The 109,261-nt window shown below is 35.3% G+C and overlaps 4 protein-coding genes across 5 annotated transcripts; 3 read left to right on the top strand and 1 right to left on the bottom strand.

The window, feature by feature from the left end:
* Positions 1-28,933: 28,933 nt before the first annotated feature.
* LOC128986666 (histone deacetylase 8-like) lies at positions 28,934-46,459 on the bottom strand. Of its 2 annotated transcripts, none has more exons than XM_054407147.1 (9): positions 46,037-46,459; positions 44,232-44,412; positions 42,095-42,236; positions 38,722-38,828; positions 37,852-38,044; positions 31,507-31,679; positions 31,093-31,187; positions 30,130-30,229; positions 28,934-29,015 (listed from the first exon to the last, which is right to left on the bottom strand). In XM_054407147.1, exons 1-9 carry the CDS (start codon positions 46,193-46,195, stop codon positions 28,984-28,986), a joined length of 1,182 nt encoding a protein of 393 aa, XP_054263122.1. In that variant the 5' UTR covers positions 46,196-46,459; the 3' UTR covers positions 28,934-28,983. The 2 variants fall into 2 exon arrangements, with proteins under 2 accessions (XP_054263122.1, XP_054263123.1); XM_054407148.1 differs by lacking the exon at positions 46,037-46,459 and adding an exon at positions 45,843-45,915.
* A 2,938-nt stretch (positions 46,460-49,397) lies between these two features.
* Positions 49,398-51,837, top strand: LOC128986865 (kinesin-like protein KIF3B). Its single transcript, XM_054407439.1, has one exon. The coding sequence runs from the start codon at positions 49,469-49,471 to the stop codon at positions 51,647-51,649; it is 2,181 nt and encodes a 726-aa protein (XP_054263414.1). The 5' UTR covers positions 49,398-49,468; the 3' UTR covers positions 51,650-51,837.
* Positions 51,838-53,794: 1,957 nt separating this feature from the next.
* LOC128985148 (peptidoglycan-recognition protein LE-like) lies at positions 53,795-56,166 on the top strand. Its single transcript, XM_054404529.1, has 3 exons — positions 53,795-54,291; positions 54,810-54,940; positions 56,021-56,166. Exons 1-3 carry the CDS (start codon positions 53,795-53,797, stop codon positions 56,164-56,166), a joined length of 774 nt encoding a protein of 257 aa, XP_054260504.1.
* A 532-nt stretch (positions 56,167-56,698) lies between these two features.
* On the top strand, positions 56,699-60,757 carry LOC128985147 (peptidoglycan-recognition protein SB2-like). Its single transcript, XM_054404528.1, has 4 exons — positions 56,699-56,717; positions 57,944-58,163; positions 58,838-58,965; positions 60,548-60,757. Exons 1-4 carry the CDS (start codon positions 56,699-56,701, stop codon positions 60,739-60,741), a joined length of 561 nt encoding a protein of 186 aa, XP_054260503.1. The 3' UTR covers positions 60,742-60,757.
* The last annotated feature ends 48,504 nt before the right edge of the window (positions 60,758-109,261 follow it).

Raw genomic sequence — 109,261 nt, 5'->3', positions numbered from 1 at the left:
ATAGATGTGTGATGTTTAAAATACAATTCAAAAATTAACAGCTGTTTCATTAAAATGTATTATCCACATGGACAAAATGTAAACAAATCTGTGGAGGGATCTTTAAGGGCTTCTGGGGCAGAGCCCTAACGGGATTCACTTAGTTTTTCTTTTTGGTAACTCATCTAGAGACCAAGACTTTTCTTTGGACACCTCTACCAAGTTTCTACGCCCAGTCGTTCTCTCAAATTAATGGAGACAAAGTTTCCAATTAAATATTTAGATTCCCCCATGTTAATCTTATGGAAGAAAATCCAACTTTGATGGAAAAGCCTGCCCAAACTAATAAAGATTTAAAAAAAAGAAAAAGACTTTGCAAAACTACAGATCAGGGCCATTCATTTGACACTTTAATCATTAAAATCAGTCCAAAAATGAGGGAGGAGTTCTGTTTACAAAAATCGGCTTAGCGTATTATATATATAGAAGATAGATAACAAAAATGTTTTGTGTTTCAAATATTAATGTTTTAAACTATATAAAAAAACACACACACACAAATTAACAATTTTATTTTAGCTAAAGGGAATTAAAAAGTTTTAAATCCTGGCTATTGTCTTCAAAATCAGGGTTTCATAAAAGGGATTCCATTTAGGATATTATTCATGTGATTCAACGTTCAAAATATAAAATGTTTTGGAAATGAGGAATATTTATTGAAAAAATTAACCAAATTCTAAAATATGTTCTATCTGCAGAATTGTTCTATAGATATCTTTGGAAACATTGAAAATTATTCAACTACCCACATATTGGAAATGGTGCTAAATAAAGCAGATTTATGTCTTAATCTTATAAAAGGCCGCTAAGTTATGTCCCGAAGTGATATATAGAGCGATCTATTACCACGCCACCTAACCATTTTTGATAACATCATATTGATGACTGCGTTCCTCTGAAAGATGTGTTTCAAGTCATTAACTTTTACGCATTGTTCAATTTCGACTTATCGATCAGTTTATTCATTGAAGTCGGATGATGAAGTTGATACAATAATTAACAGGGTTTCTAGATGTTTGTTTTGCTACATTTTCCAACATTGAATGCTTTATAAACCATTATTTTTAACTGTTAAAAACGTTGGAATTTCTAAAAATACTCAAATTTGTATTAGGCCAAAATAAACGTGTGACATATTTTCTATGTTATTAGTATCTCGACCAACTGGCCAGTAATATTCTGGCTAGGTCCTGGATTATTCTGACGATAAACTGGACTAAGTTTCAGCCTAGTATTGCAAAATGAAGAAATTTCTATTCCCTTCTTTTTAAAACTCATATCTAATGAACATGCCTATTGTAAACATTATTAATTAGGTTCGGATTTGTTAAACTGTTATCTGCAATGTTATAACCAATTTCCTATATGAGCAATATTTTGCAGTTGAGTTTTCTTGTTTTTCTAATATAATTGTTTAGTACAATAAATGTAATAAGTAACTTGGTTTAAGTGCTCGCTTTCAAATCAGAAATTTACTGGTTAAACTCAACGTTGGATTGATTCTGCACTCACTAAACTAACCTAACCTTTCCCAACCTAAACTAGCCTAACCTAACCTATCCTAACCTAACTTACCAAACCTATCCTAACTTAACCTAACCTAATCTATCCTAATCTAACCTAACCTAACTTACTAACCTAACCTAACCGATACAAAATGTTATTTGATTATCAATTAATGATCCCATGCCACAACAATACAACATGTCACAAACAAGACAATTTGAACCGTTCTACGCAAAAAAATTCAAAGAATATGCAAATTTTAAAACACTCAAAGTAAACTACATTACAACTACTACAGTGACGAACTTTACTCACATAAAGGTGTGAAGATCCAATTGTAAGGTCAGTAACAGTAAGAGTATATTGCTGGTCTTGGTATTGTTATTTCGCTGTGGAAAAGGGAGTAAACCGATTTCTAGATGGTTTTGCCTTTACACGCTTCATAAACAGGAATATCTTGGCTTTTACCTGCTGCTGTTACTGTGTTCATGTGCACTTTAGGTTTTAGTATACAAATTGACATTTTTTATCACTTAACAATAGTGACGATGGTAATTTTTTTAAGAGTTGACTATCGTTAAATTATGATATTAAAATTTCTATGTGAACATCTATCCATCTACCACTGGGAAAATACGTCCGTAAGACAACCCATTCTCACGTAATACATGTTTTTTTTCTGTCGGGGCGTTTATATCGGAATCACTTGACTGTGTTGAATTCTCCAAATTAAATGTTTGTCCAAGTACAACGATATGTTTATAAACTACTGCTTGGCATAAAATGTCCTGCAGTTTTATAATTAAAGAAGTTTTCGCACATTGTGAGGTTTACGGGGTTAAAGATGAACATTTATTTGTCTTTAAAACACTCAAGCGTTATAATGTCCAGCTAAACCATTAAAAAAAACAAAATTAAGTTTTTTAATTTAGTGTTCCGCTTGCAGACCCGAGGTCAATGTCTATACCATTCGAAACGGCACACGGAAGATTACTCAGGTGCCGTTTGATGTCACTATCTGCTGACGTCACTTTGAGGGAACACCAATACCGCAACGATACGAGTTGGATATCGGCCTCGGTGGTGCAGTGGATAGCGTTGCGGGCTGATAATCCGAATGTGCCGGGTTCGAATCCCGCCGGCGGCTCAAACTTTTATCAACATTTTTTTTCATATCAGCAAGTTGGGTTGGTTTGGTTAGGTTATTACAGTTTAATTTTATAATTAAAAAATTATAAAATTGAATTTTAGGCAATTATAATTTTATTTTATGAACAAAACTATTTTTTAGATTAGTAAACCTTTATTCGATTTTTCCATTATCAGCACGTTTGGTTAGGTTATGACAGTTTAATTTAATAATAGAAATTTATAAAATTGTCTGTTTCTTCAGACGCAGCAGTTAGTGACGTCAGCAGTTAGTGACGTCAAACGGCACCTGAGAAATCTTCCGTGTGCCCCACCGCTATACCATTTGTTTTTCATCGATAAAAACATACTTCTTCAATCAAACGAGTTGTATCAGCTTAATTAAATACAGTTTCCAAGCAAGAACAGCTGATCCTAAAATATATTCATAATATTTTTTCTACAATAATAAAAAATTACTAGTTACTTTGAAACCAAAAGTTCACAATTGACATTTGGCTGAACCAACTACGAATATATTGATCTGTCAAATTGTTTATCTTGGAGATGAATTGTACACCAATCATACAAAGTGTTTGGTCTAATCAAGATGGTTTTGCAATGGATAATTAAATCTCAGTGGAATATACCATTGAATCACTGAACTTCTTGTGATTGGATTTATGCTTCGATAAACTTGATTTCTAACAAGAAAAGCGATTTGATTATTGCCAAAATTAATTGAGCTCGAATTGAACTGATTCTAATTGTTGATGCTTATTGAATGTTGCTCCACTTATTGTAGACAACTACGCGTTGCAGTATGAATGCAATACCAAAGGTTATCTGAAATCTGTTACCAAATTAACTGTAAAATCAATTCTAAAATTAGAAACATAGTTTTGAGAAATTCAACTGTATTCCAATTTGAGTTGACTACATTAATTTACAATGATCATAATTAGATGCACTATTATCTTAGTTTTCTTTTGTCTACCTAACGGTTTTATGTACTCAGTGTTTGTTGCTGTTTGTTATTTTGAGATTGCCAATGTTTTCTTCAAAGTGGTCGACCATTTATTGATCTAGTGAATTTTTGCCGTGATAGAACTTAAAAACCCTTGTTCCAAATCTTGTGTGTATTTATTAAGCTAAGTCTTTTCAAACCGAATAAAGTTTTTAGTCCGAAATAATTTTATCGCTCGTCACCATATTTAATACATTTGAAAAAAAAGAATTTATTTATAAAAATAAATACCTCTGCCTTAAAAATAAGGTTGCCAATGACACAGAAAAATAGTACACATGAAATATCGAAGGATATTTCTTATATTTACATGAAGGTTGTTCTTGTAGCTACTCCGTACTTGTGAAGAAAGTCCGTCAGCTCTCCCGACATGAAAGATGAGCCTCTATCTGAATGTACAAAGGACGGGGCTCCAAACATAAAAAATAGATCTGAAAAACATCTGATAACTGTTGCTGAACTAATGTCCTTACAGGGGTAAGCAAATACAAAACGAGAATACTCATCCACCATGGTTAAAAGGTAACGGTTTCTGGTTGTTGATGGAAGAGGGCCCTTAAAGTCAATATTTAGACGTTCGAAGGGAGTGGTTGCCTTTATCAATTTGCCTTGGAATTGGTAAAATCTTGGCTTCACTTCTGCACATGTTTGACAAGCTGACGTCATCCTTTTTACATCATCCAGAGTGTAGATTAGATTTTTAGTTCTAATCCAATGAAACATTCGAGTGACTCCCGGATGGCAGAGAGATTTGTGTAATTCAAACAACTTGGCATTATCCCAGCGAACCGCACATGCCCGAGAGAGCGTATCTGCTTTTACATTCTCCCTACCAGGTCGGTACACTATTTCATATTGATAAGGTGTTAGCTCTAGTCGCCATCTCATAGTACGCCACCTTATCGTTCTTGATTTTGCTTGTATGCCTCTTGTCAAAGATAAATGATAAAGCTTGCTGATCCGTGTATAATCTGAAGTCTCTTCCGATAAGAAATTATTTCCATTTTCGAAGGGCTTCGACAATGGCAACGGCTTCTTTTTCAACAGCTGAATACAGCTTCTCAGATTTGTTTAGAGTCCGTGAGAAAAAAGCAATTGGCCGATTATCTTGACCCAAAGTTGCTGCCACGGCTATGATTAAAAGTATTCCTGTTTTAATCTAGGATTAGTATCTTGAACGTCTTATTAGTTTTAAAACCTATAATTCCTAAAAATAAATTAAAAACCATTATGAACCGCAAAATATGTAAAACTTTATTCCGATTCAACTCTCACGATGGCATACATTGTTTATAGTACGTTTTGCCTGACTGGGTTAATAATTTAGACAGCCGTAGAATAATTCCATTGATTAAGTAACAACAGCTGTGCTTAAAACAAAACTCGTAGAAACAATCCACATTGGTATCCATGGAAACAAAATCAGTTTAGATTCAAAATTCATCACAAACGGACGTATTGGTATTTTAGTTCAAAATTATAGTGACATTTTCCTAATGGCAAGAAAAACGACTAAGGCGGCAGTGATGGTGGTCGATGCGATCCGGAGGCTACGATCAAGCAAAGGATTTACTCCGAGGGAAATCCTGAATTACATCCAAGAAAACTATGAGGTAAATAAGAACACGGCACGATGTGTCCTGACTGCACTTAGGAGAGGGGAGGAGTACGGCCTTCTGAGGAGAGAGAGGGGGAGATACGCCCTCAAAGTGACCTCGACAAATCCCTCAGTCCCGGTAGAAGATCAAGAGAACATTTGCCGCTGCAGCGAAGATTGTACCTGTCGGAAACGACATGGAAGCCACAGGAGAAGGAAGAGCAGAAGCAAAAGTAGAAAAAGTCTTTGTAAACCAAGAGGGATGAGTCGTAGAAGAAGAAGTCACAGAAGGAAGTCGATTCGCAGGAAGTCTCACAGAAGAAGTTCTTGTAAAAGAGCGAGTCGCAGGAGATCGGTAAGACGAAGGAGATCTGTAAGACGAAGGAGTATGAGAAGGTCTGTACGAAGGATGGGGAAATCATGCTCGCCTGGAAAGAGGAGAAGCCGAAGAAGGAGTATGAGAAGAATCCGTAGGAGGAGCAGGATGAGTAAGAGGAGTAAAAGATGTGCGCCAAAACACAGGAGGGTGAGGAGATCCAGAAGAGTTGGGAAGTCAAGGCGAAGGAGAGCTAAGTGCAGATGTTGATGTTGAAGTATCTCTGAGACCACCTACTGTTTTGTATCTGTACATGTTGGAAAAGTAAATTATTTTCATTTCAAAATAATTTGTTTCTATACAGTTTTGTCTACTAAAAATCAAATTCAAAGGTCACTGACCAGTGAAAAAGGGGTTTACCAGTTCAACTTGTAAAAATTAAGTTCGAACGATTAGTTTTAAGGGAAAGTAATAAAATCACCCCAAATTTTCAAAATGAGTTCAGAAAACCCAAATAATAATTATAGTTCAAAATTGTTTTCGCATTTAAAATCATTTTTTTAAATATTCGTTTCTTTTATTTGAACATTCTATTACGTTCCTAGTTAATCCACGGTTGCTGGAATGTAATCCCGAGTCAAGTTAATGAGGTTTGCTACATTATTAGTCCTAACTCCTAAATTACTGACGGTTGACCCCAATCATTTGAATCACTGGACACTAAAACCTGATCTATGTCAGTTTACCCACTTGGATACAACACACCTTTAAAACTAGTTTAAGGTAAATTATTGTGTTGATTTATTAATTCCTATATTGCTGGAACATATCGATGTATTCACCGATTGGCCACCAAACTGTAATTACTGCTTGTGGTAGATTCATAACAAGTTTATCTCGTAGTTTATACCGGTCTTTGGTTTTACGTGTTATACTTCGAACCAGAAACTGAATAGTCGAAAAACTATTACATTTGCCAATGTGGATTAAGTCATTTTGATCTGAAGAAACATTTTCTGGTGAGATAAATACTTTGTGCCTAAAAGAGGTAATTTTTGTTTCTCTAAAGCAGGAGTTGGGAACTTGAAACCTCATCTAAGTGCAGTGCTTCAGGTGAGGAGTTGTATTTCAAAATATGGAGTAGTTGAAATGAATATTGGGGTTATATGAGTTAGTTTTGTGTGTTTTTTTATGTATAAGTCGTTAAATGGTATTCAATTAAGTGTGCGTTGTTAGTAAGACAGAATCGTAGTATTCTGAGGGGACCATTCAAGATAGTTTGGAATAAAGGATGATTTAAAACGTGTGGTTTTACACTCAGCTTGTTTCTAATGCTAACAATGCTCCAGATATATCTCTTGCATCACTTATTGTTGAAATCGAAAGTTTAAAATGCCTTCGGCTCCTAGATGCAATATAGACGCTGCAACTAAATTGCCTATCATCGCGGCAGGCACGCCATTAACTTTGCAAGTAGAGAGCTCATTCCATTGTAACACCTCAAGTTTGTTTATATGTTTTTCAGAGGTCCCGTTACTAATCAAGTCAAATGTATTTCTCTCATTTTAGGGAGAATTTACAAGGTACCACACTCGTCAGTTACAATTCAACTAGACAAATGATACAAAATGGGTTTTGCATTAATTGCGCCATGCCCTCAAAGGGTCCCAAAAATGTTCCTTAGTTTCACCAAGCTCAACCCAGGTAGGGATGTGTTGCCGGCAGAAGGAATGTCCTTGTTTACGTGTCATCCTAACCTATCCTCTCCTAACCTAACCTAACAAACCCAACCTAACCAACCAAACCTAACCAACCTAACCTAACCAACCTAACCTAACCAACCTATCCTAACCTAACCTAAAATAATCAATTTTACATGCAAAAATACACCCTTTGGCGCAGTTAATGAATGTATAGGGTCGCTCCCTGGAGTAGTTCAGTAGTTGGCGCAATTCAGGAATACCCGACTACCTGACTCAGGTCAGTTGGCGCAGTTGATGCCCGCCCACAAATTGCATCACTATTGTTCAAAATATTTAGTTTGTTTTACCATATAATCATACTTACTTCAAAATGATTACTCACTTATAGCATCGTATGTTTTATCTATACCTCTAGTCTTATAAGTAGACAGTGATCCCAGATTGTACATTTACCCTAAAATAAGAGGATAAACGTTGAGTCTATATCAGCGCACTGCAACGCAAACGGACATAAGGGTAAGATTTTCCGATTGAACGATAAGTCTACTTGCAGTTACCAAAGTAAGTAACTTAGGCAAACATCGAATATAGTTTTTGGTCCATAAGAACAAATCATGGAAGGAATTATCCGGTTTAGTGGATGAAACTGAAGAAAACATTGGTTGAAAGTTAAAACCAATTACAAAGCAGAATTCCTTGAATCTGTTAGAGTTTATAGGAAAAATTAAAATTAATAACTCGTTAAAAAAATAAAAGTGTACAGTTATCGTTTGTCTGAAACAGTGAATTATAAAAGTTTACCCGTTAAGTTGCCTATCGCATAATTTAACGGTTCATCAATCGTACGAAGTGGTTGATAGACACAAACAGACAATACAAACAAATAGACACAATAGGCAGGTGTTTCAATGGATGGTTAAAAGTGATCTTTGACTAAATTGACTTTGATCTAAATTATTATGCAGCATTTACAGTATCTTACTAAAACAGAGATGGAGTTCCAAGACATCAGCTGGGATGGTAAGGACATTATATTGATCAGCTGATAAAAAATTCATGTCATCGGGGATACGTTTCTGGCATCTAAATTTTCACGATTTCGCGCCTCGCTTTTGGACGCATCGCTAGACATTTGAATACATCTTATTTTCATATTTTACTTAAATGTTTTACCTATAAAATACTTACGTTTTTGTTAGGATTCAAATTTAATGAGTTGAGGGATATGCAAGAAACTTTTACAACTAGTAGACTGTTGGAAGCTGCAAATAAAAAACTTCTGTCATATTACGGTGCATTGGTTTGTATTTATTTGTATTAGTATCGTTTTATTTTAAAACATTTTCGTATGATTTTTATTTTAGAAGAGGTTACAAAATACTTTTTTGTGATAAGATTATTTTGCTATCTCTAAATGCCTATCAATAATACAAACAATCGAATATATTATAGTATTGTGGAAGAAAAATAATTATTTGAATATCGTTTTTACAGCCTGTTTATATTTGATGTAATAAGCATCATCGCATACTTGTTGCATTCGGTAACTTCAGGTTCAAACTATATAATTAAACAATAAATGTAAACGGATTTGGCCAAAATTGTATACTATACGAAATCTACAGACTAAATTGTAAATTTATATTCAAATAAAACAAAATCATTACAGTAATACAGTTTTAATACACTGGCATTCTTAAAAATAATTCCTAATAAAATACTTTAAATAATTTAAATTAGCTTTAAACTAATGATTGTTTCGTAACTAAAACACTTTTAACTGTTAAAACCATATTTTTTGCCACTTTACAGCAAATAAATTAATGCATCACGAGTTTAATCTTTAATTAATTACCTACAAATTTAACTAAACAGCAATCTTCCAATTAGATGAAGAGCTCTTGTTAGAAATGAGGCAATTTCATTCAAATGAATACATTATACAAACTGAAGTTGAGCAATGAGTCCTTAACTAATAACTATTTCTCTTGAAACCAATGAAATAATCGGATGTTTGGTCGAACAGTTCATTTAAATGACTCAAAAACTGTTCGATTATTTGTGTAAAATGCAATTCCATCAAAATATCTATGTCATTAATAAATTTGGTCCAATAGAACCGTACATTTAGTTGTACAAAGTTAAACAAAACTCAGTATTTTTTCACTACTATGAATTCGGACGTTGTTTAGCTGTTTCGCAAATAACTTTCAAATGGTACGGATATCGACTAATAACTTTTAAAGGGTAAGGAAATCGACTTAAGTGGAACGTTGTACTCTGAATACAAATTACTATTGTGCATTTATTGAAAAACACACAATAAAGGCAGCCAAAAGTTGCCTCCAAATAAAAAATGTGAAACTCCCAACTTAAATGTTTTTTTAGTGAAAAATATTTTTTCTTTCACATTTTCATCATAAATCCTAAAAAAAACTTTTATAATTATTTTCAAAGTCTACAGGGAAGAAAATCTATTTGAGTTTTCCAACGACCTATTAATAAGATCGGTCCAGTATAACTGTAAATAATTTAGTTGTACAAAGTTCAAAAACTGAAATATTATAATATCGTATAACAATATCTAAAATATCTCACCAGCTGTTTTTCTTTCAAAATATTAATCTAGGTGTTCATAAAATGCCGTTTTCTGTTCATAATCAAGGAAAACTAATTTACATGAATTGCTAACAGAGAAAGCGTCTTTGGCCGTTTCTGGTCTTGTTTATTAGAACATGATCCAGTAGTTCGCCATATTTATGACTGACGTCACCGGTCCGGCAGGACGGCGTCGAGCAAATATCGCATTTCCTTGCAACACTCCTTCGGAATTGGTTGTTTGATATGTTGGCGGAAATAACATTCAATTTCTCATAGGAAAGGTTGGGTCTGGTGAAATAATCTACTTTTATAACTCATCTTTATTTCTTCTTGCTTCAGTTAAGAATAAATTGCCAATGTATGTAACCTAATTTTTTTTTTCGATTATTTTTAATAATCTACTCAAATGATACAAAGTTTTGGAGTTTTTCCAATATTACATAAATTTTAATAATTTATCGTAAGGTCACAATCCAAAAGTCCTGAAAAATGTTTCGGAGTAAAAATATCAGTTTTATTAAACGCCATTATTTGAAATTGGAAATTTGAGCTGAAATTTCATTCAATATTTTATTGGAGAAACAAATAGTAATGCACGTTGTGGCCTGTATAAAGTAATATATTGTGTTTCGTCTCCATAGACACTAGGGTAGGTACTTTTTGTAAGAGCTATGACCTGAATTTATAAAACATTTTTCAGTTATAAGTCCAGCGGCGTAATTGGGTAAATAAAGCTAACCATTTAAATAGTTTTAAGCGGAAAATGTTGATATAGATTTGCAAAAGTTAAAAAACCAAACCTGAAGAATACTTTAGACTTAAAAGTCATTCAACCCTGTGATTACCAATCACTGAACAAAACTTGAGTGCTGGAAGATGATTGCAAAACTGTACTCTTTGCGACTTTAATAACTAACATTTATTAGTATCAAATCAAAATATGGAAGTATTTAAAAAACATTTTTTTAGAAAAATATTTTAAATAGCCTAATAATATTTTAGGAAAAAATATTCGTGAAAAGTTTTAACTTTGCTTATAAATTAACTACGTTCTGGGTATAAATTGTCGTTGCTGAAGGAACTTTGAAGAAATACACTATTAGAAATAAAACCCGACAAATTTCCTAAGATTCTGGATATCCCAGAGACGGCGTGTATCTTTCTACCGGTATGTGTGGATTTTCCCTGCGATGCACATGAGCTGAGAAAAAAGGTTTTAAAGTATCATGCTTGCCTATTAATATATATAGATACCTAGTCTTCGAACATTTAACGACCACAACTTTCCTACACCTTGTTAGTATTTTTTTTATAAATACATTGTCTTATACGTTTATTATCTCTAGGTTAACACAACATTAAGTATTTTTCGTCTTAGGTTGGTTACGAGTTGTGGATATTTTATAGGTATATATTGTGGATGCGACACTCCCTGGTGTGGGTTAATGTCCGCACGAGTGAGTACCATGAGTACTATGACTATCCGCAGTACTATTCTGAAAATTTGACAAATTCGTATATAGCCTACCAAGGCAAAAATGTGGTTCGGAGTCCACTATAAACTGTAGGTCCCTTAGCTGCCATTAGCTGTATGGGCTATTATAACAGCTGTGTCTAAGGAATAAGTCGGCCTTATCACTAACAAGACTACAAGATCGCGCGCCACTCATCCTACACTCATCTCCATTCATACTTGGCTTAAATACCTACTTTTTATGGTCGCCATTTCATTGAAAAGTATTAAAGTATTAATATCATGCTTAAAATTAAGTTTTGCTGAGTTGAAGGAAATTGTACAAATACAATGCAAATCAGTTTAATATTTTGAAGATATTTACCTTCTTACGTTTAGTTTATTATCTTCTGCTAGGTTAACACAAAACACCCCCTCGCCATTCCGTGTGTTAGTTCCGTGACTGCTAAAATGACACGAGATCTGACAGTTGTTCCATTTTCCGGCAGCTAGCATTACAATGAACACTGTTGTCGAAGGTTTTAAACATGACTATCTGTGTGCATGTAATAAAAATTGCTTCGGTAAATACATATTATTTTTACAGCATGCTGTTTACTAGTCTTTCAGCTATAAGAAATGCATTGTGAAACAAGAAATCACAATTATTAAACAATTTTGGGTTAAATCTCTCTTTTACAAGAAGCTCCAATTCTAGAGGAGTTATTCAAAATATGTTTGACGTCAAATCAACACATTTTGGAGGCTAAAATGGAAAAATACTAATCTGTAACATACCTAACCTATAGCAGTTAATTGAATTAATTCATCAATGTTTCTATTCGGAAAATCATTTTACATCTTTATAGGATAAAAATACAATATTCAAAAGTATGTGAGTAAAATAATTCAGTCATTATTTAAAATGCAATAATGTTTTGTTATAGTAGTTTACGCAACGATCGCGAGTAGAACTAGGTACAAGCCTTAGCGTGTGCCTGCGAGAGACATTTTACTCACAAACGCATGATTGGACAGAGAAATTTCACCTACACTACACCTATTTTACTTCAAACTATGCCACATACCTACAAATGTAGTTTCTGAAGGCTGATCGAGTTTGGAAGTAGGATAATGGCGTGTCAGGATGATGCATGATGCTCGTTTGACGCATCACCTGACCCTGACACATGTTATAAACGATACATATACAGTGTCAATGTGACACACACAACACACAACACACAATACATGGTCTGGTTAGACAAAACACACTTGGCTGTATAGCTTTGAAATTAGTTGAATCGTTCTTTATTTACATAGGTAAAGTTTAGACTATGTATTTCTTTCTTTCGAGTAACCTACCTTTACACGTGAACTCTATTCAAACTATTGATTTGCTAAATTCCACTTGTAGTGAATATCCCATATAAAAACAACATTTTGAACAGCTTGAAAACAAATAATTTACACGTTTTCCAGGGTTATTGGTTACGCAGAAAATTTGAAAAACTGAATTTCCATTGGCCTTGCCGTTCTTATAGAGAATAAGTGACATTTTTGCTTTGTTATGCATATATTTAATACAATTTGATACATTTATTTACTTAATTTTTTTAATACTTTACCAAAACACACTCTTTATTGCTTTCTGTGTAGCATCATATTTAGGTACTCACTATTGTTATTAGAATAGGGAATAAATCTGACAAGTTTAAGGAAATATTTCAGTGAAAATATAATCGAGCAAAATAATGGAAATGTGCCTAGTTTACAGTTTGCTGCGACGAAGGTATTTCATGTTTGCACCTTCAGTATCTACTCACGTTTTGGACCAATTTGCAATTCTTTTAAGTAACTAGTTTAACCTCTCTACAGTTATTTGGGGAACCCAACTATTTTCTTTTAACATTCCTTTGAAATAGTATTTCAAAGGTGAATTTAATGGTTAACAAATATTTTGAGTAAAATATCATAAAATATATCTTAAGAGTACAAACTCCTTTTCCATGGTCGGATCCATCTTGTTCGCAACTTTTTAAGTTTTTGGCTTTTGGTGACCCAGACTTAAGTTTGATCATGGAGAAAACGGAAATGGCTAATTATCAATTTTAAAATTATAATCAACCAACAAATAATTAACAGCATGATTTTAAAACAAAACACATACTCATACCCAAAGGTATTCGTGAAATTAGCTTCTTTTCAATAATACACAATACAGTACTATGACGATCGAAATGTTAAAGACTCGTACCTTTTCTACTTGTGTCGTAAACACTATTTACGCGAGTTGCGTACACTACTTTACCTACGACAGTGTTTTAATTACTAAAAATCACTACTCAAGAGGTTATGTCTTTCGTTTATAACCACTCATAGCCACTGACAGTGATGCAACGAAACATTGTACAAAACCACTAATTGCACCACTCAACCAACAATTAAACTGGTCTGAACAGCTGATTAGTTGAAGTTCGAATCATTACAATTTTACTTCTTCTCTCTTAATCTTTGAACCTCATTGGTCCGTTACCCGTGTTAGTATTATATTGTCTGTGGTAAAACTATGCTGTTATGAAATTAAATAATGCTGTTATATGTGAAATTTTTCAATTCTAAGAACTGAACTGAAACGGCTACTTTAAAAAACGGTCGTAGGTAAAATTCTTAACGCAACTGTATCTAAAACAGTTATAGTTACAAGTTCGTAATTACATAGCTAACAAATCATTACAAATTATGATCTTAATAAGTAGAATTGATGTTACAATACAGTGTTAATATTAATTGCACCAAACGTAGGAAATAATTGTTTAAATTACAATTTCATCAGAGCAGCAATCGCTCGACGACTAATAGCTCCTCGGATGAGATGAATCATTTAACTTAATGACTTTTGAGTTCAAGTATTCTTAAACAACGGTTCTTATTGATTACGCAATTATTTGAAAAAGCTGAATGTTTTTGTATAAAAATATTTAGAGAAAGTTGTTTAGTTTCAAAACATTATTAACTGTAACAATATGATTATAATCAAGTTCTTCGGCTGATTGGAAAAACCCATTGTTGTAACAGAATCTATATATTATTAGGCGAGCATGTTTCTTTAAAACCTTTTTTCTCAACTCGTGTGCATCGCAGAAAAATTCTACACATACTAGTAGAAAGATAGTTCCTGTAGATTTGCAAAAGCCCTTTAAAAATTAAAAAGGCAAAAAATAAGCACAAAAATGAATTTAAAATTAACAACAAATTTACACGGGCCTTATGGGTTGCCATGCTGGTGACGAAATAACAACAAAATATAAACAGAAAATCAAAACAAATGGAAGAAATTCCAATCATATTTTTTATTTACAGCGTGTGGGGTGAAAATAAATAAGCATGTACAATATATATTTTTGGTAGAGTTTTCGACCACTGGACGACCACTAGTAACTAATAAAAACAAACTACCAATTGTTGTTTTTTTTTTTTATAAAAAATATGTTATAAATATTACTCAAACTAAATTCCTCCCCAAAATGTTTTAATAATGTTAAGTGTATTAAACATATAACAGTAGTGAAACTAAGTTTTTTATGTAATTATGCAATTATTTTGACTTTTTTTACAGATCACCTTTTAAAGCAGTCTTTAGAACGAGAGTGTGTTTAACGTTACTTTAGGCTAAGCCTAGATGTTGCAGCATTATCACTTTGATAAAATGACTAGTGTTTAACGGGATTTAAACCCGGAACCGAAGTCTAGACCAGCTCGGTTCCAATAGATCACGCTACAGGACAAAAATAGAGCGATGGGCTACCGAAAGTCCTGATTAAAGGCAAATTTTGTGCTTATTTTGATCCTAATGTATATAGGAATTCTGCACACCCACAGGCAAATCTCTTTCTATACGTAGATTTTCCGTGCGATGCACACAGAGAAAAAAGTGTTTTAAGAAAAATGCTTGCCTATTCAGTTAATATATAGATACAAAGTAAAAATGCCCAAAGTAATATTACTAGCAACATTATAGGGTAAACCTACATCGTTTACGATTATAGATTTTATGAAAGAAATATAGGACTTATATTGTATTCCACTTTTACAATTTAATTTTCAGAATAATATTAACTAGATTTCGTATTTAAAAAGAGTTACTAAGGATTGGAATGCAAATTTTAATATTTTGGATCAGCTTCTTGACCTCTTTTACGGAGCTAATCAAGCGTAAAACTCAGTTCAGTAGTTTCTTAGATTCCATCAAAAGAAATATTTCTCTCAACTTTAGATGCTGTGGCTGGTATTTGCATTAACGTTTCCAGTATCAATACAGTGATTATATCTTTTCAGAGGAACACTCTAAATTTCCAAGCGTTAGAATTTTGTTTTTAATAATTAATGTAGAGTAAAATTATTATTTAAATCCAGTTATTTGATACACAAGATATGCCTACGTTTAAAATTTTTGTTTATATTCACAAACTTTTTTATTATTTAAAGTCATTTATTTATATCGAATTTATTTTTAATGTTTGGAAGTTTTGTAAATACGCTAAAACCATGCTTAGATTAACTACAGTAACATTGTTGTAATGAGTGTTCCCTTAAGTCTACTTTTAAAATACTTCACCCCATTTAACGCAAGCCCTCTACGGTTTTGGACAAAACCCAAATCACTTTCTTACGAAACTTTGCGAAACACAGAAAGCCCCTTAAAATCTTCTTTACTCACTTGTTTACCTAAAAGAAATTTATATTGCAAAAAAGAACGAGAAAAATGTTAACACCGACCGATTTCACCTGAATGCTTTAGTTTGAGTCGAGTAAAATATTTACGGGTAAAGTTTAATGGATTACGTCCGTTGGTCCGTGGTTGGAGAGCTTTTAGTAGACTTTGAATGTGTTGGCAACTGCCGTTTATATTACAATATTACCTCGCGATTCATTCCGCACTGTTCCCCTCATATATATTTAAAAGTCTTTGTATTTGAGTATGTTTGATAAACATCTCGATACTATAAATTTGCTCTATTTCCAATTCCTCATACACGTCAATTTCTAATTTAATTTTTTCTACCCAGTGTTTTTTTAATTTTTTGGGGAACGGTTCAAACCTTTCTTGTTGCCTTCCTAAGTCGACCTTGGGGCCAAAAATGTTCTTGTCTAGCTCATAATCATATTGAAGTTTGAGTGTCACGACCTATTCGATAGAAGAAGCGTTTTATATATTTTTTGCAAACTCCAGGTTTTGTTACTGTTTATTATTAAATTGTTATAAACAATCACCTTGAAAGGGAAAATGGCACATAATGAGAACTCGGCTCAAAATTCAAGGTGGTTTCCAGATTCAAATGTAAACATTCTGACGAATTCAAAATAATGTTGGTAGTTTTGGTACAAATTATCACTAAGCCATTACATCTTTTGTTTCAAATTACCAAGTTTTCACTTATATTAAAAACTTATCGAAAGCCGTTTACAAAATGTACACCGTGCATGTACATGAAGTGCAATACTGGATTAGTGAATCCAGCTACTAGGTCACGAATTGTGGATATTTATAGGCATGCACTGTGGATGCGATACTCCCTGGTGTGGATTAACGTCCGCACGGGTGAGTACTACGACTATCTGCAGTACTATCCTGATAATTAGACCAATTCGTAATTACCAAGGAAAAAACTTGGTTCGGATTCCACTATAAACTGTAGGTCCCTTAGTTGCCATTAGCTGTATGGGCTATTAATTAACAGCTGTGTCTAAGGAATGTCGGCTTGTCATTAACAAGACTACAAGATCGCGCCACTCATCCTACACTCATCTCCATTCATACTTGGCTTAAAATACCTAATTTGTTTTGTTCGCCATTTCATAGAACAGTATTAACAGTATAATACAACATATTGTTGATTCATTGTGGATTATGAATCCTTTTAAATCAATGAGTTATACAGTACTTAGGCCTACTAAACTAAAGTAATTAAATTTTACACTTTTAGAATTTTTTATTTAATGTATTTTAAAAGTTTGTCGTGAATTTTTCAAAGCTTCGAGCTTTTCCAACGTGGATATTCTTTCAGAATTCCGTTATTGAAATTTAAATATTTGTTAAGCAATATTTTACTTTTACACCAAGATTTTGAAGCTGTAGGGCACAACGGTTTAAATTCGTAGAGAATCTAAATTTAACTTCGAGAAGTGCATTCCAAACATGTGAAGCTTACAAGATATTTCCACTTTATTTTTCATTATTGTAGCAATCTTTTATAAAATGTCATTAGTCTCAGGGCCGGATTTACCTTTATGCCGCCTGTAGGCTACAAGTCCTCATGCCGCCCCTTACATATGTATATATTTACTGCTGAAAACATATTTATAGGAAAATTACCCCCGCTCTACCTCGTGGTAATATTTGGTTATTCATGGGCACAGACTAATTTTTGCCGATCTGCACAGTAGCCTACCGCTCGGTAGTCGGCGATCGAAAATACACGTGCAAACATAAAATATAACCTACGAATACTATTACTATATAATCATTCCACTCAATCATACCAATCAACTCCACCTGTATACTATACAAAATAACATGTATCATAAATTTTTGGATTTATAATGTTAATGTTACGTCAAATAAAATACAGTACCTGGGGACCGAGCTTTGCTCGGGGAAAATTATTACTTTACTCTGAAAAGTATTGCAGATACATTAATCCACTCCCAATCTCCACACTGTTAACCTTCACTACTTACTTCACCACTCCCTACGTCGTGGACCTGTTTGCCCTCCTTCCCTATACCATTTTAGAATTGCAGATACATAAATGCCACAGACAGTTCCCACACTCTGCACTGCTAGCATTACTACTTCCTACACCATTTCCTACGTCATGGACCTGTTTTCCTCTCCTCCCTTCTCGTAGCATTTTAGGATTGTAGATACCTTAATGTAGTTCCCATAAACAGTTCCCAGGCTCCAGACTGCTCGCCTTTACTACTTCCTTCACCACTTCCTACGTCGCGGACCTGTTTCTCCCCCTTCCAATGGCATTTTAGGATTGCAGATACCCTAATCTAATCGTCATTAACAGTTCCAACACTCCGGGCTGCTTGCCTTTACTACTTCCTTCACCTCTTCCTACGTCGCAGACCTGTTTCCCTCGATTCCCATAGCATTTTAGGATTGTAGATACCTTAATGTAATCGTCATAAACATTTCCCACACTCCGGACTGCTCACCTTTACTACTTTCTTCACCACTTCCTATGTCGCGGACCTCTTTCCATCCCTTCCCATAGGATTTTAGGATTGTTGATTCTTTAATCTAATCGTCATAAACAGTTTCCACACTCCAGGCTGCTCGCCTTTACTACTTCCTTCACCACTTCCTACGTCGCGGACCTGATTCCCTCCCTTCCCATAGCATTTTATGATTGTAGATAACTTGTTTTAATCGTTATTAACAATTCCCACACTCCGGACTGCTCACCCTTGCTACTTCCTTCACCACTCCCTATGTCGTAGACCTGTTTCCCTCCCTTCCCATAGCATTTTAGGATTGCAGATTCCTTAATCTAATCGTCATAAACAGTTTTCACACTCCAGACTGCTCGCCTTTACTACTTCCTTCACCACTTCCTACGTCGCGGACCTCTTTCCATCCCTTCCCATAGGATTTTAGGATTGTTGATTCTTTAATCTAATCGTCTTAAACAGTTTCCACACTCCAGACTGCTCGCCTTTACTACTTCCTTCACCACTTCCTACGTCGCGGACCTGATTCCCTCCCTTCCCATAGCATTTTATGATTGTAGATAACTTGTTTTAATCGTTATTAACAATTCCCACACTCCGGACTGCTCACCCTTGCTACTTCCTTCACCACTCCCTATGTCGTAGACCTGTTTGCCCTCCTTCTTTATACTATTTTAAAATAGCAGATACATAAATGCCACAGACGGTTTCCACACTCTGCACTGCTAGCCTTACAACTTCCTTCCCCATTTCCTACGTCATGGACCTGTTTTCCTCCCTCCCATTACATTTTAGGATTGCAGATACCTTAATTTAATCGTCATAAACAGTTCCCACACTCCAGACTGCTCGCCTTTACTACTTCCTTCACCACTTCCTATGTCGTGGACCTGTTTTCCTCCCTTTCCATAGCATTTAAGGATTGCAGATACCGTAGTCTAATCGTCATAAACAGATCCCACACTCCACAGCCTTGACTATAGAATCTAGTAATCTTCAGTATAATCTTTGCTCAATAGTAACAACTGATGTTTTTCCTTTTGTACTGTATTTTGTTTTGCTAGTATACTGTGGATAGACAAATTACAAGCTACAAGTCTTTTGTTTACTTTTTCCTTGTTATTTAATTAAGCCAACATGGTTACCTAGCAACCCATAAGACTAATGTTAAAAAAATGTGATTTTCAATTTCATTTTTCTACGTAATTAGATTTTTGATGGCAGTTCTAATTGCAGTAAACTCGTTTTTAGGCCAGAAATAAACTATATACAACATTTGAAGAAAATCGTCGGAGCCGTTTTCGAGATCTTGGTGCAAGCATACATACATACATACATACATACATACAAGCAAACTTTGCTCGTATTAGAGTATAGGATTTGAGATCATTCTTATATATAAGAAATGTATACATTTCTGTGCTATTGAATATCTTTTAATACTGGAAAATTGTTAAATTAAATTTAGATAGTTCTGCAAGGTGAAATTTAAGTTGACGAAATTATTTGAATCACTGGTTTATTAGTTGAAATATTTACAACGACAAAAAAACTTCGTGTATAGTCCAATACAAGTATTTCATTGAGCGATTAACAAAACTGATAACTAATTTTAATTTATTGTGTACACCGACTGACTGTATGGTAGTGTAAGTGTCAGTGGTGGGGAGGGGGCTGTCGGCTGTCACGTCGGCGTCGTGGCTGCCGCTCCTGTGTATATCTGTAGCCCTGCGCTCCTGGTCGTACATCGCATCCACCAGCTGCAGCCCGCTGAGAGTCGCCAGCTTCCAGTGTTGCCAACACCAGATCGCCGCTCGCTGCGTGTTGGCGCAATGCGATTGTACATATTAGATTGTGTAATAATACGTATGTCGAAATAGAAAATAATAATGTATGAATATTCTAAAAGCTTTATTTAAATGACACGTATACTTGAATTTTTAAGGAAAATAATATTGCATGTAAAAAAAAAATTATTTTAATTTTTTAAATCTGCCGCCCCTAAATTTTGCCGCTCTAGGCTGCAGCCTACTTAGCCTATTTAGAAATACGGCCCTGATTAGTCTTATGAAAACTATTTTAGTCTTAGTTTTTGTGTACAGTTTATATTAATGTCAGATGCAAGTTGAAGAAAATGTAAATTCTCTGAAGGGCATATTCTGAATCAAATTGTAAGTGAATAATAAATTATTGTTTTGATCATATAGGTTAGTACTAGAGGAACCATGCTGCTCCGCAGCGTTGAAAAAATATCATATCCGAGTAATAATTAAATTAATAATTTTTGATTGAGTAATACAGTATCTTGACCTTACTCATTCAAACGATCAATAGCCTAATTAAAGCCTATAATTTACTGATCATTTTCAGTCTAAAACATATAAAAAAAAAAAAAAAACAATACGAAAGCTATTAATTTTTAACCATAGAAAAACCTTATAAAAAATTAGGACTATATCATTATAACTGATGAAATACATTTTAAATTGAGGTAATAATTCAAAAATAAATACATTTATATTTTTTGGTTGAGTAATACAGTACCTAGATAAATATATGCCGATGCTTGATGTGAAATCTCTGCACGCACAAAAGCTCAATCTCTGCACACACAAAAGCTCAATCTCTGCTTTTTTTTAGGTAAGGAAAACCATTTTTTTTTAAATATATAAGATTAAATTTTAAAGTAATTTTAAACGAGATACTGTTATTTAACACAACTACGGTTTAGGCCTACAGTCGAGTTTGATAAATATGTGTTTATATCTAGGTAGAAGTGTGTTGTGCTTTAAAACCGAGGTGCAGCTTAGTTTACTGCGACAGTTTTCACGGATGGAGAACACTTTAGCAGCTTTTAGCGAGCAGTAGACCTTTCAACAAGAAAATTCTACGGCCTAAAAATAAAAACGTAAAACTAGACTAACTTTATTTATGTTGGAGCTAATTAGTGAGTGGTTAAAACACTTATGCCCTTTCTGAAACAATTGAATTATACATTTAGGTTGTACAGGAAAAGCGTATTTTCAATAACTATAACTCAATGATAATATTAACGATGATCACTAATAACTCAATGATGCTATCAATGATGATAAATGATAACTCATGATGCTATCAATGATGATCACTGATAACTCAATGAACCTATCAATGATCATCACTGATAACTCAATGATGCTATCAATGATGGCAACCGGCAACTCGTGAAATTGGAATAATAGTTTTACTAAATGTCTTGAATTTAGAGGAAATATAAAAGGATAGCTTTAAGCTCACTAAAAGATTTAAATAAACTGATTTTATCTTTACTCAAGATAGTGAAAAGAACATTTATCTCAGAATATTAATTATTGTTATTATTAATAATTATTAATATAAATATTAATTCATTGTTGTAGCCCCGGAACTCTAATATACAGTATATTAAATTGGTTTCAAATTACCTTTAATTACCTTTTGACCTAAGGTAGCCTAATGTGAAACAAATTTAATATACTACCTCAGAATGATTAAAATGGTTTATCATTTCAATGATTGGAATAAACAATTTAGGGGTACTGTACAAAATATAATTTGTCAATATTTGAACATTACAAAAGCTAGAAAATCGTCAAAACTTGTTTGTCAGCAAAATGGCAAAATGCTATATGGCAAAAAAATGCATTTTCGAAGACAAAAATAGATATTTTATACCAAGATATAAAAGAAACAACTTCCTTTGGACTTTCTCGACCAGGTTCATTGATATTCCATGTCCGTCTCTCGATGACGTCATTGATTTAATGTTATCGACTCCCTTGAAACGTAAAAAGAATTATTGCAGCTTATTTCAGAATTTTTTAGCTCAAAACTAAAAAATCTATTCGAATCCTACACAAGCAAAAATGTGTTTAGTTTCTTCATTAGGATTTGGCTCAGTTGTTCTACATGGTTTTATATGTTTAAATTGGTTGTGTAATGTGGTTGATTAAGAACAGCCTGGTACTGATAAAAAAATAATGTTACATTGTCTAAATAATAAATATAGTTTTCCTCTTGTGGCTGCAGTGATTGTATTCCGCCCCCAATAATTACTTTGGGGCTGGTATAGTTTTTTAGGTCAACAACTAAAACATAAAAAAGATTGGACTTGATTTTTATATAAAATTGAATAAACATTTTGTATTCATAAAATCTACGAAATTAAACTAGCTTAAAAACTATTTCCATTACTACTGTCCACAGATTTTATTGCTTTGCAAATTTGTAGTCTAGAATTACTTGAATATTTAAAACTGGCCAATATTGTTCATTTCAAAGCTAAGGCAAACTTTTTGAATTAAGTAGAAACCAATAACCACAACTGTCCCAAGGAAGTTTAGATGAGCAAGAACAAAACTAAGTTAAACCGTTATACCTGTAGTTGAATATTGCAAGCCACAAGAAGTGCCTTAAAATTAATCATGTTCATCTTTTTAGAACACTATGTTAATTATATAAGTTTGTCTTATAGAACCAATTTATAAGAGTCCAGATTTTGCTGTTTACGTGTATATGTAACTATTAGGTGGTTTAAGTGTAGTTGAAGATGCATTTTATTAAATTACTATTAAAAATAGTTTTACTATAGTCTTCCCCACCCTAAGTTGAGGCAGCCCAAGGCCGCACACCATATATCTAGTGCGGCCTTGGGCTGCCTCAAGAAAGGGTGGCGAGGACTATAGCACTATATGCTATACACTACCTATATATCACAGGTTAATTTGTGGCCAACACTAACTGTTTTGAAATTTATATCCTTCCTATGGTTTATAATTAGACTGGTATGAAAATTCCCTTTGAGGAAAGCGTCCTTTTATAACGCCATCATAAGGTTTTAATTTTTTTGTTCCAACAAATCTAAATATATATTTCTACATCTTAACACACTGAGGAAAAAATGTAATCCTAGGAAGAAATTTAAGGCGTGTCTCTTACTTGCAAATTAAAAGTGTTACATTGCAACTACAACAGCTTTAACATGTCCGTTAGACAAAAGAAATACCGTAACGTGTTGTCTGCAAAATAAGTGTTGAAACAAGAACAATTGTTTGATTACCCTGATCAGTTATGGTGAATATAGTTAGGTAGTAGAGCATAGTTTCTGTTAAATAAGAAGCATAGAATTATTGGAACAGAACCTCTCAAACTACTATATAAATAAACAGTATCCACAAACTGACACATATACTTTCTCCCGGCTTGACTTTAAAATTTAACATCCTACTACTTATATAGGGGGGGGGGAATGGCTAAGTAACTATTGATTTTATGGGTAAATCACCAAAATTTCAATATCTTTTGAATGCAATATTTACAACATTGGGGGTTTTGCCGTTTTGCTTAGATTTAAACTGGACTAAGTCATACAAAATTGTAATAGATTTGTCTGTTATTTTGGGGTTTTATGAGAAAATCACTATTAAATATCCCCGGTTTCTATACAATAAATTTTGCTGAAATGTGAAGGATTTCATAAGATTAATAACTATAAAAACTACCTACATACAGTATTATGCATGAAAATATTGTGATGTTATTATGAAAATAGATGTGTTAAATTAATTAATTTTCAGTCATTTACAAGACTAGTTAATTATTATTGCTCAGTAATAAACAACTCATAACAAATAGAATTTTTAAATTCCCTCTTGAATTACTAGTAAAGGTTATTTTACTTAGAAACTATTCTAAACTAGTTTATCCGGTAGCAATTGAAACACATTTGCACTTCTCGGTTTTGCTTTTACAACCTTGCAATATTTATGGAAAGGGAGCTACAAATGTGTTTTGGTCGAACTGTGGCTTTTAGTGAACTTTGAACTCGGTAACAGCTTTTATTTTTTATCGCATTGCGTTTACGCTTTGTTCTGACAAGCCCAGCGAATGCCACTTAAGAGTAAATGCTGAGGTAAAATTGGTTTGAGGAAAAAGTCGTAAAAATAACATTACATGGTAATTCATGAAGGTATTTTTACAGATTGTTGTTACTGTGATACTTTTATGTATAAGGATAGTAAATAGAAATTAATATTCTCATCAAATTATTTAGCATTATTCCATATTAATATATATTAAAAACAAAATCCATAACTTTTAAATCTCAAAATAAATTATATGTCTTAGTTGTAACAAAATTGCTATAATGACAATTCATTTTAATTGATTACCTCTATGACTGTAGATTTTAATGAAGAACAAGCTCATAATAGTCCTTAAAGGTATTGCTTTTAATTTGTTTTCCACAGTACACAAACTGTAATGATATTTTAAAGATAACATTTACAGTGATGGTCCAAGAATAGTAGGTAGAGTAAGCCAAAACTCAATTAGTAAAATTAACAGGGAACTATTATTAACTTTGTCATTTTTTGCTATGCACTTGAGAGTTCTTATAATCGAATGGCCCCTGAGGTATCTTTAAGAGAACTTTTATGTCAAAAGTAGACTCTATTGAGGATCATGTTTGGTCCAATAAGCCGCCGTACTTAAAGTTTGGTAGAAACCGAAAGAAGGCTTTGCAGTGTAGGTGAGAAAGAGGGATCAGTAGGGTCCATTTTTCACACAAACTTACAAGTTGGGTAAGAAAGTATTATTTCAAACTAGGCTTCTGTCTTGGTATTTTTCTCCCCTTTGAAAATAATGCTACTGCTCTTAAAAATATTTGTTAGCTCTCCTTAGCTATGCATGTCTAATTTCTTTAGTATATTAACCAAGAAAACATGAAATTAAATACTTTTAATACTTTTCTTTGAAATGGCGACCATACAAAGTAGGTATTTTAAGCCAAGTATGAATGGAGATGAGTGACGTGATCATATAGACTTGTTAGTGACTAAGGCCGACATTATTCCTTAGACACAGCTGTTAATTAATAGCCCATACTAATGGCATCAATATTAATTACTAGCTAATGGCAACTAAGGGACCTACAGTTTATAGTGGAATCCGAACCACATTTTTGCCTTTGGTATATACGAATTGGTCTAATTATCAGGATAGTACTGAGGATAGTCGTAGTACTCACTGATTATCTTACAAGTTAGAACTTGATAACAACAATTAAAAATACACTTTTTATTAAAAAGGGAAAAAATAATTTAGGCCTATGTAAAGAAAATTCATAGCTATCCGAGGGTAATTTTTATCAAGGGGTTTAAGAACTTGGAACGGTTTAACTTAATCTGAGTTTTGAATACTAAGTTCTAAATGTTTTTACTAATCACATTGACAAAAATATCCCAAATAAATATGAATACTGATATAAAAGCTGTCTTTATTAAAATGTCAATTGATTGACAAAGACTCACTACCACGAAGCCATTCCAATCCCAAACTAAAGTTGCCAATAATCAAACTTAGCCTAGGCAAGCAACCTATTATTATGAAGCTCCTAGTAGTTCAGGAAGAAATGCAAATTAATTTTCAAGCATAGTTTTAAATACCAACACAATTTTAATCAATATTATTCTAATTTTAAAGAGGATATTTTAATTTAAATATTTGTTCTAAAAACATCCTTTAGGTGAAGAGTGTGTGTATACAAATTTCAAGGGTGCTTTAGACCAGTGTAGCGGTGTGGAATATTAAATAAGTTCACAGCATAACAGGGGATTGACTCTTCAACTCTAGACTTCGTAACCTCATTTGGGTAGTTCCATGATGAATTTTTTAAACAGAATACTCTAGATTATAAAAAAATGTTTTGTAAATTTTGAATGAATGACTTTTACACTTTTTAAAACTGATTCACCCTGTCATACAGGGTGACCATTAAGTCTTAGGACAACTTTATAACTTTTAAACGACAAACGATATCCGATATCACAACCACATTTGGTATTCCGTTACTGGAAATTGTAAGCTACTTTTCTGTGTACATGGTGGTTGGATATCACCTTTGGAGGACGGCCCGTCGGGGGTCAGAAGAAAATCTTTAATGACAGCCTATGTTGAGTTGTACATCATTTTAAAGGTCTACTTCAACTGAAAACAATGCCGCACCCCGGACTTCAAAAGGTTGATCCATTGTTTGCAAATTGGCTCTTTCAAAGATTGCTCAAGAAATGTAGCACAGTGTTAATTCAGTTTTATTTGTAGTATATCAAATTGTCCAGGCTTTCTCACTTTTTCCATTGTAATAACTATACACCAACCCAAGTATCGTCTACAGATGCAATACGCCAAAAGAATATCGTCTACGTGCAACACGCCTACGTACAATCTCTAAGAAGTGGTAAAAAGTGCAGAAACCAACCCATAAAATAGATTAACTCCATGATAAATAATTTTAAGAGTTACTGTGATATGAGGATTTTCCTTTGATTTGGTAATGGAACATTACATTGCAAACATGACATGATGCAGAAGAAAATCGATTTTAAAATCAGAAAAAGCCATTGCAAATACTTCATTTTGACAAATTCAGTAAATCACAATTTAAATATTAACAGCTGTTTCATTAAAAAGTAGTGTAAAATTATGCATATGGTCCGTAATGTAAACAAAATCTGAAGAGGGAACTTTAAATGCCCAAGGGAATTTACCTCGTTTCTCTTATGATGGTCTTATCTACAGACCAAGACCTTTCTTTAGAGACCCCTACCAAGTTTCTACGCCCAGCCGTTCTCTAAAATTAGCTGTGACAAAAACCCATTTTTCCCCCTTAAGAATAACATGGGATGGGAATTGAAAGACCACTGGGGCAGAGCCCCAAGGGAATTTGCCACGTTTCTCTTTTGATGGCTCATCTACAGACCAAGCCCTTTCTTTAGACACCTCTACCGAGTTTCTACGCCCAGCCGTTCTCTCAAAATAGCTGTGACAAAGAAAAACAGTTTCAAATTAATATATAGATTATGTCCATAAATTGCGATACCATTAGATACCAATCCCAGCTTTGACAGCGAAGAAAATTCTCTAAGTAGATACTTCTTTATTATAAACTTGGCACCATTTCTTCATATTGTAACACAATATGAAGGAATAAATTTAAGTTAAAAAGAAATAGAACGCCTCAAATACATAAACAGATATTTATTTCAATAAACAACATTGTTTTCAGCTAAGATGTGCAAATTATTTCTTCTTGATCCCTAGAGCATCATAAAACCGTATATTTAAGAATTATGGTATTCACAATGAAGCCTTAAACGTATTTGGCACTGTGCTTTAATGATGAACACCCTTGAGTGGAATAGAACTGTTCTGAATTTAAAGGATAAGTATATGTTTGGCATTGTATGTGGAATTGATAGCTTGTCTCCTTTTTCTATTCCTTTAGGCTCTAGCCTGGAATTGTTTTTCTCATTACTTCAGGTTAGGTTTAAGAGGGTTGTGGCATTATCACTTTGATAAATCCATTGGTGATTGACGGGATTTTAATCTAGGACCTCAAGGATCAAAGTCCCGTGCTCCAGTTTGCTCCCCTCTATCCTTTTTTTAATAGGCAAACAGATTTCTTACAACCTTTTTTCTCAGCTTGCGTGCATCGTAGGGAAAATCTACTCATACTGTTAGAAAGATATTTTCCTGTACCGGTAGGAGTGCAGAATCCCTTTATAAGTTAAAAAAGGCTCAATAAAATAAGCACAGAAAACTAATTTTAAATTTCAAAAAGTTAACATGGGCCTTATTGGTTGCCATGATGGTGATGAAAAACAACAAAATCTAAACAGAAAATCGAAACAAATAAAAGAAATTTTAATCACATGTTTTATTTACAGCATGGAGTGAAAATAGTGGAGTCAGTACATTATTTATTTTTGGTTGAGTTTTCGACCACTGGGCGGTCTAGTTCCTATTATTACATACTTGACACCGTTGCACCCAGCTCAATTACATGTAGTCTTGTATATTTGCAGTGTCGGTTCATCCAGATTGCACATGAGCAGAACCAGCACAGCCTTCAACCTTCAACTCTATAACCTGTGTTGGTACTCTGGACATTTAAAGAGAGAATTCAGAAATTCCATTGAATATGCAGTGCTGTCACCATTTTTCATTTCTGAACCGATTTACTTGTACACTTTAACTCTTCATCCTCATCCATTCTCTTCAAAATGATACTGTTTAGCCTATATTATTAATGTGGTTCGCTTTAGAGTGAGAGGATAGCTCTTTCACAAAACCGCTCTTCATTTTGAACGCTTTTGATCCAAACTTATAAAAGACCGTTATATATATTTTTATGGTACTAGGTAGCAAATAATCAGGTGGATTTCATTTTGCCATTTTGGTCTGACTCCTTGGTTCTGCTTGAAAACACATTGGGTGTTAATGATACCAAAAAAATAAACCTTACAACATTTTTTTATATTTTTTTTTCACAGTATTTTATCACAGTGATTGGTTTCAATGCTGATCTTCAATATCAGCCAAGTTTTCTAAAACAAACAAAACACATGTCTAACTTTTATTTAGTAAATACACTGAAAAAGAAAGATACAAAAAAATAAAGATGGAATAATATAACAAATGGAATAAAATACCACCAGTGTAACCAAAATATAAGATAAAGCGACAATGATCCACTCAACCAAGAGCTCCTTCTGTCTAGAGGTAGAAGGCAACTTAGTTCTCATGAGTAGGGTGAATTTACAGAAGTTGTCACTGACGTAATGAATGTCAACCTTGTGAACTTGACAAGAACTAGTCTTTTATAATCCTTTAATAATTCAATATAATCCCTGGACTTGTGACGCATAGCGACACGCTATATTTCTTATAGTGTCAGCGCTTCGCATGGCAGGGCTGCATAACAAACTCGTCAGCCCACCGCAAGCAAGCGAACGCCTTCCCCCACCTACATTTCCAATTCTCTTCCCACTTATTCGCCGGTCCTCTCAAGAATCTGACTCTGAAAATTGATCATCTGGAACCCTACATAAATGGCTAAGTCCCTAGAATAATTATATATGTTAGGAATTAAATACCCTAGTAATGTCAGGCTAGTTAGCAAACAAAAGGGGAGAGACCTACAACAGTCGTCCCGACATTGGTTGTGTAGGAATTAATTAATTACCGTCCAAGGCTGAAGGCCATGAAACAGGTAACAACATGAAAAGGGTAACACGTTTTCCCCAGTAAGTTTCCACATTTCATCTCAGTTTAAGTAAATTAGTTGTATAAATCAAAGCTGGCTATGCAAGCTTCCGGCCTGGGTAAAAGATCTCCATCCTCTGGTCCCCAACACGTCTTTCATGTAAATCATTTGGTAGCAGAATCAGCATGCTTAAATAAGTCTCACAGTACCGTATCACATCATCACGGTCATTACATAACGCTACATACACCCACATTCCATCATCATATGAGAATAATTGGCTGACAAAAAAAAAAGGATCCCGTTTATTAGATCAAACAGACAATCAACTAAAACACTTTTCAAGAAATTATAAATTTACAAATTCATAAGGTGACCATTGACAAATCTTTAAGATCAAGATCACAGTAAGGGTTAGTTTACAAAATTGTAGCGTCATTCACAACTCTACTCACCTAAGAGAGCATCTATGAGTTGATCCAGGTTTTTGTTCATATTAGGTGCATTGCTGGGTAGAATCTCCAGATCAAATCCTGGTCCGAATTCTGAAAAATACTGTAAACGAGTGTTAAAGCTTATTCTCTTGGTTGAAAACTTTAAGAGACTGATAAGGGTAAGGGTGGCGGTTTTGCGACCTTGTAAAGGGAGGGCTACCTTAAAGGGGTATGCCACAAACCCCCCCACCAAGAAAAGAAGGTTAGGTCTAGAGGACCTCTACTGAAATTTTTTGTATTTATAAGCAGTTTTCTGAATTCCCAAAGCCATTTTTACATCTAAAACTGTGTCCAAAAACCTCTGTTACGTTTTTAGAAGACAAAATATGTTTACATTTATTTTTCCATTTGAAAAAAACAATAGGAGGGGCTGTAGCCACTGTAGCCCTTCCCTTGGAACCCTCACTGGGGTGTAAGGGTAAAAACGAAAACCCATTAGACAAAGAAACAATGATTAAAATGGTGACTACTGTGACTAGTGGATACATCCATTTATCTCCTATCGATTGTCTAAAAAAAATACTACACTCTTAATTGCTAAACTTTACCTATCCAGCAATAATAGACTGGGGTTAATAAATTACAGAGTAATTGACTTTAATACTTGACCAATTTTTAACGAGGAAACTAACAGGTCAGAGTTAATATCAATGCCTAGTATTATGTGGCATAAAGCAAATTTTCCTGGCTGCGTTTTTCAGTACCAACTCACAGCACAAGGGTCAGATACAGTCATTTTCCTTATTGCCAAGTTCGGTAGGGGCTGTGACCTGAAATATTCGGGGAAACACTAAAACACTTGTGTGAAATTTGGAACTCTGAAGTCATAAGGCAGCTAGGAAACCCGCCTACTTAAACAGAAAAAGTTTCATGCCTACAAATAGGCCTATATAAAGTTTAACATGTCTGAAATAACCTACTTACAGGATTGTCTGGTATTTCATCTGGTAGTTTCTTGTTGCATATGACAGATGTGAGATAAGTCCAACAACGAGCTGTGTTGGCCTTGTTGTATCCTCCTGCATGTCACAAAATTACGTTAAACTTAAATATACAACGAGTGCAACGTGTCACGTGTGCTTAGTATCACTGGCTGCTTCTACTTATGAACTCGGCAGCAACATCATGACAGCTTTCCCCCAACAATTGATATTACCACTTAACAGTCAAAACTTTTAACGTTGATATTAGGTATTAAATAAATCCAATCATCCCAAATTCCATCTTATCTAAACAGGGTTCACACCCAATTAGTTTTGATAAGTGGGACTATACATTAGGCCTAATTTAAAGTCACATTCATCAAATTTAAAATAAGTAAGTAGTGGCGATACTAACCTCCGCCGAGCACCAGGGTGGGAAGTTTCCAGGACAAGACTGTAGACAAACAGTGACCTAGTCCTACAGGAGTCAGGTTCCAGTTACCTACAGGGTCTCCTGTGAGGCCATCTGCCCCACACTGCACCACCACAGCATCTGGACAATACCTGGTCTTGGCTACCACAGCTATCCTGTCACAGGTATCAGGCTTTAGAAACACTTTTGTGAAAATTAATAAACTAAAAAACTGCACTGTAACTAAGGGGTGATTGGTGCTAGAGAGGTATGCCTGAAGTGATTGTGGCTACAGAATCAGCTATTAGCAATTGCCTATAAGTTAATAAGAAAGTTTTCAACTCATTTTCGAAGGAACAGTATGTGATTATTGTGGATCAGTTAATTGTTGATAAATCTATTGCCTGAATACTACAGGGAAAAGGCAATTTCTATTTTAGGATACAAAAGACATCCTATTCATATTAATCAACTGTAACCATTTTTATTCAAATACTACAACATAGAGTACAACTTCAACTATCTATCCAAATCAATAGGGACCGAACCTTATTTTTGAATATTCAAACATTTGGCCGATTGGATTCTTGCCAAATTGTGAGGTATTTTATAGAAGAAAGGCCGAATTAAGTCAAGCTTTTAATATCTCGATGGCAGAATGTGTCTGCAAATATTTTGCAATCGAAAAATTCATGCTTTTGCCGTTATTGCGAAGGACGATGATGTTTTCCCGTAACCTCAGGAGACGACAATGATGTTTAAAAGACCGCAGAAGATGTTTCAGATTTTTCTGAGCTTGGGGGAATCTATGATGATTTTCATGACCGCAGGAGACAACGATGATGTCTACTTGACAGCAGGAGATTTTGATGCGATTATGGCTTAAATTAAGGATTCGGATAATCGACAATTTGGATATTTGGAGTTCTACTGTAGTTAGATAAGCTATTCCTTCAAAGAGTGTGCTACAGTTAAAGTTATATTCTTACCATTCCCTCCAATTTTTCTATCCTTTGACTTTTATACTTGATGTGACACAAGGTGCTATGATATAGTTAACTAACAGTAAGTTGTTATTTCAGTTTCAATTGGTTGATAAGTTAACATATTCTACAGAATCAGTAATTGAAATCAACTCCCTCTGTCAGTGGCTTAACACGTTTACTGCGGCCCATCAAATAGCAGGCATAGCCCCAGTGCGGCGCAGCCCGCAGCGTCGAACAAACCCGATTGCCGGGTGTTTGGCTTTCATATTTTGGTATGACGAATATCAAATAACGTATGGTAATGTATTGTTTCATGACAAGAGTCGACGTAGTTTGCTAAACACCCACAGTAGATGCCATTATTTAACAATAAAACACACTAATATAGCACAAAATTACAGTTAACAAACGGAATGAGTGAGTCAAAATCCACCAGGTATAGTTTCGGAACGAGTAACGATAATTACAAACGGATTGCACTACAAAACTACCACTGCCATACACGAAGCACGGAAAAAATACTCCGACCTACCCCGGAGTGCGGCTGCACTCAAACCGAATAAGTTTGGCGGGTTCACACTACCGCTCCGCAGCGTGGCGGAGCGCGGACCTACCGCCCGGGCGGTAACACGCACGCAATGTGTTAATTCAATTATGCTAATTTTCATCTGAAAACTGGCTTCAACTTTAATATGGAAATGGGATAAATACTTGTTATGAATTACTGTTTTTAGTAATCAGCTGAAGTATTTATTTACTTGTTGTTTGTATTAGAGATTTGTTTACCTTGACAACTATGTAACAATTTAAGTTTATTAAAGCCTTATTTTCTAAAAAGGTTCAGTTATTCACAACAAATTTAATAAACTTAAATTTATTAAAATAATTAAATAATCAAAATCAAAATGGAAAAACTTTTAAAACCAGACAGGTTTGATATTAATCCTGAAAATCCTTCTGCAAGTAGAGCATTCAAACACTGGTTCAGGACACTTGAAAATTTCATATCTGACTCAGCAGTTACTGAAGAGAAGAAACTTAACGTGTTGATTAATTTTCTTTCTTACAATGTCTACGAGTATATTTCTGAATGTTCCACGTTTAAGTCAGCAGTTGAAATTTTGCAAACTATTTATAATCCTAAGAAGAATGAAATTTATGCTCGACACATGCTAGCAAACCGCAAGCAGAAGAAAGAAGAAAACATAGACAAGTATCTACAAGAACTTAAACTTCTAAGTAAGGATTGCAATTTTTGTGCCATAGATGGAAATACTTATCGAGATGAAGCCGTTAGAGATGCCTTTATAAGTGGAATTATGAACCCCCATATTCGACAAAGACTACCAGAAAAACCGTCCTTGACATTAAAAGAAGCTGAGGACATTTCACGTTCACTTGAGTCTGCACAGAAGAGCTGTGAAGCATATGGATCTTCAAACCAAATTGAAGTCACATATTGCAACACTTCATCAACACTACCAGATCAACTGGATGAAAATATAGATCCTGAAGAGTCTCCTACTTCAGCTTCTGTAGCAAAAAACTTTAAACAGAAGTGTTTCTACTGCGGTGGCAGGCGTCATTTTACTCGAAACGACTGTCCTGCCAAAGATGCTACTTGCTCTGGTTGTAAGAAAAGGGGACATTTTGTGAAGGTATGCAGGTTGGTGAAAACTCAAGGTAAGACCTTTAATGCCTCTTCTTTGGTAGTAACCACGCTTTCATGTGCAGCTGCCTCCAATGGACTGTCAAAAGCAGTTGTGCGGGGTTATGCAAATAAAATACCTGTTGAAGTTTTGGTTGATACTGGAAGTACCGATAGTTTTATAAACCGAGCTGTGGTAATTGAAAATGGTTTTCATGTAATTCCAGAACGGAAACAGGTATCTATGGCTTCCACAAACCTAAAGTCACCCATAAAAGGTTATGTTAATGTGAACTTAGAGTTCTCTGACCATAACTATGAGAGAGTACAACTGTTTGTTATTGACAATCTGTGCACTGACATATTGGTTGGTCATGATATAATGAAACTGCATTCTTCAGTGAACCTAGATTTTGGAGGAGATAAGTTACCTCTGTCCATTTGTAATGTTGCCTGTGCTTCTGTGGAACCACCATGCCTTTTTCATAATCTATCACCTGACTGCAAGCCCATTGCAACTAAGTCTCGTAGGTATTCTAATGATGATGAAAAGTTCATCAACTCTGAAGTGCAAAAACTCCTTCAAAGTGGTATAATTGAAGAAAGTTCATCTCCCTGGTGTGCACAAGTGCTTGTTACCAAAAGCTCATCTCATAAAAAGCGATTAGTAATAGATTATAGTCAAACTATAAATAAGTTTACCCTATTAGATGCCTACCCCTTGCCTAATATTGAAAACATAGCTAGAAAAATAGCAGAAAATAAAGTATTCAGTACTATAGATTTAAAGGAGGCTTACCATCAAATACCAATATCGGAACATGAAAAATGCTTCACAGCATTTGAGGCAGCTGGAAAACTTTATCAGTTCTGTAGGGTTCCATTTGGTGTGACAAATGGTGTGTCTGCTTTTCAGCGCACGATTGATAAGATTATTTCCACTGAAGAACTAGAAGGGGTGTGGGCTTTCATTGATGACATAACCGTAGCCGGAAAAACTCAGTCAGAACATGATGAAAGGCTGAATAAATTCTTAAAGGTAGCTAAGAAATATAATATTACTCTAAACAATGAGAAGAGCAAATTTTCTCAAGACACAATATCAATCTTAGGATATCAAATTCGCTACCAGTCTATGCAAGCAGATCCAGAGTGTCTGAAACCCTTGTTAGATTTGCCATTGCCAGTTAATGCATCTCAATTAAAACGTGCATTAGGAATATTTTCTCACTACTCAAAGTGGGTTCCCAAGTTCTCAAACAAGATTCGGCCTCTGATTGATTGCAAATCTTTTCCTATATTGCCCTCATCTTTGCCAGCTTTGGCTTTTCAGGAAATTAAACAAGACATAGGAAAATCAATACTTACCGTGATTGATGATCTTTCTCCATTAGTTGTGGAAACAGATGCATCTGACTTTGCTATCGCTGCAACCTTAAGTCAAAAGGGTAGACCTGTCGCTTTCTTTTCAAAAACATTGACCGATTGTGAAAAACGTCATTCCTCTATTGAGAAGGAAGCCCTAGCCATAGTCGAATCTCTAAAGAAGTGGAGACATTTCCTCATTGGGCGACATTTTCTATTAATCACCGATCAACAGGCTTTGTCGTTTGTGTTCAACAGTCGGCATACTAGTAAAATAAAGAATGAGAAAATCACTAGATGGCGTCTTGAGTTGTCACCTTATTCTTTTGACATACAGTACAGACCAGGCAAAGAAAACATCACCGCAGATGCATTTTCACGCGTTTGTGGAGCTGTCACAAACATAAATTGTGATGACAAGCTTTTTGCACTTCACCAGTCACTTTGCCACCCTGGAATCACTAGGATGTACCACTGGGTAAAAAGTAAAAACCTCCCTTACTCAGTTGAGGATGTTAAAACAATGACAAATACCCCCGCCGCAGCAAACCTGCAGACTTAGCGAATTTCCATTTGCCTGATTGGATTTAAACTAAAATGTCTCCTTAAAAATATCACATTTATTCCCTATTTAAACAGAATTCGTTTAATGAGTACTTAGGTTTGCTGCAACAGGGAGGGTAAAAAAGTTTTTTTTAATGAAAAATGTTAAAAGGTACTGTGGTTTAGTAAGAAATTAATGTATTTTCCAAATTTGATCAAAATATGTTCATAAACAAGCAAACTACAACAGTTGACTTATTCTCCATAAGAATAACATGGGAATTTTAAAATTACAATTTTTTTAAATTTTCTCCGTAACAATTAGGCGCATAATAACGCTTCAATATACTAAATTATTTGTTTTTTTAAGCTCTACAAAATGGTTTAAAAATAAATTGTGAAATTTCGTGTTTTTAGGGTCAAAAATGGGAAAAACCTATTTTTACCCCATAAAACCCCCCATAAACCCCCGTTCCCATAATCCGATCATGCTGGTTCGCGAACTCATTCAAGTTTATCCCGCCTTACACCTTCAAACCAAATTTTATCAAAATCGGACAAAAATTACTCAAGTTATCGTGGATGGATTTTTAGATATATAAAAATTTGAACGAATGGTGTTTTTGGCCTCTGGGGACATCAAAATGAAAAAGTAAACCGGTCCCGGGCTTAGGTCTTACCATGAGACCTACGGTAATAGCTACTTCCCTTTAAGGAAATTCGCTAACAAATGCCCAATGTGTGCAGAGATTAAACCTCGTTTCTACAAAACTACAAATGCTCACCTGATCAAGGCCACAAAACCTTTTGAGCGACTAAATGTAGATTTTAAGGGTCCTTTGCCATCTTGCACACGTAATCGATATCTATTGACTATAATCGATGAATATTCACGCTTCCCTTTCGCATATCCCTGCAGTGATATGTCCTCAAGCACCTTTCTCCAAGGGGGGATGTAAGTCTACTAGAAGACCAAGTCCTTCCAACGCTAAAAGAAAATCCTCAACTGGTGACAGATGAATCACAACCACATGTCGTAGAACTGATGGATGCTAACCCTCATTATGCCTTGGTTAAACACAATGATGGAAGAAAGTCAACTGTATCCCTCAAGCACCTTTCTCCAAGGGGGGATGTAAGTCTACTAGAAGACCAAGTCCTTCCAACGCTAAAAGAAAATCCTCAACTGGTGACAGATGAATCACAACCACATGTCATTCCAGAGCCGAGCATTAATCCAGATCCAAATGTCAATCCAGAACAGAATGTCACTCCATTTGATATCCAAGACCATGAGTATCAACCAAATGATGATTATCAACCGAACTTCATTCCTGAACAAGACTCTGAAGAAAACCAACCTCTAGAAAGGCCGAAAAGATCAAGAAAACCACCAAGTTACCTCGCTGATTACATTGTTTAAATTTTGAGGGGGAGAATGTTATGAATTACTGTTTTTAGTAATCAGCTGAAGTATTTATTTACTTGTTGTTTGTATTAGAGATTTGTTTACCTTGACAACTATGTAACAATTTAAGTTTATTAAAGCCTTATTTTCTAAAAAGGTTCAGTTATTCACAACAATACTACTACTATCGCTAGTTAAACGGTATGGATCGTTTAAATTAGGATGGCGTGTAAGAAATGTCGAGCGAAATAATTTTTTTCTTTTGTCACTCTTTCACTCTGAAACGACATTAAATGTGATATAACGGCAATTTTATTAGATTACTGTAAAAATAAGGCAAAATCCTCCTCCCCACTGGAAATTATTCAATACAAGTAAAGACTGATTCAAACACTAACTTATCAAACAGCAGTATGAGGTCCGAGTCTGTGAGCCCTTCCTTGAGAGGGACGTTGACTGCGTAGTGGATCCCAGGACCCTCGCCTCTGTCTGTTAGAGCTCCTGTCGTCGGATAGAACCCCGGCTCATACTTGTGGAAAGACAGAGTCAACACTCTCCTGGTGTAGCTGTATGCGTTCTCCACTCCGTTACCTAGGCAACCATAAGAACTTTTAACATCTTTGCTCCTGCACATGCCTGTAGCCTGTGCATTTGGGATGAGCATCAATAACAGATTTTTCTATTGATGCTAAATGTTTTTACATCGATGATAGGTTACCGATGCTTTTACTGGTTTTTCCTGTATCTGGATTGTATAATACAAATTTAAATTTTGGTCTAGCCAAGATTTTTAACCCATTCCATCGTCATTGAAAGGCTGATGAAATATTAAATAAAAATATTGCAAACTGGACTAGACAAGAGTAGCGTGAGATTACTAGACTTAGACAAGAGATAACCATCTTCATTGTACAGGTGCTTGTTTAAGATGCTGCAGAAAATCAATCCATCTGTGATAAATTTCAGCAGCAGCACTCCTGCGCCTGCTTTGCACATGGGTGAGCCAGTATATACTAAAGAATGTTTGAGACGATGTCACGACGTAAACAGGACATATCTGCCTAATTTTTAGTATTAAATAAATTATCTTATTTAGAATTAAATACCAGGTATGGTTCTCTAAACCGTACAGATTCTTTGACAAATTAAGATTTATTTCTTCCAAAATAGGGCAATACAATTTTGTTATCTAATAAGTAACCTCAATGGTGTAATCATATTTATGTAAATATACATGAAAAAGTTGTAGGAAGATGAAGTTTTCTTACCATGGTGTATATCGAGATCTATGTATAACACATAAGGGAATTCTTTCCTCAGCTCTTCAATCCCAAGTACAATATCATTGATGTAGCAGAAACCCTCGGCCTCGTCTCTGTAAAGCAAAATGTAAAATGAGGTCACAGAAAGTACTTGTAATTATAAAGGGTAGTTCAAGTGTGCAGTAGTCTAACTATTGTCAAGATGTCAACCTTTGTATACTCTAATAGAATCCCGTGTATTATCAGCATTGTGCCATAGAGAAAAATAATTAAATATAGACTGACAGCAGTGCTGCGGTTAGGATATGTTCTGGCGTACACTGCTAGGTGTAATTATGGAGCACACCGCTGCAGTGTCTGCTAGTAGCATACAGCAAGTAGCCGACGACGTCAGCGAATTGAATACCGAGCACACTCTAGTGGCACATCGGAATTTTCCTTTAACAGTCTATTTATTCTATTGGTCTATGATTGTAATTTGTAAAGGGTAAGAATGTAAGAAAAGGTTTTTTATAAATTCCAATAAGCTACACTCTCCTCAAAATTTATCATAGGAATCCAATTGTACAAATTGGCTTTACATTCACTAAATGTTCTGGTTAATTGTGACCATGCATGCAAAATTAATTTTTCTAAACCTAATATGATTTTATAATTTTCATTCTTATTAGAAAGCCAACTTTTCATTCATTGACCTTACATATAAAGTAAAATTATAACATACACGAACACCACAGATTAAACAATTTCAAACTGTAAGCGTTAATCAACAGCCCCTAGCTGATCCCATTGGTATACTCACTATGGGAACTAAGAACATAAAACTGAACAAAATGTTCTATCAACCAATACAGTTTAAATGGAGGTAAAATGCACCAACATAGTCCAAAGACAAAACACTTGAATGCCATGCAATACGAAAGTACCGTATTAGTTCAAATCCCTGGCGGAAAAGCCTTTAATTAAAAATATCAAATACACCTATGCCAACTCTGAATGGGCTATGAAGGCCATCTCTTTTTAGGGAATTTCCCATTTAGGGAATAAGCTATTACCGTAGGTCTCATGGTAAGACCTGGACCCGGGACCAATTTACTTTTTTGTTTTGAGGTCCCCAGAGGTAAAAAAACACCACCAATTTGGTACAAACGTGTAAACCTACGTTTGTTCGAGCGAGTTTGCAAACCAGCATAATCCGGCCATGGGAACGGGGGTTTATGGGGTAAAAATGGGCTTTTCCCATTTTTGACCCTAAAAACAAAATTCTGCAATTTCTTCCTAAACCATTTTGTAAAGCTTAAAAAAAGAAATAATTTAGTATATTGAAGCACTATTGTACGCCTAACGGTTGCGGAGAAAAAAAAGTGTAATTTTAAATTCCCATATGTTATTCTTATGGAGAAAATAAAAACTGTTGTAGTTTACTTGTTTATGGATGTATGTTGATAAAATTTGGCAAATTTATTTATTTTCTGAGCCTTAACTATTGACGTATCGCCAAAAAACACGTTTTACCTTCCCCCTAGCAGCAAACCTAAGCACTCGTTGAATCTAATGTTATTTAAATTGGGAATAAGTATGTCTTATTTTAGTAAAAATTTAATCAGACAAGTTAAAATTTGCTTAGTCTGCAGGTTTGCTACGGCGGGGGTATCAGATTAAAGTTTAAGGTAAACTTGTAGGTAAACAAATTTGTACCGGTAGGTAAACATTTTAAAATCCACTCACTTCAATTAGATATATTAGTAGTTGCTATAGACAAAATTAAAATACAACAAAGAACTAAGTATCCATAGAGACAAATCATTTTACAGAGATATATCTTACAAGTGGCATCAATAAAAATTTACTCTTAGTTGAATATTTCTGAACAGTAAACAAGCAATGGACGTGATTCGTATTCTGGTGGTGCTGGCAGGTGTGGGTGTTTTCGTGACAATAAGTTGGATTTTGGACCAGTTATTTGATTGGTAAGTTATTCGATTGACCACCTCCACCAGCTCCTTTCATCCGTTACCTGCTCTAATAGATTGACAAGACCTTTCTCCCACCCCCACAACATCTGGGGGTGAAGGTGCTGCAGAGGAAGGAAAAATGAAGCAGACATTTGAAAATGCAACAACGAAAGGAAAAGAAACACCATGTGGAGACAAATACCCAATCTTGACAACAAATACCCAACCTTGACAACAAATACCCAACCTTGACAACAAATACCCAACCTTGACAACAAATACCCAACCTTGACAAAAATACCCAACCTTGACAAGAAATACCCAACCTTGACGAAACATAACCTATCACGAGCCTAAGCAACAGGAACCTTAGAAAGTTTTCAAATTGAATTGAAAGACGTATCAAGAAACACCTGACTTAGGAGATCCTGGGGCATCAACTATGAAACCTTTTTCAATAAACATTGTTTTCTATTGGATATTTTTGAATTATTTTATATATACATAAGTCCGTAGTAAGGATCAAGGTAATAGATTATAGAAATATGACATCGGGTGTGATGGAAATGTGAATAAAGCTAAAAAACATTTGAGTGTTTGGAATCAAGATAAAGTTTATGAAAGGTTTTAAATCGGCTACAAATTGAGATGTAACCTGATAACTGAAACAAACAGTTAACCTAGAAATGTATCCTCCATCATACAGTATGATGCTAAGGGTATCAATACGCAAATTTGACGAACATGATATGCATATAGTAAGTATCGTCATAGAGTTTGATATTTTAGTCTATTGACGCATTGTTGTAAGATGCTTATTGGTTACAGAGAAAATTCTAAAATACCTAAATTGGAGTTAGGCTAACTATGTTTTTCTTATCAAGAATAATAAGTAAACTGTTGCAGTTTGCTTGGTTATGGATAAGTTTTGATTATAGACATCCCAAGAACAAAACAACCTGCACAGAAACGGAAAGATCACGTGGTTTGCGCCGGAAGGTGTGGCGTACACTTCAAACCTGCGCGGCTTGAATTGGCCCAGGGTTCTTTTGTTTCTGGGATGTCTAAGAGTTAAAATTATTCATTTCATACTAACTTAAGCTTTGATTATTTTACTAATATTTTTTAGAAAGAAAATCATTTTTACTTCTAGTTTAGGGAAATATTTGAGTGAAAAGCCAATCTGAATAGTGGAAATTCGCTTAATCTGCAGGTGTGCTGCGGCGGGGGTATTTAAACTTAAATTCAATCAACCTACCAAATATGTAATCAATATGGAGGCTTGTGTGTACACAGACCAACAGGAATTTCAATAAAACAAGCTAGGAGATATTTTTTCAAAAACCTTCATTTGTTAAAAATAAGATAAATAAAAGTAAGCTTTAAAAAATAGCATCAAGCGTTACCCACATGACAAGACAGACCTCTGTGCGTGATGCCAGCCACCGCACCAATTCACGGCCACTTGCACTCTGCGACTAGTCAGCTGTCTAACAGCTGTAAGCGTTCCCCCGGCGATACTAATGACGAATCTATATAGATCTGGGAGTGGAGGGCAGTCATACCCTGCGTAAACAATACAAACCAATGATCAAGGGACAACAGCTTATTAAAATATGAGCGATAGTATCAAGCTTAAACTTTGTTAGCGTAGCCTAAATTGAATAGACTCAGTCCATATCAAATGTATCACCTGTTTTTATAATCAAGAGTATCACCAGTCGGTCATTTCTTAGCTTATAAAGTGTGTTTTTACACTAGTTGCATTTTATAGTTTTTTCGTACGGAGACTTTATTTAGGAAGATTGGGAAAATTAAATTAATTAATTGGGAGGATTGGGGTATTAAGATTGGGAAAAATTGGAAACAAACACGATTTATTCGTTTAAATCATAGCTTATGATAGAAATACGTTCCTGGGTGCCAAATGTCAGCTCAATATGAATGCACGGTAAGTTTAGAATTGATTGAGATCATCTATAGAGCCATACTAAATCAGAAAGCAACCAATTTTTGGTATTTGATTTGGCAACCTTCTGATCATCAGGCGAGGGATAGTACTGGCCAGCTAGCACAATATTAATGGAAGAATTTCATATCAAAACTACACTACCGTTTTTAACCACCGTTTTTTATATAAGTGAGTCGGTGGCTCAGTCAGTAGCGTTGCAGTCTTCGGGCCCAAGGCAGCGATGTCGTGGGTTCGGATCTTGGTCACTGTCGATAACATTTTATCAGTACAGTTCACCTTTGTACTGTACCGGCTCACTCCTTGCTTTGCTGTAAACGATCCACGCACGGGCGCTTAGTCTATTTGGACAAGGTTAAAAGAGGCCGCCAACCTCTTAAAAAAAACCCCTAATTTGCAACTAACTTGCCAATTTTTGGCATTCATATAGGCCTAATCTGTTTACTCATACTCACCTTCTTAGTTCTTACATCATAAACTATTTAAGTGTGCTGTCACAATGCAGTAAGGTAAAAATATGTTTGTCAGCATTAAGCTTAAAATTAACTTAATTTTCAATACCAATGAAAATTCCTGAAATTTTACTTGCCTAACAGGTTTTAAAAACCTTTATTTCTCAAGTATTTGATTGCCTTAGGCAGAGTTAGCTCTGTGTTAGGATCTTTGGAGTTCTTGTAGAACAACAACCCCAAACTCTAAACTAAGTACATTACCATATTATAGTTCCACTATTTGTTCAAATAAAATTACCTGCTGGTGTCCGCAGCTTAATAATTCTCCACCATTGGTGTAGAAGTGAGATTCTAGTACTTACTTTCCGTGTCCGGAAATCAGACTTTGCTTTTCCAAAAATTAGCTACCGATATGGCTTTGTCATTTGCTAGTTAAAGATCATCTAATGTGCAAGACTGGTCTAGGCGTGGGCAGATCAGCAGATGGCCAGGATCCTGAACAGCACCACAAACGCACTAGATGTTTTCTTCGTCTGGTAAGAGACCCCATTTCTGCATGTTTGTCTTGCATTTCGGTACCTCAACCCTGATTCGATTTAGGGTCTTCCACACCGTGTAATGAAGGCCTCCCCCAGGAGCCAGTTACTCCCTGGCTGGTATGGGAGGGTTAGTCAACGTGACCCACCACCTTGCCACCCGATTTCTTGAAAGTGATCCATCCAGGACTCGTGTCCGTGATAAAAAGCTCTTTCTGGACCGAAGCCGTCGCTCTGCAGGTTGGTGGCCGTGTAATGGGTCACGAGGGTCTGTCTCTTGCTTAGTCCTTTCTGCTTCGGCAGCGACATCACGTCGGATTGATGGAGGGGCGATCCCTACGATAGGATAGACTTTGTGTACGGGGTTTGGTTTCAAACACCCTGTTACAAACTGAGCCATGTCATTGACTGCAATGTCAACCTTTTTTGCATGTAACGATGCTTTCCATACTGGTGCAGCGTACTCTGCAGCCGACACACTGAGCGCTAAAGCTGAGGTTCTGAGGACATTAGGGTTAGCACCCCAGCATCTGCTGGTGAGCTTCCTGATGAGTTAAAATCTGTAATACCGTAGCCTAAAAAATCATATGGTATTTAAACATACCTAATCCAAATTCAAGATGAGACTCAGGTTCCACATCATCATCTTCGACAGATTTCAAGTATTCTATGTAACTTTGAGCATGGAAACTTGTCAATTCATCTTCTGTTGCAGGGACTGAGTCGATGCATTTCATCGAAGGAATGATGTTGTAAGCTTCAATAAGAGCAGTTACCATTTTATTCTAGAAATCAATGGAGAAGAGGTAAATTAATATGTGCTTTCGCCTATTATGAGATTGAACTTGAAGAGCAGCGTTTGACAACAAACCTAAATAAAAATATCAACATTTATTTCCTTACTGAACCTGTTTGGCATTTATTTGCTAGTTTATTTCAAAAGATGAATATGAAAAAAAATTACCTACATCCTTGTACCGGTAAGTGAAAAATTAATAATCCTTGTTTAAAGACAAATTGAAAAGCATGTGTAGGTTATGTTACTGGAAAAAACTTAATAAAATAAATAATGTTGTATTAAAACTTAGGCCTAGCTAACAAATTAGGCCTACATTAGGTTACAGCATTTGTTAAATAGGCTACAATTTACAAAATACAAATAGGGTTCCGGTACCTACTTATTTCCAGCCTTCCTCTCTCTTCTCAAGAGGATTTATCAAATTAAGCTAATCAAAATTCTTCAAAAAGTCCCATTAAATATCAATGCAGCAAAGTATTGTGTTTTGCTTTTCATGTTAGTTCTTAGCTCGATAATTAATTGTTTATATTGGGAGGGTAAGTTAAGTCTTATGAGAGCTATGGGGGATAAAAAAGAATCAGGGATCCCAGTTCTAATCTCAGCATCTAAGTTACCGGTACCTAAGTTCTTTAAATCAAGCAATCCACTAGAGTATAAAAAATCTTATTTGGTATTCGGTCAGTCGGCAAGTCTTGCGCAGATACTATCATGTTCACATCGTAAACATCTAAAGTTTCTTCCCAGCCTTGTAGCATTAATGTAATAATCACCTATTGCTTGAATCATGGTTTATAATAGGCTACCTTTTAAAATGATAAAAACGCAACTTATTGAGCTCATAAATAGGACTAACTCAATTTTCATCAATATGGACCTAAGTTAAGTTCCATATCTGCAATATGTAGCATTTAGTGTCATCAGTTCACAGTTGTAGCCTCCTGGGTGCGAGCATTTTTGCTCAGCGATCTTTGTTTACAATGGAAGGACTGGAAAGTGACAGTGCGTGGGATCGGGATGCTATAAACTTAATTTAACTCTTCCGTGGACAACCGGCGTTGTGTTGTGGCCATACGTAAAACATTTTTGAAGCCACCATCGCCTTATTTCGCGTTTTAATTATGGATTGTCAGCGTGATCGTCATCATTAAGGTCCCGTAGTAAATCTGCTACAATGTACTTAACTTATTCCTCGAAGCAAGAAGTGGTCGAACCTTAAGCCATCGCTTCCACCTCTTGACATCCTAAGATCACCGTGATAGCTGCTGCGAGCAATAGGTCTCTAGGCGCGGCCTTTTTTCATACAGAATGCGAATGAGCACCGTAATCACTAAAACTGTCTGTAGCCTACAGTAGGCCTAACTTTTTTATAGCAAAAGTTATATAGCAATGTATATAGGGTTACAAGATAAGATGTACCTTCTTCAGACCATCCAGGAATTAGTGAATCGGCAGTCAGAAACAATAACCAAAAGTTAAGTCTGGAAGTGCAATAAGTAGCCTATGCCTAGTGTATTTTGCACTTCTTTTGGTGCTTTAAGATAGTAACTTACGGTAATTTGAAATATCAGGTACAACAATAATACTTTGTTTTTTAGACAAAAATTACATACCCTAGCTCCTATATTTGGGATTTTCTCTGTTTCTTCAAGTAAGTTTTCATCATAAATGAATCCAACACAGACATTTTCAGATTTACATCTGCTGTAGTCTTTTTTCCTGCCCCCATATGACCCGTTTGTCGAAATATTAGGCTTGCTTGAATCATTCATTTTTAAGATCCTACTTTTTACATCCCTACAGATAGGCTAGATTTGTCATCAACTTTACGTTGTGTAAGTTAGGCCAAGGTAGATATAACCTAAAACTAACTTAATCAAACTTAAATTGGCCTCATTAAAAACTCTAATAAATGGAATTATTTATCAGTATTTAGTAGAACACAAGGGTAACTGGAAAAAATAGGCCTAAGCAAAATCTTTAGGAACTTTAAGTGAGTATAAATTAGAATTCATAAAAAGTGCTGTAGACACTTCGGGTTGACATTTCAAATCAAAACAAAAAACAACAAAACACAAAGTCCGCCATTTTAAATATCTTTTCTCTCTGGTTTAGTGGTTTTTACTCTTTTCTTTCTACAGTTTGCTGTTAAAGCAGGCTTAATAAAATGGCATGTAGTTTCACAATAGTGGCTAAGAAAAAAAACCAATGTTGATGTGTGACTACTAGCATAGATAAAACATACTCCGCTACTAGTAGACATCCGAGAAAAGCCACGTCGCGTCGTTTCTGTAAAAAAAATCACAATCTTGAATTAATTGTTCACTTGTAAAATAAGTATAAATCATAAATTTTATTGCTCATTAAAATAACAGAGTTATAGATCTCGTCAAGAATGAAAATGATGTCAAAAGTGCCTTAGATTATAATTGAGTCTAAAACCACGGCCTCCTTTAACTCCAGGCAAAATCGCAAGTAGGGTTGTAACAGCAACAGGCTGTTTTGTTAGTAGGCGGCTAATGGTAATTTATTTATTTTTTTAGAATACAAAAGCTTGGTTAATGGTTACTGAGCTATGAAAATATTGACTGCAATTTAATTTACAAAAATAGATTTTGAATTTAATGTTATCTAATGGGACGTCTAGCGCTAGACAACACTAACTTGCAAAGTTGCCAATTCTACCATAGGCTGTGGCCTGGACTGGTTTTTAAGGGGAGCAGTGCGCCACGACTCCCATGTTATTCTTATGGGAAAACATGTGATTAGATAGGTACATTTATTTTTAAAACCGTTATAGGTATTGACTTAATTTTTTTTATATTCATTACTTAGATTGTTTTATATGATTTCATGCTACTATAAACAAGAAATTAGGTATAGTTTATTAAATGTAAAATTAAATAAAAATTACTAATTTTTAATTGTGTTTTTTTTATAATAAATAATTTATTTTTAAAGTAAAATTAATGGTAACATTCTAAAAATGCATGAAACTATTCACCATGGTAACAGGAAGTATTGTGTAAAATTTGGGCTTGACGAGTTAAGTAGTTTTCTTTAGAATGGTACCTAAACTTATAAAAACTAACTTTCGGATATTCACATTTGAACCCTTGAAGGGCAGGCTCAGTAGAATCCTACAGAGCCCTCTTTCAAAAATCCGGGAAAATTATTTTTATTTACAATATTAGACTATGGGTACTCAAATTGTTCAGTTTTTTTTATCCTAAATGCAAATATGAAGTTTGATTGAAGATAAGATTATTACAGGTAGTTACAGCTAAGTTGGCACTTGGGCCTGGCGCGCTACGGCGTGGCAGTGTAGGCCCGGTGGGTGGAAGCTAGGCAAAGATCTTTCTGCAAACATTCCGCTGCTGACTCACGGGGTTGGTGCCTCAAAAAGAGGACTAACATCTTCCTAAACTAATAGGGGACAACTAATACAGTGTGGTATTGTTATCAAACCTAGGGGAATACCTAAACACTCTGCTTTATTAGTAAGTCGTCAGCTTTCCTAGCATCACAGTGGTATTTGATATATGTGTCTTTTTTAGTCAAAAGAATATTGTATGTAATTAAAAATTGGTAAGCTTAAATTTATTAATAATTTTATGTTATAAAAGTGGAAGTGTTTAACGTACTAACTTTTAACTAATGTAGACATAAATATAGCATTACGTGTTTTCATCCATTCCAGTGCCTTCACACGGGCCGCGAGGACAGTTGATGCTACCCGCATGACTGCAGACAATGTTTTTGACACACGTTAGTAGAGAATTTCTATCGATCGGTCAAGTGCCAACTTAGCTGGAACTACCTGTACAAGCTTAGTAAATCAGGAAAACCCGAAAAAATTGGTAGTTTCCTTAATTTATCTTAATGGAGGATTAAAGATTCCTTCTTATGTAAGAAAATATCCAATGTATAAAGTGTTATATATTTTCTTAAACAGCACAAAATACACAATATTTTGTCATCATTTAATAAAAGTCAATTTTTGAGCATTTTCACGCACTGCTCCCCTTAAGGTGGCCGTGCTAAAACAGATTGAATATTGAAATAATAATAAATGGATTCAAGAATGTATTTACTTTCTTTAGATTCATTAAAATATTGGGTTGGAATTATATAGTTATTTGCGTAACATGGTGTGCTAAGTGGCAAAGTTTCTCGAGTACAGCAAAGGTAGGTACTTTTGTTTGCCCTCGTGTTACACATTATATTTTTCCTCATCCTCTAGTTATGTGATCAAACAGTAGGAAAAATAGGGAAAGCAAAATTCATAAAAATTAACAACTCTAAAATAATAGAAACAAAATTTTGTCGACACTAGCCGCTAGCCCCCAGTGTCACCGCACATAAACTAGACACGAAAATGAGCTTCAAAATTTACAATGGAATTGGAAGTCTAATTAATAACTTACTTTACTTTTAATACTTTCTTATTAAATGGCGACCATACAAAGTAGGTATTTTAAGCCAAATATGAATTGGGATGCAGTGTAGGATGAGTGGCACGATCTTGTAGTCTTGTTAGTGACTAAGGCCGACATTCCTTAGACACAGCTGTTAATTAATAGCCCATACAGCTAATGGCAACCAAGGGACCTACAGTTTATAGTGGAATCCGAACCACATAAAATTATCTAAGATGAAAACCCCTAAAAATGCTACACAAGCTGGGGAAATGTATATAGCGTGATTAATATAAACTTTTACCTCAAGAACGAGACCAACAACACTTTAAGCAAAATGGTGCTTAACAAATAATTACAGTTGTGGGAAAAATAAAACCTGATATATTTTGGCAAAACTTGGATGAATCATATGTTGCTCAATTTTTTCTTTTTCTTTTAACAATAAAAAAATATCTGTTTACAACACAGAAACTAGATTTAATTTATTTCCAAGGTTAGTTTCTTTAGCGAATACTCTTACATAGCTTCCTTGACAGCTTTCGTACGATAAAACAAAAGAAAAATGTTTTATTGTAAATAAGCCAAATAATTAGGCATACGGAAAATTCAGGAATAGTAACAACAATGAATAATGATGCAATATCACAGAGAAATGAAATGGTTCAGGTGGCGATACGTTGCAGACCGATGAATGACAAGGAAATTGCAAAAAACTACTCTTGTGTTGTGAAAATTGAACCTTCAGACACTGTGAAACTCTATGATCCAAGACTAGCTAATTCAGCTCCACCTAAAACATTTGAATTTGATGCAACCTTTGATGGGACTGCTAGTCAGAGTGAAGTTTATGATAGAATGGTACAACCCTTAGTGGATGCTGTATTAAGTGGGTACAACGGAACAGTGTTTGTCTTTGGTCAATCGGGTTCAGGAAAAACTTACACAATGGAGGCATCAGACTGTGAAACCGACAAAGGAATACTTCCAAGAACATTCCATAATATTTTTGAGAATATTTCTAAATCATGTGATACACAGTATCTTATTCGTATATCCTATTTAGAAATATATAAAGATGAAATAAGAGATCTACTTGAAAGGAAAATTGACAAGAAATATGAGATTAGGGAAAGCAAAGATTCTGGGGTATATGTGAAAGATATAAGTTCATACGTTTGTAAAAGCCAAAGAGAAATAAATAAGATTATTAAAGCAGGAAGACGAAACAGAATTGTTGCTTCGACTGACATAAACGAAAGAAGTTCCAGATCACATGCGATTGTTATGATCACTGTAGAGATGAAGGATTTGTCTGAAGGTAGAGTTAGAGTAGGAAAACTGAATCTTGTTGACTTAGCTGGAAGTGAGCGACAAAATAAGACTTGTGCTGAGGGGGACCGGCTAAAAGAAGCGAATAAAATCAATTTATCTCTATCGGCTTTGGGAAATGTTATATCTGCTTTATCTGAGAACAAAAGCAATTACATTCCATATAGAGATTCTAAATTAACACGTATATTGAAAGATTCTCTAGGAGGGAATTCCAAAACTGTTATGATAGCTAATATTGGTCCCGCTTGTTATAATTATGATGAAACTTTAAATACTCTACGCTATGCATCTAGAGCAAAGAATATAAGGAATGTTCCACAAGTTAATGAAAACCCTGTAGATACTCTTATAAGAAGATACCAAGAAGAAATAAAAATACTTAAGTCTCAGCTTCAAGAAAGAGTAGCAGAGAAAAACTTGTGTAATAGTAATGCAAGAATAACTGAATTTGGAGATTCACAGAAGAATTACTTGATAACAAAAGGAAATAATGAAGTTTCAGTTCAAAAAAGTATAACTGACGTCACAAAATGCCATGGTAATAACAAAATAAAAGAAAATGACTCTATTATGGACTTAAAGAAACAAATAGATTTAATGGAAAGTAACCTCTTAGTAGGAAACAAGAACATTCTTGAGTACACCGAGGAACAGAAAAAGTCACTAGAAAAGCGTGATCAAAAAATAAACCGAATTAAGGAACGGGAAGAGGAAATTCATCAAGTGATCGAAAAGGAAAAGGAATTCACAGAAGGGATAAAAAAGGACTTTTATAACCTCAAACAAGAAGTCGAGTATAAAAGAAAGGATTTAACAAAAAAATACTTTAGATTGCAAGAAATTCACCAGGAGATACAAGATGCGAAGGACGAGTATAATGAAGACAGACGAGAGCTTGAGATCACCCAGCAAGAAATTCTGAAAGACATCAAGCTAAAACTCTTGATAATAGAGAATTTCATCCCAAAAGAAAAACGTAGACAACTTTACCCTAGGATGTATTATGATCCGAACTTAGATTCATGGCAGCTAAAGCCAAACTATGAGTTTGTTGAAGGAATTTCAAAACCTAGATGTTTCAGAAACAATAAGAGTCATGAACATGTGTCAAAAAGAACCAGACATAGATTTAGACAAAGTCTAAAAGACAATAGAATTCTTAAACCTCATAATTTCAAGGGAGACAATATCCTAGATTTAGATCTTATTAGGCCTCCTCCAACAACGAAAGAGTATCTAAATACAAGTTTACCAACTAGGTTGAATACTGCTTTTAAGGCTGCCTTACAACTTGAAGAAGATATTGACATTGATGCCAAAATGTGTTTAAGTGCTCATAAATTCACCACAACTTCATCGGATTCTTTGGAGTTAATATTCAAAGACATTTTCCATCAAACATCCAGTAGAACTCAGAAGTTCACTACAAGTACCCCAAACTATCCAAAAGCAAGAGGTTTAGTTCCAAAATAAATAAGTTACAACGGTGCCGTTTTTGTTAATTGATAAACCAGTTTCTATGTAAATATGGCATAGCTTATGAATCAACTAAGACTCATTTTGATACGGTGACAAAACATATTCTTAGCTTGTTCATGTCAAGCTCTGCTCTTTGACCCTTCATGCTGTCTTAGAATAGTGAAGAGGGGTTTTTAATATAAATTGCAGCAACAACAAAGTGTCGCTTGTATGACAATCTTTTGCATAATTACTAAGGAATGGATTTTATTATCAACTTGTGTAATCTTTCTACCACCATAACTCTCATAAAGCCCTCTTTTACAGTTTGAAATAAAACAAAATGTAACAAAAAACTAACAGGGAGTAGAATAGAAACCTTGTTTATAGAATAATGGGATTTCAGGGTGTTTCAACCATTTCTTTAACATTGTGTTTATTATTTATTAATAGAAACATAAACAACACCCAACACAGCACAGAACATCCTCAGGAAATCCCATACAGTTCCCAAAACGTCCCAAAATCCCATGGCATACACAGGGTGACCGTTAAGTCTTAGGACGACTTTATAACTTTTAAACGACAAACGATATCACAACCACATTGGGTATACCGTTACTGGAAATTGTAAGCTACTTTTCTGTGTACATGGTGGTCGGATATCACCTTTGGGGGACGGCCCGTCGGGGGTCAGAATAAAATCTTAATGACAGCCTATGTTGAGTTGTACATCATTTTAAAGGTCTACTTCAACTGAAAACAATGCCGCAAACCGCACTTCAAAAGGTTGATCCTGCGCAAAATGGCAGATGTTCAAAGATTTTCAAAATTAGCCAATTTCTTTAAATTAAAACACTTTTTAAATCTTTAAACAACTGTCATTTTTTAACGGATGGTCCTTTTGAAGTACGGTTTGCGGCATTGTATTCTATTAATAAATACCTTTAATTTGATGTGCATATCTCATGCTTCCATTCAAGATTTACTTCCGACTCCTTGTGGGCCGTCGCCCTGAAGAGTTATTTGGATCACTGAATGTGAAGTTATGGGGATCATTTTAAAGGGAATTTTAAGCAAAGAAGAATGCTGCAAACCGTACTTCAAAAGGACCATCCGTTAAAAAAAGACAGTTGTTTAAAGATTTTAAAAAGTGTTTTAATTTAAAGAAATAGGATAATTTTGAAAATCTTTGAACATCTGCCATTTTGCGCAGGATCAACCTTTTGAAATGCGGTTTGCGGCATTGTTTTCAGTTGAAGTAGACCTTTAAAATGATGTACAACTCAACATAGGCCGTCATTAAAGTTTTCTTCTGACCCCCGACGGGCCGTCCCCCAAATGTGATATCCGACCACCATGTACACAGAAAAGTAGTTTACAATTTCCAGTAACGGTATACCAAATGTGGTTGTGATATCGTTTGTCGTTTAAAAGTTATAAAGTCGTCCTAAGACTTAACGGTCACCCTATATATGAATATCCCTGGGATATGCCCGTTACAGTAATTAATTTATATTTTTTGAGGGTTTTAGATCGATGCGTTTTCTAATCTAGGTAAAGTACTAATTTATTAACATGATAAAAATAATGTGCATTCTACAAGAACAATAATGTTATCATTATTGCTGGTTTTGAAACTGCATTGGTAAAAGTGAATGAACTATCTTTGTGTTGATAAATATTTTAGTGTCTAAAGCAATTCAACATCAAACCTTTATTTAAAGAAGGTGGATTGTTTCAACCACAAGACAGGTGAGTGTGAGATTTTACTATGTGTCAATTAAAAATTCAATTAATAATCAAGCAAAGATTGTGATTTCCGTTAACCGGCCGTATTAAAGTCTTCAGCAAAATAACTTTACAATTAACCCTACATATCACCTTCAAAATCATTAAAATCTGTTAAACATTCAGAGGAATTACATAAAACCACGGCTGGATTAAAAAAAATTCATGTGTTGGTAACAATAGCAAAAAAACTGTCGGCTTTTTCCACCCATTCAATTTTTTGTACTGGAGTTAAACACTAAGTTACTTAATTGTTATCGTACATAAAATACATATTGAATGATAAAATTTTACTTACAAAATTCTTTCAGTAATAAAATAAAACTTTCAAGATAAGCATTATCATTAACAAATTATTTACAGTTAAAAATGACCGATGAAGATAAGAAAGGACTTGGAGTAACTCTTAACATATTTGAGCCTATGGAAGGTGGATTTGAAAACCCCAAAGTCAGGGAGAAACTTGGCATTGAAGATGAAATATTTGAAAAGACTACAGATCAAAAACCAAGAAATAAAAAATCAAAAGACGAAAACATAAGTGATAAGAAACCATCAGATAAAAAACCGACAGATGAAAAACCAAGAGATGAAAAAGCAATACGTGACGAGGAAGAAGCTATAAAGGAGTTTTTGTCGAGCAAGGGAAAAGGCAAAGGCCCACCGGAAGTAACGATAGTTCCAAGGAGCGAATGGAGCAAGATTGAGTTACCAGAGAAATTATTCCGATACACGGAACCTGTGAAGTTTGTACTAATGACTCACACAGGGACCAGTTCTTGCTCTAAGAAGGAAGATTGCATAAGAATCCTTCGTACCATCCAGCGAACTCATATCGCCCTTGGATATGCCGACATAGTCTACAAGTAAGCCACATAACAAAAATTATTTGTTCTAGAAATCCGTTTGAATGGTTTGATAATGTATCACAAAATATACTTTCAGCGTAAGGAAAGTTATTCGAGGGTTTTCAGTAAAGTAGCGTATTCAACATACAGTAGTAGTTGTTGGATACTAGATAATTTGGGTACTCACTAAATTATCTACTATGCTAGTTCAAATCTGACAAGAGCAGTGTGTTCTCCTACTTCATTAAACCTAGCTGATTTTCAACTATATGCAAAAAAATAGCACTCTTATGTGTAGGGGGGGGGGGGGATTGATGCTTCTGTCAAGTTTGAATTGTGTTCTATGGTTCCAAAGCCCTACGGTGATAGCTTATTCCCTATATGGGAAATTCGCAAAAAAGATAACTCTCTGTGGGGTTGTTCTGAGTTCATTTAGGTACTTCATGAAATACAATAATGTTCAGTACAATTTGATACCATATTGTGTCACATTCAATAGTTTTATTATAACTAAGGCCACACTAGGTTGTCCGCAGTTTCCTGATCGGAGGGGATGGCCTGGTGTATGAAGGTCGGGGTTGGACTTGGGAGAGCGCTTGGATACCCAAGTATCAAGAAACTGATGACAGGAGGTGCCTCAAAGTTGCTCACATCGGTTACTATGGTGGTAAGTGGGACATTTTTCTTACTTTATCGTAAAATAGTAAAAATGACTTGCTTGAGTTTATTTTAAGTTATTGACAGGCAGTAAGAGTGTAACAGAAAAGGAAAACCTTTGACTTCTGGTGTTTCTGGTCGTAATAGCTGGTAGTTGGTGGATCCGGTTTGGCTGCCAGAACTATAGCAACAATTGCTACAACAATAATTTATTACACTCTGTATGATCGAACCTGTTTTCTGACTCTCCGTCTAAAGCTTCGCGCCCACTGGGTTGGTACGGTACGGTCGGTATTTTTTGTACCTACTTTGTATGGTCGCAATTTCATTGAAAAGTATAAAGTATAAAGTATAATAGTATAAAGGTACGGTTGGTACGGGATTTTTCAAAAGTTAAAAACATTGAATCAAATGGGCATGAAAGTAACACTTCGATAAACAAGTCTGGAGCTATGAACTCCAGGACACTTCCATCCGACCAATCCAGTGTGCGCAGGCTTCGGACATTCGGGACGGTCGGTACGGCATTTGCAGCGTTCTGCGCAGTCTGCTCTCTGTTCTCTGTTGTGCTCTTGTTCAGTTTGGTTGCACTGGATGACAAAAATTCGTTTTGTCTCTAGATAATTCTGCTTCCAGCATCAGCAATAGAGTTTTGATCTTGTCGTGAATCCAAAAGTATTCAAAAACTGAACGTCATCGTCCATAAGATCTAAGAAAAAAGTGTGGAATTCATCACAAATCAATTTTAGTTGTGAATCCAAAACCTCCTTTTTATTAACTTAGCATTCCTTCTTTTACTATTAAAAATGCATACCACAATTTCTCCCCCCTTTTAACAGATCCTCTCCCAAACTGACTTCAGTTTTGGTGAAAGGTGGATGGCGGAATGCCTGATCCAATGCGCGAATGCGCGCACCCTCTCTAAAAAATTCCAAGACCGCCGTACCGACCCAGTGGGCTTATCTGGGAACTGACCAATGGCCCAGGCTAGTCTCAAGAAAACAAAGGGAAGGGACAGGTTCCATCATGCAGACTATAGATTGCATATCCAGTCTTGTCTGTTACATTAATGCTTACAAAATCTTTTCAGACTTTTCTAAGAAGGCGGTGGAGGCAAAACCATTCAAACTGTTGCTTGACTTGTTGGAAAATGGAATGTACAAGAACCATGTTATGTGGAATGCCACCATGATATCAGACTACAACCAACCAAAAGATATACCCATTGATATTTGATATTGTACTTAATAAACTGATATAATAAATCTTTCTATTGTTAGGGTTGTTATTGGACCCCTTTAACTTCAAGGATTGTTTCACTGTTTAGTTGTTCCTTTTTGTATTATGTTTTTCTTTGTCTTATGGACATATATTTTAGTTTCTTTTTTTGTTATTACTAATTCCAACAATCACAATCAATAGATGGATTCAAATTTAGGCTGTAATAGTTTGATAAAATAAATATGTTGAAACAAATTTATATTGTTCAACATTTTAATTTCTAAAATCTTTATATAATTTCAACAAACATTCACCACTAATTAGTTTAAATATTATATCTTCATTCTTTATCTTATTAAAACATATTAATCATTTTTAATTTCTATGATTGACATCTGCCAAGAGGGTTAGTCTACAGGACATTGAAGTCAACAACATTTTCCTCTCTTATTTGAGATCACATTTCACAACTAATTTGAGAGATCTCTGTTAAAGCCACAAAATAGTTTTTTTTTTAATAATATTACTGTAGGCCTACTATCTAACAATGGAAGCAGACTGGTTTAGTGAGTGGTAGAGTGCAGGACTGCAATCCCTGGGTCCTGGGTTCAAATCCTACAGATCACCAATGGGCCGAAAACCCCATTAACACAAAGTTTCAATAATTAAGTGTCACTTAAGAGTGGACACTTAGTGTAAGTAATATTGCTGCAACCATCTCTAGACCTAGCCTAAAATAATGTGGAAAAAAATTCTGGGCTAGAACCTAGAAGGAGAAAAAACAGAAACTATCCAACAATAGCTTTATTTTTCATATTATATAAGCCTAGCTGGAAAACAATAATGCAAAGTATAACAGATTTAATATATCAAACACAGAGCCTGTAGCTTTATTGTGTTATCTTTATCTTAAATTATAACTAATATCTAATGGTATGATAAGATACTATTTGACCAGTGTACATAATTTTTAAGATAGTCGTGTTTTGATTTTTACAGAAATACTTTTATGTACTTGTGAATAGTAATGAGAAGTTGAAATAAAATATGAATTTTAATTAAAGATTTTATAGTTTAAATATTTTACAGGATTACACGATAAAAAAGTTTTTTTACTAGAAGCATCTAAAAGTAAGTAAGTACACTACGTTATTTATTTGACTAAGTGGCATAATATATTGAAAGTAAAGTAAGTTAACCATGGTAGGTTATTTAGCGAAACTTTGTAAATAAACTAAAAAGATTATGTAGGTTGAATGGAATAAATGAAAAAAAATAATACCGAAAATTTAAACACTAAATCTGAACATTTGTATTGTTGACTTTTACTTACGGTTTAATACAAACCCTTGTGAAATAAACAATTTGAAGGTTTAAAAATATAATTAGAAATAAGTATTTAATAATGTGTATGTTCAATATACAATTTTGATTACCTACCATTTAAAGTGTTAATAAAAATCCATTAAATCATATAAACCCATACACGAAATGAAAAACTTCACAAAAGGACTGACATAAGCATACTATATATTTTTTACGCCTTCCAAATCTGGCTAGCATACAACAATGCACTACATATTGCATGCAGTGAAAGATTGAAGGATCCGCTATAATACTGTACACTGTTAACATATTGCTACTTTGTATATTATATTGGTGTTGGGTGCTTTTTCTTTCAGTTAAAACTAAAGCTAGCCGTGTTTTATGTCTTACAACACTTGAGTCCGTTAATGTTCACCAAATAATTACCTCTGTTTTTCAGTATATGTTTAGACAGTCTGTTACACAGTGTGTAGCTACAGAGTGGCACGTCGTCCCTGGGTGACACGACGAGAGTGGGGCGCCGTGGAGCCACCAGAGCAGTTGCGGCCGCTGGGACGTCCCCTGACACATCTTTGGTGGAGTTACACAGGTTCAGATAAATGTCGCAACCACGAACAGTGTGAGAAGTACCTTCGAGATTATCAGACACATTATATCAAGGCGGATTACCCGGACTTGCCGCACAGGTGAAAAACTTTCTTTTAAGGATGTAGAGTGCTGATTCGTGAATATGTATTAAGGGATTTGACATAAATACTCTTGACGTATCTTAGACATATCTGTACGTCAACAGACTTAGTTTTTAGTTATATTTCTGTATTTACTTGATTTATTTTGATTTTATAAGTATTTGCTTTAATATTAAACAAGTATTTGCATTTGAGAAAGTGTTTGTATGTTTTACCATAGACAAATAAATCAAACATAGACCGACAGCAGTGCTGCAATTAGCGTCGTGGAGTCCACCGCTTGGAGTGTCGTGTATTTAAGTAGCGTGTGCGCTGTAACTACGCGGCACTCCTAGCGGTTGGTGCCAGAACTTAAGCTAACCACAGCATTTCTGTAGGTCTATGTTTAATTATATTTGTTTATGGATTTACAGTGTTTATATTAATAACTTTAATATTAAAACTTCTTTTCTGAGCGCTACAAACGTAAAAAAGTTACCAATGAGATGATTTCAAAACATAGAACCTCGTCTTATAGCTTTCCGATTGAAATACAAGAGAAAGTATTCTCTTTCATCATTGTAGATCAATGTATATAGCATAACACTCAGAAGTTTAGGACATCTTTTTGGGGGGTTTTGATTAATTTCTCCAAAAGTATTTGTGTGTTTTCAGAGGCGTGTTGTGTGCAGTTTCCTGATTGGAGGCAGTGGCAAGGTGTACGAGGGACGAGGTCTGATGTTCGAGCCTGACAGAAGCGGATTCAAAAAAGGATATCCTATGAGATGTATTGACATCGCATTCATCGGCGAATTCCCTGGTGAGTAAAACAGAAATTAAAAATTGTATTTATCATAACACTAAAGACAAATCAGTATTTGGCTTAAGATCAATAAGGAGTATACTAAATACTAAATACACTAACAATACGAAGGTTAAACCATAGTCAAATAGAATTAAATAGACCGACAGCAGTGCTGCGGTTACTATATGTTCTGGCGTCCACCAGTAGTAGTGCCGTGTAGTTACGGCGCACGCGCTATGGTAACTACACGGTGCCACAGAGCACTACACGGCTCTTCTAGTGGTGGATGCCAGAACATTATGCTAACCGCAGCACTGCTGTAAGTCTATATTTAATTCTATTTGTCAATGGTTAAACTGAATTACTACTTCATTTACCCACTCACAGAACACAACTCTCTTGCAAGAAAATTTGTATCCAGCCATGATTTTGCTGTAAATGTTCCATGTTTTTCTGTTTTATATGCTGACGACACAACTATTCTTGAAAAAGGTGTAAATATCCATAATGTTTTAAAGCAGCTTAGTTCCTAAAAAAATTGCTGCAAAGTTTGGTATGGTGCAAACTACCTACTCCTGAATGAAAATAAAACTGAAAACATTCTCTTCACACTCAAAAATAGTATTAGTCATGAATATGAAGATCTGGTAAAACCTGTTAAGCTGTTAGGAATTGTGTTAGACAGCAAGTTAACCTGGAGTAGCCATATTGACCTTGTATGTAAAAAACTTGCTAGAGCTACTTGTTTAGTGAGGAAACTCAAACAGTGTGTCAGTTCTGATGTATTATTAATGGTCTATTATGGTGTTTTCAATTCTCATTTGAACTATGGCCTGCGCTTATGGGGAAATAGCACTGATGCAAAAAGAGTATTCATATAGCAAAAGAAAGTCATTCGTTCTATGGTAGGCTTAGAAAACAATCAAGAGCATTGTACAGATAGTTTTATTAGTCTTAAAATAATGACGTTACCATGTATGTATATTTTTTGTAATTTGGTTTATGTTAAGGAAAATATAGTTAATTTTAGTGAACAATGTAATCAACATGAACACAGCACAAGAAACAAACATAATCTTGTAACACCTTACATTCGCCTTCACAAATCATTTAGAACTACAGGCCCGCGCAGAGAGAAATCTCGGGCCCCTGGGCAATCGTTGCCGCGGGCCCACTCCACTCCCCCACATACTACATTTTAGACCAGGCCCGGCCCGGGCCCGGGCCCCTTGTAGGCCCGGGCCCCTGGGCAATGCCCCCGCTGGCCCCCCCCCTCTCGGCGGGCCTGGTCACAGTTACCAGCAATTTCTGTTATTTAACAAGTTACCATTAGTTGTAAGAAATCTACCTCTTATAAAATTCAAAGAAACTATCTCAAACTGGCTAAAACAAAAAGCATTTTATAGCATTGAAGAATACCTTAAATGTACATTTCAGACTTAGACTAGAAAATTAAGAATTTTTTGTACTAAAACTATTTGACGAAGCCTATTGTACGCTAATGTATTCTTGTACATTGTATTTAATGGCCAATAAACTTCTTGATTCTTGATTCTTGATTGCATGTTTTATTATAATGGCAATAAAATTGTTTCAGAACGTGTGGTCCCCCATATAATGATGGCAACGGCAAAGAGGTTTGCCAAATTCCTCGTCAGCAGAAGAATAGTTCCAAAGAGGCATTTCGTGATATCGTTCATGAAGAAAAAACACCTGGAGAGGCCAGAAAATAAAATAAGACCAGAACCAGAAGAATGCTCAATGCCTGATTGGTGTAAATCATACGATTAACTCACCATAAAGTGGTATATAGTATAGCCTACAGTCAATGATCATGCCAAACAGTTTTTTTTTTTTTGTGATCAAAGCCATTAATAATGTGCAAGGTGATCAGTTTTGTTTGGTAGTAGTACTCATGTAAATTTACTAAACATTAATAGGCCCTACTGTATTAACATCAACATATTTGCCCTGTTTAGAAGTAATGTTGGTATTCTATTTAAGTCAAGGGGAAGTAGAAAAACAAAATCCAAAAACCTTAAAAGTTATCAAGATAGTGTATTCTATAAATTACCTTAGATTACTTGTTTATTATTTTCCTATCCCCTTATTTTTTTTGCAGAGAAAAATATTATTGAGGTTTCTCCGAGATTATTATTGTATATGTCTATGACCATTTAATAAAGCCCAGTCCAGGATAGGCCTAGCTGGTTGAGTTTTGAGTCCCTGAAAAGTTTCTGGCATATTTCATGATTAAACCGGCGACTTTCTGGTTGGAGGATAAGACTAGTTAGTCACTCTGCTACTTATTTATTTGGCACTTTAAAAACACTATCAACGTCTTCATTAAAGTGTATGAATGTTAAATGTTTGAACCACCGTGGTTTTCTCAAACACCGGATCAGTTTAACGTAATTAATATATTCATACTTTACGACCTACCAGATATTATTAAGCATTTAATAATTTGTCACAGATATGGATCATAAACATAAACAAATTACGTCACTGGCCTAAAAGTAAACATGTTTGTATTTAAACTTGCAAACCAGCTGTTACGGCTAATTTTATAGCTAGAGATGTCATTTGTTTGTGTTCATGAGCCATGCAGTTTCTGTTCTAATATCCGTGGCTCATATCCAGCCCTCTCGCACCAAAGTCCGAGACACAAACCCAAATTAGAACTTCAACCAAACATTTTCAATTTACTCCACACGTACCAAAACAATGTAACAATAGTGGCCGGAGTAGGGTCGGTGTGGGAGAAGACCCTTAGCTCATAAACCCATAAAATGCCAACACTCTACACAGCCCGAGTTGTTATAATTACCAGGTTTATGAGTGCCATAACACCAGTCTATAAACAGACGGTCCTTGGGGCATAACGAGACGACGGGTCTTTGTTGAAAAAACTCAGTCCATCTGCTTTTACAGTTCTCATCGAGAAATGAAGGATGAGTGTAATTTAGGATTAGTGATGTTGACTGTACATTAATGAGGTAAATATTTAAGTTATCTAAAACAAGATGATTTGGCGTCGAATTGTTTTTGTTGATAAAGGATTAGTTTACCTGGCATCTGGTGAAATTTATCTGGGTGTAGCACATTGAGGTTGTCCTGTGTGTGCCTTGGGTGTTTTTTATGCGTTGGATAAAGCAAAGGCTGGGTATTAGGATTTGACATTGTGGTGTAGGGAGGGTTTTGGCTGTGTTGCGGGTAGATGTAATAATTAGCGTGTGGTTGTTCTTACTTTCGTTGTGGTTGTTGTAGTTTTCTCAGGAAGTTGGACCAAGACATTTTGACGATCTTTTCTAGCTCAGCTGACTACTGCTGTCAGTGATGTCTCATCCTTTTAACACTATAATTTATAGTGTGAGGAACGCTAGCAATATCCCTGAAGATTTTATTTACTTTATTGGAGATGAATCGTGATCTAATGTCCATATACCTTAATTCCTCATGAATTCATTTCATTGTTGATAACAATGGGTTTTGTCAGACAACATATGGGGGGATGAATTTCCATGTGTAGGAGGGTTCTACAAAACTATCTATGAAGAAAGCAAACACTTTTTTACTAAGCCATTTACGGATTTTCAAGATTCCTATTTACGGTGTAGTGTGTAGTACAGTCAGATTTGTCCATTTCCAAATCCCATTTGCAAACAAAGTATGAGCAATAACTCGTCAATTCTATAATCTGCCTTCACTTCTAAACGAAATACCAAAGCAATTCCCACAGTTCCCGCCAATTACGGCAGTTCCCTCCTAAAGCTGCCACGCTGTAGGTTGAAGGCGCGTGGCCGATCACCCAATCCACGTCACATGTTTGGCCAGCATTAGCCGGTAATGGGTCGTTTACGGAGGCTCGTATCTTCGCCTCGATTTACGGCTGGTTCACTATTTATGCGCATGCTGTCCTGGTAATTGTTTGCTCCGCGGGAGACGGTAATTCTTCCACCTGCCGGACTTGTTGTTCTACGAGAGATTCGTGACGGAAAAACCGAGGTCGCAGATTAGCGAGAAGGTGATACCTGAACCTGCATGTAGTGTGGAGTAGAAGAGTGCTGGGAAGTAGTTGTAAGAGTTGGTGGAGAGTAAATGGATGAGCGAAGTCAAGGTTAGGGGAACTAAAGTCTGTACGATGGAATGTGTCTCCTGCCCCTTTAAACCTCAACCTCGACAAGACCACTGGTTTAAAGCCCGGGCTAGTCAAATGGAGGGTCAAAAGACAGGTATCATTACAGGTAGCATATAGACTATAGGCTATCTGTAGGGGTATGTGTATAAACTGATTAGATAAGAATTTAATCAATTATAGAAATTTATATATTTATAGGTAGGAATTTAGCTTTGGGAGAAGCTAAAGTTAATGAACGGATGAGAAGAACCGTAAGGGGGAGGATCCTGAAAGGTTTGGGGTAAACAGTAATTTGGGGTGGGTGAGAAGAACTGGGAAATTGACGATGACTAAGGAGAAACTTAAGTAGCTCTAGGTTACGCTGAAGGGCTGGGTAGGAACATAATAAAATCTAGCAGAAACACAGGCAAAACTGTATGGGTGGTTAAGGAGAACTGTCTGGTAAAGAAACCTAGGAAAAGTCTGGGTGAATTACGGTAGGATTTGAAGGACGAAGTGGGGAGGAACAGAAGAGCAAATTGAAACCCACATGTAAGTGGACGAGAGGGGTGTAGAGCTACTGCATGGGGAAGGGTCAGAAGAATAGCTTAGGATAAAATAGAGTCATTGTGTGGGTTGAAAGGAAAACTGTCTGGGAAAGGAACTTAAGGGTGATTTGGGGGAAAAGTAGCTTTGTGGGGGAGAAGAAGATCTAAACAGGAAGGATCAGAAGGATGGTTCGGGAAAGAACACTTGTAATTTTGTAATGTGTATGATTTAGAGATAATGTGTTGCAGATGAAATGCTGGAATTTAATTGTAAACAAAATTATAAGCATAGAAAAAAAACTTCGTGACAAGGGCAGAAGAATAGTTAGGAAAGAACCTGAAGTGACTAAATGGGCGGAACGGAATTAATGAACAGACTGCAAAATAAAATCAGAGGTATGAGAATCGTAAGGGTATGAAACAGTAGAACTGGGTGAAAGAGAAGTACTATTTAGGTAGTAAAGAAAAGAAATAAGAGGCTAAATAAGAGGTGTGTGTCATAAAGAACTTTTGGTTGAAAACGCATATCAAAGGAACAAATAAAACGGAATAGGTGGAAAAGAACTGTGCATAAGGAACACAAGCATCTGTATGAACGATTCCCAAGAGCTGTAGAACTGTAAAGAAGAACAATGGCTCTATATGGAAGCAACATAGATTTTGAAAACAGAAGGAACATGAAAACAATTTACTGAAACCTACTTCCCAAGTAGATTTTCTATGGACTCCAAAGAAAAAATATGATTAAATGAAACTTCACTGATGGTTTAAAGTATGCGTAGCGACAGTAACTTTACATGTACATTTATTATTGTATTAAGAATATTACATTAATAAATGTACATTAAATAAATGTACTTGGACTTTTTTATCAATAACCATGTTAAAACTATCTGCATTGAATACCAAATGATATGATATCTATCACCTAATCCTACTAATCACGCTACAACATCCACACCCAAAATTATTCTATTTCCAATTTGAGCTAGTTTTGTTTTTCCTAGACTATGAACCTGTCGCGAAGCTCCATCTATTCAGTGGCCAAACACGAGCAGTTCTAACGCAGCTCGGAAGAGGCTGAATTTATCGCCAACAAACTGACACTTTTTATTGTTCCTTCTCGTTTTCACACGGTAGCCGACAGCCGTAAATCATGATGATTGTTATCTCTGGGATCAGTTATCAGCGAGATCTAGAGATACGAGATGGTGTGACCTCTCACTTCCTACAGCCTCTTGGACCAAGTCATCTCCTCCAGGGATCTTGAAATTGTGTTTTGAAATTACAAAATGTCAGCTAGGAACAGCTGAGTTCTTATTATTTCTCAGGGAATGCTGGAACGTCATGTTTGGATGTTTGTAACATTTTTAGTAGTGTAAGTTTTTAGTTTTGTCTAAAACTTTGTTAGAACCCGTTGTGGTTTTATAACTTTTCTCATAGAATCTGGGAAGATGTTCCTTAGGAGACTGAAGTTGTCGCTGGAAGCCACCTTGAACTGGTGTTTTATGCATTAATGAAATTAATTGCTTGATAGGTTGATAAATTGGCCTCTTTTACCCTAAAATCATATTGATTAATTTATTGAATTTAACTCACTCTAATCATTGCTATTTCAAACGTGTTTGCCAAGAGATGAATTTACAAAATGTTAGCATTAATAAACAACAATTAACAATGAATTAACAGCATTATTAGAAGCAAATAATGATCCAAAGCAATAACAATGTTAATATCATTAAATAGTTATTTGTGCAACTAGTGAGCAATTGCACTTTGCACTCAAGTTGCACATTATATTTTTCCTACAGATACCATAAAACAAATAAATTAGTAAAAAAACCTAACATATTTTTACACAGAAATGAACTTTTAATATGAAATTTAATGATACAACAGTACAACAGCTGACCGCCTTGTCCAGCTGACCAGCTGATTTATAGCCAGTGCTGCCAACGTATTTCGCGCGCATACGTCGTTACGCACTCACTATTTCGTGCATTCACGTTGCAAATCTGGAGTGAGACAATGTTAACATTGTCCCACTGATGAGCAAATTGGCCACTTTGCTTTCTCAAATCAGTGAGAGAACATGTACATTGTTAGGTAACTGTAGGAAAAATTATGTTATCAATTACAATGTTGTAACAAATTCAAATGTTCGTTAAAATGTTTGTTTTATAACAACTAGAGATCGCCCCGTGGTCGAAAACTCGACCAAAACCATTGACTATTGGATACAGAAGTTGTTGTATTAATAGTCAAAGCCAAAACGTATGTGTTGTGCAAAATAGAGAAGCTATTTTCACCGCACGCTGTAAATAAAACATGTGATCGGAATTTCTTGCATTTTTTTTTTCATTTTCTGTTTATATCTCGTTGTTATTTCGTCACCAGCATGGTAACCCATAAAGCCCATGTTAATTAAAAAAATCGAAATTTATTGTTTGTGCTTATTTTTTAGCCTGTTTTAATTTATAAAGGGTTTCTGCACACCTACAGGAAAATATCTTTCTTACAGTATGAGTAGATTTATGTGGATCATGTAAAATCATTCAAAATCATTTATATGAACAACGTTATTAATATAAGTTTATTTATATCATAAATTTAAGTTTTTTTGTAACTCTGTCTAATAGGCAAAGTTTATCTTCCATATATAAAGCCAAAAGTACCCATGAACTTTTGAGAAAACTACAAGTCACACCCCCATAAACCATATACTTAAATGTTCGTCAAGACGAGAAACCTTGCGCAAAACTATCCATTATTTCGTAAATTGCCCTATAATGTCGTAATTGTTTTCCAAAGGGAACTTTCCATATACATTATGTTAAAAATACATCAGCTACTTGTTATTTGTATGTTCTTTCAATTTATTACCTTATTAAAATCAGGTGTGATTATTTGTTTGTATTACTGTATTCTGTTTTGTTTATTTCAGCCTTAACCAATCAATAGTTTTATTAACACTTATCAATTATGAAGTCAAACGGGAAGAAGCCCGTGGGTAACAGCTAGTTAATATATGGATACACTTTGGTTAAGAAAAATTGCTTTGCTTCCTCCGGAACATTGGTAAGTACTACGACAATTTTAGCCTATAAAACAACGCTTATGCTGGAAAGTCGATCACCGCGTAGAAGATTAAAACATAGGCCTATATACTTAAATTAAGCAGAACATTTTACAAATATTATTACAAACCAATTGCATAAAAAGGTATATAAATCGACACACCAACCAAACCACACAGCCATTAATAACTACTTAGAAAAATCCCACCAAAACGAATCCACCCCCTTTTTAATTTGACTCTTTGGAGACAAAGATAGTTCGTTGTTTAATGACCGTACAACTTTTAATTATTGACCCGGGGTTCCAAGATGGCAGAGATCTCACGGGACCAATTAAGTTAAAATATCGTGATTACTAGAGTAACTGACGTTTTGCAGAGTTGAAGTCGCCAGCTCAGAAAATTGCAGCTCTTCCTCGCTGTAGAACTCAGAACTTATAATTGGCTCCTCTATTGTACCGCCATCTCGGTGAATACACTTTTATTTCGGTGCAATCAAAATGTTCATGCACGCTAAGCACTGTACTTTTTTTCAAATTGCACTTCTACTATGTTCCCTTTAAAAGGGAGTTTCCGATCAAATGCAATTTAATACCAATGTATAGTATTCCAAAGTATTCTTAACGAATAAATATAAAGGCAATTTATAATTGGCTCTTAAAACGGGGCATGCACTAGTTGGTGGCTCATTAACTTATAGATAACTTAAGGAGAATCTTTTATTTATTGACCAACAGTCTGCTATCAGGTTGGTTAATGGAAGAAGCGTCGATTTATTATATCCATGTTTCTGATTTTGATTTGATAATAGATTTGATATATCATATCAAATCGATAAAATTATTGTAATGGTCCTATATTATATTTGTAAAATATTCGATAAGAAGTAAGAAACTATAACCGGAAAAAATGGTTAGGTTGAGTCATGTAGGTGTTTGAAGTTGTCCAGGGTCTTAACAATTTAGCTTCTTTAGTCGGCGTGCCTAAAAATGTCAGTCACAGTTGAAATAGTGCAATTAACGAAAAATAATCCCTCTCATATGCTATAATAAAAACTCTTCAATTTGAATCTACGGGACGGGTTCAAAGAAAATTTATGAATTTTATCATGATTTAATCTTATAAATTAGATTCTTGAGTCGGGTTTCTTTAAAACAACTACCACTATACAGGGTGTTTGGTACTTGTCGTAACCTAACGTTACGCTAGAAAAGTGGACAGTAATTAAGAGAGAACCACTTACGATCGCTGTTGGACATAGAAGAAGGAGCCGTGACGAATCATCCCACTTCAGGGCTCAGTGCACAGTGCAGCCACCCCGCAAAACATAATAACTCTTCCGTTACTAATAATTATGACTGTACATATATGAAACTATAATGACTTCTACTACACTCGTCTTCCCCATAAAAAAAAGTCAATATCATAAATTCAAAATTAACTCAACTTTCAAAATAAAATAAATTCACTTTCAATAAAATGCAACCAAAATTTCTTCTTCCCATTATTCATTAATAATTTTACAAGTCCAGCCTGTGAGGCTTTCGCACAGTCCGTGCAGACTTCCTCAGCGAGGGTGGTGGGCTGCACTGTGCTAGCGGCGACGCAGGAGTTGGCTGAGGCTGGGCTTGCCCTAGGCTCTCCCTGGGACTGGTAGTAGGCCTAGGTCCAGGTGGTAGGAAGTTGCGAAGGAAGTAGTAAAGGAAATGTTGTTCAGAGTGTGGGATATGTTTATAACCAATAGATTAAGGTATTTGCAATCCAATAATGCTAAGGGTAGGGAGGGAAACAGGTCCGAGACGTAGGAAGTGGTGAAGGAAGTAGTCAAGGCGAGCTTTTCGGAGTGTGGGAACTGTTTATGACGATTAGATTAAGGTATCTACAATCTTAAAATTCCATGGGAATAGAGAGAAACAGGCCCGCGACGTAAGAAGAGGTGAAGGAAGTAGTAAGGTGAGCAGTGTGGAGTGTGGGAACTGGGAACCCTTTGTAGCAGTTAGATTAACTTATCTGCAATACTGAAATGCTATGAGAAGGGATGGAAGCATGCCCACGACATAGAAAATGGTGAAAGAAGTAGTAAAGGCTAGCTGTGTGAAGTGTGGGCAATGTTTGTGGCAATTATATTAACGTATCTAAAATACTAAAATGCTATGGAAAGAGATGAAAACAGGTCCACGATGTAGGAAGTAGCTTAGGAAGTAGTAAAGTATGAGCATAATGTGAGAACCGTCTGTGGCAGTTAGATTAATGTATCTTCAATCCTAAAATGCAAAGAGAAGAGAAGGAAACAGACCCTACGACGTAGGAAGTGGTGAAGGAAGTTTTAAAGGCTGGCAGTGGAGAGTGGGGGAACCGTTTGGGCAGTTAGATAAATGTATTTAATACCATTATATAGTCAATATACCAATATATAGTCAATTCTAATACTTAAATGCTACGAGAAGGGAAGGAAACAGGTCTATGGCGTAGGAAATGGTGAAGGAAGTAGTAAGGCTTGCAGTGCAGAGTGTGGGAACTGCCTTTGGCAATTACATTAATGTATCTGCAATCCTAAAATGCTATGGGAAGAGAGGGAAACAGGTCCACGACGTAGGGGGTGGTGAAGGAAGTAGTAAAGGTGAGCAGTGTTGAGTGTGGGAATGGATTAATGTATCTGCAATGCTAAAATGCTATGGGAAGAGACTTGTAGACTGTAGGTTAAAATGATTACAAAGCACAAATCGATACACATTTCGATACATGCAATCGTTTACAATAGAAATTTACAACTGAGTTGTCAACAACTGATTTTTACTCCATAGAGGCAAAAAACGATCTTTACTCCCTAAAGAGTAAAAATGCTACTTTAGACCCGCAACGCAAGCATTAAAAACTACTGTTTTTACTGCAGTATGACAAAAACAATATAGTATGAACCACTGATGACTCCGCTCAATTTTGTGGATGCCTCTGCAAACGCCACCTAGTTAACATTAGGCTTATGGGACTAAAGTAGCCATATGACAGTTTTTTGTTTACAAGAACAGTGTAAACAAGAGAATCATAAGGTATTTCTGAACTTTCTAGACTTTTCTTTTAAACGTTTTTAAATCATTCTTATGATCTTAATAAACAAGAAAATACCGTTAAAACATTTTTTAAGGCGCGGAATTCACTACAAATTGCGAAAATAGACGGAACTACTTTCTCAATGCGCGGAGCATATCGCAGTGACTACTTACTCTTGGACACCTATTTGTGTTGCCAGCTGATTAGAAACAGTCAATGTTAGAAATAAGGATTTAATAAGCGATATATCGAACCGCATCGAAATCGATATTTAATCCGATAATACCTCACAGGTTATATTATGTTGAACTACATCGACGATACAGTAAGTTACTTATTAATAAAACGCAGATTGAACACTGATCTAATTTAGGCATGTGGGGAAGGTAGGTCGGGGTTTATGAGTATTCGTGACTACATTAAGTGTTTTGAAGTAAGGTTAGATTAGGAAGGTAAAGTGTAGGTTATAGGTAGGTGATCGGTTTATTTATTTGTGTTGCACCATATTATTTTTTTATTTTTTGGAATAGTTGGTTAAACGGGGAAACGATTTCAAAAATGTTTGCATATTAAGGTCTTAACAAACCATCTACAGTATTCTAGCATTGACTTTATATAAAGTCAATGATACTAGCAAATTACTACAATACAGACCAAAAGAAAAGAACATTTGGATTTGGACCTTTGACCATAGCAAAACTAACATATAATTTATGAAATGTGAAAAGTTGTATATCATTAAATACTATTCTGTAATAGCAAATTAATAATTGTTTGGCAAATCCTCATTTTAATGGCTCGGCTAAAAATGGAATCTGCATTTTGTGAAACAGTAATTAGGTAACAATTCAGTAATTTCAAATGTTGATAACAGTAGCCTATCCTATATAAATACTGTTATTTGATTGTCAGGCCACGAACTATACATACGTCCAGTTACAGCCGTAATAATAAGTAAATAATTAATTACCTGGGCTTATAGAAGTACACTTTTAACCACGGTAGGGATAATTGTCTAGGGCTGTCCAATGGTTTTATTAAGGCCAGTATTAAAATGCCGTCTCTAAATCGTCCCAATAATGGTAGAAGGCCTACATTCCACTTACATTACAATCATATCCTCCATCAAGAATACTTGGTATTAACAATCATAAACTATTTCCAGGAAAGAAAGCTGAGTTTAACCGATTGCAATGGTTGAAATGAAGACCAATGTTTATGTTGCATAGTTGAATTTAAATGTCAAATTTCCCCTCCTGATGTTATACTTTAATACTCGTTTTTTGAATAGTTACTGTTTTTTATATACTTAAATACTTTAACCGATTGTAAGGGTGAAAAATGAAGTCCAATGTTTTTGTTGTAGGCTACAGTTGAATTTGAATGTTAAATTTCCTTTCTCTTTTTTATACTTGAATGCCCTTTTTGGATGTTAATATCAGATTCCCTCTACTGTAATATTTTTCTGGGCAAAACTACCATAATGCACTTCTGGAAGAGGTATCTGAATAACAAGGTGTAGTTAAAACAAATTTGAATTATTATAATTTTTATCAATAAAACAAGCATTAGTATATCTATTGACTTTTTTACATTTAGTTACTTATACAAATATCAAATCACGTTTGTTCCGCTCAACTGGCTTTCACCTCTCTGAAAGCAACCCTAGTAATTAAGTATAATAATAATAATAATTGCTTAGTACATAATAATTAAGCATTTTGAACGTGTTAGCTTCTTAATAATTTGTCTCAGATATGGATCATAAACATACAAAAATGACGCCACTGGTCCAAAAGTATTATTTTTCAATGGAATAAAAAAAACTTGCTAACCAGCTGTTATGGCTATTAGTATAGACATTCATTTGTTTATGTTTACGATCCATGCCGTTTCTGTTCTAATATCCATGGCTCATATCCATCCCTTTTGCACCAAAGTCCGAGACACAAACCCAAATTAGAACTTGAACCAAACATTTTCAATTTACTCCACACGTACCAAAACAATGTAACAATAGTGGCCGGAGTAGGGTCGGTGTGGGAGAAGACCCTTGGCTCATAAACCCATAAAATGCCAACACTCTACACAGCCCGAGTTGTTATAATTACCAGGTTTATGAGTGCCATAACACCAGTCTATAAACAGACGGTCCTTGGGGCATAACGAGACGACGGGTCTTTGTTGAAAAAACTCAGTCCATCTGCTTTTACAGTTCTCATCGAGAAATGAAAGATGAGTGTAATTTAGGATTGTTGATGTTGACTGTACATTAATGAGGTAAATATTTAAGTTATCTAAAACAAGATGATTTGGCGTCGAATTGTTTTTGTTGATAAAGGATTAGTTTACCTGGCATCTGGTGAAATTTATCTGGGTGGAGAACATTGAGGTTGTCGTGTGTGTGCCTTGGGTGTTTTTTATGCGTTGGATAAACCAAAGGCTGGGTATTAGGATTTGACATTGTGGTGTAGGGAGGGTTTTGGCTGCGTTGTGGGTAAATGTAATAATCAGCGTGTGGTTGTTCTTTCTTTCGTTGTGGTTGTTGTAGTTTACTCAGGAAGTTGGACCAAGGCATTGGGACGATCTTTTCTAGCTTAGCTGACTACTGCTGTCAGTGCTGTCTCATCCTTTACACACTATAATTTATAGTGTGAGGAACGCTAGCAATATCCCTGAAGAATTTATTTATTTTATTGGAGATGAATCGTGATCTAATGTCAATGTACCTTAATTTCTCATGAATTAATTTCATTGTTGATAACAATGGGTTTTGCCATACAACATAGGGGATGAATTTCCATGTGTAGGAGGGTTCTACAAAACTCTATGAAGAAAGCAAACACCTTTTTACGAAACCATTTACGGATTTTCAAGATTCTAATTTACGGTGTAGTAGGCTACAATCAAATTTGTCCATTTCCAAATTCAATAACTCGTAAATTATATAATCTGCCTTCACTTCTAAACGAAATACCAAAGCAATTCCCACAGTTCCCGCCAATTACGGCAGTTCCCTCCTAAAGCTGCCACGCTGTAGGTAGAAGGCGCGTGGCCGATCACCCAATCCACGTCACATGTTTGGCCAGCATTAGCCGGTAATGGGTCGTTTACGGAGGCTCGTATCTTCGCCTCGATTTACGGCTGGTTCACTATTTATGCGCATGCTGTCCTGGTAATTGTTTGCTCCGCGGGAGACGGTAATTCTTCCACCTGCCGGACTTGTTGTTCTACGAGAGATTCGTGACGTAGAAACCGAGGTCGCAGATTAGCGAGAAGGTGATACCTGAACCTGCATGTAGTGTGGAGTAGAAGAGTGCTGGGAAGTAGTTGTAAGAGTTGGCGGAGAGTAAATGGATGAGGGAAGTCAAGGTTAGGGGAACTAAAGTCTGTACGATGGAATGTGTCTCCAGCCCCTTCAAACCTTGACAAGACCACTGTGTTAAAGCCGGGCTAGTCAAATGGAGGGTCAGGAGACAGGTATCATTATATAGACTAGGCTATCTGTAGGGGTATGTATGAAAAACTATTGGATAGTAATTTAATGCTAGCTTTGGGAGAAACTAAAGTAAATAAACGGGTGAGAAGAACCGTAAGGGGGAGGATCCTGAATGGTTTGGGGTGAAAAGTAATTTGGGTTGGGTGAGAAGAACTGACTGGGAAGTTGACGATGACTAAAGAGAAACTTAAGAAGCTCTGTAGGTAACGCTGAAGGGCTGGGTAGGAACATAATAAAATCTGGCAGAAACACAGGCAAAACTGTATGGGTGGTTATATTAAGGAGAACTGTTTGGTAAAGAAACCTGGGTGAATTACGGTAGGATTTGAAGGACGAAGTGGGGAGGAACAGAAGAGCAAATTGAAACCCACATGTAAGTGGACGAGAGGGGTGTAGAGCTACTGCATGGGGAAGGGCCAGAAGAATAGCTTAGGATAAAATAGAGTCATTGTGTGGGTTGAAAGGAAAACTGTCTGGGAAAGGAACTTAAGGGTGATTTGGGGGAAAAGTAGCTTTGTGGGTGGAGAAGAAGATTTAAACAGGAAGGATCAGAAGAACGGTTCGGGAAAGAACACTTGTAATTTTGTAATTGGTGTATGATTTAGAGATAATGTGTTGCAGAAGAAATGCTGGAATTTAATTGTAAAAAAAATTTATAAGCATAGAAAAAATAACTGCGTGACAAGCAGAAGAATAGTTAGGAAAGAACCTGAAGTGACTAAATGGGCGGAACGGAATTAATGAACAGACTGCAAAATAAAATCAGAGGTAGGAGAATCGTAAGGGTATGAAACGGTAGAACTGGGTGTAAGAGTACTATTTAGGCAGGTAGTAAAGAAAAGAAATAAGAGGCTAAAAAAATGTGTGTGCCATAAAGAACTTGGTTGAAAACGCATATCAAAGGAACAAATAAAACGGAATGGGTGGGAAGGAACTGTGTGCAAGGAACACAAGCATCTGTATGAACGATTCCAAAGGGCTGTAGAACTGTACAGAAGAATAATAGCTCTAAATGGAAGCAACATGGATTTTGAAAACAGAAGGATCATGAAAACAATGCACTGAAACCCACTTCTCAAATATATCTTTCTCCGGTTGCGATATCTTAGCCCATGCTCCAAAGCAAAACTATGATTAAATAAAACTTCACTAATGATTTAGGTTTTGCGTAACGAGAATAAACAGTAACTTTACACCATAAATAAACGTACATGGACTTTCATTTAATCAATAAACTTGTTAAAACTATCTGAATCTAAATACACTGCAACATTTACACCCAAACTATTCAACTTCCAAATCAAGGTAGTTTTGTTTTCCTAGACTATGAACCTGTTGCGAAGCTCCATCTATTCAGTGGCCAAACACGAGCAGTTCTAACGCAGCTCGGAAGAGGCTGAATTTATCGCCAACAAACCGACACTTTTTATTGTTCCTTCTCGTTTTCACACGGTAGCCGACAGCCGTAAATCATGATGATTGTTATCTCTGGGATCAGTTATCAGCGAGATCTAGAGATACGAGATGGTGTGACCTCTCACTTCCTACAGCCTCCTGGACCAAGTCATCTCCTCCAGGGATCTTGAAATTGTGTTCTGAAATGACAAAATGTCAGCTAGGAACAGTTGAGTTCTTATTATGTCTCAGGGAATGCTGGGACGTCATGTTTGGATGTTTGTAACATTTTTAGTAGCGTAAATTTTGTATTCAGTTTTTAGTTTTGTCTAAAACTTTGTTAGATTTCGTTGTGGTTTTATAACTTTTCTCGTAGAATCTGGGAAGATGTTCCATAGGAGACTGAAGTTGTCACTGGAAGCCGCCTTGAACTGGTGTTTTATGCAATGAAATGATTGCTTGATAGGTTGATAAATTTGCCTCTTTTACCCTAAAATCATATTGATTAATTTATTGAATTTAACTCACTCTCATCGTTGTTATTTTAAACGTGTTTGCCAAGAGATGAATTTACAAAATGTTAGAATTAATAAACAACAATTAACAATGAATTAACAGCATTATTAGAAGCAAATTATCCAAAGCAATAACAATGTTATTATCATTAAAAATTATGTTATCAATAATTACAATGTTGTAACAAATTCAAATGTTCGTTAAAATGTTTGTTTTATAACAACCAGAGTTCGCCCCGTGGTCGAAAACTCGACCAAAACCATTGACTATTGGATACCGAAGTTGTTGTATTAATAGTCAAAGCCAAAACTTATGTGTTGTGCAAAATAGAGAAGCTATTTTCACCGCACGCTGTAAATAAAACATGTGATCGGAATTTCTTGCATTTGTTTTTATTTTCTGTTTATATTTCGTTGTTATTTCGTCACCAGCATGGCAACCCTTGAAGCACATCTTAATAAAAAAAAACAATTTTATTGTTTCTGGTTATTTTTGAGCCTGTTTTAATTTATAAAGGGATTCTGCACACCTACAGGAAAATATCTTTCTAACAGTATGAGTAGACTTTATTCACGAGCTGAGAAAAAAGGTTTTCAAGAAGCATGCTTGCCTATTAATATGTAGGCCAAGATACACTTTTGTTATTAAGAAAAATAATTGCATTGCTTCGTCCGGAATAGTGGTAAGTACTACGACAATTTTAGCCTAGAAATAAAAACGCTTATGCTGGAAAGTCGATCACCGCGTAGAAGATTAAAACATAGGCCTATATACTTAAATTATATTAAGCAGAACATTTTACAAATATTATTACAAACCAATTGCATAAAAAGGTATATAAATCGACACATCAACCAAACCACACAGCCATTATAACTACTTAGAAAAATCCCACCAAAACGAATCCACCCCCTTTTTAATTTGACTCTTTGGAGACAAAGATAGTTCGTTGTTTAATGACCGTACAACTTTTAATTATTGACCCGGGGTTCCAAGATGGCAGAGATCTCACGGGACCAATTAAGTTAAAATATCGTGATTACTAGAGTAACTGACGTTTTGCAGAGTTGAAGTCGCCAGCTCAGAAAATTGCAGCTCTTCCTCGCTGTAGAACTCAGAACTTATAATTGGCTCCTCTATTGTACCGCCATCTCGGTGAATACACTTTTATTTCGGTGCAATCAAAATGTTCATGCAAGGCTAAGCACTGTACTTTTTTCAAATTGTACTTCTACGATGTTCCAGTTCAAAGGGAGGTTCAGATCAAATGCAATTTAGTACCAATGCATAGTATTCCAAAGTGTTTTTAACGAATAAATCAAAGACAATTTGTAATTGGATCTTAAAACGGGTGTACTAGTTTGTGGCTCATTAAATTATACATAACGTAAGGAGAATCTTTTATTTATAGACCAACAGTCTGCTATCAGGTTGGTTAATGGAAGACGCGTCGATTTATTATATCGATGTTTCTGATTTTGATTTGATAAAAGATTTTATACATCAAATCAATTAAATCATTGAAATATACCTATATTATTCTTTTCAAATATTTGATAAGAAGTAAGAAACTATAGCCGGAAAAAAATGGTTAGGTAGAGTCATGTTAGTGTTTGAAGTCCTCCAGGGTCTTAACAATTTAGCTTCTTTAGTCAGAGTGCCCAAAAATGTCAGTCACGGTTTAAATAGTGCAATTAACGAAAAATAATCCCTCTCATATCTTCTATATCTATAAAAGAGGAACTATGTATGTATGTGTGTGTGTGTGTATATACGTTATGGACTCCGAAACCGCTCGACAGATTGTAATGAAACTTTCAGGCATTGTTAAGCATCTTCCAAGGATGGTTCGAGTGAAGTTTGGTGCAGATCCGTCAAAAGGGCTCTGCCCTAGAGGGTTTTAAGTGGGCCAATGTCAGACTTTTTGATCTACAATGTTTACAAATAAATATAATTTAAAAGCAGATGTTTACTTTCACCAACTGTGTTTTGTAGGTTTGAATAATCACAACATTCTGTATTAGCATTAGTCGTGATTTGAAATAGTGCCACAGTGTTTCTACAGAGTGCAGCACAGAAAACTATTTTACTTTTTAATAAGTCCAAATGTATTAAACCCCAATCGCAGCACACCTGTGCACTGAACAACGTTTAAATTCTCCAATGTTAAATATTAAAACATAAAAACCTTTATCAAAGTATTATAAACAATTAAAGGGATGACTTTTTTTAAATTTATGACAACAGCTAATTTGCAACCAAAAGGTGAGTGAGCGTAGCGAACGAACATCAACCTGGAGGCGAGTAAGCTAGCGAACGAGCTAACCTGAAAACAAGTGAGCGCAGCGAACGATTTCCAACCTGAAGGTGAGTGAGCGTAGCGAACGAACTTCAACCAGGAAGTGATTGAGCCATGGGAATACTTATGAAGTTAAGCGGGGCAAAGCCCGCGGGTAAAGCTAGTACTATAATAAAAACTCTCCAATTTGAATCTACGGGACGGGTTCAAAGAAAATTTATGAATTTTATCATGATTTGATCTTTTAAATTAGCTTCTACAGTCGGTTTTCCTAAAAAAAAACCAAAAAAAAGGTTTGGCTATGTGTGTGTGTGCTGTGGGTTTTAGGTGTTTTTTTTTGTAAAAAAAACTACCATTATATAACGTGTGTGTTACAAAACACAATTAATTGTAGTTTCAGGTTATATCTCGGTTCTAACATAACCTAACGTCCATAAAAAGGTATGGTACAAAATTTCACCAAGAAAAAACAAAGTGAATAAGGAAAAATTGTGAAACTAGGCTTGTGAGTTCAATTAGTGCAATTAACGAAAAGTACTCCGTCACGTACACTATCAATACAAACTCCGCAATCGGAATCTACGGGACGGGTTCACAGAAACAATTAAATGGCACGGTAGTCGTGGCTGGGAGTCAGACTCACAGGGATGGATGGATCGACGGACAGATTTATTGTAATGGCCTCGGTCAGCTGTCCGTCAGGACTAATGGTTTATTGCGGGGGACGCGACTGTACAGCGGCGCTTTGTTATGGAAATGTACGCTCTGTTCTGGGGAAAATGGGACTAGTTTTCTTTCGGTGGTTTCGAGGCGAGTTCATTAACAGCGATTTGTCAGTGAGTTATGTGCCTGTTGACACCGATATTCTGACGGACAAAACTCTTGACGCTGTTGGGGGTGCGTCGTGCGCTAGGAAATGCAAATAGAAAACAGGTATGAGTGACGAGTGGTTTATTTGGTGTTGTTTTCTGGGGGTGTAGGACGATCGGACATGCTGGACAAAATGTTACTGTGGGAGTTATAGAAAGTAAGATTTGGGAGGGAGGATAGTTGACCAGGAGTTCCTGAAAGAGGACATCATTCAGCAAACTAGTAAACCTAACTCAATCTTCAAGCCTAACCTAACCTAACTCAACCCTCAAGCCTAACATAACCTAACCTAACCTAACTCAAGCTTCAAGCCTAACATAACCTAACCTAACCTAACATAACCTAACCTAACTCAACCTTCAAGCCTAACCTTACAGGGCTGAGGACTCCCTTCCTTCAGCTCTTTATAAATCATATTCTCTCGGTTGCGGACCGAGTACCCATGATATATTGAGAAAGATTTATGACCTTTTAATCTGTAGGTTTTACTGCTAAATGGGCATTTTTTTCCGTTCACTGATGAAAAATTGTCCGTGCTTCGGTTTGGTTTGTCTTCGTCAGCCGTGACTTCTAGTTCTATAAGCCATGAAAATAATGAAAATAACACTGAGATGATTAAATGCTTGGAAACTAAGGAAAATAATGATTTGGAGGATTTTCCTCGCAAAACCAATGTACGTACAGTAAACAATTGAACAATTCTGTATCTAACGAAAGCTGTTGAAACGGATGCAGGAAAGATTAATCCCAGTCTTAATACACCTATCGCTTGCAACGAAAATAGGGTTCTGGAATACTTTAAAACACTCGTTTATCACTATTTTGTAAGTAAATACTGCATATTTCATACACCTTTCAAAATGAAACTGCTTATGCAACGAAAACGTACAATCTATACACTTTATCAAACAATGACAGCCTTCCCAGCACAAAAACCTTCAAAACGGGCAACAAAGGGAGACGCCGTCCATTTTTGGATCACTTACATCTGTCGAGGGATATTATTATGTTAAACGATTATGAATGGCTAGAATCAGGGGCAAAGGCAGTGCGTGTGCAACTACAATTAGCAGCAAACTCCAGCCTTCTTGTCAAATTACAGGTCTTCAAGAGTTGTGAGAAACTTGTAAATAATTGGGGGCTACCGCACAAAAAACGTGGCCGGGGGCCCGAGGAGCAGCCGGGGCCCTTCACGCACTGCTGCTATTTGAATACTGGAGCCGAAATTGGACAGAATCGTCTCAGTGAAAGATCAGTGGCTTGCCAACACGATTAAGTCAGAAATGAATTGTATAGCCATGTAGATTGATGATGAAAATCATAGTTGGAAGGTTACACACAGTTTTGGCTGTCTAGTGGCTTGAGCGTTGAACATTAGTTAGTTCTGAAAGAGTTCTGAAAGAGTTCTGAAGTTAGTTCTAATCCTGTTAATCAGCTATGTTTAAACTGTTTAAAGGTCCGTGTTGATGCAGTACCCCAATACCTTCAGTTGGAAATCCACCATCAAAACATAAAGAGATAAGTTTCTGGAGCACTGCTAATTTTCTCTGTATTGATAACTTCTCTAAAATAAATTATGGCACATAACTAAGTATTTATATTGTAATTGTATTTATACTTCTTACGTTATGTTTCTTCCCCCTCTTCAAAACCTTTAGATCTGGTGTTCCACAAAGCAAATGTCCTGTCTGAGGAAATTTGCTCTGTAATCGTCTGTTCATGAGAAGCTGAGAGGGGCTGTACCCATCCCAAAGGGGTGTCGTTCGATAGGGTAGAAGCGCTAAATATGGGTCTTTCACATCTTAATTTAGAAAAGTTTTGGCAATTTTTACTGCCACCTCAGCCTCCTCGTTGCTTTGAGAAAATGGACTACTTGTTATATGCTCTAATCCATAAACTTTGGAAAATGAAGAAATAGTAAAGGTCAGACATACATAGCTTCTATATTCATAATTTTTCAGAGGATTTTTGGTGGTGGTCAAAAATAGGGATCAAACAATCTAGAATAATTCATGTTCTTAGGTGAGGAGAATGATTGTCAGATAAATATAAACTAGTATAACAAATATGGGTTTGAAAATTCGTTGATGATCTGATCCTAGTAAATGAGATATTACTCTTTTTGGCTCAAAATGAGTGCTTGAATATTCTATCAAATTTCTCATCTAATAGAACGAATCCATACCTAACACTCAACCTTGTTATGTGTCATGGATCATCTACAAATGATCTCTATTGTAAAATGAGTGGTTAAACATAGAACCAAAGACCAAAGTGACTTTATAGGAACCATAACTCATGGCTAAGGTCTGCCATAAACCATGATGCAGCTGCCCTCGAACTTCTCATAATCCATTACCTAACCAGGCGTCACGAAGAATGGATAGGTCACTGAGAGAAATATAGGACCAGCCAATTTGTTAAACTAGCTTACGAAAGTTCATATACGTTACAGCTTAAGCCATCAGGAAATTAATAAAACACGTAAATGTCCTTATTGGCAGTAATTTCCGACAAAAACACTTCTCATGACCGAGTTTAAAGGATCATTGTAGGGCTATTGAGAGAAAAGAAATTAAGTTCTTAAATAAAAGCTCATGCTAAACTGAGACTAAGTTTAAGTCTCAACCCAACTTAGTCTCGGCCTATCCAGGAGGATGTCACTTCAGCAAGGGATAAACGTATGGCAACATTGCATTAGTGATGGCACGGTTGATGCCAAAAACAGTAAAACACCACCATGAACTCTCATGAACCAGTTGCGGAAGTCTACGTAAGAAAGTCCTAAACTGTTTTGGAGAAAACTTATAAAACGAAGGGTGGTGAAGAAATAAATAATACCAAGACCTTTTAGGCCTACAAAACATCTTACCTAGTTTAACAGCAGAAAAATGGTTGGTGGATCCTGAGTCGAAGACCAACCCGGAGTCTTGCCTAAGGTTGATCGTGAAGCTCTACAGGTTGATCTTGCCATCGTATTTCCCCCAAGGGTGCGAAAGAGAGTTTGTGCTTACATTTTCTTTCCCTACGTATCTATATAAATAAAATTAGAGTTTTGTCTGTACATTGCTCAGAATCATACATTTTTAGGTTATTTTTACGTTTTATACATTAAAGAAGCCGAAACAAGTCTCATCTAAATTTCTGTCTGTCTGTCTGTCTGTCTGTCTTTCTGTCTGTCTGACACACTCAAGATGGCATTTTACGCAATCTTCTCCAGGAAAACGAGAGTACCTATCAAGACCCAAGTCATTTTAATGTATTCACTGGATTGGCGAGAGTGTCTTTAGCCTTTAAAATATGGTCTCACTACTTTGTAATTAAAATTACGGCCGTTCAAAAATGCAGTTTTGTGCGATTTTTGACAAGTTTTCTTCCAATTTGTATCACATAATCATCTATGAAACAACGAACAGCTGTTCGGATCAAGATTATTTTTTCTAGCTGTCACTAAAATGTTTACAAATGTTGTTTACAAACACCAAAACCATTTCCGATCACGTTTTGAAGGCAAATCCCATCCAAGTGAGATTAAAAACGTTTTTATTACATAAAGGATTTAATTAATCGCAAGTGGAATAATATAGTGTAACCGTAAATTAAATAACTAGGCATCATCCAGGTCAGGAATCAGAAATATGTGTATAAAATTGTTTTGGAGTTTTGATAACCAGAAAGAAGACATTGAATCAAGATTGAATCAGTGTTGTATACGGCTGGGAAACTTAAATTTACTAATGACCGTCGCCAATAGCTTAAAACAATGTTCCACTCATTGACGGCTCTTCATTGGCGGTTGTGTAAAGTGTAAAGCAAAAAATTACAACTGCAGTGGGTGATTGTAACAGAGGTTTGCGGATGATGCTGAACTCGATTTTCCAATGTGTCACTTTCTGTTCCTACCATTGACTATATAAAGTCAATAGTTCCTACTCACCGTGTGATGCAATCGCTGGACCATACAGCCAATAGGCCCATAGCCCTTCTCTTGGGTACGTGTGGTACGTATGCTTACCCAATTATTTATAACAACCCTTTCGACAACGATCCTTGATACCGGTACTTTTCCATAGAATACACGGCCTACCTAGGTACTTAAGAAATAAAATTATAAACGTCCAAAAACCCAACGTTGTGTGATTTTTGTCACATTTCCTTATAATGTTAATATATATACCAGCAACCATTGTTTAGAGAATACGTAATCTATTAAATAACAGAAAGTTATGTTGTATAAGGTTTTTTTTTCAAACTGACACCGATAAGTTTACATTAAGAGTTGTGTACAAATAAAGCAATTAATGGGAAATAACTTTGATTGCCGATAACTTTTTACGAGAAAATCCAAAACCAAGAGATCAATAACCTTGATTAACGCATATAATTGGTCGGCTGTACTACAGTTCTTAACTGTAAACGTTGGTTTTTGGTACGGTACTGGTTCTTTTCCTTTTAATCTTTAGTAGCAGCAAGAATCATTTTTACGTACCAACACATCACAGTAATTTACAAATTAGTTATCGTTGGTGTTGCACCTTATTTATTACAGGCGTAGGCCTATTCAATTTAATTGATGTCTTAACTGTATAATTTTTGCTTTTTCTGTCTGGATTCCAAAATGTTATGCTAAGAAAACTATAACGCATCTAACTAAGATCCGGGTGACATTTAATTGCGAAGCATTAGTTTTGGCTTGAAACTGTCAGATACTGTATTTGCGAAGGAATAGTTTTGTCAGCATATCTGAAAGTATGCAAACCAACTGCTGTGCTTTATATAAGAAGGTTTTAACTGACTATGATAAGATCCCCGTGCGTAGAACGGGCACACAGCTAGTTCTTTATATTTGGCGGAATGTAACGCATTATTTGCATAAAAAGTGGTGAACTCGTGGATATCCAGCTTTGCAACATAACACCCTACACCACCTAGCACGGCATATTTTGTCACTAAAATATTATCTATGGTCTAAACTTATCACTCTACTCTTTACTTTGTTTGTTCTTGACTCCTACAACAATGTGTTCAACCTGAGTCAACGCACTTGTCTGCATCCATCAGTAGCCACTCACGCACGCACATCGACAGACGTTCTGGTGTTATTAAGTGTTCACCAACAAGACTGGTTTTACCACAAGTGGTCTATATCATTACAATAAACATCGGCTTGAGTCCATGTTTTATGTGTTCTTAATACCCTACAACCGTTCAACTGGCTGTTACTGATTATAATAACAGCGTGCTCTCGTACTCATTATGTCTGGCTATTGTTCGTTTGTCTGTCTGCAGCTTTCAACTGTCCATTGCGTGTTTGAGTCTTTAGACTTTTTGCGTGACCTCCATCGCCTTGATCCAATTGAATAAAATGTTTTTATGTAGAGGGTACCTTAATTCAAATAACAATATCAATACCTACTACTGTAGTTCCACATTTGCTCTCTATTCTACCCAAAGAGCTTTTTGACAACATTCTTTGCCAAATGTCACTGGATTGACATGATTCCCATTTCCCTTTGAACTTTTAATTCAAAGACATCTATAAATTTTGAAGGTGAATCATTTGGTGAACATAGTCCAGTTTAACATCAAATTTTACTCTAATATAGGTTTAAATTACCTGTTTTCTGTCAAAACGATCAGTTTAGTAGTATGATGACTACAGCTGTTTCGTGCTTAAAAAATAGCACATCTTCAGGTCCAGAATGTCTTGCTAATCCCTCATGTAGAGTTCGTCAAAAATATAAACAAATAAATAAACGGGACACACATACGGATATGACACACACGAAAATACATTTAATAAACTGGTCGACCAGACGCTGATTCACGAGACACGGCGCCGGTGGAAGGTAAGTCGCGACTTACCTATGTTGTTTAACCTAACCTTGCGACTAGCCTATGTTGGTTTAAATGATTACTCACATTGAGTAATTGCATACAACCTATACAACATTCAATGTAAAATATACATACTGCACGAGCAACCCATAATTGTCGTTAGGAACCTGTCTATATTTTTGTATACCATGAATAAAATTGGTTTATCAGAATCTGGCAGGCCCAATAGGTCAAGAACAGTAAGCAAAATCGGGTGATGTGGTTTTCTAAATTTATTTTTTGACAATCATAAAAAGAACAGAATTAGATATGTTATATCGCCTATCAAACTCGAAGTTAAGTAAACTCGATTAGGACCTGGCAGGCCCAATCAGTTGAAAACCATGAGTCTAATCAGGTGTTGCGGGTACGGAAATTAATTTTCCATAACCATTGTCTCTACTGGTACCGTTAGTATAGTATGTATGATGGAACCTGCCTCCTAAACCTCCTTATACTTGGGACTATCCTAGGAACCTTTGGCCTTTCTCCAGGTAGACCTGAGGCTCAGAAGACAGGTAGGGACTAGCCTAGGACCTAAACCATCGGCCAGTCTCCGGATAGGCGGAGGGTTAAGACAAGTTCCATTATACAGACTATAGACTTACAGCAGGCAACACCTTATATCGCCAACCAAGCTAGAAGCAGACAGTAGACTCGATCAGGATCTGGCGGGCCCAATCAGTCGAAAACCGTGAGCCCAATCAGGTGATGTGGTTTTTGTGGCACAGCGTGCGGATCGGTACACGTCTCTCGCCAATTAAAAGCTGCGTGTGTGTTGGTGTCTGTGTACGTGTGTGTGAGTGGTCGAGCGTGTGTGTGAGCTTGCTCCGAGGTGGTCCACATCTTATACCTTGGTCAATCACGTGACGTCATCCACTTAGATTCTCGCACCTGAGTCTGATTAATACGACTGTAATTAAGGTTCACATTTGGATGTAACCGAAGAACTTGGGTGGAGGGAAGTGTGGTTAGGGGATTTGTGGTTTTGTGTAGGGTGCTGATGAGGAGGGAAATGGGGAAGGTGAAAGCTTTCGGTGTTATGTGAATGATTGAAAAACGTGGCTGTAAAATTAACTTGAAAGAGTAAACCGTTTTTAGTACGTTACACCACTAGCTATTGGATATCGTATATCAATAGTTATATCAATAGCCAGGGTATATAAATATAACCACCCATTTTCTGTATTACGTTTCTATGACTTATTAAGATTAATTTCTTCTTCTGTGCCAATATGACAAGTAACAAATATCCATTTGTCTGATTTGATTTTAACAAAGTTTGCTTAACATGCCAGATTTATACTTATTAAAATAACATCAGGTTTAATAAATATTTTTGTTGCAGGAAAAAAATGAATGTTTTGGTTGTAGTAGTGAATGAAATGAAATGAAATGAAATGAAATGAAATGAAATGAAATGAAATGAAAAATGTCTTTATTTAAGAGGCGAAGTTAGGACTAGCAAGTCCTCTCTACCACTTAACCTCTAAAAACATAAATAAACTATCCACTTTATAAGTAAAATTAAATAATCTAAGGTACCATATTATAAAAATGTTGAAATTAAATTAAATTAAATGAAATTTAAACCCAAAAAGTCCATTCACACAAGCCGCCAACAACCCGCCACACCAGCGCCAGAGACTCATTCATGCCTGCTACTCAAAATCATAGATTTTATCTCTGCCCCAAACCTTGCACGGTTCTCTATGGATTTTATATGGTCAGGAAGAAAATTCCACATTCGAATTGCAGATACTAAGAAAGATTTATTAAAAACTGTTGACCGGTGAATTGGTGTAGATAAAAAAAGAGAGCCTCTACGAGTGGAACGGGTACTGATGTCAGAGATGAAATGGAAGTTATCTGAATGTTAACTTAAATGACAGCTGATGTGGCTAACTTAAAAGTTGGTTTGAGATTTTGTTCCTACATTTTTAATGAATTTGAGATATTTTCAGAGTGTTTTGGTGATTTTGAATGTATTTTCAGTTAAATTAGTGAGTTTGTGATGTCCAGATGTATAAATCTTTTTAAGTGAATTCAAACTAAGTTCATAGTTTTAAGTTGAAGTTTGTGTTTAATTTGGGGTTAGGAAATCAAAATTAAAATATCTGTAATCTTTTGGTTACTAGGCAACATGAAAATAATGCATTCAAAAATTTCTTTTGGTTCTCTCATAAGAACAATACTGATTATAGTGCTGGTAAAAATATTGGTTTCAATCTGTAGACAAGAAACCATACATATTTCTCATAAAAATATTCATCCTGAAATTAACATGAGATGTATATACTTCCAAATTTCAAATGATGTTTCATTAAAAAACAAAATGTTAGATAGAACAAAGAACAGACAAAATAAATCGAAATGGAAAGTTATTTGGCGATCACTCAACCTAAAGCTTTATGTATCTTACTTCTTTTTGATTAATTTGATTCTTTTATGTGGAGACATAGAAGAAAACCCGGGTCCTGAAAATAGTAATGATGTATCAAAAGAAGAGTGTCCGTTTTGTAAAAAACATTTTTATAGACTTAAGTCTCATATCAAGGCAACTCACGACAATTATTATATAACAGAATCAGATAATTTAAGAAAAAGTAGAACCAGAACCTGTAGTTATAGTTCCAAAAAATTGTGGTATGAACTTAGAGACTTCGAGATAGACCTTTGGGCATCAAATTGTTTGCAGCTTCCCCTAAATTGTGTATTTATTCCTCCAGCTGTAGTACATTTGCTGCGTGTGGGAAGCGAAAGTTTTGTCCTTAAAACAATCAAAGATGAAATGAAATTGTCAAAAAGTGAATTTATTTTCTTAATAATAAATAATAAAACTAATGAGGAAAAGGAGAATGCTTGTCATTGGTCTCTGTTGATCTGTGACGTATATAAAAACACAACATATCATTTTGACTCAAAATCTCCATCCAACAGTCAGATTGCCAAGAAAATTACCGAAAGACTAAGTAAATGCAGCTTGGGAACTGATGAGATTAATATGTTAGAAGTAGATTGTCTTCAACAACGTGGAAGAGTTGAGTGTGGTGTGTACTGCCTACATTTTGCAAAAATTGTTTGTAACAGAATAATAAACAATAACTTAACCATATCAGACAAGATGTATAAACAGGATTTTCTTGTAGGTAATATCTATAATGAAATTGAATGTCTAAAAAAACAGAGTTTAAAGGTCCCTAATAATAAATGTCAAGCAACTAAGATTAGAAATAAATCGTTGGAAGGCATAAAGCAAACCTCAGCTGAAGATCATAAATTTCAAAAAAGTGAGGAATGTAACAGTAAAGCCGATCAATCAAATGATCAAACTTGTGGCGAATGCGGAAAACTTTTTAAAAGCAAAAAAGGATTATCTCTCCATATTTCAAAGAGCCACCACAATAAACATCGTGATCTAATTCTAAACAAGTATTGTCCAGAAAGCTCAAAAACACAGTCTCCAGACAAATTGGATGATAAAACAAGCAATATGTCAAGCAAAGTAAATAGCGAAAGTGATCGCATAAACAAGGATCTCGATTCTTGGTTAACAGTCTTCAATGAAGAACAAACACACTTTGAGTTATTCTCTGAAAATTTTGATAAGTTTTCCAAGTTTTTATCTCACGCTTTACACAATCTTCCTGGGCCTAAACATCCTTCTTACAGGTTTTATAAATTAAGGAAAAAGAAACAAGACTATCCTCAAAATAGTAATTACAAGAAATCATCCAACCCAGAAAGGAAAACTAAAAACGAAAGGAAAAAGAGAAAAGTAAAGTATGAATATGATCTGATCCAATTTGAATACTATAATAGGCGTAGGAAAGCTGTGAGAAGGATAATTGGAGATGGTAATAAAGGATGTGAAATTGATCTAAAAACATTACACAAAGGTTTTACCGAACGTTTCTCTAATCCAAATGAAAATATGAAAATGTCATATAACAATGTGGAAGACACAATAGTGAAAGACTTAGATTCGCATTATAATCAAAAAATTACTGTAGAAGAAGTCGTGAGAGCAATAAATGCAATAAAAATTGACACTTCTCCGGGACCTGACAATATATTAATGAGAATTGTAAAACTTAAGAAAGTAGCAAACATCCTCTGTTCAATTTATAACACAATACACCTTACAAACCAGATACCTTCATCATTTCAAAGAGCACGAACTATTTTAATTGATAAAGGTGGAGACAAAAAAGAGGTTAATAACTGGAGACCAATCACAATATGTTCTGTTTTAAGGAGGATATTAGAAAAAATATTGGACAAAAGACTAAAAGAATATATAAAATTTAACCAGTTTCAAGGAGGTTTTTCTAATACCCCTGGTTCCCATCTTAATACAAGTATCCTAAATGAGGTATTGAGATCAGCAAAATCAAAGAAAACCGACTGCTGTATTATGTTTCTGGATATTGAGAAAGCGTACGACAATATCGGCCATAACCACTTATCCTCAGTCTTGCAGGAGCTGCCTATTCCTAGGAAACTGATTGAAATAATAATTAAACTCCAAATAGGCAATGTTACAAAAGTTGAAACTCATAAAGGGAAAACAAAGGACATCAAAATACAAAGGGGTGTAATGCAGGGATCTCCATTGTCACCCACTTTGTATAACCTATGTATTGACCATATCCTCTCTGAAATGTCACAACATGCCGTAAGTGAGGAGCTAGGGTATAAGCTATGCAAGGACATGCCTTCTCTAAGTATTCTAGGATTCGCTGACGATACCATTTTAATTGGTAAGAATAGAGAAAGTGCTCTTGTATTATTCGATTCGATTTGTGACTTCTTCAGAGAAATTGGATTAACTATAAATATATCAAAAACTAAAATTATTAACATTGAAAAAGGTAGATTACAAGAGGAAAACTTCAAAATATGTTCAAAAGAAATAAAATCTATAACATTTAATGAAAAAATTAAATACTTAGGAGTAAATTTTTCTGAAAGCATAGTATTTGACTCTGAAAAAACAATTAGTTCATTGATAAACAAAATTGAAAAATTAACATGTTCTCCTTTTTTAAGGTCTGAACAAAAAATGTATGTATTGAATCATAATATTTGGCCATCTTTAATATATCCTTTTCAAACCGCACCAATTAAGAAAATTACAATGAAATTCTTTGACGATGTTGATAAAGTGATAAGATCAACAACAAAGGAAATCTTAGATCTTCCAAATGATATGCCAAATTCTATGTTTTATACAAGTACTAAAAACAAAGGGATTGGGTTATGTAAATCAATGTGGGAATCATCAATCCAACATATAAACATATGTCGCGTATTAAAACAAACGGGAAACCCCTACTTACTTAATATTCGTCAATTTGACGAAGAAATTAGGTTTTGTCTGGAAAAATTGAATTTAAGCATTGAATTTATCGAATCAAAACCCAAGATACGGCGAGAAACCTTACGAGACTTAGAGTATCAAAATTGGTGTAAACTTCCATACAAAGGGAATGGGGTGGTTCTTTTCAAAGAATGTAACAAGATCAATAAAAATTTGGCTAGAGGTTGTGGCCTCACAGAAGCTGAGTTCAAACAATATTTGAAAATGGTCGGAGACGTTATTCCTCTTAGAAGTCTTCATGGGAGATCCAGGGACGGGAACCAGTGCAGGCATTGTCCTGTATCTGAGAAATTTACTCTTGAAACTCTTGCCCACGTCCTTGGAAAGTGCCCATTTAGTAGTCTTCTACGAAATACCCGCCACCATACCATCAGAAAAATCATAGCTGATCAATTCAGAAAGAAAAGTTACGAGGTCTATGAAGAGGTCACGGCTATAGAAGAAGAGGGCTCTGTGAGGCGGAGTGACATCATTGTTATAGACAAGGAAAAAGATTTCGGTCTCATTATAGACCCAACAGTTCGTCTTGAGACAAATGAAAATCAGCCACAGGAAGTCCATGAAGAAAAAGTTAATATTTATAAGAAAACTATCCCATATTATTCAGAGAAATATAAAATATCAAAATTCGAAGTATATGGACTACTCATTGGATCAAGAGGAACAATTCCTCAACAAGTTGAGAAATTTTGGAAGAAATTCAAGTTAGAAAATCAAGTGCTATATCTAATATCTAACAAAAAACCACTAAGTGGTAACACTTCCCCCGCCAAGTCAGCAACCCAAAAAAGACAATAAATCACCACTTTTCCGCCAAGTAAAACAATGTAATGTATGTAAGTTTGGCAACTTGGCGGCAGACTTTTGCTTGTTTTTTTTTCATTAAAGTTACGTTGGTGGATAATTTCACAAATCAACTTCTCTAATTAATTAGTCCAACTAAGTATAATAATTTCGAGGTAATCAGTAAATATAAAACCATCACTATTATGATTTTATGAAATGTGACACAAATAAGGTCAAATTTTGTAAAATAAGCTCTCATCTAGCAATGTACTATTGGGAGAGATACTTGCTCAATGAAACTAATTTTATGGTATTTTTTAAAGTGATCAAGCAAAATTCTGCCGCCAAGTGGCCAAACTTACATACATTACATTGTTTTACTTGGCGGAAAAGTGGTGATTTATTGTCTTTTTTGGGTTGCTGACTTGGCGGGGGAAGTGTTACCACTTAGTGGTTTTTTGTTAGATTGTATTTATTTTTGTAGAAAATTAACAGTTAAAATAAAAATCCTCTTTTCTCTTATATATAGACCAGGGCACAACTACACATAAAATGCATTGGTGTTACATAAGTGTTCCGATAATTAAACCCGTATATCTAAAGACTAGTGTAAATTGAGCCCTTATTAGAGAAGTAAAAATGTAATCAAACAGATTAGGTTTGTTAGAAATAGCATAAGGCAAAACAAATATTGAAAAACTCATTTTTATCCTAAATTTACATATCACTTTTTACATTCACTTTTTTGCTTGTTTAACATACGTAGACGGATTTTCCCGATTGTTTTATTTGTTTTAGTGTATCAAAACATAAAACTAACCTTATTTAGTTAAATAAATTTTGGCAATATTATGAAGAAACAATGTTAAAACTAACCTTAGTACTAGTACTAAGTTTCAAGTTCCTAGGTTTCATATGTTTTGATAAGTAGTATTAAACTGTTAAAAATGACGAGCTGCTGTACCAGTGTTCCATCGGTACACTGCATTTTTCAATGGAAAGTATCGGGGAATATCACTGCTCTAAGTAATTTTATATAGTAAGTAGCTCAAATCATTCGGTATACCTAAAAAAAATACTTTATAAAAGTTTTAAAATAATTTTTCAGCTGATCCTATGAATTTCTCTAACATTTTAAATTAATTGAGATTTAATCGCAGCTGATCCTTCTTTTGTTTTGATTTTAATCCCATGTTATTTAAATGGGCCAAAATCGTACTTTGAGGGCTTGCCAAGGGTTTATGGGTCAACGCACCGACTTGTGACCCTCAAAAGGCACATCTACACGCTAAGGGATTTCAAACAACATAAAAAACATTAAAATTGAGCCAGTGGTTTGGGCTGTAGGTCCGTCAACATTTAAGGAGAAGAAGGAGAACACGGAAAATTTGTGAATTTTCAAACTAGTTTTTCTTGGCTCAAACACAACCTTTTTTTAAATTCTTTTTTTTATTTTGCCAAGAATGATTGCCCCTATCCAGTGGATGAACAATTATTTTAATAGCTTTTGTTTCTTCAGAGCTATAGACGAGTAAAAAAGCCACTTTGTCACGTCATGTATATATACACTGCAGCAGCTGTGTACCGCTGGGGGACTTGGCGGGGCGGAACGCTGCCGCGTTCCTTAATCTTTAACAGCCATAAAATTTTCTATTAATATTATAAGAAACCACCTATATAACAATTATCATAATTAGGTTTAAACAAACTTGCAAAATTTAATGTAATATTATTCTTTGTTCTACAGCAGACTACAATGTGTAGTAAGATTTCAATTTTTTAAATTTTTTAAATAAATTTGAATTTATACTTAGGAATTTTACTGTTGATAATGGAGTGTAGAAGACGGAGGGTGTGAAATTCCCGAAGTTCATTTAGCCTCATTAATGAAAGCAGGTTGAAATAGGGAGTGACATGGTCATATCGTCTAAGGCCAAATATGAATCTGATACAGGAATTCTGCGCTCGCTGAAGTCTGCTAGAAACCTCATTAGTCATGTCATTGATCACCACATCACAGTAGTTGAAATGAGTCAAGATGAGAGTTTTTACTAACATGATTTTCAAGTTTAGTGGAAGGTAGTCTGCAAAACGTTTGATGGTGTGAATAGTCCCAAAGACCCTGTTACAAGTGAAATTTGCTTGGTCAGACCAATTCAAATGTTTGTTCATTAGAGTCCTAAGTTTCTCACTTTGTCGCAGTAGATAAGGTCTTTTCCGTCAAAGCTAAGTCGTGGTGCAGTGGGTAAGTTTATTTTAGTCATTAATCTGGGGTAGCCAACAATCATTGCTTGAGTTTTGTCAATGTTGAGTTTAAGTCCGTTGTTTGTGGCCCAATGAGTTATTGATTCAATGTCAATGTTCATGAGCCGCACAGCAGTATCCATCTCGTCTACATTAAAGTGAGAGTAAATCTGTAAGTCGTCAGCATACAGATGGTAGTGTGAGTTAGTGATGTGTTCTGTGATGTCATTGATGTAAATTGAGAACAGTAGTGGGCCAAGAACAGATCCTTGAGGAACACCTCTAGTAATCTGCTCCCAAGTAGAACATTTGTCACCAGCTTTGACACACTGCTGACGATCAGATAAATAGGACTCAATCCAGTCAACACAGTTGTCAGAGAAACCAGCCAAGCGCAGTTTCAGGAGTAAAAGAGGATGGTATACGCAGTCGAACGCCTTTGAAAAGTCAAAGAGGGTTAACATGGTGGCCTGTCTGTTATCCATTGCACGGCGGATGTCATCAGTAATTTTCAACAAAGCAGTGGTAGTGCTATATTTCGCGCGAAACCCAGATTGAAAATCCGATAAGACGTTGTTCTCTTCCAAAAAAACTGAGAATTTATTATGCACTATTCTTTCAAGGCATTTAGAAAGGGCAGGAAGAATGCTGATTGGTCTATAATCAGAAGGGGTATTGGGAGATGAAATTTTCTGAAGTGGGCGAACAATGACTGATTTCCAGATGGAGGGAAAGGTAGAGGTTGCTAATGATCTGTTAAATATGAATGTTAGTACCGGGAGAGTAACTGGTAGAGTGTCTTTAATAAACCTAATAGGAATATCATCAGCGCCGACTGCGTTACTTGTCATCCCTAGGATTGCCCTGCGAACATCAAATTCACTAACTGGGGAAAAGAAAAACTGATTTTCTGGCATGTCAATTGGTCTAGATGTGATATCGGCAACATGGTTAAAGGCACCTGCAGAACTTATAGGAATATTCACAAAAAAGTTGTTAATAGTGTCGAGACTGATGGATATTTGATGTGAATTTTTAGACTTGCCGATACCTAGGTTCTTAACTTTGGTCCACAAAGTTTTGGATGATTGTTTCTGGGAGAAAGATGTATAATAATACCTGGCTTTAGAGTTTCTAATCTGTTGTTGGGTTTGATTCCTGAGTCTTTTGTAACAGGCCCAGTCATCAGGGAGTTTGGTGCGCTTGGCTTTACGAAATGCAGCATCTCTATTTTTTTGAAGTTGTCGAATAAAATCATTTATCCAGGGAGCAGGCGGCTTAGAAACTCTTTTAGATACTATTGGACAGTATTTATTGAGAAGATTAGAAATGAGGAAAGTAAAATGCTCGACCATTGAATTGACATCAGGATCATTAGTAACCACATCCCACGGTTGAGTAGAAGCATCTAAGAGCAGATCATTGAGGTTAAGATTACGATAGTCTCTGTATTTAATCAAATTTGGGCAGAATTTGGGCTTTTTTAATTTATATACACAGAAAATCAGGTCATGTTTAGAAAGTCCAGGGGCAGAAAATTGACCGTGGTGGGCAATAAAGGATGGGTCACTAACAGTTATGATATCCAGCAGTGTGTCAGCCGTGGCTGTGTGATGTGTGGCAAGTAAAGGTAAGATAGTAATGTTGCAGGAGAAGAACAGATTTGTAAGTGTAGTTTGGTCATAAGTAAGTGGTCCAAGTAGGTCAGTGTTAAAGTCACCCATCACAATGACTGTTAGTGAAATAAATAAATTTGACAAATTTGATAAAAATAAATGCATAAAGAAACAAACTACAATCGTTGACTTTTTTTCTTGTGAATAACGTAAGAGTTTACAATAAATAAACTATTTTTTTTATATTTTCTCTGGGGTTTTCATCGTACAACAACACTTTAATCCACAAAATTATTTGTTCTTTAACTACACAGTGGCTGTAGTACTAAAAGGGTATTTTCACGATTTAAAGGTTAACACAAAGAAAAACAATTTTCGAAAACTCTTAAAGCCACGTAGCAGCGCGTACCCTTTACCCGATCTTGGGTAAACATTCCAAGATTTATGTTTGGAACTAATAGCCCAAATCTTATAAAAATTGATTTCATAAGAAGTCCTCAATATTTCTTGGTGTAACTTTTAAACGTTTTGGCAAATTCGAAAACTGTATTCGTGTGATCTTTAGGTTGTACACGCAGGATAAAGAATCAGTATTCAACTTCATGATGTAGGTTGAATTAACACAAAAACAACACATACATGAAAAAAAGAATCAGCTATTAAAAAAAGTCATTCTCTAATTTAACAATACGCAAGTTCAACATTATAAACGCAATGCTAAACAGCTGCTTAATACACCTATCAGTGGCCTCTCTACCACCCCCTGAAGCAAACATCAAGCTTCAAATTATGAGGCACTAAACAAACCTGGAATGAAACTTTGTATCAAATGATGATTGAAACTAATCTCCGGATCAATTAAAATTAATCTGGACTATCGCGTCGGACAAATTGGACCGAGGAAGGTGATCAGGGGCAATCAGTGTAAACAAACAAGTGGAAAGCGATCCGGCGACGACGCGCTCTCGCTCTTATTATCGTAAACTATTTTAAATTGGTGGATTCGCCGCAGGTAATTATAATTCAGCATTGCCTCGAATAATCACCGGGTTCGGGCCTCGTGTAGGCATAATTATCACTCTTAAAAATCAATTGAGTAAGTAAATCCGCTGGTTTGACGAGGGCCGAGCTTTGCTCGGAGATCATAATTCTATTGAGATTTTGTTAAGGCTAAAATCTTGCTGTAACCGAGCTTTACTTGAAGATAATTCTATTGTTATTTTGTTAATGCTAAAGTGGATTTGTTGAATATGTTTCAGTCAAGATTGGGTTGGGTAGGAATTGTAAATAGCTATTTGTATGAAAAATGTTATAAGAAATTATGTAAAATTTTGATACTAGAGTAGACACCTCATTTGTATACTACTTCATTACTAAAGTGAAAATCTCGAGTAAACCCTAGGATTGATGAGGGGGCCAAGCTTTGCTTGAAGACCATTATACAAAGGATGTGATTAATTTACTGTGAAGGGGGTAAAAAGTGTCCTTAAGACGCGTTAAATTGAGATAGCGGCATTTTACTTCACTCAATTTTGTGCTTCCGATGTATAATTATCATAGACAAATATTAGTCTATGCTATTATATACGTAAGTTAGTTATTTTTCTTAGGAAAAGACAATCTACCCTTTCTACCTAAACGCCTAAACGAACGTTTACCTGTTATCTAACGGTGGTTATGGAGCTAATATATAGATGACGTTTGTAAGCGAATATAAGAGGACGTTGTAAATGCAGTAGTTCTTTATTGAGTTTTGGTTAAGATACTGGCACGATTATTGTACTATTCTGTACCTACTAGTAGATGTCATTGTCTACTGGTCATCCAATGCTGATAGTGCAATAAACTGTTGCATTCACTATCTAACAGACTATGTACCAAGTCTTATGATAAACCCTTTCTCCTTTGACGACAACAATTTCGATTACATTGAATTATGCAAAAATTAAAACGCTATATTCATGTTATGTGATAATTTTCTAAGCCTTAACTAAACTAGACCCTTTCCAACAAATTTCTAAAGTAGGCCTACTTTATACGCATAGGAATTCATGTCAAAAGCAATGTAATACACCCTTTGTAGGGAAAAAATAATAAAATGTCATTTTGTGGTAATATGCGTATGTATATCTGTAGCCCTTTATATTTACCGAGTAAAGCTTGGCCACCAATAGGACAGTGTAGAATTACCACCACAGCTCGCCGATTGGCTGTTGGGATTGACCAATCAGGAAACGCCGGAAGCGGACGTGTATATCCGGTTGTCACCGTAATGGCGGTTTTTCACACCTCTGTCATGCTTGAGGGCGTAATGTTTAATCCTCCTAGAGGGCGTCTTCCTTTTCCTTCAGAGTTGTTGAGAGCTAATGCTAAGCTTCGCAGCCACAAGACTGACTGTCGGAATTATGTACTTTGTAGGCCAAGAGCTAGCAACGAAAGCGTACCAGTTTTTTTTTTTACTTCTAGATAGATTTTATTTTACAAACTACAGTACTTCTATAACTATTTACAATAATTGAAGTCTGTCTCTTAAAAACTCTACTATCTTGATGGAAACGTCAAAAATGTTGTGAACTCATCCCATTAGAAATATGACTGAGACATCAGCTAATTTAACGTCTAATCTATTAATAAATTTTAAATCACCCCTTACTTTAAAAACATTCCTTATTTAATGGTTGTAATACATGCATTTCAAATGGGTGACCTCGCCTTTAAATTCCTATGTATTATTTAAGAAATAATTTCGCCTTAGTACCTAAACCTAGATAAAAGGCGTTTGAGGAATGTTACGAAACAAAGTATAATGATCTTGTCGATATGTAAATCATGTTTTATTGAATTCACCAATAGTGTAAAGCTAAGGAACTATTCAAAAACCAACTAAATCTAGGAAAAATGACTTGTTGTTAGACAGTAGACAAGGTTGTTAGATTTCAAAACATTTTCAACCCAAGAAAAGTCTTTGAAAACTGAAATACATTTATGTAATAAATCACGAGTGCCCTGTAATCTATTAGGCACTTTTGGTTGGAAAAGTTTCCTTATAAATCTCCTTATAACAACACATCTGAACCTATAGAAATCTTGACAGTTCAGGGACAGTTAATCTTAAATGTTTAGTGTTTACTTGTCACAAATATCTACAATTTATGGTTTTAACAAAACTATTTACTAGAACTAGCTATTCCAATATTAAAATGGCACGTAGATTTTTTATTATGCTACCTCATGATTATAGATAGATTTGCTTGGAGTGAAATTTCCCTTCATCATCCCATTTGTAGATCTTTAATATTAAACCATACAATAAGTTACCTTTCGCATCTCAAAATAGTCATAGTTATTCCTTTCGCCCCGTGTAAATAGACGTTCCCTCACATTATACTGTACTAATTTATTAAATTTATTTTTATAACAACTCTGTACAGGATTAAAACAGCACATTAGAAGGATTTCGGAAGTATTAAATAAATTTTAAACCAGTTAGCAATAATTTATATTGGTTTTTACAATGGAAGCGAAATATGCTGAAATTATCACTAAACCTTGGTACCTACATTATATTAACCTTTTTGCCAATTTTATTGTTGCGGTTAGTAATAAAACGCAGTTCTGTAATGAAGATAAGTACTTATGCACACTATGCCAGTTGTACGCTATTGTTATTTGTAAACAATTGTTGTTTATTTTTTAACGGAATCACATGTTAATCTGACATTAATGGCAGCTGGCCTATTGGTTGAGCACAGGGCTTCATTCCCACAGGGTCCGGGTTCAAGTCCTGCAAATCACCAATTCAATTTATGTTTGTGATAATGCCGGAACCCTCTATATCAAACCTGAAGTAACGTGTAGGAACAGTTCCAGGCCATAACCTAAAAAACCATCAAGAGAAGGAAAAATACTGAAATAGCTGCAATAATGTAGAATCAGGCATACCAACAACTCGCATTTTTGACATGGAATAAACATACTGTACTACAATTTTTATAGACCAGGTGATGACAGTTTATATTTTCCACCTGGTTCATGTAGAAAGTGTACTTTTGTTAACTTTGATTTCATACTTAATTTGAAACTATTTCACAATAGTAAAACATATAATCGTAAAAAATAGCTTGTGTTTAGGTTTGATAACCTAACAGACTAGTACAAGTAATAAAATCAGGCCCTAAATGAGATGGAAAACATTTTGTCATCACTAGCGCATTATTTCATCCACTTCAAATAACATCAAAACAAGATTTTACAATTGGATGATAAGTTTGCGTACTACCTTTGACTATTAATACAATAACTTCTGTATCCAATAGTCAATGGTACTACTCAAATTCAATGGCTTGGAGACGACAGACACACCAGTTTATATAACTGCGAAAATAAATTCCCGAAAATAACTTCTCATTCCACTCAAACCTACCGTTTGAAAACCCACACGATGAACTCCGCATAAATCTGAAAATTAATAAAAGTCCCCACATCAAGTTGTAGAGTTAGGAGAGACGCCTTGAATAAAAATGTCTCAGACAATGTCGCATGATTATTAAACATATGTTGTCGTTGTTTATGCCCCGATAAAGCTCTAGTAATGGTATGATAATGACTCGGGCGACAGGCTTTATGACACACTGTGAGATGCTGAATATTCAGGCGCCATTGTCTTCAAATCATACCAACCATCCTTGTTTGATAAATCAGTGACGGAAGATTGGTCGCTCCTTCCTGTACGGAACAAGATCCATACTGTACTGGAGAGTTCGGTGTTTCATGATTCATAGTCTGAAATTAACAGATGTTCACTCGGTCGGTTGTGGTAAAGTTTCTGGACTGCAGAAGCGGCAAATCTCTCGTACCCGTGGATGAAGAAAAGAATCTCAATTTACGGAAGGTGGTTGGCCCTTCGTGGCTTGCGGAATTGGAACTGACAAAATCCAGAGGAAGAATTATTCTGCAAAGGATCATGATTGTACAGTGCCAAAATTATTTTTCGTTCCTTTCAATTATCAACAATCTTTGAGATGGAGACACCACTTAGGTGATTATTTAAACTCAAATAAGTTACGAGTGTAGAATGGTGTGAGATGATTCGCGTAGCTTTGTTACTGACCAAGATCAGCTGTTTCATTAAACAGGATCATTTATTTCCCCAATGATCAGCTACAGTAGGGATTTTGCGCCATCAAAAAGCTACTGACTGAACCTTTTGATTGGACTTTCCTTAACGCCTGGGTGCAAAGCAGGACCTCCACAAGGATGTTGGCCTTTCGTGGTTTATTGGGAACTTGAACGGTTATAGTAGTATGCTTTCTGTGCTTGAACTGACAAAATCCGGATTAAATATTAGTCTGCTGCAAAGGAGTTTGATTGTGCAACAACAAAATTATTTGTCGTCCTTTCCCTAACGGCTGGGCGAAAAAAAAACAAGATCTCTACTGTAAAGTACCATCCCAGAAGGGCATGGGTAATAAGTGGTTCCATGGTGGCAAGGATCAAATTGTTTCAGATGATGAATTATTCCGAGCGTTTATCATAAAAGATCAAATTGGTTGAGAACATTTTGCAATGCCAGAAGAGTGGTTACTCATTCGTGAGCAGCTGAGCAAAGAACATGATTCGAACTTTGCAGTACCAGATAGTTTGAGTCTTCGTCAACATCTTAGATGTTTGCTTGTGGATAGTTTGCTGGACGATGAAATTTTTTGAGAATGTTGTAAGACAATAGACTTGTCACTTATAGCTAGGTACAGAAAACAATGTCCACTGTACCCAGAAGATAGTTGAATATTTTATGATTGAAACAGGTAGGGTGTTGAAAGGAGGTTTTGATATCGGTTGTGAACATGGAACATTGTGAAATACCAAATGATTTGCCTCTCGTTGATGTACTGGAAAAAGAAGCACGATACGAACTATGTTAACCAGTTGGTGTTGCAGACGCTTCTCGGTTCTGGTTGAAATGTAGGATCAACTAAAAAAAAAAAAAAAAAAACTGCAAAACACACCTGCTTTCTGAGTAGCAAAGAATCAAACTCAAAGCTATAAAAATAGATTGATGAATGTTTTAGTCAGTGAGTAATGGGGTCGTAAAGGAGGAGAGGGAATGTTTAAGGAAGTCAACAAAAATTATATTGGAAAATTAATGTAAACATATAAAAATCTGAAAATATTATGTAACTGATTCATTAATTTTATACAGAAACTAAGTGATCTCTCTTTAAATTCAGCCTAAGATACAGAACACAAAGAACCTTTAAAGGCACCGATTCAAGTTGTATTATAACATTAATTAATCAATGTTTCCAATAGAATCAGGAATATACTCTTTACAATCCTGTATTTAACAATATTTCCACAATTTATTCAAAGAAAAAAAAAATTCCAAAGATTTAGTATACAAGTATCTAGATAATTTATCCTGTGTTTATATTGTTGTCAAAATTGAGTTAATTGTTTCAGTTAAGTTTGAGGATGCAGGATTTAACTTCGTTATGTCAACGTTTATGACATCAAGATGAAAGTTAAAGTTTCGGAAGTAAAGTGTTCGCAGTTGTGAAGTTTGTGATCTCTTCTGACAGAAGATGTGGCGAGAATGAGTTATGTGAGTTTGCGACTCACTGTTGACATTTTCGCCTTAGTTTGAGTTGATTGAGATAAGTCATAACTAAAAAAACTCTTAATTTGTTTTAAACACTTTGATATACACAAAATATAATCTATGATACAATTCTGCCCTCATATATGTAGGCTGTAGCAGAAATATAGTAAAGTGACTCACTATAAAAAGGTTATGTGATAATACCATTCCCTGAACCCGTAATTATGAATACATAAAAAAACTTTGTAAAAACATTACTTAGTTTTTAAATGGAAAAATGAGGTTGTAGGCAACTGAATAACAGGTTTGATTGCTTCATACTTATAAAAGATTACCATTATACGTACAATAATTAACCAAATTTTTCTGTACAAAACGTGTTTATCTTATGCAACATACTAATCACAAAATATAACACGTAGGTTGACACGTAGGTTCTAATAATGCACCATTATTAGAACAGAATACTAGAACAGAAACGGTATGGGTCATACACATTAACAGAAATGACGTGACTGGCCCGAATCCTATACTAAGGAAGGGTTGGACCGTTAAATTAAGGTAATGTAAAAAATAATGTTTACTTTCGGTTATTTGTTTATATTTATGATCCATGCCGGTTTTTATTTTATTTTTTTTATGTTCGTGGTACAATATGTTTAAGCTGGTCATAAAGTGGATCAACTGTTTGGATGCCTGAACTCAAATGAAACCATTATTCAACCTATATAACACCGACTTATTTCTAACGGCCCTGTCCCCTATCTTAGTACATTTCGGAGTATACCTAAGTTTTAGACTCAATTCAAACAATACTAGTTCTTCCAAGAATACTTTTGTATCGTAAAAATATCTTAAATCTTTTTACAATAGCCATAATAATTTTTACAAAATCCTCCAACTACTAACAATACTATTTTATATGTTCACATAAAGTTCACGTCTACATACATCAAATAAACGTTTATAATTTTTTCTTGCTATAATATTGACCAAGATCAAACGTTGGCGATCGAGGATGGAGTATGGGACGAGGACGGAGCTCCACATTTACATATAATGGCAAGAAAGGAGACAGGAATATCAATTTGTCCAGAGATTCCATCTTGACTGAAGAGTGCAGGGTGACACTGTCAGTAACGTCTTGGCTACAATATCTGTTCGGTTTTCTTTTCAAGAACAGGGTTATTTCAGTGGTTGCTTAATGTACATTAATCATATTCAAACTATTATCTTTCAGCTTATCAGCTACTAACTTGCTATTAATAATTTTATCGATCTTTGGAACCTTCCTCCAGAAATTTTAGCGTATGAAATCATGTGTTTATGAATTATTATATAAGGCATCTGTCTTGGTAGTTTTATTAGTATTGTCTTGCAGTATAATATATACTGCAGTTAACTTACTTAAATTATTTTTGTTCCTTTGTACGTATTGCTGTTTTATACTGAGGAAAATAACATTTACTAACATTTATATTTAATCAGGTTCCATGTTTGAGTACATGCAGTACATGGTGTGAAAGAGATTGTAGTTACATGTAAAAAATTGTTTGGATTAAGCTCATTAATGTTGTCAAAGGAATAGTTTCAACAATATTGAAAAAAAATTTTGTAAAGTTTTCGTTATATCAGAAATATTAAACTGTTTTAGATTACAACATTTTACAATTATGCTTGATAGTTTGAATGGTGTGCTACACTGCAGAAGATTGCTCTTTGATGTGGCTGATTAGCATGAGTGTTTAATATTTTGCGTTGATCCCTCATGCGTTCTGTAATTTAATGGTCAAGTAGATAAATTAATTTGAAATTTACTTTGTAATTTAATATCGTATAATCCTCAGTTTTAAACATTTATCTCATTGAAAACTCATTCTTTTTAGGTCCAGTAAACATTCTACGATTAAGTATAAACATGTAAATATTTTTAGCCTTCCAAACAAATCCAACTTCCACAATTTTTATATATCAATAGGCAAGCGTGTTCATTTAAAACCTTTTATCTCAGATCGTGTGCATCGCATGTAAAAATCTACGCATACCGTTAAAATATATTTGCCTGTAGATGTGAAGAATCCCTTTATAAATTAAAGTAGGCTAAAAAAAAGCACAAAAAATGAATGAATAATTAAAAAATAATAACATGGGTTTATGGTTTGCCATGTTAGCGACGAAATAACAACAAAACATAAACATAAAATAAAAAAATGGAAGAAACTCCAATTACATGTTTTGGGGGTGAAAATAGAGAATTTTGCTTGATACATATTTTAGGTCGAGTTTTCGACCAAGAGGCAACCTCTAGTTTATATAAAATTGTTCTTTTGGTGATAAATGTTAACCATCCTCAAAACCCAGGTTCCTGCTGTACGCCAGTACAACAGATTGTTCGTCTTGTTAATTTTCGCAACCCTGCGTCTATTGAGACCAGCTGATACAATTCCAGCTGTAGCTCGTCTACACAGCTGACAGCTGACTTCATTGGCTCTCCTCATTGGCGACCATTACGTCATCACCGTGACGTCACATGACGCCAGTTTTGATCCAATTGAGCCCAATTTGGGCCCCGAAGCCGCTTACAAACTGGCGAGGCTGCCCTTTGAAGCGTCTGAGGTCTGGGCCTAAGGGTAATTTTGACCTTTTTTTACAAACCTACCTTCCAGCGTTCTTTACAGATGGTAAAAGGATAATGACCGTGTCATATTTACGCGTTTAAACCGTTTACTCAAAATGTGGGTTTGTGGAATGATTGATGGTTTTTTTTAGATTGGTAGACTTCCATATCTGTTGGCACAAACAACCGAATGAAAATATCGATTTTTCGATTGTTTTATTCAATATATCGTTTAGTTAGTTTGGTTAGATAAACCTTACCTAACCAACTAAACGAAATATTGAATAATCGATATATATATATCGATATTTTAATTCGGTTGTTTGTGCCAACAGATATGGAAGTCTACCCGATACAATTACTGTGGGTAGGTGAATTTAAATGTTCCAATTCCTTCTATAAAAAATTGGAACCCATTATAAAAGGGATTAATACAAGATTTGTAAAATGTGTTAAAATGACATAAAGTATTACTGCACTTCTCTAGCTGTGATAGTTTTGAACGAAGTTGTATCTTACTTATGTTTAGGTTTAGTGAATTTTGCCGTGTACTTGTCTGTATTGTTGGCAATTAAAAATTCTAAGTCTGAAGGGTAGAAGACAAACAAATATATTGTGCAACTATCCTGTTTTATTTGTTAAAATATAACAATAATGTTTTGCCAATTCACGTTCGGACAGTAATACATAATGTGTAGGCTATAGTTCGGCCACTTAGAAAACGACCTGTGCGCTAATGCTAAACCAATGCTGGAGGAGGTCGCTTTCTAAGCGGCCGAACTATAGTTAAATATGTTGGTCTCCATATTTACTATTTCAACCTACTTTATTACAATACGAACGTGTCCTATAATAGTTAAGGCCAGAATGATATTGCTTATGGATAATTTAAAAATTTGTCTTTCCCATTTTTTCCTTTTTTATGAACTATCAGGTTGATATAAATTATTACTGATAGAGAAGAATTGGCTCTTCAATCAGATCCATCTGATTTTTAAACAACGCAACACTCGTTTTTTAGTCCTACAGTAAAAATATAAATAAATCTTACATACACTTAATAATTCAATTTTTCTATGTTGAAAAAAAATTAATTTCTTAAAAAATATAACACTTCTAACTTTAAAAATTACCTAAAAAGTTGTTATAGTTACCTAGTAGAATTTGAGTTTTGATCAATCCTCCAGTGAATTGTTTTTCTTCAGTCTAAAGAAAAGTAGGTTTCAAGGTAATAAAATGCATTTCTTATAATTTCTTTCGCTTCTATAGTGCGTTCACACAGCCGTGGCACCTGAGGGATTAGGAGGCCCCAAGGGTTTCCATGGGGTGTCCTAATCCGTCAGGTGCCACGGCTGTGTGAACGGAGTATAGAGTGACAGAATAGTTTCCTGGTTGTATATCACTGGCAGTGTTTTTGCCGGGAGAGTGTGGGGAACAAAGACGTTCTGCAGCCGGGGACACATTAGTATTCCCTCCAGAATTCTCCCGCCAGAATGATAATAGACGTCCCAGCCAACTGTTCGTGTTACACCTCATCTACGACCGTCCGATGATAACATGATCTACTTGTTCTTGCAGGTAAGAAAATGTAGCAATTCACTGTTATTTTGACTAAACGCTGTTATTTAAACACTGTTAGTTCACTCAAAACCGTGTAAAAACCAACATACGAAAAGTAAACAAATGAAAGAAGTTATTTTTAGTGTCAAATGTCCGTTAACTTGATACAATAAGAATAGGCTGTAAATAAGTATTTTTCACGTATTGTTGGTTATTTTATTTAGCTAGAAAAACATGTTATTGATATTTAGTATTATTAAAAATTGAATTGAAACTATTATGTGTAGCAAAAGATTTACTTTCAGGAACGTATAATAAGAAAATGTTGTTAAGAAATACATACAAGTAACTTAATAAGCTAAATAATTCGGTTTTAACATGAGAAGGGTTGATTTTTAGCTATACCAGTACGTATAACAAATTGGGAGTATCAGTAAACAAAAATAAAAGTAAACATTCAAGTTATATAAACTAAGTTAATCGGTAAGATTTACATTACGCTTAAAAATTCTAACCATTAAATTGAATTAATGAAATCATTGTAACTAAGATCTGGTGATTCTTTAGCCAGAACGTATTATTAAAGCCCAAAAATGAAGTTGAAACCAGATCCAAACCGTCACAACGCCACTTGCTTTTCAATATCGAACCTGAGTTTCGCATCAGACAAGGACTACTCGGTACATCTATTAAAAGTAACATACAAGTTGAGGAGATTTATAAAACATCAGAGTATTCTGTTAACCCTAATCTCTATAACATACTCCACAAAAAAACTACTCCACGAAGACATTCCTCTTGGAGAGGTTTATTCGTCTCCAAGAAGTCTCTAATGGACAGTCTACTTGATGTTTCCAATCACTGTACCGAGTTCCTGGCATTGAATTGCAAAACAAACCTATTGAATACTTTGGTTAATTGCAGTGAAGAATTTTGTCCAACCAATGTACGCATGTATGCGACGGCTAGGAATTCTGCTTTTAAAATAGTTCTGAAATTGAAGGGAATCGTTTATGCAATAAGAGTTTTTGTTGTTCAATGGTTGGTTAGAAGGAAATGTAATTATTGTCTGTCCTTTAAGTACGGCATTTAAGATCGGTAGAGGTTAACTACTTAATGAAACTAATTAAAGAAGAAATAAACAGGAAGCATACATTAACAATTTCTTCGGTTAATCTACAAAGATGAAAACTATATTCAAGGGGATGTTTTTTATCCATAAATGGAAGTAGGCACTGTATTTTTATTCATTCAAGGCATTCACTAATGTCTAATTTTTTTAAAGTAAGAAAAGTATATTTTTAATATATTTTTTAAATACCATTCTTGAAAAGTCACGGTCAGTTAATCGATACTTTTAGCTTTATAACTATTTTTAGTGATTGTGTTTATCTTTTTGAAAATCTTTCAATACCTATTGTACCAATATTTCACAAAAATATTTCCAAAAATCCAACCACATCCTTTTACCTCCCTCAATAATTTTACAACAATCGGAAATCTTCTAATACATTCCCAACACACATAATGTATGCAAAGATATTTCTTATTAGAACAATATTTGTCGAGTTCGGCCGCATTTGCCCACTAACACAGTCTCATTAGTAATACAATCAGATATAATGCAAATCTAGAGACAATGCCTGCTTGAGCATTCGACACCGCACAAAAACCATAATCACTGTCATCTCTGTACAGTCGCCCCCGTCAACTGGGCATAATTAACCCCCGCGATACGAGTAAGCGATTATGCTCATGATGAGCACTACTTTAATTTACAGCTGTCTTAGGTGTTGGACAGGTAATTCGGTGGATGAATATGAAGAAAAGTTATAAAAGTGGTCGTGCATTAATTGCGCCAAAGAGTTCCTTAATAGCGACAAGCCCTGAAAGGGGCCCACAAATGTTCCTTAGTTGCGTCAAGCCCAAGCCAGGTAGGGGTGAGTTGCCGGCAGAATGAATGTCCTTGTTTATATGTCATCCTAACCCATCCTAACCTAACCTAACCTAACCTAACCTAACTTAACTTAACCTAACCTAACTTAACTAACCCTAACCTACTAAATTATACAGTCAAAGAGGACCGCCACTTAGTGCAGTTGATGAACGTGAGTGGCTCCCTGGAGTAGTTGGCGCAATTCAGGAATACCCGACTACCTGATCCAGCTCAGTTGGCGTAATTAATGCCCGTAAAAAGTGGTTGAGGGGCACTATTTGATATTAAGGCGGTTTGGAGAGATGTGTTTTATTATTGATGATATATCAGTGGTGTTTAGGCTGATGGTGTGAAGTGTTTAAAATAGGGAGGTAAGCATAAATATATGTGAAGCGAATTTAGTCAGTTTTTTACTCACAAATAGACAATTGTTGAGTTTACATCTCCATGCGTGCGATTCTATTGACGTTATATTCTTTCTGATTGTTTAACATACACGTTTAACGATAATTAAAAGAATATTATACTTCACGATAAATTATTCTTTCGTTTAACAACGAAATATAAACAGAAAATCAACACAAATATGGAAGAAATTCCAATCACATGTTGTATTTACAGTGTGGGGTGCAAATATAAAAGTATGTACATTACACATTTTTGGTCAAGTTTTCGACGATTGGACCTCTAGTCCTAATAAAATTATAAAAACTTGTTTGATTGTTTTAGCGAATTGTGGTTTAGTTTAGCATAGAATATAGAATAAATAAATGGTGTTTATTTATTCTATGATTTTGTGATGACTTTACCATTTCACATTAAAACATCTACCAATAATCGATCAACTATGCACAGCTGGTAAACAGGTGTTCGTCAGCTGACAGCGTGACGGAGGTGGAAACGGCGAAGACAGAGACATCAGCTGTACGTGAGGTCACACGCTGACCTCTGACCTGTGGTCAACAATGCAACATGTCACATCCACTGATGAAGTGAGCAGCGCAAACACACACGCCTGAGTTGAGCAAATAATTGTGTACTGTTTTACAATTAATTGACGAACACCTGTTTCTTCGCTCTGTGCCACGTTTGTGATTGGTTAAAAAAACTTGGTGCAGACTATATTATTTGGCTTCTGTAGTCTGTATGGTGGAACTTGTCTCCTGGTAACCTGAAACTTAAACTATTGACTAGTCCCCAGGTAGACGGATGGTCAGGAGACAGGTTCCATCATACAGACTATAGAGGACTAATACAGTCTATGCATATTTAAAGTGGTCCAAACTTTGCATATAACCTTTATTACAAATACTGACAATTTATCAAATCTCGTATTCATCAAATATCGATTAGGTGCGATATTATTAAAGCTATGACATATATTTACGTACTTTCTAAAGTAACATATTCAATTACATCAATAGTACTTAGAAACTAAAATGAACAGGTTTGGGTAGTTCCCAATCACCACAATGTTCTTGGTCTTATGTGATCGTTGGTCGTTCCCCACACAATTCGTTGACAAAAACACATTGTTGACTTATCGAGAAAAAAAAAACTAAAAGAGGAAATAGTAGATTAATCACTTGATCTATTTTATTCTTTTGTACTTTTCCTTTTTTAGCCTGTGAGAAACACACGGAGTAAGGAATAACTTTCATTTTATTACTGTAAGCATCCGTCAATATTCCGAAATATCCAACTTAACAGTTTTATAATCAACTCATTGACATTGAGTGGTTAAAATGAGGTGTGTACTTTTGTACAAGTTAAGAAACACTCGAGAAAAACAACAAACTTTGGGTTGTATTTTTTATACATAGCGTACATGAAAAGAAATATTTTTAAACCCCTTTGACCTGTCAATATGGCACTGTATCGTATTTATTTGTATTGCCACTTAATCTTGTTTGATAGTAATCAAAACTACAGCAGCAAAATTAAAAAAAATCAGCAAACCAAAACGTAACCTTGAAACAAAATCACTGCCTCAGATTTTACATGGGCTAGAAGTCTACTTTCATTGTCCGAAATATATATACGAAACTGGTTTACGCTAAAAACAAGTTCAGTAATTATGCATTGAGGAAATTAAGTGCAAAATGAGTGTATTAAGGGATTAAACCGTCACAAACCGCTTTAAACTTAAAGCAAATCATAACGCGAACGTTTTATGATTTGCACCTAACCACATGAGCAACTCAAACATAATGAAACACACGTATCCTTGCGCCTGGAAGTAGACAAGAGGTCGTCGCCGCCAAACAATGTGCTCCGTTTATTTCCTAATGAAACGCACGGAATTCAGTCTTCTGATTGG

The sequence above is a fragment of the Macrosteles quadrilineatus genome, unplaced genomic scaffold (assembly GCF_028750875.1).
Source record: "Macrosteles quadrilineatus isolate MER2022 unplaced genomic scaffold, UCM_ALF_1.0 Scaffold_2__2_contigs__length_208266976, whole genome shotgun sequence".
Classification (NCBI taxonomy): Eukaryota; Metazoa; Arthropoda; class Insecta; order Hemiptera; family Cicadellidae; genus Macrosteles; species Macrosteles quadrilineatus.
Note: the sequence above shows the minus strand (reverse complement) of the source record. Positions and strands in the feature narration are given on the sequence as shown.

Coding starts and splice junctions, on each gene's coding strand:
- LOC128986666 (XM_054407147.1), bottom strand. CDS start 46,195: ATGAATGATTCAAGCAAGCCTAATATTTCGACAAACGGGTCATATGGG. Junction 44,413..46,036: donor TCCCAAATATAGGAGCTAGG/GTATGTAATTTT, acceptor ATTGATTTCTAG/AATAAAATGGTAACTGCTCT. Junction 42,237..44,231: donor TCATCTTGAATTTGGATTAG/GTATGTTTAAAT, acceptor TTGTTTACGCAG/GGTATGACTGCCCTCCACTC.
- LOC128986865 (XM_054407439.1), top strand. CDS start 49,469: ATGAATAATGATGCAATATCACAGAGAAATGAAATGGTTCAGGTGGCG.
- LOC128985148 (XM_054404529.1), top strand. CDS start 53,795: ATGACCGATGAAGATAAGAAAGGACTTGGAGTAACTCTTAACATATTT. Junction 54,292..54,809: donor TATGCCGACATAGTCTACAA/GTAAGCCACATA, acceptor GGTTGTCCGCAG/TTTCCTGATCGGAGGGGATG. Junction 54,941..56,020: donor TCACATCGGTTACTATGGTG/GTAAGTGGGACA, acceptor AAATCTTTTCAG/ACTTTTCTAAGAAGGCGGTG.
- LOC128985147 (XM_054404528.1), top strand. Junction 58,164..58,837: donor TACCCGGACTTGCCGCACAG/GTGAAAAACTTT, acceptor TGTTGTGTGCAG/TTTCCTGATTGGAGGCAGTG. Junction 58,966..60,547: donor ATTCATCGGCGAATTCCCTG/GTGAGTAAAACA, acceptor AAATTGTTTCAG/AACGTGTGGTCCCCCATATA.